Source organism: Balaenoptera acutorostrata, chromosome 4 (assembly GCF_949987535.1).
Source record: "Balaenoptera acutorostrata chromosome 4, mBalAcu1.1, whole genome shotgun sequence".
NCBI lineage: Eukaryota > Metazoa > Chordata > Mammalia > Artiodactyla > Balaenopteridae > Balaenoptera > Balaenoptera acutorostrata.
Window position 1 is genome coordinate 4,584,515 of NC_080067.1, and position 103,159 is coordinate 4,687,673.

The 103,159-nt window shown below is 39.0% G+C and overlaps 1 protein-coding gene and 1 long non-coding RNA gene across 2 annotated transcripts; both read right to left on the reverse strand.

Annotated features, from left to right (window-relative positions):
- Positions 1 to 5,951: 5,951 nt before the first annotated feature.
- On the reverse strand, positions 5,952 to 40,424 carry LOC130708117 (uncharacterized). The gene is made up of 3 exons (XR_009008182.1): positions 40,234 to 40,424; positions 10,654 to 10,762; positions 5,952 to 8,552 (listed from the first exon to the last, which is right to left on the reverse strand). It is a non-coding gene; the product is annotated as an uncharacterized LOC130708117 (long non-coding RNA).
- A 45,199-nt stretch (positions 40,425 to 85,623) lies between these two features.
- LOC130708126 (ras guanyl-releasing protein 3-like) lies at positions 85,624 to 86,930 on the reverse strand. Its single transcript, XM_057545651.1, has one exon. It carries the CDS (start codon positions 86,761 to 86,763, stop codon positions 85,624 to 85,626), a length of 1,140 nt encoding a protein of 379 aa, XP_057401634.1. The 5' UTR covers positions 86,764 to 86,930.
- Positions 86,931 to 103,159: the final 16,229 nt, after the last annotated feature.

Sequence of the window (103,159 nt, forward strand, 5' to 3'; positions counted from 1 at the left end):
CCAGGGAAGTCCTACATTTTCTTCATAGAGGGAAGATGCCATTTTAATTTGTTGAGACAAATGTGGAGCAAATCATTTACATCTGTGTTTACAACTTTGCATTATTGTATGTTTTTGGGAAAACAAACAAACAAACAAAAGTTTTTCATTCTTTTTATTAGCTCCATAATTAGTTTCTGGATTATTCTGCCATGATAGCAGAAAACTTAAAAAGGTAATTAAGAAATTCTCAAGCACAGCAGGAGTTTTTACTGGAAAAGAGAACCTTCAATATGAAACTCAATGATCAAGAGAAACAGGGCCTTGAAGGCTGTTTCTAAACCTTGACATCTGAGAGGAGAGGGACTAATACACTGCATCACTTCAAATCTGTGATTTGTGTAGTAAAAAAATCTGTACAGTAAGAAAAAAATTCGTCTTCTTATCATTACCTTATTGTGTAGTGTAGCTATTGCAGTGGAGATTTCCATATTATTTTTCCCTCAGACACTTGAGTTTGTCTCATTTTATCTTGCAAAGCGTACCTGTTGCACCATTTTAGAGAATCCAAAAGGCAGCACAATTGAATAATCCTGTACAATTTGGGGGGTTAATTTGATCAAAGGCAGGACCAGAGTTAGGAACCTGTCCTCACTAGTGGCTACGTACAGTTGAGAGGTTGTGTAGCTTAGGTTCGCTCAAATTCCCATATGCCCAAGTTTCTCTACTTTAACCTTGTCTAGCCAACAGGAATGTGCTTCTTCCTTGGTTCCTAACAGAGACTTATTGGGACTTAATCTTGCCCTAAATCCCATTGACAAATCTATTTTTGCTGAGTGGTAGATCTCCATACTCCCTGCTGTTAGCTGGAATCTGTTTCCAAACAAGATGGACCACAGAGTTTCTTAAGACTGTCATCTGTTGACTTTCCTGAGCCACTGAGACGTGAAAGTGTTAAGTAGGCTCCTTGGGGATCCACATCAACTGCATCAAATTCACACTCTTTGGACGAAGTGAGAGAGTGGCATGGACATATATACACTACCAAATGTAAAATAGATAGCCAGTGGGAAGCAGCTGCATAGCACAGGGAGATCAGCTCGGTGCTTTGTGACCACCTAGAGGGGTGGGATAGGGAGGGTGGGAGGGAGGGAGACGCAAGAGGGAGGAGATATGGGGATATATGTATACGTATAGCTGATTCACTTTGTTATAAAGCAGAAACTAACACCATTGTAAAGCAATTATACTCCAATAAAGATGTTAAAAAAAAAATTCACACTCTTCTTAAGAAATCCTCAGTGTGGACTGCTGACCATCAGCTGCAGTGCCCAACCCAGGCTGAGGCAGTTCCCCTGCCCTGGTTCTGTCTGACTCCGGGAGCAACTTCCTCATCCCCGAGTCCCCACTCCCCCATAACTGCCCCCCACACCACCCCCGTCAGCCTTTATCTAGAGCTGATTCTGCCTGAATTATGGCCCCATTCCCCCCCCCCCGGGATATGGAAGTGTGGTTTAAAAAGGAGCAATTGGTAAAGCTTTAGAGAGAAATGTCTATCTTGTTCTTTAAAATAAATTATGTAATATTTTGCTATGAGTCATAGAGATTAAATAAATCTGAGTAGCCTTTACCTTATTTGGAAAGGGGGGTGGTCAGACTGACCTCATAGTGTCTGGGATAAAGTCTTACTATTCTAGCTCCTTTGGAGGGCATAGGGGGAAATAGGTCATTTAGAGACAATTTTATTTCATAAAATAAAGAGTATGATAGTTAAATAACTGTTTTAGATAAAGTCTACACATTTCCATGGACAAATAAATAGATAATGTCAGAGACATATTTATTACAAAAATCTATCCTCATATTTTATTTAGTCAGAGGCATTTATAACCCTAGGAAAAAACTGCTAGCTTGAAACATTCATAAAATAACAAACAAATACCCTTGGGCAAAGAGTCTACCCACATAAATTGATTTCTAAATAAAGATTCAATTTAGATTTAAAAGTCTTGTATGCACCCAGAGCTATCTATTCCATCTGTAATTTCCTTGTGGGGTTCTGGCGCCTGATTCTGCTGTCATCAGTTTCTTATTAGTTGCTTTCACATGGAAGAAGCAAAGCTTCCAATTAGCACAATTTTTTAATAAACATGTGTTGGAAATCATTGCCACCATATATCACGTCTCTTACATTGATCTAGTCTTCTCTTTACCAACATTTTTGCTTTTACTGTTTGGGATCACCTAGTTAGCTTTAGCTTCTGATAACTCCTGAGATTAAAATTTTAAAATGGGAAAATCTTTTTTCCTATTTCATTGGGAAATATAATTATAGTCTCAGATCTTGGTTAGATTAAAATTTAAAAATACCCAGGTATTATCAGACATTATTTTCAGCTTGGTAGTTAACCTTCCATACTGCTGAGGGTGCAGGTTATTTATCACTCAGCAGACAGTGAAAATGAACTCGAAGTCAGGATGTGTCCCTTGGATTCGTCTGTCCAGGTCTGGAAGAGTAACCAGTGCATTACAGTGAGCTCTCAATAAATATTTGAGGGACAAATAAATGAACAAAATGTACCCTTACTTGTGAAGATTTATTCTTTTCACTTTGCAAGGGAGTAGAGAGTTTCTTCTTTAGTTTTCTTTCCTTGTTTATCCCTATTATTACCAGTGTTTATGGTGGTAAGTTGAAATGGAAAAGTAAAGCCATTAAATCTTTTTGAGGAAGAGAATTTGTTCATTCATTCAGCTGATAATTTTTTGAGAGCCTACTATGTGTTGGCAAAAACTCTCTCCTTGACCGAACTTTAATTAGTCTCCTCCAAGCCCTCTCCTTGACTAGACCTCAACCTTGGTCCCCATTCTGTCTGTGGTCTGCTCAACCCAGTCTTAGCAAGGAATCCTGACAAGTCATCCCCCATACCCTTGATAGCTGACCACCCTAGCGTGCCTTCAGTAAGAATCTTATTAAGTCAGTTTAGCAAGATCCCCCAACCTTGATGTCTCCTCTTAGTAACTTTTCATCTTCTATCCCCGACCTTCTACATGCTCACTGGCTCTAAATCCCCAGCAGTCTTTGCTATATTTGGATTTGAGCTCCATCTCTCTCTATTGCAAGACCCATATTGCAGTAGTCTCGAATAAAAAGTCTTCCTTACTGTTTTCACAAATGTCAGAGTAAGTTTTTCTTTAACAGTGTCGGGCACAAAACAGATAAATTACTAGTTTTCATGGAGCTTGGTGTAGAGACAAAATAGGCAAAAAACCCCAAACTCAGGAAAACAGCATAAAAACAAACAAACAATTAAAAAAATAACAAATATGTTAAGGCTTCCCCTTATGTGGATAGAGGGCTTCCTTAGGCTGGGTGATCACCGAGGAACAATCCAGGGAGAAGACCTTTCAGCGGAGAGCTGGAAGACAAAACCATCACGCCAGTTGGGCGAAAGGGCACTGCAAGGCATAGGGCAAGGCTGTTGCAACCAGCTGGAGGCTGCATCAAGGGGAAGGAGTCCTAGGGACATGGTGGAACCCAGTGGGTGAGGAGGCCACTTCTTGGCCTCACCCTAGCCCAAGGGTGAGGCCAAGAAGTGAAGCCAGGTTGTGATGGGCTCTGTAGGCTGGGTAAAGAGTTTGGAGTTTGTTTCATGTAACATTGTGACCTTGGGCTTGGAATATTTGAACGTCGTCTGATTTTTTCCCATGCTATTGCTGTCATTGGTGGGTCTGAGAAATTTATCAAACAACGTCCTATTCTTACTTTACTGAAGCTTCTCTCTCCCTGGATTTGTTATTTTGCAGAAGATGACTGAAAAGTAGGGAATTATTCCTTGGGGATATCACTATTTTCTTTGTTTCCTTTAATGCTTTGAGGTAAAGTAAAAAAAAAAAAAAAAATTCCTAGAAACTAGCAATTATGCAGTTTGTGCTTGGTTGCTTTTAATTATTGCTTATACCATCAGCTCCTCTCTGGGACCCCTTACCTCCTGGAGGGTCTTTCATAATATAAAAGATAGTCTGCTTAATTGTTTTCTCTTTGCTTGGCTAGTCCTTACTGATATGAGAAAATGTTGAATGTTTTAAGCCATCCTCACTAAACTTCCCAACCTGGTCATTCAAAAAATGTAGTCTATAAGTCCATTTCCTCACACTCTTAATTCTTCCTAATTATTGTTCTAAAAGATTGTCTGCTTACTGCATTCTTTTTCAAAGAACATATTTAAGTTTGTGATGCCGTCATCATTTGATACTTCAAATTAATTCCAAAAAAATTTTTACTTGAAGGGCTTACTATTGTACTACATTTTTGTAAAATATCATGATTCTAATAGCCATATTCTCTGAGTCATAGGATGGTTATGTGTTTGTTTAAAAGAGACAGCCAAACAGCTCTCCAAAGCAGGACCATATTTTCCTTCCATCAGCAAAATCTGAAAGTTCTAGCAACACCACACCCTGTTTCTAGAACAGGTTATAGAGCTGTCTGGGCAGCAAGCTTTAGGAAAGATTATTTCTACGATATGCCAGTGTATTGACCCATAAGATTCCAAGTGGTCCTAAATTCTTCTTTTTAAAAATCATTCTTCAAGTCCACTCTTTTAAATAATACAGTTAACAATAACCTGAGAAGGAACTTGTGTCTAATAATGTATGACGTGTTGGAAGAGGGGCAAAGAAATGTACTTTCTCTGTGGCCCAGCAATGTCTTGATGACTCCTTCCAGGGTAGAAGGGAAGAATCAAATTCGTGTTCGGTTTACTGTGATTTTTCCCTCTGGCATTCTGTCATGCATAGGAATGAGGCTGGAAGAAGGTTAGCAGTTAATACTATTTAGAATTACAATCAGTGCCAAGCTTTAGTCATCATTGTAGTTAGGGCTGAAAGTGCTCTGGGAGGTTGATGTAAATCACCTGATTTTACAGATGAGGCAAGCAAAACCCAGAGCAGAAAGTAACTTGTCAAGGTCATTCATTTCCTTAGTTAACCCAGCCAAGGCTAAAACTCAAATCCTGACTCATCTGCTCAGTGCTAGTTTTGATTCTGCTTAAGAATATCTATTATCAGGCTTCCCTGGTGGCGCAGTGGTTGAGAATCTGCCTGCCAATGCAGGGGACACGGGTTCGAGCCCTGGTCTGGGAGGATCCCACATGCCGTGGAGCAACTAGGCCCGTGAACCACAACTACTGAGCCTGCGCGTCTGGAGCCTGTGCTCCGCAACAAGAGAGGCCGCGACAGTGAGAGGCCCGCGCACCGCGATGAAGAATGGCCCCCGCTCGCCGCAACTAGAGAAAGCCCTCGCACAGAAACGAAGACCCAACACAGCCATAAATAAATAAATAAATAAATTAAATTAAAAATGTCTGCTTTGCAAAAGACAACGTCATGAGAATCAGAACACAAGTCACAAGTTGGGAGAAAATATTTGCAAAAAAATAAAAAATAAAAAGAATATCCATTATCAGTTCTCTGAATAGGCCTGGATGTTTTCTTCATAGTTCTTTGTGAAAAACGTGTTTTTGTTTAGAGGTACAGGTGGTGAAAGATATAAATTGTTCAAATAGATTCTTTAAAACTGTTGTAAAATAAAAAAGACACTTGTAAAATAGTTTCATAAAGTAACTGGGTCTGAAAGGTTTTGAATTTTTTTCCTTCTTCACACTGTATGATGTTTTTATGCAGTTGCCATGGGAGAGCATGTTAGTTGCCAAAAATCTAAAACAGATCTTGGGTGTTAAGCAGGTAAGATTAAGTCATAGCATTCAATTCTTGTTGAACAAAATAAAACATCCATTTGAAGCACTATCTATGTGCTGGAATACTGCTGTTTCCGTTCTTTCCATGCATCTGGGAAATTTAGACACGTTTATTGGTCTATTCAGATGAAAGAGTAGTTTGCCAATGTCCACATTTTTTGCAGCCCTAAAAGTGGGTCTTCCAAGAAGACGTAAAAAATCAATCCTTCAGGCTAGAACTTTTCAAGCAATGTTTACTTTCATATCAAGAAAGCCATTTGTGGTCTCTGAATAAACAAATGACATTTGATTTTATCACACTGTTGAGTGTGTGGTTCAATGCCCTATAACCACAGAATTAGGAAGAGGATCGCAAGTGATTTTTTTCAAGAGCTCATAGGCTTTGAAATAAAACGAATAAATACCTTAATGCTGCAAATAGTTTTCAAATCTTATCTAGAACGGTTCTGGAAATTAAACCATGAACTATTATCCTACATAGAATGAGCTCTTGTATAATCTTCTTTTTATTAATTATCCATTCAACTTCAACTCCATTCAACATCTGGATCTTTGGCCTTTTCAAAACACATAGTGAGGGAAACTAGCTTTCCCTGTGGGAATCTCCCATAGTTCCATCAGGGCAGAGTGCCTTTGCTCCCAAGGGATGATGTGTTAGCCTTCACCGTGGTACGTATATTCCTCTTCAATGCAAAATAATAGACATTTTCTCCACGCTTAACAAACCGATAACTTAAATTGAATTTTACCTTGCATAAGTAACTATGAATAAGTACATTAGTAAGTAAACCTATTGATACTATCACAAATCTGGTTCAGGTTTTCTCCAGTACAGTCTAGATCAGGGGTCAGGAAACCTTTTCTGGAAAGGACCAGATAGTAAATATTTCTGGCTCTGCTGGCCATATGGTCTCTGTCACAAGTACTCATCTCTGTTGTGCAAAAGCAACCACAGACAATATGTAAACAAATGGGTATGGCTGCGTTCCAGCGAAACTCTATTTACAGAAACAGGTGGGACCCCGACAGGCTGTAGCCGGCCGACCCTGGTCCAGCTGCCCAAGATTGTGCTGTAAACGGAAGCAGATTATAGACGAAGGACACACGTCCCAAAAGTCCTTATGGCTTTTATTTTGGTACTTTTCTGCCTTTGTCCATGGAGTCAAGGTATTTCTATTTCATATTCTTATATAGGGATAGTGTTGTAAAAGTCCCTTCCATGTTTGTTTTAGGAAAGCATGGAACTTTAGAGGCAATCCACTTCGCTCAGTGCTGTGTTCTTTAGAGCCTAGCATACTGCTTAGGATGAATAAATGCTAAATAATCATCGTTTTTCATTTCACTGCCGTACCCTTTATGGAGTCTCGTTTGGCACCCTCAGAGGTGTTAAACCATGTAGCTTTTACAATGTTCTATTACACATCGTCAGCAGCACCTTGCTGATTAAATCGCATGCGCGTGCGCGCACGCGCACACACGCGCAAGAGAGAGAGAGAGAGAGAGAGAAAGAGAGAGAGAGAGAGAGAGAAGTGTTAACTGTTAACTGCCAGGCTGTAAGTATTCCTGACAGGTTGTTCCTACACAGGTTTGGTTTCTCTTGCATAAAGATTAAAAAATCTTGTCACAGCTGGTAAAAAATGAAGCACACATAGAACCACCGAGCATACACAACTCATAAAAGGCACTTCCCTAAAAGTCAGAATCCCGATGAGGGGGATAGATGATCCAAGGTAAGATATGACTTTGCAGTGATGGTCACGTATTTCATAGCACTGGGGGAGGGATGGCAAATCCTTCTGTGGGTGTTGGTGTGGAGGGGAGTGTCTTCTAATATGCTTAAAGCTTTCTTTTATGAGTAACTCAAGAATTTCACGTTTATAACCTCATCTAGACAGATCCGGGCTAGTAGTCCTATTTTGTGCATTTGCTCCGAAGATGAGCTTTTTTCTTTTTTTTTGAATTTTCTTTTTTAAAAAAAATTTTTATTGAACTATAGTTGATAATTTATCGAACTAAGTGCAATGTCGTGTTAGTTTCAGGTGTACAGCAAAGTGAATCAGTTATACATATACACATATCCATTCTTTTTCAGAATCTTTTCCCATATGGGTCATTACAGAGTATTGAGTCGAGTTCTCTGTGCTATACAGTATAGGTCCTTGTTGATTAGCTATTTTATATATAGTACTGTGTATATGTTAATCCCAGTATCCCGATTTATCACTTCGCCTCACCTTTCCCCTTTGGTAACCATAAGTTTGTTTTCTAGGTCTGTGAGCCTGTTTTGTAAATAAGTTCATTTGTATCATTTTTTATTACATTCCACATATAAGTGATATCATATGATATTTGTCTTTTTCTGTCTGACTTCCCTTAGTATGATCTTTTTTCACCACAAACCTAATTTTTCTTTTCCACTGTTCTTAGTGTGATGGTTATCAAATTGTCTTTTTGCTGTCCTTCCAGATTCTTTGATTAAACTGGACTTGTGCCCAAAGCAGCAGGAGATGCTGTCCCATAAAGCCAGAACATTTTATAAGTACTGGCAGGGAAGGTTTATTACTTCATTCCCCAGACAGCACAGAGAGCTGCTGGGGAGGTCCAGGAAGGAGAGCCGCTGGAACTGCTCTTCTGGGAGAAGTGCTGATGGTCGTGGTGCTGAGTCAGTCCCGGGCTGAGGTGCCTCTATGGCTTCCTGCCTTGGGTGGCGATGAGCAGCATGGGCAGTGGGCATCTTGGTGCAGTGAGTCAGGAAGAAGTTACTAGTTAGGAGGTACACCCGTCCATCAGGCAAGACTGGGACGCATCAGGGAGTCTCTGCAATTTGAATTCAGATAGGTGATTTTGAGAGTCTTAATCCAAAATAATAGTGTGGCTGGTACAGTGGTTTAATTTTTTTTTTTAATTGAAGTATAGTTGATTTACAATATTGTGTTAGTTTCAAGTGTACAGCAAAGTGATATACAATATATATATTCTTTTTTTGATTCTTTTCCATTATAGGTTATTATAAGATATTGAATATAGTTCCCTGTGCTATACAGTAGGACCTTGTTTATCTATTTTATATATAGTAGTGTGTCTCTGTTAATCCCAAACTCCTAATTTATCCCTCCCCCCACTTTCCCCTTTGGTAACCATGAGTTTGTTTTCCATGTCTGTAAAGATATTAAAAGATATGTAAATACCAGAAAAAAAAAACAACAACATTTGTGTCTGTTTTGCCACCCAGAATCAGCCATGAGGAAGAGTTTGTTATATTTGCTTCAAGTCCTTTTATGAATGAAAGAGCTAGCACTACAGATCACGTGGAAGGTTTCTGCTTCTCCTCTCTCATTCCTTTCCCTTGCTCACCCCAGAGGTAACCACGATAGTTAAGTTAGTGGGCGTATCAGTCAGGGGCCACACTCGAGGCGGGTGAGGTGTAGAGCAAGCAGTGAAAAGACGCTTACACAGGTGTGGGCAGAATGTAGGAAATCACCGTGGATGTTAGGGTGCTGACACCCTAGACCTAAGAGGAGAAGGGGGAGCAGGTCTCGGACTCTGGAGGGAAGAACTGTGCAAGGCAGCAGCCTTGAAAGGAGCTGTGCCCTTTGGTTGAGGGATGTACCTGCCTGAGACAGTGCTCTGGATGAAGGGGTGAATGGACACCCCAGTTTCACCTTCCTCCTGCCCTCAAACTGCTTGTCTGCACACCCAGCCGGGAACCGGAGGCACCTTGTGGTCCATACAGACCAGCCTCCCAGGGCAAGGAGGCTATTGGGAAATGGATCAGAGAGGGTGAATGCAGCAAAGACGCAGCACAGGGTGGATCCTGAACTATTACCGATGCTTGTCCCTATACAGAAAGGTATAATAAATAGTGTATTGCAGGAGCCCTTTTTCTCTGTAAAGGGCCAGACAGTAAACATTTTCGATTTTGTGGTCCATGTATAGTCTATGTCCTATATTTTTCTTTTTTAATTTTTACAAACCTGTAAAAATATAAAAAACCATCCTTAGCTTGTGGGCTGTATAAAAACAGATCATGGGCTTGACTGAGTCCATGGGCTGTGGTTTGCTGACCCCTAGCATATATTATACGTTTTGTGTGTTTGAAAAAATTTTTGCATGATTTGTATGACATCCTAGTTCTTTTCTAATGCTGTGTAACAAATGATCACAAACTTAATGGCTTACAAGAACACCCAATTACTGTCACATAGTTCTGTAGGTCAATGCCAGGTAGGCTCACAAATGATTACTTAGGTAGGAGCAATCGATATCTTGGTTAGTTTTTTCCACTGTCTTGGCTTTAATGGTGGAAATCTAGTAGAGAGATTTTTGTCCATGGGACTTGCCAAAGGTCCCCAGATTATAGCCATTGGGCAACAGTTTACTGAATCCAGACACAAGGCTGAATCCAGTCATTGTCAAGAGTGAATGTGTTGCCAGACAGAGAAAATAAACTTCTGGTTACCAAAGGGGAAAGCGGTGGGGGAGGGATAAATTAGGAGGTTGGGATTAACAGATACACACTACTAAATATAAAACAGTTAACCAACAAAGACCTACTTTATAGCCCAGGGAACTATACTCAATGTCTTGTAATAATCTATAAGGAAAAAGATTCTGAAAAAGAACCTATGTATCTATCTACCTATCTATCTAGATATATGTAACTGTGATATATATATACATACATATATGCATAACTGAATCACTTTGCTGTACACCTGAAACTAACACATTGTAAACCATCTATACTTCAATAAAAAAAGAATAAAATGAAACTAAAAAAAAAAAAGATAGTGTACTTAAGCCAAAGGAAAAAAAAAAAAGGAGTGAATGTGTTGTATTGATATGAGAAAGGATATCCTCTATTCAAACTAACTGACTTGGAACAGGTACAATGTGACCCTTGTGCCGGGTGACTTACTGCCAGTGATAGAAAGGCGTTTTGTCATCCTCTGAATATGCCTGAAGCAGATGATAACAGAGAAGCGGGAGGTGGATGTCTTCTATTGGCTCTTAGGCTGACAGGGTACCTAGAAGGCAGTGAGGAAACACTGAGTGAAGCTGGATTAAACAGAGGAGGCATTTTTATCTCACATGGTAGGAAAATCTAGTAGGATAAGTGAATTCAACAGCTTGACCCTGTTGTCAAGGACCAGGGACTTTCTATCTCTTCATCCCGCCCTCCTCAGCGTTGGTTTTTCCTCAGGCTTGAGCAGAATGGCTGGAGGAGTTCCAGGCATCATGTTCAGACAGAGAAATTTCAGGCATAAGGGACTGTCTTTCTTCTAGCAGACAAGAAACTTTCTCCAGAATCCCCCTCCCTCAGTAGAATTCTTTTCATATCTCACTGGTCAGAATTGAGCTGTATGCCAGTTTCTGAACCAACCACTGCCAAAGGGAGTGATATCACCATCAGACCATAAAGTTTATTTCTAGAACTGGGGTCAGTTTTCCCCGAGGCACACAGCTGGGTATCTGAACAAAGCCAGAGCCTTGTAGGAAAAAAAGCAGGGGGTGGGCGGAAAGAAGGCTAGAGACCAAGAAAAGTCACCTCTGTTTCCTGACAGTTCACTCCTTTCCTAATATATGTAAAAATGTGCCCATAGCCCACTCTGAATATAAGTTCTGCACAATTATGTAAAAGCTGAGGTGCAATCATCTAGGTAATATAACTTTACGCTTTGAAGGTATTTAATTAAGCAGTTTCCACTTCAATTTTGCAGGCTTCTTTTCATATTTTAGAGTCAATAAATCTTTCATCAGGTCTCAAACATTTTAGAGGCCCTTGCAGAGCTGGTAGACTGTGGACCGCATGACTGTGGGGCCACTTTATAGCTGGAAGTCGGGTAAAGAAGCCAGGACTTGTGTCATCCATCGGTGACATACATGCTCGTCTATCCATTTCAAGTACATGAGCAGGGCTGTTTTCTTGTCCAGGGAACCAAATCTTTTATTGCACAATTCACGATAAAGCTCAAAATACAAAATTCTGAAGGTAACACTTCAAGTCTTATTAAAACCACACTGACAGCTTTTAAAAGTGGGAAGATGAGAACGAGAGCCATGGACACCACAGAAGGAGGTAAAGAGAGCCTGGGACACTAAGCCGGTTGTCCTGCAGTGGTAGGTCTTACACCTAATCCACTGCACTCACTAAATCCATGCATATTTGCTGAGCACTGCTGTGTAGCAACATACCTGAAGGACATGGCGAGGGATTTTAAAAATGTGTAATAAAAGGTTACTTTTTCTAGGAGGCTGCCATCTTGGAAAGAAGGATGGAGGTGGGGCTGAATTTATATTCATGGATTTAAAATATGATTTGGACTATTTAATGTCCAAATTAAATTAAAACTTTCTGATACAGGCCTGTACCAAACTGTTTTTGTTTCCTGTTCTTAGAACCTTCTACTTTGCACAATAGTTAACTTTTTTTTCAGTTGTAATATTTTTTTGAAGCACAGTTGATTTACAATGTTAATTCTGCTATACAGCAAAGTGATTCAGTTTCATATATATATATACTTTTAAAAAATATTTTTTCCATTATTGTTTATCATAGGATATTGAATACAGTTCCCTGTGCTATACAGTAGGACCTTGTTGTGTATCCATTCTATATATAATAGTTTGCATCTGTTAATCCCAAACTCCCACTCCAGCCCTCCCTCTCCCCCCCTCCCCCTTGGCAGCCACAAGTCTGTTCTCTATGTCTGTGATTCTGTTTCTGCTTTGTAGGTAGGTTCATTTGTGTCATATTTTAGATTCCATATATCAATGATATCATATGGTATTTGTCTTTCTCTTTCTGACTTACTTCACTTAATGTGATAATCTCTAGTTGCATCCATGTTGCTGCAGATGGCATTATTTCATTCTTTTTTATGGCTGAGTCGTTTTACACGATATATATGTACCATATCTTCTTTATCCATTCATCTGTCCATGGACATTTAGGTTGTTTCCATGTCTTGCCTATTGCACAATAGTTAACTTTTAGATACACCTATAACTTCCTTACTGATATGTAAGCTCTTGGAGGGCAAGGATTATACCTTTCATATCTTTTAGTGCTTAGCATAGTACCCTGTACAGAGAATGTCATTAAGCCTATGTTAAGTGCATATAAACTTATATGGTACCTGGCTCCAAAACCAACCAACCAACCAAACACACAAACAAACCCAAACGAACTTAACACTTTTTATTGCTCCCTAACAGCAGACTTCTTAGGCAACTGAACTGACATTAAAGAGCACTGGCTTTTTTTTTTTTTTTTAAATAACTTTCTAGCTGTTATAGTTTGAACGTGTGGGTTTTTCTCTCCCAGAGTAGAGCTTTCGAGATCCGTAAGGTGAAATCTGCTGTTGCCTGTAAAGGAGGACGTGTTGCAGAGTGAATTTACGAAGTGGATCTCTCCACCCCAAGCTATGCCCCAAGCTGTGCGCGTGTCGGGTGCTTCCTCCATGTTCTTTTCTCTGGGCTTTGTATGTAAAAATTGTTACAGCAGTTTGCTCCTGCTGAGCTAGAATCAACTTAAGCAGATTTTTCCATATTTATTTAAAAGTGGGCTGTAATGTATTTTGGAGGCAGTATTGATTTCACTTGTCTTTGTGATGACATCCCTGACTGGTGCTGTTGTTGTGTTGCAATTGCACAGTAAAGTAATAGGTTCTGAGACGCTGTCAGTGCCTACTCTTTTCAGGTTGCAATTGCTTGATAGTAATTCGATTGTATCTCCGCCTGATGTTTTAATACTCCTGTCTTCCAGATTGCTCTTAACCGGAGAGGTGCTTACCCCACTGGGTTGCTACACCTTAATAAAAATAAACAAAGCAGGAAAGTGTGTGGTTGCACACATTTCTTTGTGTGACACTTGCCTGGGCTGACATGGTGGCTCGGGCTGACTTTTGCAGACCCTCTATGTACCAGTTATCTCTTGCTGCGTAACAAACCACCCCACATTTTAGTAGCATAACACAAACAGCCATTTTATTATGTGTGTGGATTTTTAAGGGTGCTTCAGGGATTTACATAGGGCAGAGCAAAAATTGCTTGTCTCTACTCCGTGAAGCCTGGGGCTTCTGCTAGGAAGACTCAAATGACTGGGGGTGACATTAATAGCCGGGTGCTGAAATTATCTGGAGGCTTCTTCCATCACATGTCTAGCTCATGGGCTAAGATGACCTGAAAACCAGGCTCTGCTGGGTCTGTCTCCTGGAGTGTATGCCATGTGGCCTCTTCATGTGGCTCGGGCTTCCTCATAGCCTGGTGGTCTAGAGTACTTGCACTTCCTACTCTCCGGGGCTCCATGAATAAATGCTCCAGGGAACAGGATGGACGCTGCATGACTTTCTCTGACTTTTAGCCTCAGAAGTCACACGTGTTACTTCTGCTGCATTGTTGTGGTTACGAGTGAGCCACTAAAGCTAGCCCGGATTCAAAGGGAGGGAAGTTAGACTCTTACCTCTTGATGGGAGGAGTACCAGAGAACTTGTTGCCATCTTTAAAATCTTTACAATGAATGCTTTATCTAATAGTCAAATCTGGTTTCCATCATTTTGAATTTAAAAAAAAGAAGGATTTATTGGTTAAGGGAATTCCCTGGCAGTCCAGTGGTGAGGACTCGGCACTCTCACTGCCAAGGGCCTGGGTTCGATTCCTGGTCAGGGAACTAAAATCCCACAAGCCTCGTGGTGTGGCAAGAAAAAAATAAAAAAAAGCAATTTCATTAGCACCTATTAAAACATGGTGAGACATGATAAGGAGCAAAGTAAAAGAGAAAGAAAAACTTTTCTTACAAAGAAGTTTGCAATTTAATCAGAAAGGTTGTAGGCAAATATACAAAAACCTGAGTCACATATTTACACAGTAAAGTATCAAGGAGTGCAAATCAATATGCCCTAGAACTCTGCAATAATAGTTGTGGGATTTTTTATAATATGCAAATATTTTAGATCTCATCTAAGTGAATATATCTAAGATAACTACTCATAGTAGCAAATATCACCTAAGCAACACTTACGGAACACATAGACTCAAAAAAGTCTATGAAAGGAGGGAGCCAAAAGAATATAGAAGGTTAGAAGGGAAGGAACTTTAGAGATTATTTATTCTAACTTTTTCAATATGTGGCTGAAGAACTGAAGGCCCCAAATTTGTAATCACAGGGAGTTCAGGAAGGGGGAAAGAATACTGGCTTATTCAGCTAGGTCCTCTTAAGCGTGGAAAACGTAAGTTCTATGGGTTTCAGTTAAATCTTAAATATGTCAGTCTGATTTGATCAATCAGCTTAAGCTGTTATGCCCTAGTAACCAGTCACCCCCAAATTTCAGTGACCAAGGTTTATTTCTTGCTCTTGCTACAGGTCCAAGCTAGGTCAGGTGTGGCTTCCCTGGGTGATGACTGTCATTCTGGGGCCAGGCTCACAGAGCAGCCTCTATTTGAGACATTGCTGGTGGACAGATGGGTAAAGAGATCATGAGGAAGTAAATACTGGCTCTTAAAACATCTGCTTGGAAGTCATAGGCTTAGTCTAACCTCGAAGGAGCAGAAAGTACGATTTCTCTCCAGGGCAGGGCTTGCCTTGCAGGGAGGGACAGTAAGTATTTTGAAGAAGAATGCAGTTCATCACAGTGATTCGGGTAACAGCACTTAGTGAACAGTAGAACTCCAGTGAAAGCAAGTGGCTCTTGATCTACCCAAAGCCAATCAGTCAATCAATCATGGAAATGAAGCTACAACTCAGATTGCTCAAAACCCAGCTCAGTGCTCTCTTCTCTGGAATGATCCACTGACAGCTTTCCTCCCATTTTTTCTGCTCAACATTCATTTTAGAATTGTCAATCAACATAGTCCCTGCGCCACATATAGGGACTATTTTCCTAAGGGTGAAGCTGATTCCTCTTCTCTTTTTTCTCCTTCTTCTTCTTCTTCTTGTGCTTTTCAGCAATAGTTGTTCTAAACAGTCACTGCAGCTTTTCTTTTGATTGATAATTTTATATGACATGCCAGAAAGCCATACCAAATGTGTCCTTAAACAAAATTTTTTTTTAAATTTTTATTTTATATTGGAGTATAGTTGATTTCCAATGTTGTATTAGTTTCAGGGGTACAGCAAAGTGGTTCAGTTATACATATACAAATATCTATTCTATTACAAATTCTTTTCCCATTTAGCTTATTACAGAATATTGAGCAGAGTTCCCTGTGCTATAGAGTAGGTCCTTGTTGCTTATCTATTTTATATATAGTAGTGTGTACATGTCAATCTCAAACTCCCAGTACATCACCTATTTCAACCTTATGTGTTTTATTTGTGAAGATGAGACTTCCACTGCAAACTTTTTTTTTCCTGACAGAACTTGTCCCTTCAAGACATGTAAATTCCATTACTAACTATATGAGTCTCCCATAATTTCCTTATTCATCTCTAAATTATGCTTAGAGGAGGCACGGTAGATGATATACGCTTTTCAATGTTTTATGGAAGAGTTACACGCAGAGTTCTCGTAGGCTGTTATGCTCAAGATCTTCTTTGTCAATACAGGCATCCAAGCTCAAGGAGGAGAGGTGTGGCCAAGATGACAGAGCATGAAGAATTTGTCTCTCACAGGCACCAAAATTACAACTATTTACAGAGAAACTACTGATGAGAAAAACTGGAAAACTTGCAGTCTTGTATTTGGAATATAAAATACATAACAAATGAACAAACATAACGTAACTGAAACAGACTTGTAGTTACGGAAAACAAACAGGTTGTTGTAGGAGGGCAGGGGGGTTGAGGGATGAGAGGTGAGAGAGATTAAGAGCAAGACAATTCCAGTTACAGAATAAATGAGTCACAGGGGTGAAACGTACAGCAAGGGGAATGTAGTCAGTAATATTGTAATAACTTTGTGTGGTGACAGAAGCCAACTAGGCTTATTGCGGTGATCACTTGGAATGTTTAGAAACATCAAATCACTATGTTGTGCACCTGGAACTAACATAGTATGGTAGGTCAATACTTCAAGTAAAAAAAAAAAAAAAAAAAGGTAATTCAGAAAACAGAGCATTTGCAGTTTACTTAAAATCATCACCTGTCTTTAGACTAAGGATAATATTCAACTCTGCTAGTTTTTAATGCTAAATATATGTTTGTATTCGTGCTGGCCTAAAGAATCATGATTCTACCCTCTCAAAACAAAACACAAAAAACTACAAAAAATAAAACTTAAAGAAAGTCACTTAGTGTCGGGGCTGATCTGCAGAATCAATCAGATTGTTTGGCAGACAAAAAGAGCCTTGATGTTTTGATCCTCAGAGCTTTTTTTTTTTTTTGGAACCTTTGATGTAGTGTCACCAGCTGCTTCTGGATTTAATGTACTTTCACCAGTGAGCTTTGGAAGCCAGCCTCTCCTCCCCTCTTGCTTTAGTTTATGCAGATCGGAGGGGTAGAATTAACCTGCTCTTTCAGAGGGAAGGTATGTTTATTTCTGTCTTTCAGCTATAGATGGTTGGACAAGTTGGAATATAGTTGTTATGCCACTAACCCGGTGGTGACCTTCAAGTAGGAATTTTTGTATATTTTACTAAACAAACATAAATTCCGTGAACCTTAGCATGGCCAAAAGCCAACCTGAGAAAACCTTTGAAATCGACATTAAAAAACCATTGCAACATTCACTTCATCTCTGTCAATGAATTATGAAAGTGAGGAGTTTTAACTTCAGTAACCCAACTCTCCCCCCACCCCCTGACACATTCAACAGTCAAGTTCGTGCTAAGATGCCATGATTTTCACAAGGTAAGAAGCAAGCAAGGGACAGGGCTTCCCTGTTGGCACAGTGGTTAAGAATCCGCCTGCCAATGCAGGGGACACGGGTTCGAGCCCTGGTCCGGGAAGATCTCACATGCTGCGGAGCAACTAAGCCCGTGCACCACAACTACGGAGCCTGAGCTCTAGAGCCCACGTGCCACAGCTACTGAAGCCCAGGCGCCTAGAGCCCATGCTCCGCAACAAGAGAAGCCACCGCAGTGAGAAGCCTGAGCACCGCAACGTAGAGTAGCCCCTGCTCGCTGCAACTAGAGAAAGCCTGTGTGTAGCAACGAAGAACCAACGCAGCCAAAAATAAATGAATGAATGAATGAATAAATAAATAAATAAATAAATAAATAAGCAAGGGACAAAGTAACAGGCTATTTCTTGGTTAAAAAATAATAACACGGTCCATCTTGACCCATTCCATCATTAACTCATATCTCAGTTCAAATTTCAAAATGCTTTCTCAAATGGTCATGCATTTGACATGAGGGAATAAAATCTGAAGTGAGAGCCTAAGCTTTTAGAGCAAGCAAAATCCATTGCAGCAGCAAGTTGACATCCAATAACATTCACAGGAGTTGTGAGCTGGCTAATTAACAATGCACTGCAGTAATCCACACCCAAGTGTGTATTCACCCAGAGGAGTCGTCTGCAGGGGCCTCAGAAACCATTACTGCAACCATTTCCCACTATCCTTGTAGGAAAAAGAAGACCAACATGTGCCACAGTTCTGGGAAAACATCCGGAGTACGTATTTATTTAAAAATTCTGAGAGAAAAATATAAAGGAACTATTTGAATATTATAGCAAACGTTAATCTGATTACAAACTAGTGGGCACCTTTAGAATATCACTGGCATGTGTGAGAATTAATTTTAGATTTTATCTGAGAGCTCTAGAGTTATTTAGCTTCTGTTTTATATTATCTAGGAGGAAAGGAACGGAAATGGTAGCAATTTCAGTTCTTCCTTTTGTGCCTGTGAACCTGTGCTCTCCGGGCATGGACACCACTGCCCTTCTGTTTCTTATATTCTTCACTCAGTTTACACTCAGCTTTAATGTATAAGCCTGAGCTTATACTCAGATGATGGGGAATTAGGAGACAACCTCAAATTCTGCACTTCTGGATTGATTTTTACATAGCACCAATCAAGAGAGGGCTTTACCTCTACCTGTATATAAAATTATATGTATACATAATATATATATTTATTCAAGACATTTATTAAAAACTGGGCATTTTGAGTGACCAAAGTAAAACCTCAGGAGCTTCCCCAAATTCTGAAACCATGGGATGGACTAAGGGCTATTTTTCGAATGTGCTACTTCTCCAGATGTACCATAGCATATAGGAGTGGGGTTTCCTAGCAGTGAAATGGGACAAAATCCTGAGAAGCAGAATTTAAAGGAAAGGGAAAAGAAAAGAGGTGAGAGAGTGTGAACAGTTAGCTTTGGTTGTGTAACAAACAAACACACAATTTTCAGTGACTCAGGGATTGGCCAGGGCTGCTCTGCTGAGCTCAGATGGGCTGGTCTGGGCTTGGCCCCATTCAGGTCTGACCCAGGCGACTCTCAATCTTCTGGAGCCAGTGGGCTGCCCAGAACTTGTTCTTTTCATGGTGATGGCAGAAACTCAAGGGCAAACCCAACTGCACCAGCCTGCTGACATCCCATTGGCCGAAGCAAGTCTCACTCACTCATGGCCCTGTGCAAAGCCAAGGAGGTGGGTATATAGTTCTCCCATAAGTGGGGAGAAAGGAGTGAATATTTGCTGAAAAATAATCTAATCTTCCACAAACGATCTGCATGAAATCTTGAATGTATTGCTCTTTTATCATGTGGTAAGAGGCTGGCTTGACACCTTAATTGTTTGGATGAGGCCAGAGAGATAGGGAAAGACTTATAGGTCATGTTAATAATAATAATAGTAATATAACAATAATAGCAGTGATGCTTAACATTTATAAAGGCAGGATGCTGTAGGCCAAGCTAACAATAAGTAATAACAGTAGAAGCAGCATATGTACTTACTATGCCTTAGACATCGTTGTAAGCACTTTACAAAAATTAACACATTTAATCCTCACAGCAACCCTAGGAAGTAGATGCTATTGTTATCTCAATTTTTAGATGAGGAAAATGGGACACATAGAAATGAGGTGGCTTGCCCAGGGTTAGTGATCTCCAGGAGGTGGTGAGGAGAGATTTAAATCTGGGGGTCTGTCTCCAAAGTCTGGGTTCATAACCTGCCCCCTCCTTCTGTGATTTTATGAGCTGTGGGCTGACACAATCTAATTTACATTTTGAAAGGTTGGTCTCGATTTTTTTTTGTCAGTAAGAATGGAGGAGAGCGTGGAAGAGATGCTATCTGTTAGAATGGTGTTTCTCAAAGTGCGGTCCTTGGTTGCTTCTCTGACTGTTCCCCATACATGACAAAGTCAATATAGAAACAGACAGGAAACATTTAGAAACTCTTAGAGCAAATTTGACATTGATTCAAGACCCAAGGGCATGATCATTTTCCTAGTTTTCATTGAATGTTACAAAAGTATGGGTTCATAATGGATTGCACATTCAACACAAAACAGAACAAAACAGAAAGAAAAACGAAAAAAACTGCTCCTTCATCGCTGCTTGAGAAACCATGGGAAGAGGATGCATGCCTTAATCCAGGCATGGTGTTCAGTGATCATGCCTTCAACCAGGATGGTGCTCGCGGAGATAAAGAGAAGTAGATGAACTGGGTAGAAATTTGAAGGGTGGATCAGTTCTAATTATCAATATCTCGCAGAGATTAAGAGGGAGGTCAGATTTAGTCAGGTCCGTGTGCTGTGTGCAGCAGCGGTTTTAAGGGAAAATCATAAAGGAATACAATTCTGTTTGAAACCCAGGAAGTAGGAACTTCGAGGGAACTTTTGGTGATTTTCAGGGCAGGTGCGGTGTTTGTTTACTGTTTTAAGGTGATCAACTCGGTTTGTCTGGAACTTTCCCAGTTTGAGCTCTGGGACCACATCCTAAAAGTCCCCTCAAGTCCCAGGTAAACCAGGATGGTTGGTCAACCTCAATTTTATATCATACTTTTTATTTTATGTTATACTAGTTATACTCATGATTATGCATGTTTTTTCCCCACTTTGCCGTGAGGCTCTCCATTCTCGGAATAATGGCATGAGGAAGGATGACATAGATGCTCAGACAAAGTAGAAGATTTGAGTAGGTTCTTATTGGAAGAGATTTCAAAAGTGAAGAACAAATAAGAAACAGGAATAAAAGGAAATGCTAATTATTCAGATAACTCCTAGAATTTTTTTTCTGCCACCTGGAATTTTTCACAAATTCTTGAGTTTGCTGATTTTACTTTTCCATAGGGTAGAGGAAGCAACAAAGGAAACAACTATATCCGGGTCGCTAGGGAGAATTTTTTGGGGGTATGGGAGTGCCAGACACTGAAAGAGGATGTCACAGTGTCATCTTAGAATGAGTGCAAGTAAAGGGACAGAACGTGATGACCGGGACCCATGATCTCCCCTCAGCTTTTTAGAGAATCAATTGTGATGATTCCACAACCAGAAGAGGCAAAAGGAAATCCAGGTCAAGGAAGACAGTAGATTTTTTAAAAAATGAAATGCGTACTTGGTAAACCAATCATGCTCTAGAGGGGAAGTGGGGCAGGCACCTGCTGATGCAGATGTGAGTTTCACTTAGGAAACTCATTCTTGAGTCCTTCTTAACGGTGACAGGAAGAGTAGTTGAAGCTTCCACCACCAGTGAGTGGTGTCTTGTGGAATGTGCAGCTGATGACTGATTAGCTAATGCGCTTCAGTCCCACGTGCCATCTGAATTGTCCATTCCGCCATACGGATCCAGTCTTCATGAGACGCCACTCTCTTGGCTTTTGAATGTGACATTTCTACTTTCTCTTGGACCATATCCTCATTCTCGTCTTCGGGGACTGCCTTCTTTTGGGCCACCAGATTGTCCATTCTGCCATACGGATCCAGTCTTCACGAGACGCCACTCTCTTGGCTTTTGAATGTGACATTTCTACTTTCTCTTGGACCATATCCTCATTCTCGTCTTCGGGGACTGCCTTCTTTTGGGCCACCAGATTGTCCATTCTGCCATACGGATCCAGTCTTCATGAGACGCCACTCTCTTGGCTTTTGAATGTGACATTTCTACTTTCTCTTGGACCATATCCTCATTCTCGTCTTTGGGGACTGCCTTCTTTTGGGCCACCAGATGCGTTTCCTAAATCCCATAAGCATATTGAGGGTCTGCTTGAAAGGATCACACTGAAGCATGATCTCATCACCTTTTCTCAAGGGCCAAGAGTGAATCTGGGACTAAGACCACACCTCTACGTAGCCTTATAACCCCATCATTTGGGAGTTTCACTCCTTGAGACTTTGCCCCCGCGTTGGTCATCTATTCCCATCATTGGGGGTGAAGACCGTGCTCCATCTGGTTTTGAGTATTCACCTGCTAAACAAAACCTCTGGGCTTAGAAACTCTTGAATACTGACACCAGCTCCAATCAATACCCTTTGGATATTCAATATTGGATTACTAGTTACACCTCTTCAAGGGCCAGCCCTACTGCTGAACCAGGTCTCCTGCTACAGAACTGGTTTCCTCTCTTTCCCACTGTATGAGTTCGAAGGATACCTCATGGCCTACCTCACTCCAGTAATGAGAGCTGGACCTACAAAATGCAAAGGGCAATGATCAGCTATGTAGCTACGAAACAAAGGAGGAAGAGGACAGCTTCTAGGGCATATTGTACAATATTAACAGAAAACAGAGAAAGCAGGACTTTTTAATTCCATGTATACTTCTGGCTTCCCTATTAAGAAGAATGATTGTTAAATGTAGTTAAGAGAGAACTGATGCCTAGGACAGATGATGAGTAATGAGAGGGCACCTAGGTATTTAAAAAGAAATTGTCATCGGTTCAAGTAAATTACGCCAGGATACCGACAGAATTTTCATATGGGACTATTTAATCGGTTTTTTCTTTTAATTAACATAAATATTTATTATACAAGTAATACATTAATATAACATCATATACTAATGTATTGTATATTGTACGACACCAAACTTCATCTGTCAGCTGCCTTTTTCAGACCAAAAAATAACTTAGAACTCATTACTTTTTCATATATATATAAAATATGTATGATACATATGATTATGTGTATATGAAATACATATGTATATAACCATTCTTTTAAATTGCTGCATGCTATTATACTATTATGAGTATATCACAGTGTATTCATCCCCTTAACTATTTAGATGGTTTCTGATGTTCTGATGTAAGCAAATGCTGAGTGAATGATTCCTTCGGCACATGTGTGATGATCTCCCTGAGGTAGGTTAGGTACCAGAAGTGTAACTCTTGAGTACGTGGGACTATTTAATCTTTTTTTTCTTTTTTCCTTTTTTTAGAGCAAATGGAAAAAATTTTTTTCCTTTCTTTTCTTTTTAAATTTTATTTTATATTGGAGAATAGTTGATTAACAATGTTGTGTTAGTTTCAGGTGTACAGCAAAATGATTCAGTTATACATATACATATATCCATTCTTTTTCAAATTCTTTTCCTATTTAGGTTATTACGGAGTATTGAGCAGCATTCCCTGTGTTATACAGTAGGTCCTTGTCAGTTATCTATTTTAAAAATAATGCTGTGTACATGTCAATCTCATACTCCCAATCTATCATTAATCTTGATGGATAATCTTTGAAGACTCTGAGAGAGATAGGACATAGTCAATCATTCCATTCTCCAAAATGGGAAAATACAGATTTAAAAAGCTAAAGATGTAAACTTAAAGCCTTTCTAACAACAACAACAAAAATTTGTTCACTTGGCTGACAGTCTTCTATATTATCTTGACTTTTTCATGGCTTACCAATTGCCCTTTTTTAATCATCTTCTGTGGGTTTTCCTCCTTTTCCCAAACTTTTTAATGCTGCAGTGCCCAGGACTCCATCTTCTGATCTATTTTCATCCTTTTTGAGCTCATTGCATCCCATGAGGCTTTAAAAACTATCTATATGTGAACAACTTTCAATATATCTCTAGCCTGGATCTCTTCCCCAAACTCCAGACTTGTATTTCCAATCTGTCCAAAACGGAACTTCTGATCTTCCAGCCCTCCCCACCTTCTTCCTCCACCTCCTACTTTTCTTGTCACAGTTGATGTCTCAGGCCAAGAACCTTGGCATGACTCCTCTTTTTCATAACCACATGCAGTCCATCAGCAAAGACTGTTGCCCTTCAAAATAAATGCAGAATCTGACTACTTCTCACTACTACCATTTCTTACTGCTTCTACCCTGGTCCAAGTCACCATCTCTTACTTAGATTGCCACAATAACGACCTAACAGATCTGACTTCTCCCCTTTAGACACAGCAGCCAAAGGTATTCTCTTAAAAAATAAATCAGATTATATCACACTTCTGTTCAAATAGAAATGCAACAGCTTTTCCTTTCATCCAAAGTATGAATCAAAGTCCTTATGTTGACTCACATTATAACTCTGATCTCATCTCCTAGTCTTTTCCTCAAATCATTCACTCTGCTGAAGCCACCTCGATTTTCTTGTTCCTTGAACATGCCATTTGCCTGTTGTTTTAGTGTTTTTGCACTGGTTGTTTCCTCTGCACAAATGCCCCTTTCCTAGAAATTTGCATGGCTCATTCCCTACCTCTTCCAAGTCTCTGCTCAGATGTCACCTTCTTAATTAGGACCTAGTCAATCTATTTAAAATTTTACTCCTCACTTCAAGGCCCTTTATCCCATTCTACTTTTTCTCTTTTTCATAGGATTTATCATCTTCTATTATAATGCAAAACATATGGGTATATTATATTTAATATATATATTTTCTCCTTCTGCTATAAAAGTTCCACTAGAAGAGGAATCTTTGTCTATTTTGATCATTGATATATTGCAAGGGCCTAGAACAGTGCCTGGAGCATAGTAGATGCTCAGTATCTGTTAAAGAAATGAATGACTCCTAGTGTATAGATGTGTTCCTACCCTGTTAGCTGCCCCTCCCTATTCTAATCAGCTGGGGTCAGGGGAATGAAGTCACTTGTAAGTAAATAGAACTTCTCCCTCCAGGGATGGAGTAGGGTAGGTTCTTTATGAAAGAACTTTCCTCTAGGAAAGTGGAATGAATGGGATAGAAAGGAAATAATGAGCATGTCTGTAAAGGTGGGGTCATAAAAGTATTGAATAACCAAAAGGCTGTGGAGCTTAGTGTACATCTTAGAGGTTGAACTGGATGAGTTTGATGATTTCTTTCAAATCCAACATCCAAAGATACTTGTCTCAAGAGTGTTGATGTCTGGATGAGATTTCTAATGGGGTTCATGGTTTTATCCTCACCTCTGGAGACTTAGAAGTTGATAAAGTTATCAGAAGACATGTGTGGAGAGATGGATAACATACAAGGTTGCAGAATTAGGGATTCAAGAGCATGTCAGTGGACTCCAATAGTGGACCAAAACAAATAAGATAAAACTTAACAAGGATTATTTAAAGTCTAGCATTTGGGGGTAAAAAATCAATGGTACAAGTGCAGAATGAGGGTAATCAGGCTTGACAGCAAATTATGTGAAAAAGACTTAGGGGTTTTAGTTGATTATAAGTGAACAGTGTTTTCCTTATAAAAACAAAACCAAAAAGTATCAGGTGCAATCTTGGGTCATGTTTGTTTAAATAATAGCCCTAGATGTACGGCAATGGAACATAATAGTCACAGGATACTTTGCACCATGAAGAGGACAGGGAAAGTATTTTGGTTTTGTCTTAAGCATTTTATTTAGTTGAGACTGTCACATTTTAAGAGGAGCATTGACAACTAGGCAAAATGTTGAGGATACCAGAAACTATTCATTCTTTCAAACTACGTTTATTAAATACTGGCAGTGTTCCTGGCCCTGTCCTGGGTGCTAGGGATATATTAGTGAACAAGCACACCAAAATCCATGCTATCTGGAGTTATTAAAGTTAGTAAGTTAGTAAAGTTATATCTTACTTTAAAAAAGATTTTTTATATATATATAATATATATATAAAATATATATTTACTGTATCATAAAACTGAAATGTTTTATGATGGTTGCTTATCATACAAATTTTGAGAAGTACAGAAAATTGAAAAGAAGTGGAAAAAGATTGTTCATAATTCCACTATTCATTGGTACCCACATTTTTTCACACTACTTTTACTCTATGCAGTTCTTCAGGAGCCCAGAAAAAGTGGGGAGGTGAGCATGAGTGGTTTGTGTGGGCCAGATCTGGAGCAAGGTTTGTCACTTTCATCCATAGTAGACTGGTCAGAACTGGCACACAGTGCTATAAAGGATGCTGGGAAATGGAGTCTAGCTTTGTCCCAGAATTTTTTTTTAAAAAGGTATTTTCTACTATAATCACGACCATTTGTTGAGTCCTTGGCATTCTAGTTGGCTTTGTTTTTGCCATGATTCAGTGTGTCTGCTATTAGAAACATCATTCTTTATTTAAAATTATTTTTTGGATCAGAACTAGTTAGGTTACGTCTCTCTCTTTTTATAGTTGCCATTTTCTTATTACAGCTTTTACGCTGAGTTTTGTTTGGGCTATTTTTTGACTCCTGGGTTAGCTGAGTACTTCACTTCTGCATTTCCTTCACATGATCCCAACTTGGGTTGTTTTTAGAAACTGTATTTCACTAGGTGCAGCCTAGTGGAAGGCGGCACTGCTGTCTGGACCCTTGAGATTGCTTTGACCTTGGAGGAGGAAGCAAGGAATCTGCCCTTCTCTCTAGCCCAAATGTCTTCCTTTTCAGTCTCACCCATTGTTTCTCGGCGTCTTCAATTGTGCTGTACTAATGTCTTCTCTCACACACAATTGCAACTGGTCACTTTCAAAGAGCAACAGCTTTATCCTCTTCTACTGCTCTGTTTTCATTGTGATCTTTCCATGTGCTGATCTTTTAGTTTTTCCAGACAGGCTTGTTTAACTGGATCCCTTCATGCTTCATAAAGGGGATGACAGGATCTCTGTACTGAAACTTTAAACTTTGGGGATTTCCCAAAGCTTGCAAACTATCATTTAATGAAGGCTAACTGCAACACCCCAACTCAAAGAGAAAGTTAAAAAAAAATCCTTTCAATGATAGATGTAAGAGATCTTTCTTGTTTCCAAAATATTTTTGCAGCTTAATAACCTAACAGGTTGTTTTTACCAAAGGAGTGACAATTGGGTATTTGGCCAATGTGGGTATTGGGTATTCTTTATAAAAATTTTTAGTATAATCTGTATGATATATCTGCATTTGTGTTTGTTTTATTCCATATACTAGAGACAGTTGCTGGATTACACCCACCAGAAGTGGCTAGCCAGCATTGAATCAAGAGCCCACCCTCCAGAGATAGCTACTCTAGTATTTTACCTATGTTGATTTCTGATCAATACCACAGGCTTTGTTAATGAGTACATAGAAACGGACTTTCCTTCGTGAAATTAGTGATCAAGATATAGGGATTGTCTAGAAGACAATCCCCATCCTTGCATGAACAGGGCAAGGCTGAAATTCAGCTAACACACATTTTTTATGCCTATACTAGTTGTTTACAGTCAACATGCTTTCTGATTGGGTAATCTGTGCTATTTTTGATATTGAATATTTGAGCATTGCATCTTAAACAAGGTATAAGAATGAGAGAGCCCAGCAGTCTGTACCCTTAAGGATGGGGTACAGGGTCATTTCATTTAGTTACAGGATTATACAGTGCTCAACCAACACAACTGTATGTGGCAGCCCTGAAAAATGCCCCGGATGTGATTTCTGAGCAGTCCTATTTCCGGCCACTAGTTGGAAAGATTTTTGGTTGTCTAACTTTGAGAATTAGAGGAGTTCTGGTGTTTGAATTTTAGCATATTGGCTTGGGAAAGACTTTCCTGCAAGGTTCTTGTCGGACCTTCTAAAAGACAGAGGGCTGGGATTTCATCAAGTTTAAAGAACAGAATAAACGATTGTCTTGGGACTGCCTGCTAATTAAATGGCAGGGTTCTGTCAGACATTTGCTTTCTTTATCACCTTGTAGGGAGATTTTAGGATGACCTGGAACTGTCTCCTATCTCTGATTAGGGGCTCTCCACCTGCAGTCTATGGACCTTTTGTATAGGTAGAATTCAAGGAGTCCATGGTCTTAGATATGAAAACGAATTCCATTTTCATCTTCACTAACTCTAACTGAAATATAGAATTTCCTTCAGTTATGAGTGTAGGCAACACACCCTGGTGTTACTAACTTTCCTTTGTCACTAATAGAAATCACATTTATTTTTATGACACATTACTGATGTTACGGATACCTCAACATGCCATTTAATCTCACCATTACTTTGAAATTATAGCAGCAGTAGAACCACTAGTAGGTTTAATTTTAACTTATTAGTAGGGAATTCTATGTATTTTTATATCATAAATATTTAAAAATATTTCAACAACTGTATTTCAATACATTTTGCTTACTTTTTAATCCCTATGCCTTTTATTTTATGCATTTAAAAAGGTCATTCTGAGAAGACATAAAAATAGTTAAGAACATCTGCTTTTTAAAGGCAATTGATACAGATATATATTTGAAAATAATTTTAATTGAGGTATAGTTAATTTACAATGTTATGTTAGTTTCAAGTGATACAGCTATATATATATATGTATATTTTTTCAGATTCTTTTCCATTATAGGTTATTATGAGGTGTTGAATATAGTTCCCTGAACTGAATGGATAAAGATGTGGTACACATGTATACAGAATGGAATAGTACTCAGCCATAACAAAGAATGAAATGTTGCCATTTGCAGTAACATGGATGGACCCAGAGGTTATCATACTAAGGGAAGTAAGGCATTTGATATTTACAGAAAATCCCCTACTAGTTGTTCATGACTAAATTGATGTAAGTTAGTTCCCAACAGTGGATGATCTACAAAGTAGACAGGTGATGTGAGGGTAAGACTCATGGAAACAACGTGGTCATGGATCAGAGCCATGATATTGTACCCGGGCTGGGTGACTCTAAGCTGTGCTAGACACATATCAAGGTTCTAGCATCTGAGGCAGCACCTCTGGAGATGGGGCAAGGCTGTATGTCTACTTTCTTTTCCCACCATGCAGTCTTGCTTTCATATCTCAATGTAATTTTTTATGACATTTTTTATTCTTTATTTTTAATTTTTTTAAATTGAAGTATAGTTGATTTACAATGTTGTGTTGGTTTCAGATGTACAGCAAAGTGAGTCATATATATATATATATATATATATATATATATATATTCTTTTTCAGATTCTTTTCCAAAATGTTGAGTAGAGTTCCCTGTGCTATACAGTAGGTCCTTGCTGGTTATATATTTTACACATAGTAGTATGTATATGTTAATCCCAAGCTCCTAATTTATCCCTCCCCCCCATCTTCCACTTTGTAACCATAAATTTGTTTTCAATGTCTGTGAGTCTACTTCTGTTTTGCAAATAAGTTCATTTGTATCATTTTTTTTAGTCCACATATATGTGACATCATGTGGTATTTGCCTTTCTCTGTTTTCATGATAGATTTAAACACAATCATGTAAATGTATTAATTTAGAGATTATTGAGAAGGTGTCACTTTTGGAAAATGTGCTGAGAAGGAGCAAGTACACCCCTTGTCTGTCCCCTTTCTGTCTATTCTACTTCTGGGTTAGACCTTCTGAGAAGTCAATAAAGTCTATGGGCCTACAGAAAATGACTTTCAAAATGTTTTACAGAACAGTTTTCTATTTTACAGAATAGTTTCTCATTCAAAACATGAATTTATCTTGTACCTTTTTATAGTAGTCACCATTGTCAATACTAGGTAAGAAGTTAGGTATTTGGGGATAATAACAAAAGCAGAAAGAAAATTTCTTTCCTTTGTTTTAAAACTATATATAGATTAATGGCTTTCAAAATTTTTTGACTGTGACCTACAGAGATGCATTTTACATCCTGACCCAATGTATACACACACACACACACACACACACACAACTGAAACAAAAGCTTCAGGAATCAATACTTAACCTTACTACATTTCTATACTATTCCATTCCATTTTTTAATTTAAGAAAATGCTGGCCTTAACTGACTGAATTGATGTTTTTTGTTTGTTTGTTTGTTTTAACATCTTTATTGGAGTATAATTGCTTTACAATGGTGTGTTAGTTTCTGCATTATAACAAAGTGAATCAGCTATACATATACATATATCACCATATCTCTTCCCTCTTGCGTCTCCCTTTACAACTCACTAATATGTCAGAATCTGAAGTTTGGTAAAAAAATATTGGCCTAGGTCAGGTTGGTTTTTTTGATTTCCAAACACAGTCCAGAAATGACACACTACATTTTCTCTTCCTCTCTCCATAGCACTTATTTATGAAACAAATTGAGTGACGGGGTTAGCCGGATGACCAAACATTAAGAACTTCCTAAGTGCTAATAACATTATGCTTGTTTTGTTAGCTCTTCTACTCCTCTAACCAATCCCCAAGAGTAGAAAGATCTCAGCTTCATAAAGGTTGAAATGTTCTCTCTCTTTTCTTCTTCATTTCTCTATCCCCAGCACTTCAAAGAATGACTGGTATACATCAGGCACTCAATAACTACTTGTTACATGGATCTTATTATCTCAAGAAATTCTGAAGCTCGGAGGGATTTGTGACTCACTCAATGTCTCAGGGACTGAAGGAGGTGCATCTGGGCTTAAAAGTATCTGCCCAGTTCCCAAGTCATGGTGTGTGTGGTGAGACAGGCTGGGACCTGGGACCTGAGACCCTTTGCTGCAGGGCTTGCACCTGGACAAACGTCTCCTCCAGCAAGAAAATACAAAGAAACTATAAGGGACTAAAAATAACTGTGTGCATGCACACATTTGGGGCAAATTATGGACAACAAGATACAAAAAGACCAAAAAAGCCCAACTGCCACTTCTGAAGAGCCGGGAGCAAAAGCAGGGCACTGCGCATGCCCCCTGCACTCAACACCGCCTAAGGGGTGGGCAGACCACCCTTCTGGTCCAACCCCTGAACCTATCCCTACCCTCACCCCATAGAAGGAACCAGATCATCTGGCCTTGATGAGTGAGCGAGGGAACCTGTTGCTTGTTCTCGCTCCCCTCTGCTGCAGCAGGGGCCCCAATAAAGCCTTGCCTGGATTTCTTGTCTGGCCTCTAATCAGTTTCTATTGATTAAGGAGGCCAAGAACCCTGGTCAGTAACAGTGGTTTAACACTCTGTTTTCAAATAAGATCTGGTCCTGAAGGCTTGGGCTATGATTTTATATTCTTGATTATTCTTTCATGCTGAGGGAGTCAAAACTGAGATCATATGAATATTTTGGTCACAAATCATACATTTTGACTAAAAACTTTTCCCCATCACCACCCATAACAAATGCAACTAGCCACTTGGCAGACTGGCTTCTGCTGTTATCATGCCGCTGACTTTGCTGGAACTGGAGACCCGTTGGGTAAACACAATCTGAGTCATCCAAGGGGTAAGTCTGAAGACGGGGCACACCCTTGCAGCTCTTTGACAAGTTCTAACCCGATGGCACGAAATCCCTGGGATAAGGTCACTGTTTATGCTTTAAGAAGGCAGAGACCTTCTCTACATCTAGATCACAGCTTTCCAAATAAAATCTTTCTGGCCAAGAGAAACACTGCATCTTCTTTCTGCCATTTCTCAAAAAACTTTGGCAATAGGCTTCCTCAAATAAAGGTGGAACAGCTGCCGTCTGGAGTAGAACTACTGTCCTGCTGCCTAGCGATGGGTGCTTCCCCACACCAGCAACTGGGGGACCAACACGACCAAGACATTCAACAATTAATCATGGGTCTCCAGGAAGGAGACAAAGCAGCTTAGCAACTCCCCAAACAGAATTGCATCTAGCCACGTGAAAAGAATTTGATTTATGGCTTCGGAGAGTTTGGTGGTAACCATTGACATCCAAGCATAGAATACATTTATTGGGATGTGAGGCTGGCAAGTTGTCTCAGGCTGAGCCTGGGGTTGAGCCTCAGAGAAGGACACTCAGGGTATAGTGCCTGGTGTCTTATGCCTTTATTTTTTTTATTTTTTATTTTTATTTTTTTGCATGCAGGCCATTTATTGGGGCGAGCTCTTAGAATCAATACCTATTGAGGGAATGAGGAGACAGGTTTGGGCAGGGAGAGCAGTTGAACTGCAATGCGGTCAGTCATAACAAGGACCTCAGTTAATCCTGTGGGGAATTCCAGCTGGGATGAACCTTCAGAGATATCTTGAATTGGGTTGAGGATGGTGGGTCTTTTCATTGTGACAGCAACAGATTTTTAGATGTCATTTCCACCTTAGACCAGTTTCTCATTAATTTACCTGCATCTTAAGAAAAGGTGTGTGGTTGGAGAACAGTATGGAGGTTCCTTAAAAAGCTAAAAATAGAATTACCATATGACCCAGCAATCCAACTCTTGGGCATATATTCAGAGAAAACCATACTTTGAAAAGATACATGCACCCCCATGTTCACAGCAGCACTATTTACAATAGCCAAGACATGGAAGCAACCTAAATGTCCATCCACACAGGAACGGATAAAGAAGATGTGGTACATATATATACAATGGAATAGTACTCAGCCATAAAAAGGAACAAAATTGTACCATTTTCTGAGATGTGGAGAGACCTAGAGATTATCCTACATAGTGAAGTAAGTCAGAAAGAGCAAAAGAAATATCATATATTAATGCATATTTGTGGAATCTTGAAAAATGGTACAGATGAACTTATGGGCAAAGCAGAAATAGAGACACAGACATAGAGAACAAACGTATGGATGCCAAGGGGGGATAAGGGTTGGGATAGATTGGGAGATTGAGACTGACACATATACACTATGGATACTATGTAATAAAATAGATAACTAATGAGAACCTACTGTACAGCACGGGGAACTCTACTCAGTGATCTGCAGTGACCTAAATGGGAAGGAAATCCAAAAAAGAGGGGATATATGTATACACATAGCTGATTCACTTTGTTGTACAGTAGAAACTAACACAACATTGTAAAACAACTATACTCCAATAAAAAAGAAAAGGTATGCGGTGCTGGGACATGCCACCCAGATCTCCCACTCCAGGACTACAACATTCATTCTCGCAGTTGCCTGGAGGGTTGGTTGCCTACATGTCTCAGACAGTGCATCTCTGGGACTTGTACTTGGCTAAAGAAAGATGCCTCCCAAGGTCATAACCCCTTCTGAGAGCAGCGCACATCTAAAAGTCTGCTGCTGTCTTATGCCTTTAAGTGTGGATTCCCACTGACTTAATTCCCCTGTGGTCAGTAAACTGGAATGTATGTTGTATGGTTTTGGACATAGAGGCCATCAAAATCAGAATGTTTATGTTCACGGGTCAGTGCATCTCATTCTTAGGAAGATCTTTGGGAAAAATTAATAACTAAAATCTGATGAACACAAAATCCGCCTGAAAGGAATTGAGTCTCCTAAAGACATATTTTCATTGAGAAGTGCTGCTACCGAGTCATTCTTTTCCATTACAGGGTTCTACCTGTGCTAGAGATCCAAGGCATTGGATGGACTTGGTTCAGTCTTTTCTGACGGCATAAGGTTTCATCTCTAGTTTTATGTCTGGTTTAGTAAAAAGAATGTCTCAAGAGATACTTTCAATTGGCAGATGCAGCTTCTGAGCCATTCCATTTTGCCTGCTTGTTCCAGGCACTGCTTCTGGACCTCCTAGACCTTACTATTTGGGAGGTACCTCCTAGACTATTGGACCACTGTCCGATTCGATGCCTTGACTGGATCTCTCGGTGTCTAATCTCTGCCTCTGTCTCTTTGGTATTCTTTTCTTCCGTTAACAACCCCAAAGCACTTTATAGCAATCCTTCTGTTTGAGTTCCCATAATTGGGCTTTTACCAATAGTCCCTATTTGGTGATGGTTTGTGCTTGGAGTTGGGTCTCAGAAATCTGTGTTAGCATTTTCTTCCTTTAACAGTACTGCAGGCATACTGATAAATAGAGGGGAGCAAACATTTCTCAGACATCTACCATGTGTCAGGCTGGAGTCTCCAGGGGAATTGACTGAAACAAAAAATTGCTCAAAAATAAATATTTTCAATCATAGCAGTTTGTCACACTGGTAATTTTGCGCACCATGGTGATAGTGTTGCTAATTCTAATGTGATCGTAAATATTTGTTTCTATTTATCAGAGAGTATCAGGGTTTTTGAACCATTTTTATGAACCCTGTGATATTTATAAGATGGTACAGTTTCTGTTCATTTCTCATGTATTTGGAGTTTTTGACCAGTTACGGCTGCTTAGCTTGTTTGGCAATCTTTCATGAACTCAAGTTTTGTCTCCAGCTCCAAGTTTTCCAGAAACAAACTCCTGAGAATGGGTGCTTCCAACCACTAGTTCATATAACGGTAAATTTTGTGTGTGCTAATGTGGTTTTACAATTGAAAATCTCAATTTTGGAGAGCTATTCCTTCATTTTCTCTGTCATCTTGTTTTTTAAGATCCAAAGTTCATTTTTACCTAATGTTGGCAACTTATTTAGATACATTTTCACCATTTTGATTGCACATTTCTTTCATATATAACAACTTTAATAAAGAAAGTTTTATAGAAAAAGCAAGTTTGAAGGAAAAAAATTTGGATGCATATACCTGAAAACAGCATTAGATTTTTAATGTTATTTTAACAATCGTAGATTAAGTATTTCAATACTGATAGGCATTGTTGAGTTTTTTTATCCTGAGCATACTCTGTTGGTCTATCAGCCTGCTATAACAGAATGCCACAGACCCAGTGGCTTATAAACAACAAACATTTATTTCTCACAGTGCTGGATGAAGTCCAAGATCAAGGTGCCGGTAGATTTAGTGCCTGGTGAGAGACTTCTTCCTAGCTCATAGACAGCTGTCTTTTTTCTGTGTCCTCACATGGCAGATGGAAGGGGTCTCTTCTATAAGGGTCCCACCCTCATGACCTAATCACCTGCCAAAGTCTCCATCTCCAAATATAATCACTTTGGGGGTTAGGATTTAACGTGAAATTTGGGACACAAACATTCAGTCTATTACATACACTAGTACTGCCTTTGACTTGTTATTACTATTTTTGTTTGAGCAATCCGTTATATAGGCAAAGTTGCCATCACTAAGTTGTCATTGCAAGTTTAAAATTTTTAAAGAAAGCAATTATCTATCTCTATGCTTGCTGTTTTACACACTTTATCTTACCACTACCGAATATAGTAGGTATTATTGTGTCCATTTCACAGGTAAGAAAACTGAGGCTCAGAGAAGCAAAGTAACTTTTCAAAGGTCTCTGAAACAAATCAAGGCTTGAAACAAGAGTGGGACTGAGTTCGTTGGAATTTAAACACCTTTCTTCAAATCTCTTAAAAAGCACAGCAGCCTGCTTCATTTTGACAGGTTTTCACAACAATAATTTTCAAAGATGCCATTTTTTTTTATTTTAAGCTTTTTATTTTATATTGGAGTATAGTTGATTAACCATATTGTGTTAGTTTCAGGTGTACAACAAAGTGATTTAGTTATACATATACATGTATCTATTCTTTTTCAAATTCTTTTCCCAATTCTTTTCCCAATGTAACTACCAATTAGGTGTTTACATAATATTAAGCAGAGTTCCCTATGCTATACAGTCATTTAGATAGACTGTATATAGTTGCTACCTAAATAATTAAAGGCTACTTCAGGGGACCTATAGGAAGCAGTTGCTTTCAGAATCAGATTCCAGTCTTCTTGGCATTTACAGTGGCCATGCACACCAGCTAACTTCTCCCTATTCTCTGTAGGCAACAGGTGCTGGGAATTCATGACCCCATCCCCAGCCCTCAACCAATGATGGACAAGAGTTAGTGGATAAATACACCAGTTCCCTCACCCCTGGGTGGGAAAACTCTAAGATGCCTGTTCTATTCTGTCTCCCAGAGTTCCCCAGTGGCATTAAAGTTCAGTTTCCCACAGTGATAATTTGCATGAGAACACATTGTGTGTTGGCTGCTATAGACCAAATGTCTGTGTACCCCACCCAAATTCATATATTTTAATCTAATGTACAACTTAATGGTGTTAGGAAGTGGGCCCAGGCTGAAACTCCTGGCTCTGGTATTTACAAAGATGGTCCCCCATTTGCCCGGCCAGTTGTCGGTTCCTTGCTTTTGCCTCCTGTACCTCTATTTTGCTCGGCTTCACACTTGAATTCCCCATTCACTGATCTGACTTTTTTTTTTTTTTTGATGGCAATGCATTTGGGGCTGACTGCACCCACCTACTCTCTTGACATTCCATGTAATAGTTATCTATTGTTGCATAACAAATTACCACCAAAACTTAGTAGCTTATAGCAACAAATATTTATTGTCTTACAGTTTCTGTAGGTCAAGAACCTGTTTGTGGCTTAACTGTGTGTCATCTCATGAGCTGACAGTCAATCTGTCAGCCAGCACTGTGGTCTCATCTGAAGGGATTTTTTTCTAATTAATTAATTTATTTTTGGCTGCTTTGGGTCTTTGTTGCAGTGTGGAGGCTTCTCACTGCGGTGGTTTCTCTTATTGCAGAGCATGGGCTCTAGAGCGCAGGCTCAGTAGTTGTGGCGCACGGGCTGAGTTGCTCCCCGGCATGTGGGATCTTCCCGGACCAGGGCTCGAACCCGTGTCCCCTGCACTGGCAGGCAAATTCTTAACCACTGGGCCACCAGGCAAGTCCCTCATCTGAAGGTTTGATCAAGGGGGATCTGCTTCCAAACTCACTCACGTGGTTGTTGGTTCCTCGCCGTATGGACTTTGGCATAACTGACTACCTCATGGCATGAGGTATTAGTATGCTCAGGCTGCCACAACAAAATACCACAGACCAGGTGGCTTAAACAATAGATATATATAATCTCACTTTTCTGGGAGGCTGGAAGTCCATAATCAAGGTGCTAGCAATTTCTGTTCTTGGTGAGAGCTCTCTTTTTCCCTTGTAGAAAGCCGCCTTCCCCCTGTGCCCTCACGTGGCCTTTTCTCAGTGCATGGAAGAGTTGGGGGGGTGGGGAGAGAGAGAGAGATTTCTGGTGTCTCTTTTTCTTCTTATAAGAACACCAGCCCTTATGAGTTCATTGAGCCTTAAGTATCTCTCTAAAGGTCTTATCTCCAAATATCATCACATTGAGAATTAGGGCTTCAACATGAACTTTGGGAGAGACACAATTCAGTCCATAAGTCATGGGAAGATCCAGGAGAGAGTGAGAAGAAAGAATGCATAATGAAAGCTATAGCCTTTTTATATCCTAATTTTGAATATGCTATCTCAACACTTCCGTCATAGTTTACGTGTTAGAAGCGAGTCAGTAAGTTTAGCCCACACCCAAGGAAGAAAATTAAAACAAGGGTGTTAGTATTAGAAGGTGAGGATCATTGGGGGTATACAGGAAAAAGTTTCCTGGGTGTCTTCCTTTGCTTATACACATAACCACATAATGCTTCTGATATCAGACATGATTTTTTTTTTTCTCTCACACCAAGTAATTCTCTGTGACATCAGCTGGATGTCCTACAATTTAATTAAATTCTGATATTAACCAGAGTTAGTGCAACCCTGTAGGTTAAGGGCTAATCCCACAAGACTGCCCCCACTTTAAATGCCAATAGTAAGTAGTAAGTCCCCGGTTTACTCCCAATTTCTTTCTGGTTTGGCTACAAATCAGAGGGTCCCCAAACCCCCTCCTTGGATTGAATCATTTGCTAGAACGGCTCAAAGAACTCAGGGAAACACTTACTTACATTTACCAGTTTATTATGTAATAAAGGATATGATAAAGGATACAGATGAACAGCCAGATGAAGAGATACATGCAGGGAATCCTGGAAGGGTTCTGAGTGCAGGAACTCCTGTCCCTGTGGAGATGGAGGTACGTCATTCATCCACCGCATGTAGATCTGTTCACCAGCCTGGTACTTCTCTGAACCCCATACTTCAGGGATTTTTATGGAGGTTTCATCACGTAGGCGTGATCTACTATTAACTCCATTTCCAGCGCCTCTCCACTCTTTGGAGAATGTTCAATGCAAGTCTAGTGGTTATGCAGGGTAACTCCATGGTCTGTTACAAGCACCCATCTCAGTGGGCTGCTGTGAGAAGTAAGTAGTTATACGCATGCAGCATCCCTACTTTTATAATTTCCTAGGGATAGCATCAGTGGGGTTCTACTAGCTACTAACAGATATGATTCTATGATTCGTGGAGAGAGGCATTCACGAGACAATAAGTTAGAGAAGACCAGTACCCCAAAGGGTTCCACTGGGTGGATTTTTTTTTTTAGAGACTGCATTAGACGTTTGGCCATCATATAAAATATATGATTTTCTTGGCCCCATTTATATCAACTCTTCTCTCCTAAACCTTAACAGACATTTAGCAATCCTGATATCCAATTCAAGAATAAAGCAAATATCAGTCCATTCATTTAAGAGGGAGAATGAACCAGTTAGATTTATGTGTATAGGATGAGCAAGAGAGGGAGCTAGGTTCTAACCATGTTATATAATCGAGGTGGGTGGGAAAGGTACACGCAGATTAATTTATAGGATCCTGCCAGCAACGCTACTTTAAAAATAGCACTTACAGGTTTTCTGGCAAAACAAAAGTGAAACCACTGAAAGCGCTCCCGTCTTGGGCTTGTAAAACCACCAGGAAGCAAATCCAATAAACAGATGCACATTCCGACCTTGAGCCACGCCTCCTCCTCCACACTCTTCCACCATCCTACGCACCCCAGCACTCACAAAAATATTCAAACTTGGTTTACAAAACCATGACCTCAACCCACACTCACCACAGCCACAATCTCTTATCTCCTTTCCTTTGGCCGTTTCCCAACACCCTGACTCTTCTGCCCTGCTTTGCATGCCTCGCAAGTCAGAGCAAAGCTTGCCTTCAGTAGAGTCATTCAGAAAGGAGATCAAAGAGGATGGAGACTGGTTGCAGCGTTAGTGACCTTCACCTGTATCTGGATCCATTCTTTAGCTTCCCAAGCAGCGTGGGTTAACCAGCTAAGAATCCCTATGGTGGAGTCATTTGTTCCTCCGGTAAATATTTTGAATTCTATTTTGTGTCAAGCACAGTGCCAGGCACCAAGGATACAGCAGGGCACAATTCCCAGCCCTTTCCCTTAAGGGAAGTCTGGGAGGGAGACAAACAGGTAAACAGCAGTGCCAGGCATGGGGCAAACACACAGGATCGGGAGAAGGTGGGGATGGTCATGAAAGGCTCCTTGAGGAAGGGTGAAGAGGAGTTGGTAAAGTGAAGGTGGAGAAGACAGATGTGAAAGGAATTGAGGGAATAACACATGCAAAGTCCTGGGGGTAAAATTCCATATTAATTTGCCAACGAGGCTATTTTAAGAGAATTAAGAGAGCACTATGTCCATGGGTCCTGGATTCCTGATCCACACGCTGCAGGAGCTGAAGGAACTCCAGCAGTATTGGTAGAGGTAACGGGCTGAGACCAGGGTGAGTTCTATTGGGCCAGTAGAATATATCCGAAATTTGAAATCAAATGTCTTTTGGTTTTTTTTGCAGTTTTCCCCCAATCCTGCTACTTTCTAGTGTTGGAAACCAGTGGTTTACATATTATGCTGCCTGCCTGACCCCTGTGAGATCCTGATCCTTAGTCTCTGTCATTCCCTTGATTTTTAATGTAAGGAGCCTGGCTGCTAGATAAATAGACCATTCATTCATTCAAAAAATATTGATTTTAGAACTATGAAGGAGGTTAGATATAAATTGGTAATTTTGGCTTTCATGGACCTTACAGTCTGAAATAGAAGACAGATAAGTAAATAAGCAAACGGGTATATAATATATAAATTATGACAAGCGCTTTGAGGGTGACATGAGATGTTAGTAAGGGTCTACGTTAGAATGGGGGGCCAGAGAGGACCTCTCTGAGGGAGAACGTTTAAGCAAATACTGGAAGGATGAGAAGAAAGTCTTTGGAAGAGTGTGGAGGAAATGTTTTCCAGTCAGCAAAAGTGAAGGCAAAGGTGAAGTGGGGCAGCTTGTGACTTGTACAAAGGTGCTTCTGCTGACCAAGCCATGGACCCTGGGACAGGGCTGTGTCTGTCCAGAGAAAGGGATGTGCAAACTACAGGATGGGGAGCAGAATCCCCTAGCTAGGAAAAACCAAAGACAGCAGATCTTTGCACTTGGGAGAACTGATGTCTCTTTAAAGTAGAATGAACACTCTGGAGGGCGGAGTAGGGGGGATAGATAGATTAAGCTGCAGATATTGTGGGAAATCCAATAACACTGAGGAAGGCTGTTTGTGGAGACCAGGGTGACAAGGATACACCAGGGAAACATCTCTACTTGGAAGACCCAATAAAACAAGTCATCTGGGTTCTGGGTAGATCAATGCCCTGGGAAGTGAACAGTAATACAAAGAAATGAAGGAACAACCCCAGCCTCAGGCTGATGGATCCTGGCAGATACTGGTCTCCAGCTTCATGGGAAAGAGGAAGGAAATAGAGGAAAAAAGGATAAGAACTAAGTAACAGTACAGAAACCCACTTACCAGAACTGGGTCCTGGGATCAGAAGAAAATCAGGGCAAAGCTCTCTGGATGTGGTGTTATTGGTTTGGGCTTCTTTAAATTCTTTCCATACAGAAATTTGAGGAGGGCAACGCTTGGTCTGTACGAAGGAACTAAGCTACATCAGATCTAAAGATTAGATGGACAATGGAGAGGTAGAGATCCAGGCGAGTCATAACATGATCTACACATCTGGTGCTTTGAACAAAGCATAATATGAATTCAGTTTGACATGACTCAGTCTGGGTGCACCAGCGGCAACTCTTAGTCATTTGTGCATTCTTCTCTTGGTTGCATCAGACATTACTTATCCACCACCTCACATACCCTCTACCACTCCTGTCCCTGGGGCCCTTGGCCATTTGTTTTCCCAGCTGCTATGGCAACTACCTTCACATGGGTACAACCCAACAATGCTCTGCATCCTACCCCAGCTGTACGTTACTCGCTTGCTTCTCCAGGCTTTCCGTGTAGCCCCTAAGGTGTGTGATGCTGAGGAATCTGAACTGGCATCATGTTATATGTGACTTGAAAGTGTGGGGGAGTTAATGTTCTGTGAAGTAGACTTGGGTCAAGGTGAGACGGAAGCTAGCTGATAAATTCTTCCTTCCTCCTGCTGAGACATAGTGGTCTACGTGTCTCAGAAGATGGTTGTATGAGATGGAACAAACAGTTGTCCTTGTTTCCAAGCTGTGGCTGACTCACTGGCCTTCCTTCCCTGCTGCACTCTCCCTTTGTCCCATTTCTACTTCCTGGTATTGCATCTTTAATGAAGTAGTAGTGCATAAGCTTTTGCTTCAGGCTTCACCAAGACACAATCAGTTTTAGAATTGTGCCAGGGTTAGTAGCTTATAGGTCAGTAGCTTACAGCCCAATGTTAGCCAAGAGCTACATGTGGCTATAGACCACTAAAAATGTGGCTGGTCCTCCTAATTAAGATATTGTGTAAATATAAGATACACATCAGGGGTGTGGCCAAGATGGCAGAGTAGGAAGACTCTGAGCTCACCTCTTTCTATGAGCACACCAAAATTAAAACTATTTGTAGAGCAATTGTTGATGAGAATGACCCAAAGAATAGGAGAAAAGATTTTCCACAACTAAAGATATAAAGAAGGAAACACAAAGAGATGGGTAGGAGGGGCAGGGGTGTGGTACAGTCAAGATCCACACCCCCAGCAGAAGACCCACAAAAGGGAGGATAAATACAATTGCAGAACTTCTCCCCAAGAAGTGAGAGGTCCAAGCCCCACATCAGGCTCTCCAGCCTGGGGGTCCTGTACCAGGAAGAGGAGCCCCCAGAACAGCTGGCTTTGAAGGCCAGCAGAACTTGTGTACAGGAGAACTATTGGAAACAGAGACTTTGCTCTTAAAGGGCTCATGCAAAATCTTACATGCTCTGAGTCCTAGCTTAGAAAGGTGCCTGGGTCAGACTCACTTGCTGGGACTCCTCCTTGGTACATAATGTTGGTGGCAGGCATTTTTGGGAGCTCATTCTATAATCAGGACACGGTGAGAGTCAGTTTGGAGTCCTTCCTCTAGCCTATTAGTGCAGGGCTTAGCTGTGTGCCAGCAGGTCAGCACCAGTCTGGGATCCACAGAGCCACACAGCTGGCTGTGTGGGGACCTGGCCCCATCCACCATCCACTGGACTGGCAACCACTGCATGAAACAGGACCTGGCAGCCAACCAGGGGACCCAGATGTTCCTACCAGTGTGCCCACAGTAGGTGGTTCACCACAACAGAAGAGACCACACAGTTCGCTTAGGGGGCAGCCTTAGAACATATAGAGTGGGCTTCTTGGCTCCAAAGGATGTCTCCTACATAGGGCTACTTCTGCAAGATCAGGAAACATGACCAAGACACCTACTACATAGAAATAAACACGGAGAACAAGGCAAAATGAGGTGACAGAGTAATATGTTCCAAATGAAGGAACAAGGCAAAACCTCAGAAAATGAACTAAACAAAGTGAAGATAAACAATTTACCTGACAAAGAGTTCAAGGTAATGATCATAAAGATGCTCAATGAACTTGGGAGAAGAAGAATGGATGAACACAGTGAGGATTTTAACAAAGAGGTAGAGAATATAAAGAAGAATCAAGCAGAGCTGAAGAATACAATAACTGAAATGAAAAATGCACTAGAAGGAATCAATAGTAGATTAGATGATACAGAAGAATGGGTCAGCAAACTGGAAGACCAAGTAGTGGAAATCACCCAAGCAGAACAAAAAAGAAAAAAAAAGATTTAAATGAGGATAGTTTAAGACATCTCTGGGGCAACATCAAACATATTAACATTTGCTATTTAGAGGTCCCAGTAGGAGAAAATAGAGATATTAGGTCAGAGGACTCATTTGAAGACAATAGCTGAAAACTACCCTAACCTGGGAAAGGAAATAAACTTCCAGGCCCAGGAAACACAGACAGTCCCAAACAAGATGAACACAATGAGGTTCACACCAAGATACTTTATAATTAAAATGGCAAAAATTAAAGAGAGAGAGAGAATGTTAAAAGCAGCAGAGAAAAGCAACTAGTTATGTACAAAGGAACTCCCATAAGATGATCAGCTGACTTTTCAGCAGACACTTTGCAGGTAAGAAAGGAGTGGCATTTTATATTCAAAGTGATAAAAGGAAAATACATGATATTATGTGTTAAAAATACTAAAGATGCCACCAGAAAAACTTAGAACTAATAAATGAATTCAGTAAATTTGCAGGATACAAAGTTAATAAATTTGTTTCATTTCTGTACAATAACAACAAAATGTCCGAAAAAATAAATTTAGATAACAATCTCATTTACAGTTTCATCAAAAAGAATAAAATACCTGTGAATAAATCTAATCAAGGAGGCAAAATACGTGTACTTGGAAAAGTATAAGACACTGATGAATGAGATTAAGGATGACATAAACAGATGGAAAGGTATACCATGCTCATGGATTGGAAGAATTAATATTGTTAAGATGACCATACTACCCAAGGCAATCTAGAGATTCAATGCAATCCCTATCAAAATACCAAAGGTATTTTTCACAGAACTAGAATAAATAATTCTAAAATTTGTATGGAAACACAAAAGACCCAGAATAGCCAAAACCATCTGGAGAAAGAAAAACAAATCTGGAGGTGTCACACTTCCTGATTTCAAAACTATACTAATACTAATTTGAAAAGATATATGCCTTCCTGTGTTCATTGCAGCTCTATTTACAATAGCCAAGATATGGAAGCAACCCAGGTGTCCACCAACAGATGAATGGATAAAGAAGATGTGGTGTGTATGTGTGGATATATACATACATACATATATATATGTATGTATATATCCACACATACACACAATGGAATATTACTCAGCCATTAAAAATGAAATCTTGTCATTTGCAGCACCACAGATGGATCTAGAGCGTATTATGCTAAGTGAAGTATGTCAGACAAAGGCAAATACTGCATGATCTCATTTATATGTGAAATCTAAAAAACAAAACAAACAAAACAAAATGAAAACAGACTCATAGGTATAGAGAAAAAATGGGTCATTGCCAGAAGGGTGGGGTTTGAGAGGGTGGGAGAAATAAGTGATGGGGATTAAGAGGCATAAACCTCCAGTTGTATAATAAATAACTTATGGTGTGTAACATACAGCATAAGGAATATGGTCAATAACATTGTAATACCTTTGTGTGTGAATAGATGGTTACTATAAACAGCGTGATCATTTCATAATTTTGCAAATATCAAATCATTGTATAGTACACCTGAACTATCGTAGTACTGTATGTGAACTATATTTCAAAAAAATACATAATCAAATTTTGGACACATAGTTAGAAAAAAGATTAAACATGTTTTATCAATAATTTTTATATTTATTACATAAAAATGGTAATATTTTTGATATATTGAGTTTAAATATGCTATTAAAATTTATTTCATCTGGTTCTTTTAACATTTTTTATTATAGCTATAATATTTCCATTGGACAGAACTTGTACAGAATTTGTGGAATCTACCTCTTACCCCATTGAAAAGTTCTTTTGTACTTCTCTTGTTTTCTGTAATTTCTTAAAGATTATTAATCAGCAATGCTATTAAAAAGTGATACTTCCAAACCAAGGGAGTGTTTTTACAGGGGTCAAAAGAAGCAGTAGCTTGTGCAGTTTGTCTGTGTGAATGTTAAAATGACCATCTGTATTTGTTAATGCCTAATATGTGGGATGTTAGGCTTGTAATTTGGACTATAAGTGATCAAAGGCTTCTATTCAATGCCTTACAATGCATATTAGGATAAGTGCAATAGATGTTGAGAAGGCTAACAGTTTTATAAGCATTAATCTTCTGGTATATTTTATTACATGTATTTTCCATGCTATAATTGAATATCACGAGTGTAGTGCCTAAGGATTAACTTCTGTGCTTTTTTTTTTTTTTGTTCACTGCTATTATCAATTACATGTTGTGATTTGGTGGGCTAAATTAAATTTGTTGCAGGGTTTGGCCCTGATCCTTCTTCTAGAATCTTGTGGCTCTCTTGCCCCAGGTATTTCATCATCAAACTTTTATTAAGCTCTCGTGCACGTGACATTGGGTATGCACTATTTATTGTATAAGTCAAATAGCTGTGGATTCTACTCTGTTCTATAAAAAGATAAGGTTCTGGCTTGAAGTCACATTCCTTCTGTTGGAATTTGGTTCTGGCTGAACTGAAATATTGTTAAGGAATAGTTTGGTGAGAAGTCACTTGAGGGGTAAGAGTTGAGTGAGTTCGTATTTAAAAGGAATGTGACTTGAGGGGGAGAAGTATTCAGCTTCAAGCTGAGCAGGGAACCAAGGAAACAGATTTGAAAGATTCAACAGGAGCAATGATTTTAAACCAACAAATTGTAATTACTTGTCATAATTCCACCCTATCTAAACAGAAGATTTTTGGTTTAGTTGTGAATCAACACGGTTGTAGAATAGTAGAATATGTTACTTAACAATTTTGGTAAGCAACGTATTGTTAAAGAAAATCCAGAAAACCTACTATCCAGGAGTTTGAACTATTGAAGGAGGATTATTTATACCCAAGCAAAAGATTCTAAAGATGATCCACAGTATTCTCTCAACAGACACGATATTTAACGGATTCCTAGAGCCAGATTCAGAAGTGAGTTTCACATGCCATGGGTTTATTAATTTTCCTTCTTTTCTAGCCTGTACATTCCATTTTCTTTGAAATTTTGTTTCTTTTCTTCTCAAATAAAGAATGTAAACTCAATGTAGAGAAACAACTCTATCAAAAGCTTTATTTTGATAAGAGAGGAATTAATGAAAAGTTCATTAAAGATGTGCTTGTACCTGAATGGCTGCATTAGGATTAACTTTATTCAAAAGCAAGCAGAGAGCTGCGACAACCACTATAAATCAGGTATTTCCAACTAAAGTCCCTAAACTATTTTGTTGCCTTCCAGGGAGTTTAGAGTTACAGGCAGAACAGTAATAGAAGAATAAACCTCTAATCTCATTCTTGTCCCACATGAATCTTTATGCCAGAGAAGTTCACTTACAAAGCTGATTTAAGCCCATTCAACAATTAGTGGCAATTGTGACAGCATTCTAAAGGTTGTCATGGGATTGAGTCGTGTCCAGTCTGGTTTTGTTATGCTACATAAACATCTTTAAAAATGACTGTTTACAGCTTTCACTCCTCATAAAATTAAGATTACTCTGTTAAGATTTTATGACCCAGAGAGGTAGGTTATCACAGGCAGAAAATGTGAAAGAAAATGAGCTGTAGCTTGGATTTTTTTTTTTTTTTTTTTTTTTTGCCAACCTACTCAAAGTACAATATTAACAGCCAAGACCATCATGGTAGTCGCTTTTGAAAATTATAAAGAATTTGAGGGGTGGTATTCATGCTAAGCTTGGAATATAGTTCTTGGCTGACTTGTGGCCAATAAGCCATGGGAAGGTCGTTGCCTTGGTGTGTGGTCAGCAAGGGCTGAACATATTTTATTCATTTTTATCCTCCAGGCCCAAAATAGCCCCGACACGTGGTAAGCCCTCGTAAATGCGTGTAGAATGTACGAAGACTGGAATACTGAGAGTTAGTTGTCTGAGTACCATCACCAGTTCAGCAGGGAAAGCACTAGATGTGTAATCCGATGTGAGCTAGGAAAGGGCGCAGGAGAAAGCTCATGAGGCAGCAGAGAAAGGAACGTGGGAGAAGTTGCTGAGCTTTTCTGGGACATTCTGCACCTTCAGAATCGCACGTGTGCTTTTCCGGGAGGCTCGTTAGAGGTGCTCCACGGGAGAGACGGATGCAGGAAAAGACACATCAGAACCATCCAGATTAAGGAAAACTTTGAGTGATGGCTGCGTTCTCGGTAAGCATTTACCGTGAAAAACACATTTTTTTCAGATGGCAAAGGGAACCTAGGAAGAATTACATGAATACGAATCTACCGAAAACACTGAAAAAATGCTAAGTTCATTTATGAAGAAGATAGTTAATACTGAGCCTTAAAAAGGGAATGAACATTAAGATCGTAATGGCATTTGCAGTATTTATTCTAATGGTTTTTTTTTTAAAGATTTTTTTTTGATGTGGACCATTTTTACAGTCTTTATTGAATTTGTTACAATATTGTTTCTGTTTTCTGTTTTGGTTTTTTGGCCCCGAGGCATGTGGGATCTTGGCTCCTATGTTTTGGCTTTTTGGCCCCGAGGCATGTGAGATCTTGGCTCCTTGACCAGGAAACGAACCCTCCCCACCCTGCAGTGGAAGTGTGGAGTCTTAACCACTGGACCCACTGGACCACCAGGGACGTTCCAAAAATGAGTGTGATATTTTAAACTTCCCTTTTGCTCCTTAACGAAACCTCAGTCCTCTCCATAACTTTCCTGTTACTTTCAGTTGTTAGAATGGTTTCATTTCAATATTTAGGATTATATTTATTTGAAAACTTCAATCTTAAGTGCAGTTCAGAGAAGGTCTTCTCCCCAAGTCCAGTGAAGCCCAGACTTGCGTGTGACGCCAGCTGCTGGGTCTGCGTGGGCGTGGCGGTGGGAACTAGCTCGCAGCCTTTTCTTCCTTGGCTGCACCTGCTATTCTAGCCTTTGTGAGCTCAATGATGGTGAAAGTCTCAATGCGCCCCTTGCAAGAGCGGCTTGCTTCCACTCAGGGTTGCGGGCATTTGCAGCCCTTAGTCATGCTTGAATACCTCTTCCAGCCAAGCATGGTGTCCCTTGCCATTCTTTGATAGGACATACCTTTGCCTCCTAAAATACCCAACTCTAAGGTTCTAAGAAGAGTTCTTCAGTCTCAACTGGCCAACACCATCTCGAAGGCTGGCAGACACCTGGGGGAATCTCATCTTCCATGTCTGTCGAAAATCAAGAAGCTGGAAAAATTGGCATATTGGGATTGACATATACACACTACTGTATATAAAAGAGATAACTAATAAGGACCTACTGTATAGCACAGGGAACTCTACTCAGTACTCTGTAATGACCTATATGGGAAAAGAATCTAAAAAAAAAAAAAAAGAGTGGATATGTGTATACGTATAACTGATTCATTTTGCTGTGCACCTGAAACGAACACAACATTGTAAGTCAACTATAGTCCAATAAAAATTTAAAAAAAAGAACCTGAGGGGATGGGGGTGATCCTGACCTTCTTTCCACCAGTACTCCTCCTCGTCCTCCACTTGCCATCTCTCTACTAGTCTACTCTGTTATGTAGGGAGCGTGGAGCGATCCTCAGGTCTGCTGGTCAACCAGACATCCACATAGGGAATAAAATGCCAATCTCTGCTTCTTGCAGTCACCCCCAATCTTTACACATAATTTTTTTGAGCCTCATTAAAGATCACCTCCCTTGTTTTGGGAAGGGGAAGCAACCTGCTCTCTCTCTGTCCTCTTGGGGGACAGAGGGGATAGATTCTTCCCATGAGTTGCTGTTGTAAGACTGTTGAACAGTTCGCTTTCTATAAAGTCTAAGGAAGGCCAGGTACCAGGGGTGGCAGTAGGCCTGGTTCTACATTTTTGCTTCTGTCTGTGAGATCTCTGGGGAGGGCCGCCCCATTATTGGCTGCTTTGTGGGCACCAAACACAGAGAGCTTAGTGCCTTCTGTCTTCAGGTCTGACCCCTAGCTGAAATTTTGCACCCTGAGAAAAATCCAAGTTGTCATCTTCTAAAAATATCCTTACACTCTGGAACTTGCTCCCTGTGTGGGCTGTTCTCTATTTGTCTTGTCCCCTAAGATCTCTTCTCTACCTTTCCCTCTCCTGCAATGCACCCTGGGAAGCTGATTGCTATGGACATATCACCTCGGTTCCCTGGTCTTTTTGCTTCTGGTTAGTTTTGCCTAAAGGGAGACAGTGGTAGGAGACTGGAAAGTGGTAGAGAAGGGAGTTGGGATATTTTATAACTCTGACCCTCCCTCACAACCCATGTTCCTCTGTGGCTGAAGCCCCCACCTGACCCCCCTCACCCCCAGCTAGTGGTCCCTTCCTCCTGCCCCATCAGTTCAGTGCTGGTAAAGCTCCCACTCTGCTAATCCCAGGATGCATTACCGTCAATTGTTGGTTCCCTTGACCCCTTGCTGCTTCCTTAACCCTGTCCACACCGCTGAAAAGGGTACATTCATTAAAATAATTTTAGTTAAATTCTTTGAGTAGGCCTTCTGCTTTCTTTCGTGACCATGACAAATATGGTCACATTTTTCTGTTAGCAAAATATCCTGAGGTCTTCCATGTCTTCATGTATATGTTTACTTAAATGAAGATGCATAAATGAATCATGAGGAAACATCAGATGAAACCCAAATTGAGGGGCATTGTATAAAAAAATCGGCTTGTACTCTTCAAGGTCATGAAAGACAAAGGAAGACCAAGGGACTATCCCAGATTAACTCAAAAGACATGACAAGTAAATGCAATGCCCGGTTCTGGACCAGAAAGAAAAAGTGTTTTTATTTTTATTTATTTTTACTTTAAAAAATTTATTTTATTGAAGTATAGTTGATTTACAATGTTGTGTTGGTTTCTGATATACAGCAAAGTGATTCAGTTTTATATATATATGTGTGTGTATATATATAAGGATATATATATATTCTTTTTCATATTCTTTTCCATTATGGTTTATCACAGGATATTGAATATAGTTCCTTGGGCTATACAGTAGGACCTTGTTGTTTATCCATTCTCTATATAATAGTCTGCATCTACTAACCCCAAACTATCAGTCCATCCCTTCTCCACCTCTCCTCCTCTTGGCAACTACAAATCTGTTTTCTGTGTCTGGGTCTGTTTCTGTTTTGTAGATAAGTTCTTTTCTGTCATATTTTAGATTCCACTTATAAGTGATATCACATCGTATTTGTCTTTCTCTTTTTGACTTACATCGCTTAGTATGATAATCTCTAGGTCCATCCGTGTTGCTGCAAATGGCATTATTTCATTCTTTTTTATGGTTGAGTAACATTCCTTTGTATATATGTACCACATCTTCTTTATCCATTCATCTGTCAATGGATATTTAGGTTGCTTCCATGTCTTGCCTATTGTAAACAGTGCAGCTATGAACATAGGGGTGCATGTATCTTTTTGAATTAGAGCTTTGTCTGTATATATATCCTGGAGTGGGATTGCTGGATCATATGGTAGCTCTAATTTTAGTTTTTTAAGGAACCTCCATACTGTCTTCCATAGTGGCTGCACCAATTTACATTCCCACCAACAGTGTAGGAGGGTTCCCTATTCTCCGTGCTCTCTCCAGTATTTGTTATTTGTATTTGTAGACTTTTTAAAGGATGACCATTCTGACCTGTGTGAGGTGATACCTCATTGTAGTTTTGATTTGCATAAGAAAAGTGTTTTTAAATCTTGCTATAAATGACTGATTTGCTTGTGCATGTGTGCACATGTGCATGCATGTGTGTGTGTGTAGAGAGAGAGAGTGAAAGAGAGGATAAAGTAATTGTAATAAAATATTGACATTTGGGGATTCTGGGTAAAGGGTATATGGGAATTCTTTGTACTATTTTTGCAACTTTTCTGTAAATTGAAGTTACTTCAAAGTAAAATGACTGTACTGTGTAAATGACCGCTGTCTTGCTGCCAGCCATTTATTTTGGTTGGTTTAGAGGTGAGGGTAGGAAAAATTGGCATAAAGTGATCATTGTAAGTGATTTATACCAAGCCCCTAGCCAGGAAATATAACTGGCAAATTGGGTACTTCTCTTTGGATTGCTGGAAACTACATCAACAGGAACAAATGCTATGAGTATCACAGATACATAATGTGTCCTTGAAAGTTTTGCCCAAGTGATAATTCTAGCATGCTTCATATACACAAGGTCAAATATTACTATACTTGGAAATGACTAGATTTTCTTAGACGATTTGTGTAGCTGAAACTTGGGTGATTCAGTTCCTAACTCTCTTGATAATGGCATAATCCAAACTAAGGTTACATAATTTAGCTTTTATAATTGAAAGAAGCAATTCTTTGAGAGTTTACGCCATAACGAGGAAAGACGTGTTATACAAGTATCAGCACAGACCTCTCTCATCCTTGCCAAGTCATCCACTTTTGCTTTGGAAATGTATTTGTGTATTCAGTTGTATGTAGGTGTATGTAACATTCTGGAAGCTCAGAAAGTTTCATATATAATCCTCAAGTTTGAATGCCTCTAGATCCTATCTGTACCTGCTTCATAACTCTGCTGGGATTACTTGCAGAGCATATTAGGATTTGAAAACCTTTCGTAGGTATGGGAGAAAATTTTGTAGTGGTGGAGGGGGCAGCGAACTTGGCCATGGATCTGATCATCAAGAGAAAGAGGATAGCTAGTGAGGGAAAAGATAGTTTCTATCCCAAAGAACCCTTGGATTTCACCCTGATTTGGATTGATGTGATTATCTAAGGCGATCCATCTAGTTCATGGGTGGCAGCACCAGGAATTTCTGTCAGTGGTGACACCATAAATTAGGCGACTCCAAGTCTTCACCTAGTGTTCATAGGCTGAAAAGAATTGATAATCAATGACTGGGCAGGTGGTCAAGTCCCAACTAAGTGGCTTTCACCCTGACACAATGTCCTCTATTTAAAACAAAACACCTGGAACTAACACAACATTGTAAATCAACTATACCCCGATATAAAATAAAAATTAAATTAAAAAAATAATTACAAAAGGATTTGCACGTGTTTGACAAAGATGAAGGCAAATCATTTTGAGAAAGGCCCCATGGTAAAAAATTAAAATTAAAAAAAACAAATATTTGTTATATCCATTTAACATACATTGATAATATATTCTACAAAGGTAATTTTATTTTATTTTTTATTTTTTTAATGTTACATATATTTTATTCATTTATTTTTTTACCATCTTTATTGGAGTATAATTGCTTTACAATGTTGTGTTAGTTTCTGCTGTAAAACAAAGTGAATCAGCTATACGTATACATATATCCCCATATCCCCTCCCTCTTGCGTCTCCCTCCCACCCTCCCTAGCCCACCCCTCTAGGTGGTCACAAAGCACCAAGCTAATCTCCCCATGTGTTGCAGCTGCTTCCCACTAGCTATCTATCTTACATTTGGTAGTGTATATATGCCCATGCCACTCTCTCACTTCGTCCCAGCTTACACTTACCCTTCCCCTGTGTCCTCAAGTGCATTCTCTATGTCTGTGTCTCTATTCCTGTCCTGCCCCTAGGTTCATCAGAACATTTTTCCCCTTAGATTCCATATATATGTGTTAGCATACAGTATTTGTTTTTCTCTTTCTGACTTACTTCACTCTGTGTGACAGATTCTAGGTCCATCCACCTCACTACAAATAACTCAATTTTGTTTCTTTTTGTGGCTGAGTAATATTCCATTGTATATATGTGCCACATCTTCTTTATCCATTCATCTGTCAATGGACATCTAGGTTGCTTCCATGTCCTGGCTATTGTAAATAGCACTGCACTGAACATTGTGGTACATGACTCTTTTTGAATTATGGTTTTCTCAGGGTATATGCCCCGTAGTGGGATTGCTGGGTCATATGGTAGTTCTATTTTTAGTTTTTTAAGGAACCTCCATACTGTTCTCCATAGTGGCTGTATCAATTTACATTCCCACCAAAAGTGCAAGAGGGTTCCCTTTTCTCCACACCCTCTCCAGCATTTATTGTTTGTAGATTTTTTGATGATGGCCATTCTGACCAGTGTGAGGTGATACCTCATTGTAGTATTGATTTGCATTTCTCTAATAATTATGATGTTGGGCATCCTTTCATACGTTTGTTGGCAAACTGTATATCTTCTTTGGAGAAATGTCTATTTAGGTCTTCTGCCCGTTTTTGGATTGGGTTGGTTTTTTTTTTTGATTTTGAGTTGCATGAGTTGCTTGTATATTTTGGAGATTAATCCTTTGTCAGTGGCTTCGTTTGCAAATATTTTCTCCCATTCTAAGGGGTGTCTTTCTGTCTGGTTTATGGTTTCCTTTGCTGTGCAAAAGCTTTTAAGTTTCATTAGGTCCCATTTGTTTATTTTTGTTTTTATTTCCATTTCTCTAGGAGGTGGGTCAAAAGGATCTTGCTGTGATTTGTGTCAGAGTGTGCTTCCTATGTTTTCCTATAAGAGTTTTATAGTGTCTGGCCTTGCATTTAGGTCTTTAATCCATTTTGAGTTTATTTTTGGATATGGTGTTAGGAAGTGTTCCAATTTCATTCTTTTACATGTAGCTGTCCAGTTTTCCAAGCACCTCTTATTGAAGAGGCTGTCTTTTCTCCATTGTATATTCTGCCCTCCTTTATCAAAGATAAGGTGACCATATGTGTGGGTTTATCTCTGGGTTTTCTATCCTGTTCCATTGAGTTATATTTCTGTTTTTGTGCCAGTACCATATTGTCTTGATTACTGTAGCTTTGTAGTATAGTCTGAAGTCCGGGAGCCTGATTCCTCCGGCTCTGTTTTTCTTTCTCAAGATTGCTTTAGCTATTTGGGGTCTTTTGTGTTTCTATACAAATTGTGAAATTTTTTGTTCTAGTTCTGTGAAAAATGCCATTGATAGTTTGATAGGGATTGCATTGAATCATTGTAGATTGTTTTGGGTAGTATAGCCCTTTTCACAATGTTGATTCTTCCAATCCAAGAACATAGTATATCTCTCCATCTGTTTATATCATTTTTAATTTCTTTCATCAGTGTCTTTTAGTTTTCTGCATACAGGTGTTTTGTCTCCTTAGGTAGGTTTATTCCTAGGTATTTTATTCTTTCTGTTGCAATGGTAAATGGGAGTGTTTCTTTAATTTCTCTTTCAGATTTTTCATCATTAGTGTATAGGAATACAAGAGATTTCTGTACATTAATTTTGTATCCTGCTAGTTTACCAAATTCATTGATTATCTAGTAGATTTCTGGTAGCATCTTTAGGATTCTCTATGGATAGTATCATGTCATCTGCAAACAGTGACAGCTTTACTTCTTCTTTTCCGATTTGGATTCCTTTTATTTCTTTTTCTTCTCTGATAGCTGTGGCTAAAACTTCCAAAACTATGTTGAATAATAGTGGTAAGAGTGGGCAACCTTGTCTTGTTCTTGATCTCAGTGGAAATGGTTTCAGTTTTTCAGCACTGAGAATGATGCTGGCTGTGGGTTTGTCATATATGGCCTTTATTATGTTGAGGTAAGTCAGTTCCCTCTGTGCCTACTTTCTGGAGGGTTTTTATCATAAACTGGTGTTGAATTTTGTCAAAAAATTTTTCTGCAACTATTGAGATGATCATATGGTTTTTATCCTTCAATTTGTTAATGTGGTGTATCACATTGATTGATTTGTATATATTGAAGAATCTTTGCATTCCTGGGATAAATCCCACTTGATCATGATGTATGCTCCTTTTAATGTGCTGTTAGATTTTGTTTGCTAGTATTTTGTTGAGGATTTTTGCATCTATGTTCATCAGTGATATTGGTCTTTATTTTTCTTTTTTGTGACATCTTTGACTGGTTTTGGTATCAGGATGATGGTTGCCTCGTAGAATGAGTTTGGGAGTATTCCACCCTCTGCTATATTTTGGAAGAGTTTGAGAAGGATAGGTGTTAGCTCTTCTCTAAATGTTTGATAGAATTCTCCTGTGAAGCCATCTGGTCCTGGGCTTTGGTTTGTTGGAAGATGTTCAATCACATTTTCAATTTCAGTGCTTGTGATAGGTCTCTTTATATTTTCTATTTCTTCCTGGTTCAGTCCCAGTAGGTTGTGCTTTTTTTAACAATTTGTCCATTTCTTCCAGGTTGTCCATTTTATTGGCATAAAGTTGCTTGTAGTAATCCTTCATGATTCTTTGTATTTCTGCAGTGTCAGTTGTTACTCCTCCTTTTTCATTTCTAATTCTGTGGATTTGAGTCTTCTCCCTTTTTTTCTTGATGAGTCTGGCTAGTGCTTTATCAATTTTGTTTATCTTCTCAAAGAACCAACTTTTAGTTTATTGATCTTTGCTATTGTTTCCTTCATTTCTTTTTCATTTATTTCTGATCTGATCTTTATGATTTCTTTCCTTCTGCTAACTTTGGGGGGTTTTTTGTTCTCCTTTCTCTAATTGCTTTAGAAAAGAGAAAAAGAAAAAAACAAGAAAAACAAGATTTTTCTTGTTTCTTGAGGTAGGATGGTATTGCTAAAGACTTCCCTCTTAGAACTGCTTTTGCTGCATCCCATAGGTTTCGAGTCATCATGTTTCAATTGTCATTTATTTCTAGGTTTTTTTTGATTTCCTCTTTGATTTCTTCAGTGATCTCTTGGTTATTAGTGTACTGTTTAGCCACCATGTTTTTATATTTTTTAGTTTTTTTTTTCCTGTAATTGGTATCTAATCTCATAGCGCTGTGGTCGGAAAAGATGCTTGATATGATTTCAATTTTCTTAAATTTACCAAGGCTTGATTTGTGACCCAAGATATGATCTATCCTGGAGAATGTTCCATGAGCACTTGAGAAGAAAGTGTATTCTGTTGTTTTTGGATGGAATGTCCTATAAATATCAATTAAGTCCATCTTATTTAATGTATCATTTAAAGCTTGTCTTTCCTTATTTATTTTCATTTTGGATGATCTGTCCATTGGTGAAGGTGGGGTGTTAATGTCTGCTACTATTTTGTGTTACTGTTGAATTCCCCTTTTATAGCTGTTAGCATTTGCCTTATGTATTGAGGTGCTCCTATTTTGGGCGCATAAATATTTACAATTGTTATATCTTCTTCTTGGATTGATCCCTTGATCATTATGTAGTGTCTTTTTGTCTCTTGTAATAGTCTTTACTTTTGTAAAGTCTATTTTGTCTGATATGAGAATTGCTACTCCAGCTTTCTTTTGATTTCCATTTGCATGGAATATCTTTATCCATACCCTCACTTTCAGTCTCTTTGTGTCCCTAGGTTTGAAGTGGGTCTCTTGTAGATAGCATATATACGGGTCTTGTTTTTGTATCCATTCAGCCAGTCTCTGTCTTTTGGTGGGAGCATTTAATCCATTTACATTTTATTGACATGTATGTTCCTATTACAATTTTCTTAATTGTTTTGGGTTTGTTTTTGTAGGTCTTCTCCTTCTCTTGTGTTTCCTGTCTAGAGAAGTTCCTTTAGCATTTGTTGCAAAGCTGGTTTGGTGGTGCTCAATTCTCTTAACTTTTGGTTGTCAGTAAAGTTTTTAATTCCTCTGTTGAATCTGAATGAGGTACTTACTGGGTAATCTTGGTTGTAGGTTTTTCCCCTTCATCCCTTTAAATATGTCCTGCCACTCCCTTCTGGCTTGCAGAGTTTCTGCTGAAAGATCAGCTGTTAACCTTATGGGGATTCCCTTGTATGTTATTTGTTGTTTTTCCCTTGCTGCTTTTAATATTTTTTCTATGTATTTAATTTTTGATAGTTTGATTAATATGTGTCTTGGCGTGTTTCTCCTTGGATTTATCCTGTATGGACTCCCTGTGCTTCCTGGACTTAATTGACTATTTCCTTTCCCATGTTAGGGAAATTTTCAGCTATAATCTCTTCAAATATTTTCTCAGACCCTTCCTTTTTCTCTTCTTCCTCTGGGTCCCCTATAATTCGAATGTTGGTGCGTTTAATATTTTCCCAGAGGTCTCTGAGACTGTCTTCAATTCTTTTCATACTTTTTTCTTTATTCTGCTCTGCGGTAGTTATTTCCACTATTTTGTCTTCCAGGTCACTTATCTGTTTTTCTGCCTCAGTTAGTCTGCTATTGGTTCCTTCTAGAGAATTTTCAAGTTCATTTATTGTGTTGTTCATCATTGTTTGTTTGCTCTGTAGTTCTTCTAAGTCCTTGTTAAACATTTCTTGTATTTTGTCTATTCTATTTCCAAGATTTTGGATCATCTTTACTATCATTATTCTGAATTCTTTTTCAGGTAGACTGCCTCTTTCCTCTTCGTTTGTTTGGTCTAGTGGGTTTTTACCTTGCTCCTTCATCTGCTACATATTCCTCTGTCTTCCCATTTTGCTTAACTTACTGTTTTTTGGGGTTTCCTTTTTGCAGGCTGAAGGTTTGTAGTTCCTGTTGTTTTTGGTGTGTGCCCACAGTGGATAAGTTTGGTTCATTGGCTTGTGTAGGCTTCCTGGTGGAAGGGACTGGTGCCTGTGTTCTGGTGGATATGTCTGGATCTTGTGTTTCTGTTGGGCAGGGTTGAGTTTGGTGATGTGCTTTGGGGTGTCTGTGAAATTAGTATGATTTTAGGCATCCTCTCTGCTAATGGGTGGGTTTGTGTTTTTGTCTTGCTAGTTGTTTGGCATGGGGTGTCCAGCACTGGAGCTTGTTGGCTGTTGGGTGGAGGTGGGTCTTAGCGTTGAGATGGAGATATGTGGGAGAGCTCTTGCAGATTGATATTACATGGGGCTGGGAAGTCTCTGGTGGACCAACGTCCTGAACAGTGGTCCACCAATGTTCTCGGCTCTCCCACCTCAGAGGTTCAGGCCTGACACCAGGCTGGAGCACCAAGACCTGTCAGTCACATGGCAGATGAGTTGTTTATTACCAAGGATATTAAAGCACAGGAACTAACAGCCAGATGAAGAGATTCATAGGGTGAGGTCGAGAATAAAGAAACTTCAGTCCTCTTTGAGTTTGGAGCCCTGCACAGTGGCACATGAAGGCATTCTTCTTCACCAACATGGAAGCTGTCTGAAACCCCTCCTTTTGGATTTTAATGGTGGCTTCACTACACAGGCATGGTTGATTAAATCCTTAGGCATTGATGATTAATTACAAAGGTAATTTTAACACATCAGTATGCCCTAACTATAAACTAGAAAAGAAATTAAAAATGAACTGATAAAATTTATTTTAATATATAATGCTTGTGCACAACCCCACTGGAACAATGCTCCCCAAACTCACCTGCATATACTTCTCCTGGGATCTTGCTAAAAAGCAGATTCTGGTTTAGTAGGTGTTGGGTAGACCTTGAGAATTTGTATTTCTGATAAGCTTCCTGGTGATGTCAGTGCTGCTGGCAACTGTCATACACTTTGAGTAGCTTGGCCCTAGATGTTATAACTGCAGAAGTGGTTATATCTGCGAATGCAGCCTGACACAGGCGTGTCAAATCAGCAGTTGAATTACCAGGAGTGGCGTTGTTATTATTAATGTGATTTTTCAGGAAATTCCTGAACAATTCTTGGTAAAAAACCTGTTCCACTTCCCTTGATTTGCACAGTTAGTTGCAGTCTTGCAAAAATGCTTTGCACTCATCTGTGAAACGAAGTTGAGTTTTAGGCTCAGATAATGATGGACGTATTTTTCACCTACAGGAATGCCCAGGGGGATGCTTGAAATTTCCGTGGAATCCAGGGCCACTCTTTGTATGCAAGATTATCCCATGGATGGCCGAACATTATTATCCTTGACTCTTGCCCACTAAATATCAATAGCACACCACATCCTGAGACAACCCAAAATCACCCCCACAAATTTCCCAAGTCCTCTGGGGCACAGAATGGGATTCCCAAAGAGTGTGAATCAAGACAGAGTGCTGGTTTCAGTCTGCTAATTAGAAGCCCATGGTGAGGTTGGGCAAACACATCAAGGGTTAGAGGCCACGGTTGCTTGGAGACAGGTAAGCCTGGGTTCACGCAGATGTGCTGGTCCATTTGCTTATGACACTGATACTACTTCAAAGTCTGTTGGAGAAGGAGTGGGCTGGAATAGAAGATGCCTCTCAGTGTGAAAGCATCTACAAATCGCTTGGGAATCTTGTTAAAACGCAGGTACCAATGCGGAAGTTCTGGAGTGGGACCTAAGATTCTGCTTTTCCAGCAGACTCTTAAATGATGCCAAGGCTGGCTGCTGGGGCACCATTTGCTCCACACGCCCTGAACAGCAAAGGATGCAACACCTAAACTTGATGGCACTGGGGCTGTAGGTTGAAAACCTCAGTGCCCAGAATTGAGATGAGCTGAGGGCACCTAGTGTGCACAACGGTTCTCCCATCTTTTTTCCCCCCTCTGTAAGAATTTTTCTTTTTCTCGCTCCTTCTTACCTCTCAGAGTGATGCCAACTAGTGGAGTACAGAGCATTAGCTTGTTTGCAAAGGGTTTCTGGTTACTCTCCAGAATGGGGATGTGGTGGATAACATTTTGTTTAAGGGTCATTTTAGGTCTAAAAATATAGAATAAGCAGTACAGAGATTCTATTTATGTCATCAAAGGATATAACTAGGCATAATTTGACCTATTGTTAATGGATACTTGAAAACCAGATTTCCTGAAGATAACATTTAGTTGAAATAATGACTTACTGATGATTGAGAATTTTCTCAAAAAATCTGTTAAGGGAAAAATTGTTATTTGGTTCTGGAGTCAAGAAGATGAATTACAACATGCATGCTATAAATCTCTACTCTTGTGCTCGGAGTGCGGCCAGCAGGTAGCTAGTGAGCAAAATTTAAGGAGGCACCCACACTCTGGGTTGTGCAAGGGCCTCCTTAATTTTTACCTTAGATGCCTCACCTGCCTCACCTTCCTCACCCTAATTCTGACTCTGCCGGTGCCCATGACAGACATTGCAAGGAGATGATGCTTGTATTGGGAAATGCATGGTGGGTGTACCATTTACCTGGAAAAAGATATCTTCCATGTATCTTTGGTTGTTACCGGTTGTCTGGAATACTGTTTTTATTCATACGTTTTGTGGTTTGCCAAAATAAACCCCATAGAAAGCCATGCCAGATCCTTTCTTGAAGACATAGAGATGGAAAAAAATCTCGACAATTCTTTAAACAAATTTCTCCTTCTCTGTATCTAACATTTCTTCTTGGGCTTCTTACAAATGGAGTGTTATTTTGCCATAGAATTTCATAGCCTGTATATTTGTTATTTGGAAAGCTTACCTAAGGATGAGAATTTCCAGATTGAGTGAGTTTTCTATTAACAAAACAAACCCAAAACAGAACAGCAAGTCAAAACCACAAACCATACCCCTTCCCCCGCATGACTTGTCATGATTAAATTATGAAAAATGCTTTATTTTTGAAAGAGGATGAGATCCCAAAGGCCAAAACCAACACTGGAAATCCTTCTGTTGGAAAAGGCCTTTTAGAATATTTTGTAGCTGGGTTTCAATTGCTTTGATTTAGACCCGCCGCATTAAAATCAGTGTGAGTGAAGCGTGGACCTGAAACGTATAAAGTGGCAAAACAACGGGTGTCATTCTCAATCCTGCCTGGTATTCAGGCAGGATTGAGAACGACAGCCTGAGGATATGTCTGTTTTCAGGATGGCAGAAAATGCCCGCCTTGTCAAAACAAAGTTTCTCTCACTATGTGAACCAAAGGAGGCATTACCAATTAAATTTTTTTCCTTGAATTTATGGAAAAATGATATTATAATAGCAATAACAAAAATAAAACCAGTAAATTCCATAACCCTGATAAATGACTCACTTGTTTTCATTTTCTGTTTTTTCAGCTAGTCTGTCCTCAGCTAGTCTGTGATCACGCTTCAGGGGTGTGTGACCTTGGCAGCGACACAGGACTCCACACTCAGAAGGGCCCACAAATTCCCTAGCTGGTCACGTCTTAATACATGTATGTAACGGCATGAAATTTTATACAGCTCTGAGTCCAGGGCTGATGTGAAGCTGCATTCTTTTTTCACTCGGAAATATATTATAGGTATTTTTCATGCCATTTTATGCTGTTGTTGTCATCTTCATGATGATTAGTTTTTATTGTTATAGAATATTAAATTAATTACATTTATAATCAAGCTTCTATTCCCTTACCTTAATTTTTCCCATATTAGGTTGCTTCTCGTTTTTTCACTAATACGTATTTTATACCAATGAGAATCTTTGTGTATTCAGCTTTATCCTTTGAAAATTTTACTGAGGATGCATTCTTTGGACGGGGATCCCTGGGCTGGGCCGACCATACTTCTCTGCTTGCCTAGGACAGTTGGCTTATGCCTGGTGTATTTATTAATAGCGCCCCCTTTTGATCTCAGAAGTGCTCCCATTTGGGCTATAAATTTCATGGTTTTCTTGGCTATGACTGGTATTATGGCTATTGAGCACTTTTAGAAGGGAGAACTGATAAAATCAAGTGATCAACCATAAAATTTTTTTTTTTAACTTTGGGTTTATTTATTTATTTATGGCTGTGTTGGGTCTTCGTTTCTGTGCGAGGGCTTTCTCTAGTTGCGGCAAGTGGGGGCCACTCTTCATCGCGGTGCGCGGGTCTCTCATTATTGCAGCCTCTCTTGTCGCGGAGCACAGGCTCCAGACGCGCAGGCTCAGTAGTTGTGGCTCACGGGCCTAGTTGCTCCACGGCATGTGGGATCTTCCCAGACCAGGGCTCGAACCCGTGTCCCCTGCATTGGCAGGCAGATTCTCAACCACTGCGCCACCAGGGAAGCCCAACCATAAAGTATTTTATAGAACATTGAGAATAAAAACTTTAGAAAATAAAATATAGTAAAAGGAAAAGCTTCTTTAGAAAAGATTATCAAAATAGGTTTAAGTTTTCCACACAGTCACATAATTAAGAAAAATGGGATTAAAAAAAAAAAGAAGAATGGGATTAAGTAAATGGCAATAATATTTGGGGGCATTTAAAAATTTTTAGCAAATATGTGGTTATTAATGTCCCAGGATGGTAGGAAATACCACTTAAAAATCAAGATGTTCAAAAGAAATGAAATGGAGGTATTTGTAATGAGGTGGATGGAGTTAGAGTCTGTCATACAGAGTGAAGTAAGTCAGAAAGAGAAAAACAAATACAGTATGCTAACACATATATACGGAATCTAAGGGGAAAAAAAAAAAGGCCATGAAGAACCTAGTGGCAAGACGGGAATAAAGACACAGACCTACTAGAGAATGGACTTGAGGATATGGGGAGGGGGTGGGGTGAGATGTGACAGGGTAAGAGAGTGTCATGGACATATATACACTACCAAATGTAAAATAGATAACTAGTGGGAAGCAGCCGCATAGCACAGGGAGATCAGTTCGGTGCTTTGTGACCACCTAGAGGGGTGGGATGGGGAGGGTGGGAGGGAGGGAGATGCTAGAGGGAAGAGAAATGGGAACATATTGTATATGTATAACTGATTCACTTTGTTATAAAGCAGAAGCTAACACACTATTGTAAGGCAATTATACTTCAATAAAGATGTTTAAAAAAAAATCAAGATGTTACCTTTATTTTTAAAATCCACAGATAATCTGGTATTGTATTACAATTTCATTAATTCTGGTATGACCAATTTAAAATTTGTGATAACTCAGCAAGGACTTTAAGGTTTCTCTTTTCTATATCACGAAAAAAAAAAGAAGGGAAAAGACATTCCTAAGTGAGGAATAGTATACATAAGAATATAGAAGGAGACAGCTATTCACTTTGGAGAATAAATAACTTAAAGAGCTTCAATAATTGTACTTACATAGCCAAAATGAAATGACTCGGTAAGCAAGGCTTTGTAGTTCCTTGGATTCCTGTTCTGATCTGCTAATTAAAATATTCTTATCTATTCATTAACTTAGGGTTTTCTTCCGAGTATGATTAATACATCCAGTTCCAATTAGTATATGAACATGACCATGGCAAAGCCTCACTTCCTTGACAATAGTGTACCATCATTTCATTACTTTTTCCCCATTCCAGACAGACCTGCCCCTTGAATTTGTTCCAAATTTGTGGAATTTTGCAAGAGGCCATATTTTTAGGATAAAGGCCAAAAAACGCAAGTGTTCCTAAGACTTGAGTTTGAATGTGACCTTTAGGAAACCAAAGTGTAGTCCAGGATTTATAGGGCATGAAGCTTTTCACCCGTCTCCTCCCTCTGGAAAGAAAGGGCACGTGGAGGTAGGAGGTGTACGCCTGGGTTCCTTTGGACCTGCCAGCGGTGTGAAGCTGCTGGAGAGATCAGGAAGGCTGCTCATGGAAGGTTCAAGAACTTTGAAGGTTTGATGGAGTACACAAACTGTCGAGTCTGAGGCAGCATTATTTTAATCTTATCTTCAACACCGATGGGCTCTGTGACCAAGAACAAGTTCAGCTTCTCTGAGACTCAATTTCCTTGTTTGTGTATCACTAAGCAAGTTTCTCCCCACAATTCCTGGGCAGTGAGTTTAGACTGTGTTCTCAAAAGAGAAGGAAAAGACAAGGGATGCCTGAGAGGAGAGGTAGCCAGGAAACAAATCAAGAAAGTTGGAGTTTTGTGTGATTTTCCTGGAGTAGAACAGATTCTCACACCGGAGGAAAGGAGGTAGGGGACCTCTGGGCAGGCTTAGCCGTTTTGATCACCTGGATCAGAGTGGAGGACCGGCCATTTTGCCCTTGTCAGGGGCCAGGCATCTTTTAGGGCAGCGCAGGTGTCAGAGGGTGTGGTTTGGAGGAGACCAGCAGGAAGTAGTGGCCAGTGGAAGCAATAGTGCCTCCAAGGAGGGGTCCAATTGGGCGATAAACTAATTCCAAGCCTGGATATCCATCTTAAGCCTTTAGCCTTTGATTCAGTGGCCTCTAAAAAGCATCTTTCATTCATAGAATCCTGCATAATTCTCTCCTTTATTTAGCGAGTGCTGATCAGGTGTTCAGCACTGGGGATAAAGATGGACAATTGCTGCCCCAGAGCTCTCAGAGTTCAGGGTGGAGACATTCATTACAATTCAGTGAACATGTTAAGGCTTATTTGTGACCCCTCCTGGCTAAACTGACCTTGTTCTGCAAGTGACAACCAAACTCTGCTTTCTAGGAAGGAAGGCGTAGATGTCTTTGGCCGCTGGGTCTGGAGATATGTCAGCTTCGCAAATCTAACTCCAGCCCAGGAGCCAATTTGCTCAACTGGTCCTGTCCCACTGGTGTTGTTTGGCTTCTATGATGGTTCTTTCTTGGGAAAGGGGACTGGAGACCACCTTCCAATGTCTTCATCCTTCTTGGTCGCTGTCCCAGAGAACTCACTTTGGTTTCCTTGGCTGTGAGGTCACCCCTGTACTTCAGCTGGTAGACTGAGCACTTAGTCCTTCATCCTGGCAGTTGTCAACACTGCTTTCCAGGACTAGGCCAGGCCTTACTCCTAGTAACCATACTGTCTAACCCAACTCACAAGTCCCGATCATTTTTTCTGTTTTATTCACTGTGGGCCTGACTGCCTCTAGCCATTGACAACCTACCTGGAGGCAGGTGAACATTGTTAAAATGAGGTCAGGTAGCTAGTAAGTGGAAACACAAGAAATTCACACCCAAGTGAACCAACTCCAGAGTCCATGTTCATAACCATAGGACTATTGGTCTCTCAACATTGTGTAGGCTCTCCTCCACGGTCTAGCATCCAGCATTGCTTGCTCTTGAGAAAATCCAACTTGGCTCACAGGATCACTGCTTTGTTTGCAGTTTGGTTTTTCCCCTCCCTCCCTCCTTCCCTTCCTTCCTCTCTCTGGAAGCTTTTAGGATCTTACATTTACCGCTAGTATTCTAAATTCAGAATGTGTCTTGATATAGGTCTTTTCCTTTTTCTCTCTTCCTTCACATTTTCAGTTAGTGAGTCCTTTCAATTTATGGAAAAAATTAAAAATTTTTAAAATTTAAATTTAAAAATTAAAAAAATTTTTAAATTAAAAAAATTTTCTTTTATATCATCCTGATTTTTAAAAAAATAGATTTAATATTTTGTCAATTTTCTCTGATGCCACCAGTTAGAAATTTTTGAAGTTCTCATTTATTCCCAGCACCTTTTCTTCTTTTTCTTTCTTTTTTTGAAATGAACTTCTCTTTGTTCATACTGGCCTTTCTCTTTCATGTGGAAGACTTTTTACAAACATCTGGTGATTGCTGATTGTCTCTTTATCTTTTAAAATGAGGTGTTGAAAGTTGCTTGGGAGTTCTATTGCAAGGTTGGGGCTTGTTGATAGGTGCCTCTGGGTATCAAGTGATGGAGCAAGGAGCTGACCTGCCCTGGGACTCAAGAATACTCCCAAAGGTGAGAGTCTAAAGCAGACTCTTGTCCAAAGCAGAAGCTTCCGATTTCATGCTGGGAAAGCAGATCCCTGTGCGAAACATTCTGTGTGAAGTTGTAGTATTGATACTTGTCACGTCACATATTGACTCTTGTAACCACTATGGCTGCATAACAAATTTCCCCCAAACACGGTGGCTTAAAATAGTCATTTATTACCTCTGAAGGTTTCTGTGGGTTAGAAACTTGGTAGCGGCTCTGACTGGTGGTTTGGATCTGGGATTGCTCATAAATTGGGGCCGCAGTCATCTGAAGGCTTGACTGAGGCTGGGGGATCCACTTCCAAGGGGACTCACTCATATGCCTGGGAAGTCGGTGCTGGTGCTGGTCTCTCCACAGGGTTGCTTGAGCATCCTCACAGCATGGCTTCTCCAGAAGTGAGCAATCCAAGTGGACAAAGGGGAAGTTTGCAAAAACTCTGAAGATCGAGCCTCAGAAATCTTTGGAGAAATGTCTGTTTAGGTCTTCTGCCCATTTTTTTGATTGGGTTGCCTGTTTTTATGATATTAAGCCACATGAGCTGCTTGTAAACTTTGGAGACTAATCCCTTGTCGATTGCATCATTTGCAAATATTTCCTCTCATTCTGTGGGTTGTCTTTTCATTTTGTTTATGGTTTACTTTACTGTGCAAAAGCTTTTGAGTTTAATTAGGTCCCATTCATTCTTGTTTGTTTGTTTGTTTTTATTTCTATTACTCTGGGAGACAGATCGAAAAAGATATTTCTGCGATTTACATCAGAGAGTATTCTGCCTATGTTTTCTTCTAAGAGTCTTATAGTGTCTGGTCTCACATTTAGGTCTTTAATCCAAAGAAGACATACAGATGGCCAAGAGGCACGTGAAAAGATGTTCAACATCGTTAATTATTAGAGAAATGCAAATCAAAACTACAGTGAGATATCACCTCACACCTGTCAGAATGACTATCATCCAAAAATCCACAAACAGTAAATGCTGGAGAGGGTGTGGAGAGAAGGGAACCCTCCTACACTGTTGGTGGGAATGTAAATTGGTGCAGCCACTGAGGAGAACAGTACGGAGGTTCCTTAAAAAACTAAAAATAGAGCTACCATATGATCCTGCAATCCCACTCCTGGGCATATATCTGGAGAAAAACATGGTCCGAAAGGATACATGCACCCCAATGTTCATTGCAGCACTGTTTACAATATCCAAGATGTGTCGAATGTCCTTTGACAGAGGAATGGATAAAGAAGATGTGGTACATATATTCAAAGGAATGTTACTCAGCCATGAAAAAGAACAAAATAATGCCATTTGCAGCAACATGGATGGACCTAGAGATTATCATACTAAGTGAAGTAAGTCAGACTGAGAAACGCAAATATCATATCACTCATATGTGGAATCTAATTTTAAAAATGATACAAATGAACTTATTTACAAAACAGAAACAGACTTACAGATATCAAAAAGAAACTTACGGTTACCAAGGGGAAACATGGGGGAGGAGGGATAAATTGGGAGGTTGGGATTAACACACACACACTACTATGTATAGAACAGATAACCAACAAGGACCTACTGTATAGCACAGGGAACTCTACTCAATATTCTGTGATAACCTATATGAGAAAAGAATCTAAAAAAGAATGAATATATGTATATGTATAACTGAATCACTTTGCTGTACACCTGAAACTAACACAATGTTGTCAATCACCTATACTCCAATATGAAATAAAAAATTAAAAAAAAAACACTCCTTGTCACTCCTGCTATATTCTATTGGTCATATAGGGCTTCTTGTATTTAATATGGAAGGGGACTGAACAAACGAATGCCAGTACGTAAGGATCACTGGAGGTCATCCTGTATGATGGCCACCATGCAAACTTCCAATTTGTCTTCCTCTGTTCAGTTTTACATCTTACTCTCACTTTGTGATGGAACTTAGTTTCTAATTCGAGGCCCCCTGGGGCTCTGTCACGAAGGCAGGCAACTTTGTGCCCTTGTTTCCATGTCTGCCTCTGTGTACACATTGTGCTATTCCTCCTTTCATCTCTCAGAATTTTCTTGAAATTTCCTGTCTGCCAGTGGATTACCTCCTGTTCTCTTTCTTATGGTAGGTGTATATATTTTCCTTTCACTATCATTAGTGAGTTATTAAGAGCAGGAAGGAGAGAGAAATGTATTTGGTCTATTTGTCATTTTTAACTTGAAGCCAGAAATTGTGGTTTTAATGCAGTTCCCAGAATGGAACATACTTTTATTTTCATGGGCTGATTTTCTGATTATCTCTATGAATAAACTGCCTTCCCCTAATAGCTAAGAACAACTAGTTAATCTAACTGATATTGAAAGATTTTTAAGAAACTTCAGTTCATCTACAAGACATAAGTAGTACTGTGTGCTGTATGCTGCTTGACACTTAAATTTTCTTAGTCTTATTGTGATATTAAGGTAAAATTAGGACTGCAATTTATAATGGGTTTCAGGCTGTGAAGTTGGCACTGTATTTCAGCAGCTAGAGGAAAAGATGAGTTTGATGACTGGTGATCCTGTCACTTTTGTGGCTGGAGCAACTCTATAATGTACCTTTTTCTGTCATTAAAAACGTCTCTTTCCTCACCAAATACAATTTGCTCATAAATATTTATAGCTCTCCACTCCCCAGGCTTTTCATTACAGAGGTCTTCATTTACCCTGATGCAGACCTCTATCTAGTTTTTCTTTTGGTTAATAAAGGATACACATTTTTCTTTTGAAACCAGTAAGAAACTAAATTGAAAAGAGCCAAAAATATCTGATATTAGAGTTAGTTTTACATTCAGATTTCTCTCTCTTCTTTTGTTTAAAAAACCCAACTACTAAACAATTTGTATTGATTGCTTGAAAACTTAGAAAACACACACAACCAGAAATAAAAATGATAAACAAAAATCAGCCATAATTTTACCACTTTCCTCCTGGTATATATCCCTTTGATTTGTTTTCTGTACATACATGCTCCTTATTCTCTGTGTTAATTTTGTCACATAATGGTTTATTATGAACATCTTTCCTTATAAAGAAATCTAAGCCAGTTATTTGTCAATTATACTGCAATAAAACTGAAATTAAAAATGAAATATAAGCCTAAATGATCAATTTTAATGATCCATTTTATGAATACAATAATATATTTAACCCATTCCCTACTGATGGATATTTAGATTGCTATAAAATCTTGGTTATAATAAACAGTGCTCTGATGAATATTCATATATGTGTGTATGTACACACACACACACACACACACACACACACACATACACAAATACCCATGCTGTTACTTTGACTATTTCTGGAAGATAGATCCTTTGCAGTAGAATTTCTGGGTTACAGGCTATGCACATTTCATATTGTCAACTTGACCTCCAGAAGGGTGGAAATATTTACACAACCACAAACACACACTTGAACCTCCAGTTCGTCACACCCTCTACAGCACCAGTATTAATCATTATTTTCATAGTTGCCAGTGACAAGTTTCCCATTTCCACCTTGCCTCGCTCTCCGCCCTTCTCCACGCTGCCCTCTGTTTCATCAGCAGGCTTCTTGCCCTCTGGCCTCTTCATGGGTCAGCAATGAAACCACTGGCAGAGCTGGGCAGACAGGAGCAGAGTGAGGTCAAGGCATTGACTCTTCTCCTCCCTCCCTGCCAGGCCGATGGTGGGTGGGCTGCATGTTTCCATCAAAGGTGGCGGCACCTGTCTGGTGGTCTCCAGGAACTACTCCTCCCTTGCCCCTGACTTAGGGTGGGAGATGGTTCCCTCCAGGGACGCTGCTTGCTTGGACCTTCACCGCCCCTGGCTGGTCTCTCTCAGCCCTTCCCACACTTGTGTGAAAAGCCCGTGACATTAAGCTGTTCCCAGTCACCCTGCTTAAGTGTGCCTTGTTTTCTCCCAGGACCCTCACTAATAGATGTAACAAATAATATCTCACTTTTACGGTCATATTTTTGCCTCACATATTATAATTTCTTTCCAAATTTGTCATTTAACCTTGTTTGCAGCATTTTTGCAGTGCCACGTTAAATAGTTTTAGGCAGTCAGGATTTTTGCTCTTTTCCTTGTTATGTCATGTTTAGAAATTATTCCCCAACCTGATTGAGCAAATAGCCACCTGAATTTCCTTCTTTTATGTTTACAATTACATTTTTTAATATTTATATCTTTAATTCGTCTGGATTTTCTTCTGGATGAAGGTATGAATTAGGGATACATTTTTCTTTTTTTCTGTAACTGCAGATTTTTCTCCAGTTTTCCCAACAAGGCTTTCTGAATATTTACCATTTCCCCACTGATTTGAAGGTCTCTCTTTATCATCATTAATCACTTATTTGTTTTCAATTGATTTATATGTCTATTCTGGCTCCCTTGTCAAGACTTTTTCATTTTTGTGACTTTAAAATGTATTTTAAAATATAGTGCGATAAGTTTCACTTCATTACTCCTCTTATTCAGAAAATTTCTGGATATTCAAGTTTATTTTTCTAAACAAACCAGGAATTTTTTTCAAGACCCTTCTGCATCAAAAGTATCTTAGGATTTTATTTGGCATTGTATCATATTCACATATTATTTTGTAGAGAATTGATATCTTTTCAATTTTGAGTCTTCCAATCCAGATATATGGCTAATATATATTTACCTAAGTCTTTTACTGTCTCCGTAAAGTTTCTTCACACATCTTCTACAATTTTTATATTAAAAATAAATTGTCATTGTTATTGTGGAATTTTTATTCTTGTTATAAAAAAGATATGGTGAAGGAGACTGAGAATTATTTCTAGTTGCGTTTTGAAAAAGCACTAGCAAATTCAAACTCAAATTCATTATAAGCTACTTTGCAAAGCATTTCAATTTTTTCCCTAATATTTGTGCTCACAGTAACTCATCAGCAATTTCACATTAGTTTACAGTTATGTATTATATAGTGTCACTGTTAATTCATAAATGTATAATAGGCTTCCATTTCTAAGACCATACAGTACCTTTATATTTACACTTTAAATTTTACCAAACTTTAGTGGCATCCCACAATAACCTTATGAGGAAAGAAATCCATATATACGAATTAATTATCTATAAAAATAAAACTCCACATACATACGTGTTCAACATACCAACACCAATGTTAAAAAAAATCGTGTGCAGGTTGAATAACCCTTGATTTTCCAAAGCTCTCGCTAAATATGAAAAATTTTTATTGTAGTAAGATGAATACTAAACATGAGCTCTAGAGAATTTAAGTACATTTAATATGGAGCTTAAAAAAATTACCTCTAATTTACTTTCAAAATGAGTTTAGCATTGTTGTAGTAATTATTAATGTTACAAAATCTATATAGATTCCCCTAATGAAATTTCTAAGCAGTTTAATTTTTCTGCAGTGCATCTGAATTTTGCATGCATTGTTTTGAATTCCCGAATTTAGTTAATGGGCTTAAAAAAAGACTATTTTTTAGAGCAGTTTCAGGTTCACAGCAAAATTGAGCATAAGGTACAATGATTTCCCATGTACCCCCTTCCCTCACACATTCAGACTCCCCCATTATCAGCATCTCCCAGCAGAGTGGGACACTTGTTACCATTCAGGAAACTACATTGACAGATCATAATCACCCGAAGTCCATAGTTCACATTATGGTTCACTTTTGGTGGTGTACATTCTGTGGATTTGGAAGCATTTATAATGACATGTTTCCACCATTATAGTATCATATAGAGTAGTTTCACTGCCTTAAAATCCTGTGTGTTCTGCTTATTCATCCTTCCTTCCCCCTAACCCCTGGTAACCACTGACCCCTTTACTGTCTGCATAGTTTTGCCCTTTCCAGAATGTCATATAGACTTCTTTCACTCAGGAGTATGCATTTAAGTTTCTTTCATGACTTTCCATGGCTTGAAAGTTCATCTCTTTTTACCACTGAATAATATTCCTTTGTCTGGGTGGACCACAGTTTATTTATCCATTCACCTACTAAAGGAAATCTTGGTTGCTTCCAGGCTTTGGCAATTATGAAAATAGCTGCTATAAACATCCGCGTCCTATGTGGACATAAGTTTTCAACTCCTTTGGGTAAATACCGAGAACCATGATTGCTGGATCCCATGGTAAGAGTATGTCCAGTTTTGTAAGAAACCACCAAACTGTCTTCTAAAGTGACGGTACCGTTTTGCATTCCCACCAGCAATGAATGATAGTTCTGTTTGCTCCACGCTCTTGCCAGGATTTGGTGTTGCCAGTGTTTCAGATTTGGGGCATTCTAATAGGTGTGTAGTGGTATCTCATTGTTTTGATTTGCACTTCCCTGAGGACATATGATGTGGAGCATCTTTTCATCTGCTTATTTGCTATGTGCATATCTTCTTTGGTGAGGTGTCTCTTTAAGGGGCTTTTCTTTTTTTTTTTTTTTTTAGTTGCGATGGGTCTTCATCGCTGCGCGTGGGCTTTCTCTAGTTGAGGCAAGCGGGGGCTACTCTTCACTGCAGTGTGCAGGCTTCTTATTGCCGTGGCTTCTCTTGTTGCGGAGCACGGGATCTAGGCGCATGGGCTTCAGTAGTTGTGGCACACAGGCTCAGTAGTTGTGGCGCACGGGCTTAGTTGCTCCGTGGCATGTGGGATCTTCCCAGACCAGGGCTCGAACCCGTGTCCCCTGCATTGGCAGGCGGATTCTTAACCACTGCGCCACTGGGGAAGCCCAGGGGCTTTTCTTTTTATTGTTAATGTTTCCATTAGGAATACAGCTGCCAGGTGAAACAAATGTATTGTGTGTATTCAATGAATTGATAAACTGAAATACGGGAAGATTAAGTAGCTTATGTTTGCTCATTGTACTCCTTTAGGTTCTTTAGATTTTGCCCTCTCCTGTTGCAAGAGTCTCCTGTCCAGTCTGTCCTCTTTCCAAATCATTTCTGCAGTGACCTCTTCGAGGACAAGTCAGAGTTTGTCCCTCTTGCTCAAAGGTTTTGATACTGACCAGGGAGGATTCTTGGCCTTCCCCAATCAATAGAAATTGACTAGACGCCAAGACAGGAAATTCAGGCAAAGCTTTACTGGGGCCCCTGCTGCAGCAGAGGGGAGTGAGAACAAGTAACAGTTTCCCTCGATCACTCCCTGAGGGGGGGCGAGCTGGTTCCTTATATGGGGGTGAGGGTAGGGGTGTGTCCCGGGGTCGGGCCGGAGGTGTGGCTTAGGTAGTCTGCCCTCGCCTTTGGTGGTGCTGAGTGCAGGGGGCATGCGCAGTGCCCTGCTTTTGCTCCCAACTCCTCAGAAGTGGCAGTTGGGTTTTTGGTCTTTTTGTATCTTGTTGTCCATAATTTGCCCCAACTGCGCATGTACGCAGTTATTTTTAGTCCCTCATAGTTTCTTTGTATTTTGTTGTTCAGGTGCAAGCCTTGCAGCACTGCAGCAAGGGGTCCCACATCCTAGCCTGTCTCAGTTTTACAGAGAAATGAGAACGTTTCAACGCTCCTTATGCCTACGGAGTAAGCTGACAATGTCTAGGTGTGCAGCCAGTATCCCCAACTCTGTCCCTTTCGTAACCCAAGGTTTTTGTAACCTATCTTTTCTTTCCTGTTTTCATATTGTGCTCACATTGTTCTGTCCTCCTCTCCACCCTTTGAAACTCTACCCAAACTCTCAGCAGAAGATCCAACACTAAGTCTTTTTGATTTTGTTGATTTTCCTCATCTGAAATAAACACTTCCTTTTTTTTCATTGCATTTTTGTGCCTCTCTTATATGCTTAATAATTTTTGGTGCACATGCGTTAAGAATCGTTCTATTTAATAAACACCTTTTTTTTTTTGGCTGCATCATGCGGCATGCGGGATCTTAGCTCCCTGACCAGGGATCAAACCTGCGACCCCTGTATTGGAAGCGTGTAGTCTTAACCACTGGATGGCAGGGAGAATGTTTTTTTTATCTGTGTATGCCATGCCTTGCTGTGCCTAGCGTAGCTCAGGTCTTAACACACAGCAGCTTGTAGAACTGAGTGGTAGTTTCTAATGCTAAGATTCACTGGACAATGTTGACATTAGCCAAAGTTGGACTATTATATAATTGAATCTGTGCAAATAAAGTTATAGGCTTTCACTATTACTTTTATTTGGGAAAGGAGTAAAATGATTTATTTTTCACAATGATTTCTTATATTCTACTGTATTTCCCCCTCCTTATGATCCTTTACTTAAACACGTTAACTGTTCTTTGAAAAAAAATATAAAACATAAAAGGAATAATAATCTTGTTTTTCAACTGAGTAGAATAAAAACACTAAGTAATTGTTTTTTTAAAAAATAAGTGTCATTTTTACTATGTCTGAGTATGGCCATTATTTAATTTTTAAATAGTTTACTCTCTTAATATGAGTTGAATGTTTATTTAGAAATAGTTTAGCTGTTCTAACTAGAGAAAGGAATTTTGCAAATTTAAATATCATGAATATTTCTGTGAATGGTTGTAATGGGAAATTGTCCATGGCTTAATTTTAATGATTTTTTTTTCCTTTTGGGTTATTTCAAATGAGCAAACTTTGTGTCCCCATTTTTACACCAAATTATTGTATACTTTTGGAGGACTGGAATTGGCTCCAGCTCTTCTTATCATTAGGGGGTATAATTTTACTAGAGCATTTCCAGCGGATGACAAGATAATTTGACTGTTTAATAAAGTTTTTCCTATTGTGAAAAAGAGGCAAGTCTATGGAGTAGGTTATGGATTCGCACTTTGGACATTAGCTCCAAGTGAGGGAATATCTCTATAAGTGCTATGAACGCGAATTCCACCTACTTTCACGTGGATGCATGAGGGCAAGCGTGCTGAAAAGTCCTTAACTACAGGACTTGGCCCAATTAATTTTGATATAGTAGAAGAAAATAATGATTTTAAAAGTCTGCAATGGATCAATGAGAAGGGAAAATTCTGGCTGCCTTAGGATTTAGTAAACATACATGAAGTTTTTGCCTTTTTCCAGTAAAATTTGGTTTGAACTCCCTAAATGTCAGAAAAATGGCAAAACTTAAAAGGCAGGTGACAATGGATTATTGTCAGTATCTTATGCATTTCAAAGATAGAAAGCATTCATTTTAGAAATTTTGTATTTCCCTTACAAGTTTAGTTAGATGGTTGTGTAATTGTTTTGAATTAGTTCGATGATTACAAAATGAATTCATCCTACTTTCCCATGTCAATGGATGAATGAATGCCTAGCTCTGTGCTGTCAAAATATGACTCTCTGAGACAGGGCAGAAAGTCTGTATATTTGGGGAGTCAGACCTGATTCCAACTCTTCCTCTTTGCTTAGTAGCTGGGGGATCTTGGCAAAGTAACTTCACTTATGCCTCAGTTTCCTCCTCTGTAAAATCAGGGTAATGCCTGCTTTGTATGCTTGTTCTATGGATAAGAAATACTAGAAAATGCTTACTGTTTCTTGGTACATAGTAGGAGTTCAAAAAATGATAGCAATTTTGATAGCTAAAAATAATCACATATATAATTACTATAAATGTAAAAAGCAACAACGAAGCTATTTGGTAGGAAACTTAATGAGTGAGGACTGGCTGAAAAAAAATAAAGCAAGAGGATAGGTGCATTTCTTGTTTTGGTCAAAATGGAGAAATCACAGAAAAAGAGTTTCCTTTGAGCAATTCTAAGTAAGTATTTTCTAGTGGACAGAGAGTTTCTGTGAGATGAGTGGTCCTGGCTTCACCTTTTGGATGGTGCAGGATTTACCATCTTCATGGTCCACAGCAGGTGACTTTCCCATCAGTCTTGGGTAGGTGATGCCACTCATTTTTTTTCTACCTTAAGCAAGTCCTTTTTCAACAGGAATGTATGCACATTGCTCAATTGTACCAAATGCACTTTACATTCCAATACTGGCCAGAATTCTTCCTCCTCTTGGGGATAATGACATCTCTTGATACTGATGAATATCATCAGTTGCCTGTAGGTACCTACCTACTTAACCATTAGAAAAACTTTGTAGCGAAATATCTATGTCTTTGTTTATTGTTTCTTGCTTTGTTACATTTTCCTATAGAATACATTCATGGTAGTGTAAATAATTTCTTGGGGGATCTCATGTGGATAAGCCATCGTTCTTTTTTTTGGTGTTTTGGTTTCTCTTTGGCTCTCACAGAATGTCTGCTTTTGCCCTTTGAATGCTTAGACACCACATTTTGTAGCCCCAGTACTCTTTCTAAGAATAGAAGTAACATAAGAAAAACTAAAAGTATGTGAGGCAGAGAACGGAGCCGCAAACAAGAATCTAGAGCAAAGAGATGTAAGAATTTAATAAGATATTTAAGACAATTCATGAAAAACTTAACTGGGACTTGAAGATACTGACTTAAATGGTGATTGATCAATTGATATAGCACAAAATTTAAAAATGTTACCTATATTTTGGAAGATAATAATATGGCCAAAATAATGAGGAGAACAATTACTATAATACGGTTTTTGCCTTAGTATACTTGTGAGAAGCCAGGCAAGAGAGAACAGTCTATGAAAATAAAAAATCTTAATGTTGAAATGTGAAGGAGAAAGTGAAATGATTAATACAGAGTGAAGAGAAGTATAAAGAATAAATGTCAGCAAAAAAAAAAAATGTTGCTTTTTGAGGTGAAAATGTTGCAGTTTGAATAGAAAATTCCTGCAGTTAGAGAGAAAAAAAAATGACCATTTTTCTCCTGTATTGAAATAATACGAAATATGATGTAACACAAAGAAGAGCTACACTAAAATAGAATGTATAACAATTTTTTGTAGGAATAAAGTAACAGAAAACAAGAGTTCTTAGATGACATAAAGTAAAAAGAGAAAATTAGGGGCTTCCCTGGTGGTGCAGTGGTTAGGAATCCGCCTGCCAGTGCAGGGGACACGGGTTTGAGCCCTGGTCCAGGAAGATCCCACATGCCGCAGAGCAACTAAGCCCGTGCGCCACAACTACGGAGCCTGCACTCTAGAGCACACGAGCCACAACTACTGAGCCCGTGCGCCTAGAGCCTGTGCTCCGCAACAAGAGAAGCCACCACAATGAGAAGCTTGCGCACCGCAACGAAGAGTAGCCTCTGATTGCCACAACTAGAGAAAGCCCACGCGCAGCAACGGAGAACCAATGCAGCCAAAAATAAATAAATAAATTTATTTAAAGAAAAAAGAGAAAATTACTACAGCTAAACAATAAGAAAGACAATACTTTAACATTCAAAAAACAGAGATTCAATTTATCTGAATTAGTTAGAAATCATCCCAAATGCTCAAAAACAAGGAATCGGTTAGCTTCCGTATATTGGAAATCCGCTGCTTTTGAATAAAGATGAAGACCAGCAGAATTTGCCATAGAAAGATGTTTTTGAGACATTTTAGGTGAACAAAATAGGCAACACATAGTATGATTCTATTTTTTTGTATATGCGCACACGTAGGAAAAATTCATCAATTACAAGTGACTACGTCTTAGCAGCAAAATCATGGGTTTATTCATTTATTAATTCCTTCAAAAATGTTTACTGAGCACCTGCTGTATGTCAGGCATTGTACAGGGCTCTGGATAAATGTTTGTGAACAAAACAGATATGCTTCCTGCTCTTATGGCATTTAAATTCTGGAGGAAAATCAGACACTTAACAAGTAGACAGATGAATACAATTAATTAGACATTATTGCTAAGTGCTCAGGAAGTAATAAGCTTGATATCAGAATGCTGTGACATAGAGGAATAGGGTAGAGGTGGGGTTAACATGCTGGCGGGTTGCACAAAGCCTCTCTCAGGAGGTGATACTTATCAATACCCTGGCATTTGAAGGAGGGAAGGAGCCAGCCCTTTGAACAGCCAGGAGAAGAACATGACAGGTGATGACATGAGAAGAACATGAAGAGACAACATTAAAAAAATTTTTTGAACTCAAGAGGCTCAGGGGTGTAGATTCAGGGACTACTTTTGTAAAAATAGAATATTCTAGAGTAAATTGTGATTTTTATTTTCTTTATATTTATATCATAAAATGTTTAGGACAGTCATTTTGCTACTTACATCTTTTTATAATAGGGGGAAAAAAAGCAATAAAGGTTAGGGAAAAGATGTCCAAGTTGCAGAATGACTAAAGATCAAGGCTTCTGGTATTGGCAAAGTCAAAGTTATTAAAGATATAAGGAAGAGGGATTTTCACAGAGAAAACAATAAGGTAGAAATTTGAGACAGCCAAAGGTGAAATAAACAAGCAGTGACCATAAAGTATGCTGCTAGATTTTGGCGGGGTTGGGAGGAATATAGAGCAATGGGAAGGTAAGCGGTGACAGAAAAGGAATCCACTGATGGTCACGAGCGACTCATTGAATTCATCTTATCATTTGGTCACACATTACAGAAGAAGAACTACTCCTCATCAATTCTGAAGATCTAGTTTGTATCCCACCCCCTTCATGAAGCCTTCCTGATGACTTCAGCACAGCATGGTGCTTGCTTTCTGGATTTTTATAGCATCTCTAATAAATGCTATAATGTACAATAGTGCAATCAATACTAGCACTTAATTGGGACCAACTTGTTTATTTTTTAATTGCATTATGAACAAGCCCTCTTCTGAATCAAAGTTACACATTTTAGTATACTTCCAAGGATGCAAATGTCATGATTGTGTAAGAAGTGCTCATTTTTGAGTACTTTGTTGGCTAAAGAGAACCATTTTAAAAAAGTTACATACATAACAAACATTTTATTTTTCTTTAGAATGTAAATGGATATTCACTTATTCATCTTTTAATGTAAGGCAAAATTCTTTTCTTGGAGTTTGAGTTTGTTGATTAAAGTGCCATTTTGTCTTCCTTGTATAAAAATTCACCCATTATGAATCATCTACGATTTTCAATTTTTTGAACAAGATATTAAAGACATTTTTAGAGAAATTTGAGAGTAGAATCCATCTAACATTCTAGCTTTTCCTCCAGTCCTTTAAAAATTGTTACACCCCTTTGATTCAACTCTAGTATTTTTAAGGGACTTGCCTTTATTAAAACTTTCCACAAACATTCAGCTGAGATTTTGTATAAACAACTTTTTTCACCCTCATACTTATCAGTTTATAGAATATTCAATTAAATGACATAATTATAATAACAATTCCAACTGGCATTAATAATTTGGAGACAAACTTAACTGACTCAGTAAAATACAACTCAGCTGGTGTAACCCCTGTCATTACATAGGGTGTTTGTATGTACTGGTCATGGCTAATGTACCGTTGGCGTCAGTCAGTATATTTTCTGGATGACTGGGAGGGCATCAGGTAATCTGTGATTGGAAAATAGATACAAGGGTTTCTTCCATACTTACTTTCTATACTTATTTTTTTTATTTCAATCTTCTAGCTTAGATGACTGACCATGATGGATCATTGGAACAATTACTGCATTAAAGTATGGCCACTAAAGTGTTTTCATCAAATTGTAATATTTCATAGAGGAAGGTAGGAATCCTCCTTGCATTAAATAAGAAAATGCATATCGAGTGGTTAGCACCTTGCATGGCAGGCAGAAGATGCCTGACCAAACCATTAGTAGTTATATCTTAATCTACATTCTCCTTTGAAGACTAGTTGGAAAGTGAAGGTAGCCTCAGGAGCTGTCTTTGGGATAATTTATGATGGGGATGGAAGGAGTTCCTTTCCTTAGAAATATCTGGGATCCTTCAGTTATTTAGGAACAAACACTACTTTAGTCTTTTTCTGAGATAGAGGGATAGAGTTGGGAATTGCCCAAAAAGAGGGTCTACTATACATGTAGCCCTGATTCTTGTCCTAGCTGAAAATTGGGGAGGCAGCGCAAATCTCTTTGCATCTTAATGCAAGTTCCAAGGAGACCTTTATCCATTGCTGTGGCTTAAAAGGTAAACAGCTGCCACCAGGAAAGAAACCCTTGACCCAGGAAACATTCATCGCCATAAGTTAGATATCGGATTTAGCTCCGGTACAACCATGAGATGACATTAATTCATTTATGTCTCTGGTGGCTTGGGGAGCCCAGGGGAGTGGGCTCCCTGAGATCTTTTCAGAGGGTCCCTGAAGTCAAAACTATTTTCATAATTATACTAAGATGTTATTTGCTTTTTTCACCCTCGTTTTCTCATGAGTATGCAGTGGAGTTTTTCTAGAGACTAAACGATGTGTGATATTGCAACAGAGTGGACGCAGGAGAAGATGGGATAATCCAGTTCTCATTGATTAAGCCAAATGTTAAAGAGATTTGCAAAAATGTGAAACAACACTATTCTCTCACTACTTGTTTTGTTTTGGAAAATAGAGTTATTTTTCATAAAACCCGTTATTTATGGTAACATAATGAGTTTGTTATTGTTTATTTATAAATGAATAAATCGATATTTCAGATTTTTCTATTTTAATTTCAAATATGGTAAATTTTGAAAAATGTTTACCCACATGAACAAAAAGCTTTCTGGAGTCCTGGATAATTATTAAAGTGTAAAGAAGTCCTGAGATCAAGAAGTCCTGAGAACAAGTGATGTAGAAGAAAAGAGACTGGACTGAACCCTAGGAAATGGTATAGCCAAGAGATGTAGAATTTGTAATGATCAATTAGCATTTAACAGATTATATTATTATGGATCCTTGATTTCAAACACTTTTAAAGGCGAATGAATGCATTCTAAGAGCCCTGAAACATTTTGCCTCAAACCTTTTAAAGAAAAACCAGACACAATGCAGAGTAATTAACGAAAAGGACAAAACATACTCATGTTTGTAAAGAATTTAACAGGAGGGGCTTCCCTGGTGGCGCAGTGGTTGAGAATCTGCCTGCCAATGCAAGGGACACGGGTTCGAGCCCTGGTCTGGGAAGATCCCACATGCCACGGAGCAACTGGGCCCGTGAGCCACAATTACTGAGCCTGCGCGTCTGGAGCCTGTGCTCCGCAACAAGAGAGGCTGCGACAGTGAGAGGCCCGCGCACCGCGATGAAGAGTGGCCCCTGCTTGCCACAACTAGAGAAAGCCCTCGCACAGAAACGAAGACCCAGCACAGCCATAAATAAAATAAATAAATAAATAAATAAATAAATAAATAAAAATGAATAATGGTTTAAAAAAAAAAAAAAGAATTTAACAGGAGAGGAACTGAGAGGTGAAGAAATCATCATGCCTTGTAATGGTGCAGTCTTTTAAAATATAGATAAAGTTTGAGTTTAACCCACAAGCTTTGAAAGTTACTGAAAAATTCTTATTTCGAAATTGCCATCTAGCTAAATTAGCTAATACTTTGTTAATTTCCTTTATCCGTATTCTTCTCTAGCCTGTGTACTAGCAGTTATAATGCATTGTTTTAACTGATATGAAGAAGAAATAGCTGCTCAAATACCAAGCCAATGTAGTAATCATCAAAAAAAAAAAACTTGGATTCTCAAAATAGCGTGGATACTTTAATATGTAGATTGATAGTATGTTTAATTAGCTACAGCCTTTTAGTAGCATGCACCATATTCCACGATTCATCTTTATGAGTCATGATGAACAACATGACCTACTTGTACATGTTTAGTTTGTGAGGATTGGGTAACAATAGGTGAGACACTCCAGTGGTATCATTAAGATTCAAGAGCCTTTACAAAGGCAAGTCTTTGGAATAACATTTCATTATGCCCACGTAGTTTTCAATCAGTAACTAACCCCTAATTATTCTGTAAGTTCATCCTGGAGCATGCATTTCTTAAAATAACATTGATCATTTTTTTGTATTGCAAAAGGAATACGTGTTCATTGTAGAAAATACAGTAAGTATGGAGAGGCTAAAAGAATTAAATGAGTATCAGAGGCACACCCTTCTCATGAAGATCATCCTCTTAACATTTTGGTATGTATCTGGTTAGTCTTTTGTGACAAGTAAATATACCCATATGTTTTTCTTTTGCAAAAATGGGACTATACCTACTGTTTTGTAAATTGCTTTCCCCCCAATAGTATTTCATTAGCATTTTTCTTTCAAGTATACTTTTTTTAGTACTCACATTACCTAAAGTTCTCCAGATATTTTTCTTGCTATTGTCTTAGATTATGAGAGTGTATCACGCTGTCCTGAAGGTTATATCGCTCAGGGTTCTTGCTTGCAAACAACAGGAACAGACTCTGGCTAAATTTCCCAGAAAAGGAGTTTTCTGGAAACATTGGCAGCTCCCAGGGTGAGGAGTAAGGTGGAACAACCAGGCTCAGAACATGGAAACAAATGCCCACTACAATGAAACACTAGAGATTTCTACCTAAATATGCGCATGTTTAAAAATTTAGTCCTACCTGCATGACCCTGCAGAATCTATTCCATACACTTAGATTAGGACTGAGAGATGACAAAATGGTAAAAGACGAACAGCTGAACCACTGATATACATGCACCTCTGAACCAGAGGGGTTATTATATAATGAGACCAGCAGACCAAAGACCCCTGAGCTTGCTGCATTGTGAGTCAGATGTAAGACAGGCCGATTTCATTTCTCACTTATGGTTATTTACGGAGCGCACACATTGCAGTTATTTCTTTGAGTGTTGGGAATGACCACGGTGGGCTGTCCTGAGGAGGCTTTGAAAGTCAGCTGGAAACTAGGGCTGGATGACCTCAGTGTGAAATGTTCAGTCTGTGGCAATGTTCAAAAGCAGAGGAGGCGAACCCAGGACGTGAAGGCTCTTAAGATTTAAGGCTGTGCTATGTTGTAGGGGCAAATCAAGCCCTTTCATTCCCCATCGCCCTCTTTGAAATTGCTAAGTCTGAGACCATGTGTTAGTCTGACTGAGACAAGAGCTTGACCAGGCCTTTTGAAATATAAGATGAATTCTTGGGGAAAGGTGAGAAACTGTACCATTTTGAAAAGTCGTCTTCTACTAAAGTCATTGCATGATGACATTCAGCAGCATTAAAAATGACATGGGGAAGAAATAGTGCCTTGAGAGATTAGAATAGAATTTCTCTTAGCTTTCTTTTAAAGTTCTGGGGAGTTCTTCTAGAGACAGGTACTCCTGGTTTGTTCAGTAGAACTGGATCTCCAGTAACTGTTCTACGAAGGAGAGGCTGTCTTTCATACAGCACTGGACTCTTAGTGGTGACAAAAAATTATCAGTCTCTTCCCTCCTCCATTCCCTCTCCCTACCCTATCCCCCCCTCCCCATAAAGAAGTGAGCTTAACTCTTAAAATAGGAGCTTGCTGAGAAAATTAGTGCCCTAGTCTCTGCAACCTTTTTTATCCACGTGTTTTCTCAGAAAATAAGGGCTTCAAAGAGTTGACACTAAGAAGTAAAGAAACGGGCAGTAAGTGGACAGAGAGAAAGGCAGGTACTCACATCTGCTACTGAGAACCTACTCATCCACTTTGCCTGTATCTTCTCAGTTAATGCTCCCGACCACTCCATCAGTAGGTATTAGTATTTCCATCTTACAGAGGAGGTAACTGAAGCTCAGAGAGGATGAGACTTGCCCACAACCACAGACGCTAACAAGGAGATACCAGATGCAAACTGTGGTTTTTTTCCACTGCAAACTATTTCATCACAATCCTTGTGTTGTGGGTGAGGGATATCAAGGAGAAGGAAACCGGTCAAGGACAATGCACTGATGGGGAGAAGGGAGACGAAACAAGACCATTTTATGACATTTGTAATTGACGTTTGTTGGTGTTAATATCTATATTCGTAGTTGACCACAACATAACATGTAATACAAAATTACATAAATATAAAGGACTGATTATTAACTGAATTTATTTAACAACATGGTCACTAAACACTAATATGAAAACTCTGTCTGTGGCTCATGTATTCATACTCCTTACATTATCAGAAAGGTTTTTGTGATAATCCATTCCACTATCTGACAAATTTCGTAAATGGCCATATCTGTTTGTTTATCTATATCTCTATCTCCCTATCTATCTATCTATCTATCACCTATATCTATCTATCTATCTATCTGTCTATCATCTATCTATCACCCATATCTATCTATCATCTATCTATTTATCTATCTATCTATCATCCATTCAGCCATCTTTCCTCATATGTATACCATGTGTATATATGTTCCCTCACACACATACATACATACTCAAAAAAAGGTTTTAATTCTTGGGACATCTTTAGGCTTTTATGTTATTTAAAACAATATACTAATATTTTCTGATTATAAGACTAATCTTTGCTCATTGATGAAAAGTTTTAAAAGCGGGATGAAAATCAAAATCACCCAAATCTTATAAATCAGTGGAAACCACTGTTAGCAGTTTGTTGTATTTCCCTGTATTCTAAAAAGTATATGTTCAGGGGAAAAATCTTTCTGTCTTGAGTCCATTATAGAGTCATAAGAAATTAACCAAAATAGTACAGATCTGTCCTGTGTACCCTTACCTGGTTACGCCCAATGGTCACAACTTATACAACTATGGTATAATACCCAAATCCAGGGAACTGATATTGGTGCACTGCATGTGTAGAGTTCTGTCATTTTAATCACATGTATATATTCATGTAATCAGCACAACAATAAAAATTGTATATATATATTTTAAAAATTGGGAACTTTCTGTATAATCTGCTTTATAACTTTTTTCTTCATTTAACAATTTACTACATTGAGAACATTTTTCAATACAATGACTATCTCTCCTATAATGATTATATTTTTGTCTTTCTAGTGTTCCGTTGTGTTGACATACACATTTGTGTGCATTTTGGATACTTTCTTTATAGTAAGTAGAATTAGGAGGTCAATGGCTATGGACATGTTAAAGGTACTGGCAGCATTCTACTACTTATTTCTTGAAATAGTGTATCAATTCATACTCATGTGAGCAGAGCGGATGACACTGCCCACTAACCAGTGACTTGGCCAACATAGGTATTTGTAGTAAAAGAAATCAATACCTATTTGGTAAGGTGAAAAGTGTTTAATTTGCATCTATGCTTTAATTTGCATATGTGTGATTTATAGTCAGGTTGAATGTTTCTTATGCTTATTGAACATTTATATGTCTTGATCATAAAATTTTTATTCCTATACTTTTGCCAAATTTTTCTATGGGGGATTTTTTCCTGTACATATTTGTAAGTGTCATTTATCTGTGAAGGACATTATCCACTATCCCATATGTAGTGATTTCTTTGGTATGTTTGTTTAAGTTTGTTGTTGGGCTTTAAATTTTGTTTATAATGATTTTGCTGTGCAGAAGTTAAGAAATTTTGTGTTATCAAGACCTATTAATCTTTTTTTTAGTAGTTTCTGCCTTTGGAGAGTCCTTTTCCACATTGAAATACTCAAGTTTTTTTCTTTGTTCTTTTAGGAATTTTTTTATATTAAACCCTTTAAACCATTTGCCTTCTATTTTAGTGTGTAGTATGAGCTAAGTGTCTAGTTTTTGTTCTAAGTTGTTAGCTATTCAAATAACAGGATTTAAGCTCTTTTTTAAAAAATTAATTTATTTGTTTTTGGCTTCATTGGATCTTCGTTGTTGTGCGCGGGCTTTCTCTAGTTGCGGCGAGCGGGGGCTACTCTTTGTTGCGGTGCACGGGCTTCTCATTGCGTCGGCTTCTTGTTGCGGAGCACAGGCTCTGGGCATGCGGGCTTCAGTAGTTGTGGAGCATGGGCTCAGTAGTTGTGGCTCGCGGGCTCTAGAGCGCAGGCTCAGTAATTGTGGCGCACGGGCTTAGTTGCTCCGCAGTATGTGGGATCTTCCTAGACCAGCTCTCGAACCCCTGTCCCTTGCATTGGCAGGCAGATTCTTAACCACTGAGCCACCAGGGAAGCCCCAAATAACAGCTTTTAAAATCCCTTTCATTAATCTGAAATGTCTCATTTATCATATATTAAAATCACGCTATAACTGATTCACTTTGTTATAAAGCAGAAGCTAACACACCATTGTAAGGCAATTATACTTCAATAAAGATGTTTAAAAAAAAATCACGCTTATACTGCACAAAGGATAAAAAGTGGATTTGAACTCATATTCATTTATTTCATTTACTCATTCATTCTTCAATTTACTCATTCCACAAACATTCATTTAATCCCCACCATGTGCTTTAGATGCAGTGGTTAAAATGATGTATAGGATGGACAAAGTACTTGTCATCACAGGACTTACATTCTTTTAGGAGTGGGTTGGGGAAGGAAAGAGGTTATAGCGAAGAAGTAAAAAGTTATGAAAATTTAGGTAGAAGATCTATGAGAAAGAGAAAATATGACTGCTTCTCATGACCTCACACCCTAGTACAAGCCCCCATCATGTCTTGCCTGGACTATTGCAATGGTTTTCTTTTTTTTTTTTTTTTTCAATGGGGTTTCAAAAATATTTATTTGTGTCTAACATATTTTAAGCTTGTTTGTTTCTAAAAAATGTTCTGAGTCACTGTTTCAGGTTACTTTTACATCCAAGCCTATCAGCAAAGATGGCTGTGGATTTAGTCTGCACCTTAGGACCGACATTGTCTTGACTGGAGAATTGTAAAATAACACACACTTGGTCATCAAACTATCTCCATTCACCACTTTTGCAATTCTTCCTCTTCCTCCTCCTCCTCCCTCTCCTCCTCCTCTTCTTCTTTCTTCTTTCTTCTTCTTCTTCGATTGTAAAAATACAGGGGCTTTCCAGTAATTTGCATATACTCAGAATGGTAAATGTAACTGATAGATCTAAAAATACTATGAAAAAATTCAGACTATTTCGTATACCAGGAAACAAGAAGCATCAGTTTAAAAGCTCCTGGTTACATGAATTGGGATCACAATGGATAATGTCTTCTCCAGATCTTCCCTAAAAAGGGGAACAATCCAAATCTCAACAGTTTGGTGGTGTGGTCCTCTTTCCTTCATGTGCCCAGTACTGTTCAGGGGGCGTGAGCAAGTTGATCAAATCCAGGTTGGGTTCCAAGTGGTGAGAGGCATTCTGTAGGGAGACCAGTTCACTCAAGGTAACGGAGAGCTGGTGCATTTTCACAATGTTCACTTTGTTCTCCTCCATCCAGTCTGGGAAAATGACATGGACTGCTATCAAGTCTTTCAAGTGGACGCCAAGGATTGGGATTTTGAAGCCATCACAGTCGGCAAAGGCCTTGCGGCAATTACAGTAATTGCCGTTGGAGGAGACCAGCTCCGTCATTTCATTCCAGTTCTTTGTAACTTCTGAAGAAAGATGAGAATGGGTCTCTTTGAGCCGGGAAATGGAACTATGACTAAGGCCTCCTACCACTGCCATCAGGGTGTTAAAATTTTTGAGCTGAAGGAGCTTCTTGGCAACATTGATAAACTTTGTGATGACTTCTGCCCTTTGCTGAGGGGTTGGTTTGCTAAGAACCATCAACTGGACCCACTTAGAGATTCCATTAAATAAAGCAATAGATCTCTCCAAGGTTGGGTTATTCTCCAGGCAGCCATGGATGACATAACTTTGGTAATCAGTGAATGAGATCCTTCTAAAAGATTTATGCTCCAGAAAAGTGAGGTGCTCAGCCAATTCAATGGGCTCCAGATGGTCAAAGAGCAGACAGGCTTTTCCCTTCTTGGATACTTTTTTCCTCTGTGTGACTCTTCTCATCCAGTCATAGGAAGGAATGCTGGATATGTCGATGAGGCTGACGTGTTTCTCATATCCTAGTTGACTAACTACTTCCCGGAATTCCTCAGTCATACGGATCAAACCAAGGTCCAAATTAAACTCTGCGGGAAACTTCAGAATCCAGTACCTCATGAAGTAACAGATCTTTAATCGAAATTCATCACAGCTTTCTCCACTGGCATTTCGATACATGCAGAGAAGTTTTTCTGCCAACTCAGTGGAAGATAAATACCATCGGTGCATAAGTAGAACTATTCTTGGCAAATAACTATTATTCAGCTCTCCATTGTCATCAAACATCTCAATGCAAGTGCTCAGCAGTTCATCTAACGTTGCCGCTTTCCCAAGTCCACTTGACCCCATGGTTATTTAGCCGTTGTCAAAAAACTAGGGGCATTTTCAACATCATGTAGACCATCTCCATAATCATGCAAGCAGGTGATGCTTGTGCCTAGTGGTGGTCTCTGATCTAGAGTCTCAAGACTTGGTCTCACACAGGTAGATATCCAGGTCTGAAAGAATTTTAAGGGCAGTTATCATCATTGGAAAATGCACTGGGGACTCAGTCTGCTGAACTGGTTTACCCAACTCGAATAATAAGTACTTTGGAGAACCTGGTGAGACTCTCTTCCTGGCTTTCAGCCTTCTTGCTGTGTCCTCACATGGTGGATTTTCACATGGTTTTCTAATTCGGCCTCTTTTAGTCTATTCTCCATGCAACAACCAGAGTAGTCTTTCTAAAACACAAGTTAGATCACCCAACTCCTCTGCTCAAAACACTTTAATGGCTCACCCTTCGTTTTCTGTGGCTGGGTAACAAATTACTCTAAACTAGTGGCTTGAACCAGCACACATTTACACCTTACACCTTTCAGGGGTCAGGAGTCAGGGATGGTGGGGGTCTTTCAGCATCCATCTACCACTGAGAGAAGAAGGCAATGCCTTACATGGCCCACGCTGACATCCCTCTCTGGTCATGGTTCCACCGCCTTGCTGCCCCTCCTCTAGAGCCTGCGGCGCCCTGCGGTCCTCAGACCCACCAGTCACTCTGCAGCCTCGGGGCTTCTGCTCTGGCTGTTCCCATGGTGTGGAGTGCGCTTCCTACACACAACCTCTGCTTTCCTTCGTCTCTGTCAACTCTTTGCTTCTATGCTACCTTCCTGTGTCCCTGACCACCCAGAAGATGCTGCTAGTCTCCTCCCCACTCCAACTCCTGAGCTGCCTGTCTCTTGTACCCTGTGCTCTGCTTTCTTTCTCCCACAGCTTCTGACAATCTATTGCTTCTGACATATGTTATATTTGCTGTGGTTATCCTTTATCATCTGTCTTGTCCCATGAGAAAGTCAACTCCACACACAAAGGCAGGGATCTTTGTTTTCTTCATGGTACCCAAAAAGTGCCTGGCACATAGCAAGCATTTCATAAATATGTATTGAATAAATGGGGCTGGAAATTACTTAATGACATTTGAACCGAGTTTGCCTTTTTATTTTGGCTCTGCCGTGCGACATGTGGGATCTTAGTTCCCTGAGCAGGAATTGAACTCACACAGTGGAAGCTCGGCGACTTAAGCACTAGACCACCAGGGAAGTCCCTGAACCAAGTTTTGAATAAGAAGCCTTCTCTGAAAAGATCTGTGGAAGAAAGATCATTTCATGCATATAATTTGGAAAAAGATTTTATATAAAAGCTCTTCTAAACATTTTTCAAACATTATTTCAGTGAATCCTCTAAAAACCCTGTGATGTATGTGCAGTTATTATTCCCATTTTACAGATGAGGAAATGAGGTGCAAGGAAATTAAATAACTCACCCAAAGTCACACTGTCAGTATTTAAACAGAAAGCAGGCAATATGGGCCACAGTCTGTACACTTAACCTCTGTGCTTTGCTGCCTTTCAAGGCATAGCCAGTGCAAAGGCCCTGAGGCTGGAACAAACGTGGAGTTTTCAGGACAGCAAAGAAGTCCAGTGTGGCTGGTGTTTATTTAGGCGTGAGCAGCACGTTATGAACTGAGTCCAGAGAGTAGACAAAGGTGACAACATAGCAGCCTTACAGACTGGGGTAAGGAGTGAGGTAGAGATTGTTCTTATTGCTGAAGGCTTTTAACAGGACAATGATGTGATTTGATTTAGGTTTAAAAATAATTTGCTCTGGATCCTGAATGGAGAAGGAACTTGAGGGTGAAGAAGGAGGTAATGAAAAAAAAATCCTCATGAACAATTCTGTTAATTCTGTGTCCCCTGGATGTATTTTTTAAAAAGTTATATTAGTTTATAAATATCTCCTTGAATCTGTTTGATTCCTTATTCTATCAGCTAATGGAATAGCTTTACATTTTTATTATGTTTTATGATCATTTGCACAGTGACCTTTATGAAAATGCAGACCATGCATCATTAGAACTTTTAAAAAAATTTTATTAGAGTATAGTTGATTTACAATGTTGTCTTAGTTTCAGGTGTACAGCAAAGTGATTCAGTTTTATATATATATATATATATATATATATACACACACATATACATTCTTTTTAGATTCTTTTCTCATATAGGTTATCACAGAGTATTTTTTAAATTGTGTTTATCTATCTATTGTTTATTGGAGTATAATTGCTTTACAATGTTGTGTTAGTTTCTGCTGTACAATGAAGTGAATCGGCTATATGTATACCTATATCCCCTCCCTCTTGGACCTCCCTTCCATCCCACCCATCTAGGTCGTCACAGAGCACCGAGCTGAGCTCCCTGTGCTATACAGCAGGTTCCCACTAGCTATTTTGCACATGGTAGTGTATTTATGTCAAACGTAATCTCCCTGTTCGTCCCACCCTCCCTTCCCCGCTTGTGTCCACAAGTCCATTCTGTATATCTGTGTCTCTATTCCTGCCCTGCAAATAGGTTCATCTGTACCATTTTTCTAGATTTCACATATATGTGTTAATATATGATATATTTTTTCTCTTTCTGGCTTACTTCACTCTGCATGACAGACTCTAGGTCCATCTACATCTCTACAAATGACCCAGTTTTGTTCCTTTTTATGGATGAGTAATATTCCATTATCACAGAGTATTGAGTAGATTTCTCTGTGCTACACAGTAGGTCCTTGTTGGTTATCTATTTTATACATAGTAGTGTGTGTATGTTAATGCCAAGCTCCTGATTTATCCCTCCCCCCACCTTTCCCCTTCGGTAACCATAAGTTTATTTTTGATATCTGTAAGTCTGTTTTGTTTTGTAAATAAGTTCATTTGTATCATTTTTAAAATTAGATTCCACATATGAGTGATATCATATATTTGTCTTTCTCTGTCTGACTTACTTCACTTAGCATGATAATCTCTAGGTCCATCCATGTTGCTACAAATGGCATTATTTTGTTCTTTTTAATGGCTGAGTGATATTCCATTGTATATATATACTGCATCTTCTTTACCCATTCATCTGTTGATAGGCATTTAGGTTGCTTTAGGTCCTGGTTATTGTAAATACTGCTGCAATGAACACTGGGGTGCATGCATCCTTTCAGATTATGGTTTTCTCCAGATATATGCCCAGGAGTGGAATTGCTGGGTCATATGGTGGTTCTATTTTTATTTTTTAAAGGAACCTCCATACTGTTCTCCATAGTGGCTGTATCAATTTACATTCCCACCAACAGTGTAGGAGGGTTCCCTTTTCTCCATACTCTCTCCACCATTTATTGTCTGTAGATTTTTTGATGATGGCCATTCTGACTGGTGTGAGGTGATACCTCATTGTAGTTTTGATTTGCATTTCTCTGATAATTAGTGATGTTGAGCATCTTTTCATGTACCTTTTGGCCATCTGTGGCAACATGAGAAGTTTTGAGAAGACAGACAGAAAGGCCTCACACGTGCCGATGTCAAACTGCGACCAATCCATAACACCCTGGCTCGTTTCCAGAATAAAATCTTATTTTTAAAAACAGCTTTATTGAGGCATAATTTATGTACCATAAACTTAACCCAGTTTCAGTGAATAATTCAGAGATTTTTAGTATATTTACCGGGCAGGGCAACCATCACTGCATTCTCATTATAGAACTTTCTATCACACAAACTTCGTGTCCACTAGCAGTCACTTGTCTTTCTCACCTCGACTGCCATGAATCCAAGTTGTGTCTATACATTCTCTTTTTCTGGGCATTTTGCATGAATGGAATCATACGGTATGTGATCTTTCATGTCTTGTTTCTTTCACTTAGCGTAATGTTTTGGAGGCCCATCCATGCTTTAGTGTGTATCAGTACCTCATTGCTTTTTGCTCCTGAATAGTATTCTATTATATGGGTATACTATATTTTGTTTATTATTCATCAGTTGACAGATATATGGGTTATTTCCACTTTTGCTTATTATAAATAAAGCTGCTTAAGACATTACCATACACATCTTTGTGTGGACATGTGTTTTCATTTCTCATGGGTGGAAATTTTTTTTGGAGGAGCGGAATTGCTGGCTCTTTTGGAAAATCTCCATTTAAATTAATTTTCAAAGTCTTAAATAAAACCAGAATAGCCTACAGTGTGAATTTATTTTGATAAATTGCCATCTCCAAATAATTTTGATTATTTTACTATTAAACGTAAATTTGTAAAACTAGCTTTTGTTATATACTTGACATTTTAACTTAATAAGGGATGTCTTTGCATTTCATAATGTTTCAAATATTGAGAAATAATTTCTCTATGCTCATAGATTTTTTTTCATGGTGCTCAGTTTGTGATTTGATTAAAACTGTCATTAAAAAGAAGATGTTCTCTAAGTTATTGTTTTAGACCATACGGAGTTATTTCTGCCTTTAAAATAATCTGTGGAGCAGGAGGTTTGAAAACCACAGAGTGAATATCTTTTTTCTTTGTTATTTTAGCTGCTGACATTCTAAATTCAATTTAGCAATGGCCTTATATTTTTAAAGTTAATGAAGTAGATTTCAGGTTCAGTTAACAGTAATTTAAGATGACAATTGAATCATTAGTGAAGCTAATTATTTTATTAAATGGGAAACTCACTGTAATACCCAAGCTCATGATGAAATAAAATCTTAGTTCCAAGAGCCATGCAGACCGTGAACTGATAGGTGTCTAGCACTTTTTAACAAAGTAGCACAATGGCAAGGTTGACAGGTGACACGCCTGCGTAAGGTATTATTTCCAGCAAGCTGAAGTTTAATATTTAGGTTCATTTCTAGATCGGTTTTATTTAGCTAAGTCACATAGGGTGTAAAACACCGTTTCACAGCATCTCGAGCAGGGTTTCTAAATATAAATATATCCATTATGTTTATCCCAGTTATCTCAAACTCACATGACAAGTGTAGTAATTGCCATGTTTATAATAAAAATAAAATAAGAAAAACGCTGCTAGGAACACTCCTTGTACCTTTATTTTGGTAAACAAGGGCACGCATTTCTTTTGGGTATGTACTTGGAGCAAAATTTCTGGATAATAAGGAATAGTACGTTCAACTTTGATAGATGAGGCCAAACCATTACCCAAAGTGGTTAAATTTACTTTCACCACCAGTGTGTGAGAGTGTCTGTTGCTCTGTCTTGTTTGAAAAAGTAGACCTGGAAGCAAGGCAGGTCCATTAACAGTGAAAGGGATGACCAAGAGGTGGTCCATTATCCCACAATGGGACATTGTACAGCATTGAAAATGAGCTGTGGGGTTCAGGTAACAATAGGCTTGAATCTCAAAGCATAATGTTCAATAAAGAAAGCAAAGCATAAAGTAAAGCATACTGTATGGTATCTATTTTTGTAATGTTCAGAAAAGACAAAATTAAGCTTGTGGTATCAGAAGTCAGGATGGTGGTTGATCTTGGGGAGTAGAGGGGCTAATGATGGAAATGGCAGGAGGGGAGTTTCTGGGTGCTGTTGACCTTCTGTTTCTGGACCTGGGTTTCTTCACTTTGAGATATATCTTTGAGCTGCATACCTATGATCTATACACCTGCGTGTGTGCATGTTAAATAAACCGCAATAAAAAAGTAAAAGACAAGTAGGTAGTCAACTCAGAAAAACATTAATCTTCATCGCCTTTTGATTTTAATTGTAACATTGATTTGAACTTCAGCAGAATCCTTAAAGTAAAATTTATTTAAAAACTCTTGTACACAAATAAAATTCCGTGATATATGCTATGAATGTCATTCATTTATTTCAAAATAAGTTTGCTTCCTCATAGAATTCTTTTATAAATTTCCAAAAATAGCTAGGATTTTTATTTTGAGTACTTTAACTTTACAAATTAATTTTGGAGGTATTGTCATCTTTGTAGATTTTTTTCACCTAGGTTTATCTATGAAGTTTCTCCATCTATTTGCTCTTGTGCTGTTTAATATTAATAATTTTTTTAAAAAAAATTATATTCACATAGTTAAAATATGAATACATTCTTATTGTTAAAAAATTAAAACATTACAAATAAGTTTATAATCCCAAACTCAGATACATCTTTTCCTTTCCATAGGGCTGTTCACACTTATCAATATGGTGTGTACCCCTACAAATTTTCCTACACATCTATATATATGTAAATGTACTCAGAGAAGACATATGGTATCATGTCATGATTTTTTTGTCTATGTACTATGTAATCCTTATTTGTGTGTGTGTGTGTGTTGTTATTTTCCCCTCCCAACAATATGCGTTAGAACTTTTTTCATGATAGAACATTAGAATTCCCTCATTCTTTTAATTTTCTGATTAGTATTCAATAGGACAGATATGCAATGGATTATTTATTCATTCTATTAATGAACATGTAGACTGTTTCAATTTTTTTATGATTATAAACAGTGCTAAATCATAGCCTATACACCTCTCTTTATGCACCCTTGCAAGTTTTTCTCTAAAGTAGACTTTGAGAGTTACAACTGGTCAAAGAGTATGCACATATGAAATTTTGATTAGTACCGCCTAATTCTTCCCTACAAATTTTTTTCTAATTGGCATGCCTTCTAAGAATATATAAAAAATATTCATTTCTATCTTCCCATCAACACTTCATATATTAAATACCATGGGAGACGGTAAAAATGAATGATTATCGTGCTCATGGAATTTATAATTGAATGTGATTAAGTATATAAATAGTGGTAATATAAGGCAACACAAATAATGCCTTAAAGATAGCTGAATTTGTAGAAGTAATGGCTTGTGGTTCTTGGCAATGTGAAGAGAGGTTATGCTATCTCTGGGATGCCTTAGTGAATTCTTCCCAGCCAAAACGCTGACGCAGAAACCCAACTTGTTGCTTACTTACTGAGTGGATTCAATTTCCAGGAATAGATTCACAATAACCAAACTTATGGAGCCTGAAGTACAAACCCAGTTTATTAATGCACAGGAAAAACAGACGTTCCAAAGAGTCCAGACCTGCCCTCCAACCGTTACCTTCTGACCGTGGATACCCCATACAGAAAGCTAAATTATCATTTAAATGCCAGCTCGTCCAGGTTTTAAGAAAATATATCTAGATGGCAGTCCACTGGGCATGTAGTCTCTGTTAAGCCTCTCAACTGGGAAAACTGATTTATATTCTTGATCAATGAACATGAAACGAGAAAGCAGAGAAAGAGTGGAGATATTTACTCGTATCACCACCTCCATAATATGAGATGTACCTGCCCCTGGTCAACAGGTGTCTCCTTGGCAAAGGCATCCTCTCTCAGACACTGCTGGGCTGGGTCCAGCCAGTATTTTCCTCTAGCGTTCTCTTTTTTTCTGGTCTCTCAAGGAAGGGCAGTCCTCCATCTGATGGGTACATTATATTCCACTACAATCAAGTATTGTTCTCTGGGAGCAATCCATGTTATTTAACTCTTATAATAAAATCAATAATTATAGTCAGTGATGTTTATTTAGGGCTTATGACATGCCAGGCACAGTTCCAAGTGCTTTAAATACATTAACTCATTTAATCCTCTTTAAAGTGTCTTTCTCGATCTCCCTTTTTGTCCATCATGTGTTGGTTTGATAGCTTATTTATCCAAGAGAGCAAACTCATTTATTTTATTTACAGGTTCTTGGAGTGACCCTCAATATAGGTGTAACATATGGAAACACAATTAAAACCCAGGAGCAATGCTAAGTAGAAAAGATTCTTTTTGATTAGGTCAATAAGAGAAATTTCTCATGAAGGAAGAGATGGTGTTCTAAAGCATGAGTACAATTTTTATTGACAGGGACTAGATAAGATTTCATGCTTTAAAAAAATGAGTTTTCCTGCTTAAAAGCTAAGTTTCATTTACCAGGAAAGTTTACTGACGTGAAATACCTAATTTCTCAATAATGCCTGATAAATAAGATGTATTTTATAAAGAATTTTGTTATTCGGGGTAGAGGTAGAGAGAGAATACGGGTATTTTCCTGTACAATTTTTGTTGTCTGATTAAACTAAACAGAAATAAAACAAAACTGTCATTGGCTCTGTGAGCCTTTTCCTTCTAATCGTGTTTCTCACACACTTGTAGTACAATTTATATCTTAATGAAAATGAGGCTCAAGAGACGCTCTTAAGATCCAGGAGGGGAAATTAGAATGCGTTGCCCTTGATTGGAGCATCTGTTATTTCCTAGGGAAAAAGCATCAGTGGTCACTTACAAATTGTGATTCTGACCTACATTGCAGAGCTGGCAAATTTCCCTGGGAGCCTGATCAATAACATACTGTTAAAAGAGAACATTGCTAACAGCCTTTCCTTAGAAAAAGCTAAGGTCGACAGTCAAGAAAACAGTTTGTTCAATTTCATCTGCTCTCCTGGAATTCCCATTAGGTGAAATTGCTCCCTATTTCATAGTCACGAAAGCTTTTCATTTAAAATAATAATGTTGATGTTCATTGCATTTTAATATGAAAGTTATACATGTAAATATAAAAGGGACCTATGGATTACTGTGATAGCAGGCTGGCTGTGTCTGACATCCTTCTCCCGTTTCTGGTGTGGTACCCTGAAAAGATGCACAGAGAAGACCCAAGCTGGCAACAGAGGAAGAAACTAAAAGGAAGACAGCCAGTCAACTTTTACATGAAATGTCTACTAGTTACCACTGATGGAGACAAATTAAGAATCTATTTTTGGACTACACACCACCTGTGCACTTTTTGCATCTGAACTGTACAAAGAGGCCCAAAGATAATAGAAAGAGATCTTAAGTCAACCCCTATTTAAAGGGGGCCATTCTCTGAGATAGGAGTTTTCAATCTTGGCACTATTGATGTTAGGGTTAGGGATAGGGTTACAGCTAGGATTAGGGTAGCAGGCTGGCTGTGTCTGACACCCTTCTCCCAGCTTCCGGTATGGTACCCTGAAGAGATGCACAGAGAAGGCCCAAACTGGCAACAGAGGAGGAAACTAAAAGGAAGACAGTCACATCCGGTCCCTAGACCAGGTAATTCTTTGTTGTGGGTGGCTGTTCTGTGTGTTGTGGGATGTTTATCAGCATCCTGGTCTCTATCTTCTAGATGCCAGTAGCACTCCCTACTCTCACCTCTGGTTTCGATGACACAAAAATGTCTCCAGACATTGTCAAACTCCTCTAGGGGCAGAACAGCCCCAGGTTGAGAACCAGGATCTAAATGACTAGAGTAGCCAGAACCTGGAGCACCCCTTCTGTCCCACCTCTCTTTTATCACCATAGTACCTGCTTTTTTCACTTTTTATGACAGGAAGTCAAGAGGGACAGATTGGAGTGCCCTGAAGCGCAGGCACTCTGATCCTAAAAAAATGTAAGGGAACGTGTTCGGACCCCAAGTCATCTGTGCTGCAAGAAGTTAAAGTAATGGTTGGCTTTGAGGGAGGGGATATTGACAGGGCAGGGACACAGAGGAGGCTTTTCCAGTGACAGAAATATTCTGTACCTGGATCTAGGGATGGTGATACATATTGAAAGTTCATCAAGCCCAACTGTGAAGCTGGGTGCACTTTGCTATATTTAAGGGATACTTCAATTAACAAAAACATCAAAAGAAAGAAAGGCACAGGAGAGAGAAAACCCAGCTCGGGCACAGTAAAAGGAAAAGGGCAAAGGACCATTTCTTTGCAGATTGATGGGGAGAATGTACTTCTGAACATGAAGAGCCGTGCAGAGGTTAGCAGACATGAGCTCCTTTTGGGGAGGCTTCCGGATTCTCACACAGCCCATGCCAGTGGTGCTCCATAATTCCCATGAAGCAAAGGGAAACCTAGTATTAAAAGCTGGGCCTTGGGATTAGTAGATGCAAACTACTACATATAGAATGTATAAACAGCCAGATCCTACTGTAGAGCACAGGGAACTATATTCAGTATGTTGTGACAAACCATAATGGAAAAGAATCTGAAAAAGAATGTATATACGTGTATAACTGAGTCACTTTGCTGTACAGCAGAAATTAACACAAAATTGTAAATCAATTATACTTCAATAAAATAAAATTTTAAAAACTCTGGGCTTGTTATTCAACCGTTTGCCATAATCTTGGAGAAATTTCAGCAAAATACAAGCATAATGGATCGGTTTTAAAAATGCAAAACAATCTAAATGCCCATCGACAGATGAATGGATAAAGAAGATGTCGTACATATATACAATGGAATACTACTCAGCCATAAAAAGAATGCATTCTCTTAGCTTTTGTTTGTCTGTAAATGCTTTAATTTCTCCATCGAATCTGAATGAGATCCTTGCTGGGTAGAGTAATCTTGGTTGTAGGTTTTTCCCTTTCACCACTTTAAATATGTCCGACCACTCCCTTCTGGCTTGCAGAGTTTCTGCTGAAAGATCAGCTCTTAATCTTATGGGGATTCCCTTGTATGTTATTTGTTGCTTTTCCCTTGGTGCTTTTAATATTTTTTCTTTGCATTTAATTTTTGATAGTTTGAATAATACGTGTCTTGGTATGTTTCTCCTTGGATTTATCCTGTGTGGGACTCTCTGTGCTTCCTGGACTTCATTATTTCCTTTCCCATATTAGGGAAGTTTTCAACTATAATCTCTTCAAATATTTTCTCAGACCCCTTCTTTTTCTCTTCTTCTTCTGGGACCCCTACAGTTTGAATGTTGGTGCGTTTAATGTTGTCCCACAGGTCTCTGAGACTGTCCTCAATTCTTTTCATTCTTTTTTCTTTATTCTGCTCTGCGGTAGTTACTTCCATCCAAAAACAACAGAATACACTTTCTTCTCAAGTGCTCATGGAACATTCTCCAAGATAGATCATATCTTGGGTCACAAATCAAGCCTTGGTAAATTTAAGAAAATTGAAATCATATCACGTATCTTTTCTGAGCACAATGCTATGAGACTAGATATCAATTACAGGAAAATAAAAAACTATAAAAAATACAAACACATGGAGGCTAAACAATATGCTACTAAATAACCAAGAGATCACTGAAGAAATCAAAGAGGAAATCAAAAAATACCTAGAAACAAATGACAATGAAAACACAATGACCCAAAACCTATGGGACACAGCCAAAGCAGTTCTGAGGGAAGTTTACAGCAATACAATCCTACCTCAAGAAACAAGAAAAATCTCAAATAAACAACCTAACCTTACACCTAAAGCAATTAGAGAAAGAAGAACAAAAAAACCCACAAAGTTAGCAGAAGGAAAGAAATCAGAAAGATCAGATAAGAAATAAATGAAAAGAAATGAAGGAAACTATAGCAAAGGTCAATAAAACTAAAAACTGGTTCTTTGAGAAGATAAACAAAATTGATAAGCCACTAGCCAGACTCATCAAGAAAAAAAGGGAGAAGACTCAAATGCACAGTATTAGAAATGAAAAAGGAGAAGTAACAACTGACACTGCAGAAATACAAAGGATCATGAGAGATTACTACAAGCAACTATATGCCAATAAAATGGACAACCTGGAAGAAATGGACAAATTCTTAGAAAAGCACAACCTTCTGAGGTTGAACCATGAAGAAATAGAAAATATGAACAGACCAATCATAAGCACTGAAATTGAGACTGTGATTAAAAATCTTCCAACAAACAAAAGCCCAGGACCAGATGGCTTCACAGGCTAATTCTATCACACATTTAGAAAAGAGCTAACACCTATCCTTCTCAAACTCTTCCAAAATATAGCAGAGGGAGGACCACTCCCAAACTCATTCTATGAGGCCACCATCACCCTGATACCAAAACCAGACAAAGATGTCACAAAAAAGAAAACTACAGGCCAATATCACTGATGAGCATAGATGCAAAAATCCTCAACAAAATACTAGCAAGCAGACTCCAACGGCACATTAAAAGGATCATACACCATGATCAAGTGGGGTTTATCCCAGGAATGCAAGGATTCTTCAATATACGCAAATCAATCAATGTGATACACCATATTAACAAACTGAAGGATAAAAATATGATCATCTCAATAGATGCAGAGAAAGCTTTCAACAAAAATCAACACCCATTTATGATAAAAACTCCCAGAAAGTAGGCATAGAGGGAACTTACCTCAACATAATAAAGGCCATATATGACAAACCCACAGCCAACATCATTCTCAATGGTGAAAAATTGAAACCATTTCCTCCAAAATCAAGAACAAGACAAGGATGCCCACTCTCACCCTATTATTCAACATAGTTTTGGAAATTTTAGCTACAGCAATCAGAGAAGAAAAAGAAATAAAAGGAATCCAAATCGGAAAAGAAGTAAAACTGTCACTGTTTGCAGATGACATGATACTATACATAGAAAATCCTAAAGATGGTACCAGAAATCTACTAGAGCTAATCAATGAATTTGGTAAAGTAGCAGGATACAAAATTAATGCACAGAAATCTCTTGCATTCCTATATACTAATGATGAAAAACCTGAAAAAGAAATTAAAGAAACACTTCCATTTACCATTGCAACAAAAAAATAAAATACCTAGGAATAAACCTACCTAAGGAGACAAAAGACCTGTATGCAGAAAACTATAAGACACTGATGAAAGAAATTAAAGATGATACCAACAGATGGAGAGATATACCATGTTCTTGGGTTGGAAGAATCAACATTGTGAAAAGGACTATACTCCCCAAAGCAATCTACAATGATTCAATGCAATCCCTATCAAACTACCAATGACATTTTTCACAGAACTAGAACAAAAAATTTCACAATTTGTATGGAAACACAAAAGACTCCGAATAGCCAAAGCAATCTTGAGAAAGAAAAACAGAGCTGGAGGAATCAGGCTCCCAGACTTTAGAGTATAGTACAAAGCTATAGTAATCAAGACACTATGGTACTGGCACAAAAACAGAAACATAGCTCAATGGAACAGGTTAGAAAGCCCAGAGATAAACCTACACATACGGTCACCTTATCTTTGATAAAGGAAGGCAGACTATACAATGGAGAAAAGACAGCCTCTTGAATAAGTGGTGCTGGGAAAACTGGACAGCTATATGTAAAAGAGTGAAATCAGAATACTTCCTAACACCATACACAAAAATAAACTCAAAATGGATTAAAGACCTAAATGTAAAGCCAGACGTTATAAAATTCTTAGAGAAAAACATAGAAAGCACACTGTTTGACACAAATCACAGCAAGATCCTTTATGACCCACCTCCTAGAGAAATGGAAATAAAAACAAAAATAAGGGGCTTCCCTGGTGGTGCAGCGGTTGAGAATCTGCCTGCTAATGCAGGGGACATGGGTTCAAGCCCTGGTCTGGGAAGATCCCACATGCCGCGGAGCAACTAGGCCCGTGAGCCACAACTACTGAGCCCGTGCATCTGGAGCCTGTGTTCCGCAACAAGAGAGGCCGCGATAGTGAGAGGCCCGCGCACCGCGATGAAGAGTGGCCCCCGCTTGCCACAACTAGAGAAAGCCCTCACACAGAAATGAAGACCCAACACAGCCAAAAATAAATAAATAAATTAAAAAAAAATCATCTGGTAGCAACCTTAATTCCGTTTAAAAAAAAAAAAAGAAACACTGTATACAAACAATACTACATATATAAAAAATAGAAAAAAAACCTTTAAAAAAAAACAAAAATAAAAAAATGGGACCTAATGAAACTTAAAAGCTTTTGCACAGCAAAGGAAACCATAAACCAGACAGACAACCCTTAGAATGGGAGAAAATATTTGCAAATGAAGCAACTGACAAAGGATTAATCTCCAAAATTTACAAGCAACACATGCAGCTTAATATCAAAAAAAACCCCAACCCAATCCAAAAATGGGCAGAAGACCTAAGCAGACATTTCTCCAAAAAAGATATACAGTTTTCCAACAAACATATGAAAGGATGCTCAACATCATAATCATTAGAGAAATGCAAATCAAAACTACAATGAGGTATCACCTCACACTGGTCAGAATGGCCATCATCAAAAAATGTACAAACAATAAATGCTGGAGAGGGTGCGGAGAAAAGGGAACCCGCTTGCACTGTTGGTGGGAAGGTAAGTTGATACAGCCACTATGGAGAACAGTATGGAGGTTCCTTAAAAAACTAAAAATAGAATTACCCTATGACCCAGCAATCCCACTACTGGGCATATACCCTGAGAAAACCATAATTCAAAAAGAGATATGTACCACAATGTTCATTGCAACACTATTTACAATAGCCAGGACATGGAAGCAACGTACGTGTCCATCGACAGACGAATGGATAAAGAAGATGTGGCACATATATACAATGGAATATTACTCAGCCATAAAAAGAAACGAAATTGAGTCATTTGTAGTGAGGTGGATGGACCTAGAGTCTGTCATACAGAGTGAAGTAAGTCAGAAAGAGAAAAACAAATACTGTATGATAACACGTATATTTGGAATCTTAAAAAAAAAAGTTCTGATGAACCTAGGGGCAGGACAGGAATAAAGACACAGATGTAGAGAATGGACTTGAGGACACGGGGAGGGGGAAGCATAAGCTGGGACGAAGTGAGAGAGTGGCATCGACATATATACACTACCAAATGTAAAACAGATAGCTAGTGGGAAGCAGCTGCATAGCACAGGGAGATCAGCTCCGTGTTTTGTGACCACCTAGAGGGGTGGGATAGGGAGGGTGGGAGGGAGACGCAAGAGGGAGGAGATATGGGGATATATGTATACGTGTAGCTGATTCACTTTGTTATACAGCAGAAACTAACACACCATTGTAAAGCAATTATACTCCAATAAAGATGTTAAAAAAAAGAAATAATAGTAAATGATAGTGGTTAAAAAAAAAAGAATGAAATAATGTCACTTGCAGTAACATGGATGCAACTAGAGATTATCATACTAAGTGAAGTCAGAAAGAGAAGGACAAAGAACATATGATATCACTTATATGTGAAATCTAAAATGCAGCAGTAATGCACTTATCTATGAAACAGAAACAGAATCACAGACATAGAGAGCAGACTTGTGGTTGCCAAGGTGGAGGGGGTTGAGCGAGGGATGGATTGGGAGTTTGGATTAGCAGATGCAAACTATTATATATAGAATGGATAAACAACAAGGTCCTACTGTACAGCACAGGGAACTATATTCAGTATCCTGTGGTAAACCATAATGGAAAGGAATATGAAAAAAAGAATGTCTCTACGTGTATAACTGAGTCAGTTTGCTGTATAGCAGAGATTGGCACAGCATTTTAAATCAACTCTACTTCAATTTAAAAAAATAAAAAAGAAAAAACATTAAAAATGCAATAGATGGTCCATCCAAGCTGTGCCCACAGAAACAGACCATGTGTGCTTACTGGGGAGTTGAGAAGGAGAAACCCTATCAGCTGCGCTTGTCTGCCTCCGGGAGTGCAGTCGTTGGACCAACAGGATCCTGTGGGGCTTTTCTGCTGCTAGTTGTTTGTTTTTGGCCGTGCCGTGTGGCCTATGGGATCTTAGTTCCCCGACCAGGGATTGAACCCTCGCCCCCTGCAGTGGAAGCGCAGAGTCCTAACCACTGGACCGCCAGGGAAGTCTCCACATAGGTACTGTTTTTTGAGGCAGAGTGTTCTCTGCTCCCCATCCCCCTAGTGACACCAATTCTTCTACATCTAATCTAAAGAGCAGTATCCTCCACGATGCTGGGCCAGCAATGGCTCGTTGTTTGGGGTACCAGAGCCCACGCAGTTCTTCAGGGCATCCATGGTGGTCCATTTGTCCAGGCCAGTGGGGTCTGCACCATTTGTTTGCATCTCTCTGGCACCTCTTAGTTGAACTCAGCAGGTTTAGGAGGCAACCTAAACCACATGGTCTGAGCACCTCCGTGGTTGGGTCTAGGTAGTGCCTGGGGCTTTTGCATGCCTATCCAGGAGGGATTTCCATTGCCTCAAGATTGTTCCTCTCCCTGGCTTGGCTGTTCAGTCTCTTAAATACCTACCTCTTCTCCCAAAGAAGGGGACCCACCTTTACCCTGCCCTGTCCTAACTCTAGCCAGTCCCCAGCAGGGCTATTCAGTAGGAGGGAGGCTGATTGCTTGTACCTTGTCCACACCCCATCTCGGGACCCATGAGGCCTGGGCAGCAGGATTCTTTTCCACTTAGCCCTCTCCCAGTCCTGACTCTCTCCCAGCACTGCCAGGGATTAAGGGGGTCCCCATCAGTGGTTTCAACCTACCTCTCTCTTACCTCTTGGCTTTGTGTCAAAGGAGCCATGATTCACTGATTTGCTTATTGATTAGTTCATGTATTCATTCAGCAAACATTATTATTTATTATTTAATATCTACTGTGTTCCAGGCATGACTTTATGGGTGAGGGCTATAACAGTATATGAGACAGAC

Bases quoted from the DNA above. Each gene is read 5' to 3' on its own strand.
- LOC130708126 (XM_057545651.1), bottom strand. From the start codon at position 86,763: ATGGGGTCAAGTGGACTTGGGAAAGCGGCAACGTTAGATGAACTGCTG.